This window comes from Lissotriton helveticus, chromosome 1_1, assembly GCF_964261635.1.
Source record: "Lissotriton helveticus chromosome 1_1, aLisHel1.1, whole genome shotgun sequence".
NCBI lineage: Eukaryota > Metazoa > Chordata > Amphibia > Caudata > Salamandridae > Lissotriton > Lissotriton helveticus.
Genome location: NC_136057.1, coordinates 1922237550 through 1922381728, shown reverse-complemented (window position 1 = coordinate 1922381728; position 144179 = coordinate 1922237550).

The window sequence follows — 144179 nt, the reverse complement described above, 5'->3', positions numbered from 1 at the left end:
TAATGGGGTTAAAGGTCGATTTGGGTCTGAGATTAGTGGTATTACTCCCTCCAAGAGTGAGTCCCATACGTTCAAGCATTTCAGAGTCATTCAAACCATCAATGTCTTCACCACACAGTTCCATCGCACACTTCAGACTCTCCACATCCTGTATACTGAGTACTTTGGATACCTGTGTGCTCCAGCCCGGTTCATCAACCCTCTGATCTAGAGCCCGCTTTTTCTTGAGCATGAACATTTTCATAAGTTTCAATTTGCGGACAAAAAGGAAAACATCAACTCTAGTCTGGCTGTAATCGAAATTGGCCATTGGGCAGAATGTCAAGCCCAGTTCCAATACCGATCTCTCAGCCAAAGTCAAATTATGAGAGGAAAGGCTTACAATTGTCAGATTGGGCTCACCCATCACTGTTGCTTGGTCTGTCGTGTTGTCCTCCCATGCGACATCGCTCCTCTTGTGCTTCCTTCCTCCCTGCCTCGTTGCTTTCCTTTTGCGCTTGCGCCTCTTCCCCTTCCGTAGGTTTGTTCCGGTGGTCTTGTCCGCAATGTCATTCCTGACTGTAAAAAATGATATTCTTCCAAAGGTTTGAAGGTCAGTATGTTCCTGCCGCTGGTGTCCATTAGTTCATCCGCATCCGAGTAGTTGTCTGATCCAGACTCGGAGACCGTGGTGTTGCGTTGCTGCGTACTGACTCCAAGCTGTTTGAATTGTTTTATCGCTCCGTCGTATTTTCTACCAAAAGTTAGGATCCGCCCACTGGCATAGTCCTGTTTGTCTCTTAGAAACTTGCTTTTCTTTTTCTGCTTAATTTCGTCCTCATATTTGTCCAGTCTCTTTTCCATTTGTTCAAGGGCTTTCTTGATTTCTTCCTTGGCTTCATGTTTGTCAAGGTTTTCTTTTAGTTTTTCAATGTCTTTAATGACTTGCTCAAGTTCTATGGCTGCGTATTTGGATAACAGACCGAGCATGTTCTTGCAAGTCCCTGCCAGGAGCCCGGACCAGTCTTCTATAAGCTTGGGATGGGGGTTCTGGTAGGTTGGTGTTATTAGGATGCGAAGTCCTCTCGGGACTCTGCCTACCTCTATGTAGTTGTCCAAGGATGTTACCTCCCACCAGCGGTTGATCTCTTTTCTCAGTAGTTTCTCATAGTGAAACAGCATTTGTTTGAGGCTTTTGTCAGGTGGCGTAGCTGGTAATCCTGCCTCATTTGGTCTTTCTGCTGCGTTCTCAGTTTCGCAAAATAGAGATCTGGCCTCATCATCCCTCCCTGCACGGTGGTTCCTGGTTGTTGGTTCACCAGTTGTGGCCGTCGCGGCCGCTGTAGCCGCTGCCTGTTTGCCTCTCGTCATACTCCCCCTTTATAAGGTTACTTCTTTAGGTGCGTTTTATGGGTTTTGTGACACGGAAACGAAATCCCTGCCGCGCTGTGTCCTTAGTCGGTAGAGCGGTACCCCTGCCAATATTGCAATGTTCACAACTTTGGTGCCTTTTAGATGAACTGGTTAGATGTCGGTAGGCGTTCGGACACTACCAGCAGTAGGCGTATCCCAATAGTGATCTTTTCGGTGGACGGAGCAAAACTTGGCAAAGCTGGTTCAAGAAGGAAGTCTCTCGACGTGTCCGCTCCTGTCCAGGCGGGGTAGGGGCAAGTCCCGGGTGTCGGGAACCCGGAAGTAGATCCGCGAAAGGAATCCCAGTAGCATTCACCGGGAAAAACAAAGACTCGCACTCCAGGATCCGTGTACGGTATGAAATTGTATTTATTGGCGACGCGTTTCGACCAGGCGGTCTTTCTCGTTCCTATACACATACATACATATATATATACCTTCAATGAAGAACGGACACGACCAGCTCCAATTCACAACCGGAGCGTCCGAAACACCACAGCACAAACAGGGTCCAACACTCGTTTTCAGGTAGGTTATTTTATTATTCCAACACCATAGTGCAGACAAAAGAGGACGGACATATATATATACATATATATATATTACCTACTGGCGATAGCCAGTAGGTATATATAGTTAGGACCTAGCTACCATAGGAAATCCGCAACATTCTATTGGGAATAACTTTGGCGCCGGTTGAGGAATTTGCGTATAATTTTCCAAAATTTTGGCCAGCTCCGCTGCGCTCCTTTCCTGAAAGATTCGGGGAGATTCGTGAAGTGGGGGCTGAGAAAAAAGGGGGGGTCCCCATGTTAATTTCTATAGGACGTTCTGACAAGGCTACAGCCCGAACCGCTGAACGGAATTACACCAAACTTGGCAAAATTGTAGGGACTGGTACGCAGAAGTGCCTTTGCTATATTTGGTGAAAATTGCTCCAGTGGTTTTTATGAAAATTAACTTCAAAAACACATATATCTGGGCGGAGCCTAACCACACATCTCATCGTGAGATCTGATTGGCTGTCAGCACTTCATCCAAGAAGTGTTGGCAGCCATCTTGGGACCAATATACATGATAGCACCTCATTAAAAAGCATTGTAGTTAATAGAGGGTTTTAGGACTTTAGTTACATTATAAATCATTTGTTGATGGTACCATACTCATTTTAGGAATTGTGGTGTGTTCTAAGGTGATTTTACCATGTGAAAAAGCCTTCTGCTGGGATATCATGAATCATGTTTGAAAGAAAACTATTATCTCATGCTTTTCCCACAGTGGTTTGGAAGGGGATCTATAATCTAAACTGAAAGCATATTTTCTGTAAATTTACATTATCTTTCTCATTCATGTGAGAATGAAGTCTGACATTCTCAGTAAAACATGTACATCGAACAAGGACAGAGACTGTCAGTTGATTCCTTTGTGTTCTACTGCAGCCTCCTAGAGTGTTCTAAAGAACAACTAGAGCGCTAACAGTCCTACTTATTACAAAGGTATGGCACACCTGAAGCCATCTTGATTGGAATAAAGTGGTAACTCTTAAAACATTTAATTTAAAAAGGAACAAAATGAGGGGGTATATTTTGCCAAAGAAAGTATGATTAGTGCTGCAGAAAGAAAAATTAGGGCACATTTTGAGTGACTTCCCAAATCCACTTCTATTTCATTAAAAAATTCTGACATGCAGTCTCCCAAGATGGCCACCAGAGACAAAAGAGCCCAAATGTAGCCCAAATATCACCCAGATGTAGCCCAAGTATAGCCCAATGACAGAATGTCCCAGAGTGTTCTAAAGAACAACTAGAGCGCTAACAGTCTTACTTATGACAAAAGTATGGCACACCAGAAGCCATCTTGATTGGAATGAAGTGGTAAGTCTGAAAACATTTAATTTAAAAAGGAACAAAATGAAGGGGTTCATTTTGCCATAGAAATAGAAAGTATGATTAGCAGCAGACTTCCCTGGTGAGCAGTAGCTTTACTACAGTGATCTAATGAGCAACTAGAGTGCTAACATTCAGAATTTATGCAAATGTGTGACACATCTGAATGCCTTCTTGATGGAACCAAAGTAAACAAGCATTGAAAATGCAATAGATCTCGCCCTCGTTTAAGTTAAAGCCATTCTGTTTGTAATGAGGTGGCTTTTTAGCTTTGGTTTTATTAGTGTTTTTAAAACTTTCATGTAAATACCATCCATATGTATGCATATATGTATATGTATGCATGCATTTATATTTGTATTTATATAGATATGCAGATTATATATGTTTATATATGTATGTGTATATATATATATATATATATATATATATATATATATATACACATACATAAATGCATATGCATATATATGCATATATATGAGTATATGACAACGATCTCAGCATTCTCTCACCAGAGTCCAGTAACGGATTCCATCGGCGCAGAAGAAGAGCGGAAGACCCAAAGTGCAGGTGAGCAGTGTTTTATTTAGTTGCTTGGAAGGCCCACCTCGACATAACGTTTCGGCCTACCCAGAGGCCTTGGTCACATGGTATATGAGGATATGTGTGCGTGTAGAGAGAGGTAGAGAGGTAGAGGTGTAGAGGTAGAGAGGTAGAGGTAGAGAGTTAGAGGTAGAGAGGTAGAGACTAGTAGAGAAAGAAGAGAGTAGAGAGTGAGTAGTAGAGAGTAGTAGAGAGCAGTAGAGAGAGTAGCAGAGAGTGAGTAGTAGAGAGTAGTAGAGTGAATAGTAGAGTGAGTAGTAGAGAGTAGTAGAGAGTGAGTAGTAGAGAGTGAGTAGTAGAGAGTAGTAGAGAGTAAGTAGTAGAGTGAGTAGTAGAGAGCAGTAGAGAGTGAGTAGTAGAGAGTAGTAAAGAGTGAGCAGTAGAGAGTAGTAGAGAGTTAGTAGCAGAGAGAGAGTAGTAGAGAGTGAGTAGTAAAGAGTGAGTAGTAGAGAGAGAGTAGTAGAGAGTGAGTAGTAGAGAGAGAGAGTAGTAGAGAGTGAGTAGTAGAGAGTAGTAGATAGTGAGTAGTAGAGAGTGAGTAGTAGAGAGAGAGTAGTAGAGAGTAGTAGAGTAGTAGAGAATGAGTAGTAGAGAGTGAGTATTAGAGAGTAGTGGAGTAGTAGAGAGGAAGTAGTAGAGAGTAGTGGAGAGTATTCCAAAGTTTGGCACAGCACCACTTGCACAATAAGTCCAATCAAATCATATCACTTAGAGTCCTTATTGAAGCGCTGAATCTTGGTGTATATTCAAATGCTTTTATTTTCCTTAAGTTTATCTACCACGGCCAGCTGACGCGTTTCGTTCTGTACAACAGAACTTCTTCAGGGCGTTCTTATTTCCTTCAAGTTATGTCGGTATCCTGTTGTCATATAACTAGATATTTCTTCCAAATGTTAGACGAGACGTAAGTACATTCTTATTCAAAGTGACTAGGTATCAATTTTACCCACACAATTCGGGCAGACTTGAGTAATTTATTGCATCCTCAAAGTCAGTCTTCCAAAAATTCCAAAGTATAGGACATGATAATCCAAATCCAAATGTTTCTCAAGAAAAGTCATTTTCAATCGTTCGGAATTTCGGCGTTTGGGCAGATATGACCCAGGGACCGCCAGTATGCAAGGGGAATTAGTCCCCCCCTCTGCAAACGCGACAGTGGCCTGCGTTGCAAAGAGGTGTAAAAAGAGGCATAGCCTCATTACACCTCTGTGCAATGCAGCCCCCTGGCGCATACTGGAGGTTCCAGGTGGGCTAGTTGGCCCCCAGGGACCCCCAGTATGCAAGGGGAATTAGTTCCCCCTCTTCAAACATGCACGTGGGCTGCGTTGCAGAGAGGTGTAAAAAAGGGTGTGGCCTCATTACACCTCTCTGCAATGCAGCCCGCTGGTGCATACTGGAGGCTCCTGGTGGGCTAGTTGGCCCCCAGGGACCCCCAGTATGCAAGGGGAATTAGTTCCCCCTCTGCAAATGCGCCAGGGGGCTGCGTTGCAGAGAGGTGTAACAAGGGGCATAGCCTCATTACACCTCTGCAATGCAGCCCACTGGCGTATACTGGAGGTTCAAGGTGGGCTAGTTGCCCCCCAGGGGCCCCCAGTATGCAAGGGGAATTAGTTCCCCCTCTTCAAACATGCACAGGGGCTGCGTTGCAGAGAGGTGTAAAAAGGGGCGTGGCTTCATTACACCTCTCTGCAATGCAGTCCCCTGGCGCATACTGGAGATTTCTGGTGGGCTTTCAGATCTTATATAGTTAGGAATTAGCATTAAAAAAACTTTGAAATTCACTGAAAAAAACATAGGTTTCAGGCCTTATATAGTTACGAATTAGCATTTAAAAAACCTTGCAAATTCACTGAAAAAACATAGGTTTCAGTCCTTATATAGTTAGGAATTAGCATTTAAAAAACCTTTGAAATTCACTGAAAAAACCATAGGTTTCAGGCCTTATATAGTTAGGAATTAGCATTTAAAAACATTAAAATTCACTCAAAAAACTATAAGTTTTAGGGGTGTTATAGTTAGCTGGACATTTCACTCATACAAAACCATTGAAATTGCTCCTATATAGTTAGTTGTACTAACTATATTTCGCGCACCCGCAATCCACTGCTGATGATGTCACATATTACATCATTCATGACATGGTCAGTGACATCACTGATGACATCTCAAATGACATCACTGATGACATCACTGATGACATCATCCATGTGACAATCACATACACATTTTCATACACTAGTAAAATCTTTCATCACTCTGTAAAATACAGAGTATCATATTTTAATCCATTGCTACAGCAATACAAGTATCTAAAAACCCACTCAGTGATTCATAGATGTATACACACATCTAATCACTTACCTGTAGATTCACTCATACATGCTGTCAATGAACAATAGAACACTATCAAAAATACTTATACACCTAAATCGACATTACACACCAGCACACATCCTATTCACATATGAAGTCATCCTACTCACTTATGCAAACAATGGATCATACTTACATATTTACTTAGCTACACACTTATACAAACACAACTTCATCTATTCATTTAGATAGTAAGTCATACTTAGTGAATTATAAAATCATTATTACAAGTATAAAGTTATCCATACAGTCACTCACACAATCATTGAGTCTTATGTATACTTATTAATATACAACAACTGACACATACACTGCCTTTTATTTTTCTAGTTTGTTGGACATGTACCATTGAGAAATATATTTTCTCATCACCACACCCATAAAGATATTCACTCACCCAAACAACTGTTAGAATATGTAGTTTTAACTTCATATATCTAGTGAATCAACTATTCACACATCTTTGGGCAGTCACACCCCCCACCGAACCACACACACATTCACTCTCCCATACAAATACTCAGTTAACTAATCAATAACTAATACAGACTTTCACATAGCTAGTAACCAACTAGAGAACCAGTTTACACAACAACTGACAAAGTGATACAGATATTCAAACAGTTTAGTCACTATCCACTATATTTAGTGAGACACTATAAATTGGTCAAGTAAACAGTCAATTACACTGCTACTAAATCCTCCATCCAAATATTTATTTTTATATATCCACTCATTCTTCAATGCAAATTGCTATATATATAATGTATATTTAAATAACGAAGCAAACCACATTCACTGGATGATGTCATCAGTGATGTCATCAGTGATGTCATTTGAGATGTCATCAGTGATGTCACTGACCATGTCATGAATGATGTACTATGTGACATCATCAGCAGTGGATTGCGAGTGCGCGAAATATAGTTAGTACAACTAACTATATAGGAGCAATTTCAATAGTTTTGTATGAGTGAAATGTCCAGCTAACTATAACACCTCTAAAACATACAGTTTTTTGAGTGAATTTTAAAGGTTTTTTAAATGCTAATTCCTAACTATATAAGGCCTGAAACCTATGGTTTTTTCAGTGAATACATATATATGTATATATATATATAAATACATATATATATATATACACACACACACACACACACACACATATACATATATATATATTTCAGTGCCTTGAGACCCTCACGGGTGAGTAGTTGCGCTATATAAAGCCCTGATTGAGTGATTGATTGATTGATATATAATGTCCGAGCACCTTTCAGAGGGCCACAGAGCTAGCAGGAGTTACAGGGCCCAACCGTAGGGGTTGAGATATTTTACTCCTAATGTCCCAGATTTAATATAAACTCTGAGTGACAGGCCCAAGCACCTCTCCTGCACTTGAATCTCAGGGTATGCAGGGTTCGAGCAGTCCAAGGCTCCCTCTCCAGGAGGTGTAGATACAGGCCAGTGAACATGGATGGGCTCACAACTCCAAATGCAGCAATAAATCATTGTCCAGCCAAATACTATTTTGAAAAAAGAGAACTATTTTATTATCTACCACAAACAACGCAAAAGAAAAATACGGCATTCACAAACAATCATACAATTACTACTTAGTTTTCTTTGGCAATTCCATGTCCTACTCCCTCCTCGCGCTATTATTCCCCATTCACTATTGCTAACATCCAGGGTATTTCCCAGTAGCAGTCCGAGTATCAAAAGTCTACTTTGACTTTAAGTTAAGGTCAACAGTGTTCCAGGCCCACAGCGCTACCAGCAGCAAGTTCCCCCAGGGACAACAGCCCCGAAATCAGTCTTACCCTCACCAACAGGCGTAGAGTGTCTCGAATTCCTGTGTGGGTCCAGTCTGTGGGCACTCAAAGCTGCTGCAATTTAATTCAAATGAGTATGCCACCTGCAGCCCAGGCGGCTTCACTCTGCCAGTGCAGAGTCCTTCATTTGCGGTCGCATTCACAAAGCAACTGGAGGTTCTCTGAGGCTTCTCCTGCTGGGTTAGTGTCTGATTTGTCCCCCAGTGGGGGATGGTTTTGATGATCCTGTCGCAGGTCCCTCGCCTGGGTGATGATGCACAAGTGCTCCCATGGCGTCCTCATTTCTCTGGCAGGGGACAGCATAGGGGGGCCCGTATCCCACAGCACTTGAGTTCCCGCCATATTGCCATGGTGAAATCTTCAGCAGTGGCCCCCTCCCAGCATATGGGGTCACGGCCCACCACTGCTTAAGCCTATGGCTCCTACCACAAGGCAGTTGTAGGAAAATGTTATATTATGTGGTATGCCTCAAAGATGATCCTTGGATTCACACCAATAAATCCTTAAATCAGTCCTATTAATATGGAAAAGAGCAGTTAAACTTTACTGGAGGATCATGTGTTAAGGATTTTACAGTACCATTACGATTCATAAGTAATTGAGACAGCACAATAAAACTCCAACACGAATTTATAAAATAGAGATTTTTTACATATAATTTTAGACACCAAAACGAACTTTTGTAGCATACATATAACCGGAGTTATGAATTTTAAAAGCAATGGAAAATAAGTGCATTTAAATTCAGTTGTCATTTAACATTGTGGTCAATGGCAAAAACTACAAGTGACAATCTGTGATTTAGGGGTCGATTTGCGTTCCATCCTAGCAGAGAAAAGGTGGTGGCCACAACAGTCAGTTCAATTTTGCCTTTCCCGTGGAGCCCGGGTGCAATGGTTGTCCTGGCTGTTAATGGTCCTGAACGGGACTCGCGGTAAAGCTGCTATTCCCACAGAGATGATGTTGCCAGAAAGGGGATGCAAAATCACAAGAGACGAGTCGTTGCCAACATCGGTCGAAAGTGTTGTGGAATACCTTCTTAATGCAGCTTTGAGGTAAGGGGTCGGTTACCAGATTGGTGACCAACAAGCCTTGGTAGTGGTAAAAGTAACTTAAAGGAACGTTGATTTCTGGAGGCTTAGGGGAGTGTGGTAGCAGCTTGAGATTTCAGTGAAAGCCAAAAGTAAAACTCCCAGAATGCACTACATCATTTAACTTTGGATGATCTCTTGGAGTGCCTGATGGCCAGCATTTCTTTGGATCCAGAGCATCAAGTTACCTGCACTTTGCAGGGGGACTGGTCACACCAGTCCAGGGACCTCTGAGGGTGCTTCTGGCATCCACAAGGGTCTTTCTCTTCGGGAGTGTCGAGTTTTAGCCAAAAAGGATGGTTATTCACTCAATTCCAAGTTGTTTGCCTCACGGTCACAACATCCCTCTTTTTCTTTGTGCTGTTGGGCAAAGTCATGCTGTCAGTAACATGGGTCTCCTCTTGGTCCTTCTTTCAAATAATTAGATCAGAGCTGAGGTTCTGGTGTAGGGGGGTCACTCAAATCCTGGATTTAGGGGAGTTAAGGGTGTGGGAACAAGTAGCCAAAGGGCAGCTACTCCGTTTACCTAATCCACCCTGGAGGTGACCACATCCAGTGGTGTAGGTCACCTTTTCCAGAATATGTGACGTTACAACGCGATCAAAATGATTGCGGTACGTTACATTGCAATTTTTACAACGCAAGTCATTACAACAACTTGCGCTGGAGGGCGCTGGACTTAGGAATAGAATGATTTATTGTTCCAACACCAGTCTACGTACAGTAGGGAAGGTGTTGGAATAGTAAATCATACTATTCCTTAGGTTAGAGCGCCAACCAGCACACGTCGTAGTAACGAATTGCGTGGTAATACCCACGATGTAAAGGCATTGCGATGCAATGCCCAGGTGGTAATGGATGTTTTCCCCTTTTCTAACCAGAGCCCACTATTTCTGCCCTCCTTAAAATGGCAGAAATCAACTTTAGGTGTACAGATCATGCTGCTCACCATGGAGGTGTGGCCAGCTTCCTGGAGGTGTACACCTCCTGCATACCTAATTGCCTACCTTACCTGGGTCCAAGAGCACCTGGGATAAGGGGGGGAGGGCTGTGCCTCCTCAGGGGACAGCCTAGATGATATCAGAGGCGGTGCAGCCTTTGAAGCTCACAACTCTGATGTGTCACTTCCTTAGCCCATTGGTGAGGAGGAAATTGAGCCTTCCTTCCTGCCAAGCCTCCTGGTACTGCTCACAGTGCCTGGCAGGAAGTCAAAGGTCTGCCTTGGTGGCTAGTGGGGCAGGAAAATCCAGGCCAAAGCACAAGTCAACTAGGATAACCAGGTGGGCACCCACTAGATAGCCACAAGGGTGCTTGTCAGCCTTCTGTTAACACCAGACGTGTGTCAGGGGAGAGAAGGTATGTTGTTTGAGACCAAACTCAACATATTTAAGTGGTACTATATTGGAGCTAGCTACACGGGTCTTTACGGTACAAGACCCATGCTATCCTATGGACTGCCTATAACTTATGTGTACATTAATGGTAAAGACATTATAGAGACGTATACGTTTACACTTGCATGTCTACACTCTTAATAGACTGCACCCTGCCTCCTGGGCACAAAAGGCCTTCTCTAGGGGTGACTTACATATTCTAAAAGCAGTGTGTTTCATGTGCCACACTTGGTAAGGGTACAGTCGTGTTCAAGCAGTGTTCCCTGCTCCTGTAGTCTGCAATGGCAGACCTGCTGTCAGTAATTTTCTTGTGTCACCCAGGGTGGCACAAAACCATGCTGCAGCCCTGGGGATCCCTTTACCCTCTACACCTGGGTATCCCTGGTATCATAGACCAGGGACTTATAAGGGAGCAAAGCCTTGCCAATTATGGTTACCAATTCACGCATGACAGTTTTGGGGAAAGAGTACTGGCACTAGAGCCTGGTTAGCAGGTTCCAGTGCACTGTCAGAGTCATAAACCAACATCTAGTAGTGTCAATGTGGGGACATCTAGGCCCGTTGGCGCATGGTACACCTAAGATCCCCGGGATTCACCTGCCTTGTCAAATACAGAGACACGGACTCTTCGTCTCGCGTAGAAGATGATATTTATTAGCTGCAGCTAGTACAGTGGTCTTAGAAGTCGTCAGTATAACGAGGTTCAAAAGAGACTGCCACTTAACTCCATGGCGCACAGGTTTATATATGGTACAATACAATGCAAAATGCAATCATACGAGAGCAGGAGACATAAACAAATGTTACAAACAATGCTTTAAGCCCATAGTAACTCAAGTTTCCCGGTTGTGTTTGTTACTTGACCCCTTGAGTAAATTATCGAGTGAATCCACACAATTCGATTTACAAGTAGAGAAAACACAGCTGTGTGTGTTAGAAGAATAGTCGTGAAAGAGGAGAATACATGAGACATGTAGCGAAGGACAGCAGTTAAGATAACCTGGAGGAAAGGATGGTGTGAGCCAACAAATAGTCCGGACGGGGATTAATCAGCTCAGACAGGAATTAGTGTACTCGGCCAGACCCTGACACTCGTTAGTAAACATAAGCAAGGAAGCCACCTGACACGTGAAGGCAGAAACGGCAAAAACATCGCGTTCGCTGCGCTGCCTGAGTGAGGGCAACATAAAATGGCAGCGATTACAAAATGGAGGCTGAGCACGAACGAATTCGTAATTTACAGAACCTCAGACCCTCCTTTTGCCATTACTCAGGCAAGAACAAACCAACTCATGTTAATCTGAGTCAGAATCAGCATCAATGTTCATAAAGTCCTCAAGCTGTTGCTGCACCATCATCCTAATATTCTCTGTCCTCTGAGTTGCAGGACGTGGAACGCATAAAGTAGCCAGTAGGCCACACACTGCAGGACCACATTGAACGCACAGACAACAAGAGAATATGATGGCCAAAATTGCTCCCAGGAACGTCAAAATCTTCCATCCCCAGGTTGACAATATTCTCCAAAACCATCCCATAAAAGCCCAATCCCCTTCGTCTTGATGAATCGACTCGGAGATGGTATGCAACTTGCAAATGGCTTGATATACTGCCGGAGCATCGTCTGGAATATAAATGCAGCAGCTAGATCCGATCAATTTACAGACACCTCCGCGGTCTGCTAGGATCACATCTAACGCAATTCGATTTTGCAACGTCATAAGACGATCAGCCTGAAGCTCTGCTGTAATGTTACCTATTGCGCCTGCAGTAACATTAATAGTGGTCTCGACCACACGAACCAATTGCCTGATGTGTCTGCTGTTAACCATCGGGCCCCAAAAGGGGAGGAATCCTTTAAGGAAATCCCCTCCTTCTTGGGCTGCCGTGTCCTTGGCATCAAATATACCTCTGCTATATTTAATTCTATGATGGTCTGACGGAGCCGAATATGTAGGGGGAAGAAGGAAGGCTATATAACAGATTCCAGAAAAGTTGGAAGGGAGCCAGTTGTAAGCTCTATCTTTACAAACAAAATATGTTCCTTGAGATGGAACCAATGAAGGGAAATCAAGGGACGAGAAAATGTAGGTGTGTAAACAGCTCTGCTTATTGTCAGTTTTCTTACTGTTGACTTGGAGACAAAGATTACCTTGATGGGGTACAGTCCATACAGGAGAAGACTCACCCTTTTTAGTTTTGTCACCAAGACTAGAAACATAATGGGTAACATTCCATCCTTCATAAGCTCTCTTCTCGTCTAACGGAATGTTGCCCTTTTCTACAATCTTAGCCATCACCACTATACCTTTTATCAAAGAGCTGTGGCTGAAATCCAATGCAGTCCCAGAAGTCTTTACAGGATTTCTAAGTCTGTTGTGGTATGCGGCTGAAAACATAGTCAGATAAGCCCAAGCTGAACCTTCATATGAGAAAGGGAGGACCAATTAAGGCATTCCCTTCTGTGTATTATGTGGCATAAGACCGCACACCCAACAGTCAGTCATAATAATGGCCAATTGGTGTTGGTGCAACAACTGGATGAATGTATTATTCATATATTCAGCTCTCCTTATCTGTTCATGAGGGGGTAGAGCATGCATTTTATGTGAAAAGACAGAAAGACGAGAGGGCAAAGAAGTTGTAGAGTTAGCAACATTTCTCGGGTGTAGAACATGGAGAATCCAACCTATGCAGGCTAATAAAATACACAAAAACATAAAAATACACAAAGTTACGCCAAATCGACTACGCAATGATTTGCAATATTTTGATCTCATTTCTTGTTTCCTATTTTCCCTACCTATGGTTGTTGTACCATCCATCTTTATCTACAAAAAATGTCGCTCACGGCAATCTTCTTCAATCACTCAGCTATGTACTTCTGTATATCCTGAGGCACTAGCCACTTACTAAAAGAACGAAAACCAGGTTACAGTCTGAGTCTCCTACCGTGACCCTGCGACGGAGACGGATGGCACATCTAATACTAAATATCACACAACAACAAGGAGGCAAGAGATCAATATATATATATATATATATATATATATATATATATATATATATATATATATAAAAAATGTCTTTAAATAATAAAAAAATAAAAAAGTGTTCAAAATATTCAGTTCTTCTGGTCAGCAAGGGACTGCTGCAGTATCCGATTCTCTTATACCACTGCGAATCCACTGATCAAAGGGTAATGGCAATGGCACTTTTTTACAGTGCACGCCATGCACCCAATTTCGCTTGCCGACCACTTTCACAGTCGTGCGGGTGACGAGCAAAACCTGCGTAGGTGTAGACCAACGAGGCTCCAGATTCTCAGTCCGTTGAAAGTTCTTAATGGAGACCCAGTCACTGGGCGTAATGGTATGACCTGGGTCCGTGGAGGCCTCTGGCAAAGCACTTTATACCTGTTGACGAATAACACTTAATTTAGTAGTCAAATCATGCAAATAATCAATTAACAGAGGATATGGTATGTCAGAATATCTCTTGGGGCGAGGGACACCCCAAACATTAGCTCGGCGTCCAAATACCACTTCATATGGGCTAAGTCCCATACGAGAGTGTACAGTAGTTCTGGTTGACAAAAGAGCTAGGGGCAAGGCATCTGGCCAAACAAGACGCGTACTGGCTTGCATCTTGGCTAGTTTAAGTTTGAGTGTACCATTATAGCACTCAACCAAACCTGCTGACTGCGGATGATTTGCCGCATGGAATTTTTGTCTGATACCAAGACCAGAACACACTTTTTGCATAATTTGACCCACAAATTCACTTCCATTGTCACTCCAGACAATTCGCGGCAAACCGAATCTGGGGAAAAACTCTTTGAGTAACACTTTAGCAGTTGACAAAGCCGTGTTATCTTTTAAGGGGTAGGCCTCTATCCAGCGGGAAAAGGCACATACCACCACCAGAACATACTTAAGGTTGTTGCATCGATCCATATGAATGTAATCAATCTGCAACACTTCAAAAGGATATGACGGGGGAGAAAAATGACCTGCCGGAGTTGGGGTACCCTTTCCTGGGTTATGCATTAGACAAACAATACAATGCTTAACCACGTTCTCTGCACATTTTGGAATTCCTTTATTCTGCCATACAGGAGCCAAGAGTTTACAAATGCCTTTCGCACTAATGTGAGCTGGACCATGAGCCATAGTTACAACCGGCAATACATAAGCATCCGGTAATAACCATCGCTGATGTTCTGACAATTCCGTCCAACAACCCGTCGAGTCTAACATTCCCGTACTTTCTTTCCACGTTCTTAATTCTTTCTCAGTTGCTTCTCCCTGAATCGTTTTCACACTCTCAATCGTGTCTTCACACATTCCAACTTCCCTAACCCAGTTTGCAGGACCTGCCACATACATTCGACTAGCTGTATCTCTAGCTGTAGTTCTTGCTACTTCGTCTGCAAACGCATTTCCACGACCCACATCATCTGTAACTTTCTTATGTGCGCTGCACTTTATGATTGCTATCTGTGCAGGTAAGGTAAGTGACTCAAGAAGATCAGTCACTAATTGACCATGCTGGATCTTTGTCCCGTGAGAGGTAAAGAATCCCCTCTCCCTCCATAACCTACCAAACTATGTGCAACGCCAAAAGCATACTGGCTATCTGTATACACATTCACTCTCTTTTCCTTTGCCAACACACATGCTCTAGTCAAGGCTATCAATTCAGCTGCTTGGGCTGAATTATGTCCTATACGTGCCGTCTCAACAATTGTGCATAAGGTGGTAACAGCACAAGCAGAAGTAGTCTCACCATTTGGAAGCTTGAAACAAGAACCATCCACCCATAGGATCCCATCCGGGTCCTTGAGCGGAGTGTCCTTCAGATCAATCCTACCCTTCGTTTCTTCTTCCGTTCGAAGAAAACAATCATGTTTTTCCTGGACCTCTTTCTCATCTGGCAGTGGCAACAGTGTAGCTGGATTTAACGTGTTACATCTTTTGATGTACACATGACTCGCTAAAAGTGTTAGCTCGTATCCAGACAAACGAGCACTCGTAAAATGCTGTGTGCTGGTTCTGTTCAACAAAGTATCCACTGCATGTGGAACCATAACAATGAGTGTGTTATCTAACACTAATCCGGCAGATTGTCTAATAGAAATCGCCGCAGCTGCCGTAGCTCTGAGACAACTGGGCAAAGCTTTAGCTACTGGGTCTAATGTAGCGGAGAAATAGGCACATGGCCTCTGCTTATCTTCAAATAACTGTGTCAAAACTGACATTGCGCAACCTTCTCTCTCGTGAACGTACAATTTAAAGTACTTGCTATAAATCTGGGGTACCCAACACTGGAGCAGAACATAGAGCAGCACGCAGGTCAACAAAGCTTTTCTGGCATTCATCCGTCCAAGGGAGCGGATGTGGCGTATCTTTCAACGTTAATGCCAACAATGGTTTAGCCAAAAGTGAAAAATTAGGAATCCATTGTCTACAGTAGGAAGTGATACCCAAAAGGCACGTAGTTCTCTCTGCGTGGTGGGTACAGACATCTGTGAAATAGTGTGAATACGTTCTGGGGTCAATTGCCTTGCCTCCTTGTACAAGAGATGACCTAAATAGGTAACCTTTTGTCGGGCATATTGCAACTTAGAGGGAGACACCTTATGATGTAGAGCAGATAAATGATGCAACAATGCAACAGTCACTTCCTTACACACATCTTCCGTATCAGCAGCCACCAACAAATCATCCACATACTGAATAAGTGTAGCTCCAGGAGGCAAGGAAAAACCATCAAGTTGTGACTTAAGAGCCTTACTATAAATTGAGGGGCTTTCACAATAGCCTTGGGGTGCTCTCTTAAATCTACAACTTCGGCCACCGAGAGAGAAACCAAAGATATCCCTACTTTCTTCAGCAATATGAATACTATAGAAAGCATTCTTGAGGTCAATAACCGAAAACCAAGCTGCCGAAGCAGGAATCATCGTCAACAAAGCTGTAATGTCCGGAACAACAGGAAACTGTGGCACAACAATTTTATTGCAAACCAACTAGTAAGTAGCATTTAGTCAAAACCTCAAAGGAGGGATGAATGAATGTGTGTAAGCTGATAGCGAAATCGTTCATGGGGCACCCTAGATTTATTCGTAGTGTTCCCATCAGAGTTCCATCCTGTACCGCCCTACATCATTTGGGAATGTAACGGGTAGTACACAAGGGATGACCCAATGCACGATTTTGCACTACGTTGCCCTTTAGGAATTCAATAACCCAATGTAGTTATTTATTTGGTAGGTATCAGGAGGTAACTGGTAAGCAGTGCTAAATAGTGTAGTAAACAAAAAATATCAAAAAAGTGGTGTAGTTAAAAAGGGGTAAGGGAAGGAAAATGTATTTATTAGAAACCTTCCGTTCCCACTATTTAAAAAACAGTGAAAAAGGTAGTGTCAACAAATAACTACCTTGACAGTTTAAATGGTCATGGTCGACATGTTTCTGCAGCTTTACCTTGGGCCCATAGGTCACCTACTGCTTCATCAGGACCTACAATGCTACTGCTTAAGTTAGTGCATAAACAAACAGGGGAGTGCAAATAAATATCATCTTAAGTTCTCCTGGTTGGAAGACCGTCGGATTTCACAATACAGCACACACACCAAAACATGAAGAGAAAAGAGAAGAACAAGCTCATTAGCTAGTGCCTCACAAACAGCTAAGGTCTTACAAAGTGCCTCACTGTGACTACACATTATTTAATTATGTAAATCACCAATCTTGTTCCCTTAGCGAGTCACAAGAGAGCAGAAATACCTTTCGTATAAAACACTCACCCAGAATTTAGGAGAATGTCGCCCCACCTCACCCGGCATTAGCACAGGTATAACGGAGCCCCGCTCTGTGAGAATAAACACAAACAAACAGAAGGACTGGGTTAAGGGAAGCACAAACAGGCTGAGACAAGCCACTAGATACTTTGTTCGTGTCCAGCGCAATACGTTTCTTAACATAAGCCACACCGATTGGCTATTAAATGTATTGCTTAGTCTATTTCTATGTCATGATCTCTTGTTCATACATGTCACGTAGCATGCGCTAATTGATTCTAGAGCCGCTATGTGGTTATATGAGACGAACTCAACACGTGAGCAAACAAATAACTCATGCCTGCCACGTATCAGCGCGTATAAGTTGGTCAAAAGATCTATTTGGGACCGTGAGTTGAACGCGCTAGCAGTTTTCGAAAAACTCACCTCTCCGTCGGTACGCCAGACGTCCATCTGGGCTGTCTGTGGGAGGTACCGACGGGATGGGTCAACCCGCTTTTACAAGTTCTGGTGTTCCGAGCGGTAGGCGCGGCGCTATGACGTAATTGCGCCGCGCACAGACTCGCGGATACTGTAGTTACTATGCGCCCGATCATGCCCGCACAGGAAAACAACTTATTTACGTGTGACTCCTATGAAGTCACTTCGAGTCTGTAAACTCAGCACCCTCTTTCTGACTATAAAAGGAACCTTACGGAGGGTTAGATGGGGCGTCCGTGTATTATCGCGCCAAGTCACTTGCTGATAGAGCGTATGATTCTTATTTGGTGTTAATATTAACGGGCCAGTCATACTTGTCCTATTTTATCATGGACATGTAGAAACATTTGTGTAGAATCGTTCGGAAGGTTAAAATGCGGCGTGCGTATGTTATCGCGCCACAACCATTAGCTTCCTAGGCCATGTAGTCTTACTGGTATTACTGTTAATACCAGTATAAAATAGGACAAGTATGACTGGCCCGTTAATATTAACACCAAATAAGAATCATACGCTCTATCAGCAAGTGACTTGGCGCGATAATACACGGACCCCCCATCTAACCCTCCATAAGGTTCCTTTTATAGTCAGAAAGAGGGTGCTGAGTTTACAGACTCGAAGTGACTTCATAGGAGTCACACGTAAATAAGTTGTTTTCCTGTGCGGGCATGATCGGGCGCATAGTAACTACAGTATCCGCGAGTCTGTGCGCGGCGCAATTACGTCATAGCGCCGCGCCTACCGCTCGGAACACCGGAACTTGTAAAAGCGGGTTGACCCATCCCGTCGGTACCTCCCACAGACAGCCCAGATGGACGTCTGGAGTACCGACGGAGAGGTGAGTTTTTCGAAAACTGCTAGCGCGTTCAACTCACGGTCCCAAATAGATCTTTTGACCAACTTATACGCGCTGATACGTGGCAGGCATGAGTTATTTGTTTGCTCACGTGTTGAGTTCGTCTCATATAACCACATAGCGGCTCTAAGAATCAATTAGCGCATGCTACGTGACATGTATGAACAAGAGATCATGACATAGAAATAGACTAAGCAATACATTTAATAGCCAATCGGTGTGGCTTATGTTAAGAAACGTATTGCGCTGGACACGAACAAAGTATCTAGTGGCTTGTCTCAGCCTGTTTGTGCTTCCCTTAACCCAGTCCTTCTGTTTGTTTGTGTTTATTCTCACAGAGTGGGGCTCCGTTATACCTGTGCTAATGCTGGGTGAGGTGGGGCGACATTCTCCTAAATTCTGGGTGAGTGTTTTATACGAAAGGTATTTCTGCTCTCTTGTGACTCGCTAAGGAAACAAGATTGGTGATTTACATAATTAAATAATGTGTAGTCACAGTGAGGCACTTTGTAAGACCTTAGCTGTTTGTGAGGCACTAGCTAATGAGCTTGTTCTTCTCTTTTCTCTTCATGTTTTGGTGTGTGTGCTGTATTGTGAAATCCGACGGTCTTCCAACCAGGAGAACTTAAGGTGATATTTATTTGCACTCCCCTGTTTGTTTATGCACTAACTTAAGCAGTAGCATTGTAGGTCCTGATGAAGCAGTAGGTGACCTATGGGCCCAAGGTAAAGCTGCAGAAACATGTCGACCATGACCATTTAAACTGTCAAGGTAGTTATTTGTTGACACTACCTTTTTCACTGTTTTTTAAATAGTGGGAACGGAAGGTTTCTAATAAATACATTTTCCTTCCCTTACCCCTTTTTAACTACACCACTTTTTTGATATTTTTTGTTTACTACACTATTTAGCACTGCTTACCAGTTACCTCCTGATACCTACCAAATAAATAACTACATTGGGTTATTGAATTCCTAAAGGGCAACGTTGTGCCAAATCGTGCATTGGGTCATCCCTTGTGTACTACCCGTTACATTCCCAAATGATGTAGGGCGGTACAGGATGGAACTCTGATGGGAACACTACGAATAAATCTAGGGTGCCCCATGAACGATTTCGCTATCAGCTTACACACATTCATTCATCCCTCCTTTGAGGTTTTGACTAAATGCTACTTACTAGTTGGTTTGCAATAGTCTTAAGGGACGTAGCATTGTAGTCGTTAAACTTTCCCTTTGACCCCCTTGTGTTAGTATTATTACAACAATTTTATTGACCTCCCTAAGGTCAATTACAAATCGATAGACAGGAGGCTGTGAAGGATCAGTTCTTTTAAGAATCGGAAGAACAGGACTATTACAAACATTGCCTCTCGTTTCTTCAACCACACCTTTCTGAATGAAATCATCGACAATAGCCAACAGTGCTCTCTCTCCATCACTGGAGATACGGTATTGGGGAATGCGTGGCATCTTCACATTCTCTTTAACTGTAACAACATACGGTGGGATCGCAAGACAACCCACGTCATTTGGGCCTGTAGCCCAAAGACTTTCAGGAAGAGAAAGCATCTCAGATGGAAATTTGTCCCGAGACAGATACACGGAAGATGTCAGTTTCTTTCCCAATGTAAGATGCACACCCGAAGGGGAACAATACAACGTTGCATGTAATCTTTTCAACAAATCCAAACCCAGCAAGTTCTCACCGCAACCAGTTGTCAGAATAAGCGGAGCATTCAAATCATAGGGACCAATGGAAACGGGCAAGGTACAAGAAACCGGATTACGAACTGGGGCGCCAGAAAATCCCACACAAGTATTTATTAAGCCAGACAAAGGTGCCCCAGGGAGTTTAGTATGCATAATAGAACTTCTCATCGCACCAGTATCCAAAAGAAACGGTTCTGAAACACCCATATTATTGAATGTGACATATGGCCCATTTTGATCTACTGGAATCGACACAACTCCCTCACTTCGTCCAGGGCTGTCCTATTCGATCTGAAAATTATCAGCCCTTTCTGCACAATAATCGTCATTATAATACTGCGTGGACTGAACTCTTTGTTGATCAAAACAATTCGTAGTAGATGGAAGAGTAGAACGCTGCTCCTGAGAGGACACACCTCGTCCTCTACCTCTAGATCCTGACGGGAAATTACCACGCCCTTGTGGAACAGACATCCCATTATTACGCTGTAATAAAACTGGACAACTATTCTTGAAATGTCCCTCTTCTCTACAATACGCATATTGATTAGGACCCAATGGAAGACGTGGCGTGAAGTACTCAGGTTTCTGAAACACTTTCTGAAACTGTGAAGGTTGAGAAAACTGAGGCTGTGCAGACTGCGGAGGATAAGCTTGCTGTAAAAGAACCTTTGCTTTCAAATCTTTATTTTTCTTCTCTTGTTTCTCCTTCTCCTCCTTATCTATATTCTCATAATATTGTGCAGTAGCCAGTATTTTAGCAGGGGAAGAGACAGCCTATGCACTTTCAGAACTCTTTAGTTTATTGGACAATTCAGGAAGCAAGTTATGTACAAACTTATCCACAAACAACCGCTGGCCACCCTCTGTACTCAAATCCTGACCACTATGATCAATAAACGTCTCTTCAAAACGGGTGAAGAAATCCGAAACGCTTTCATCTTTCTTTTGCTTGCATGCGGCCAGCTTATCCCAATTAACTCGCACCGCGGGCATCATAGTTTTCATCAATTCAATTATTCTGCCCGGTAGGGCCGTAATCAGATCATCGGGTTTCGCACCACCCACTTGACCTGCATCAGCGGCTCTAATAGCAGCCCAATTACCACCTAACTCAGCATTATGATTTTCCCTACGAATCCGTGCCCACAATGATTGTGGAACAACATATCAATATCGGCCAAATTCATAATACAAGCGTCAACGGTTTGAGACAATTCCTTATCATATCCAGCCGGATTTTTACGCGGGTCCGGAAGAGCTTGTTTAAGCACCAAAACTTCAGACCTTTCCAGGGTTCGTGGACCCATATACGCTGGAAATGAGCAGGGACAGGAGGTGGACAAACTACTGCGTCTCTCCATACGGGAGGAACTTCACGCATCGGATAATTCTTAATGCCTTTGTTCTTGGTAGGATCAGTCTCGGAAAGGGACAAAGACAGAAACATTGTTCGAAACGCAATGAGTTTATGCACCGCGTCTTCGACTCGTGGCCCTACAATAATCCCTTTATCGAAGTCGGATTGCAACTTCAATAGCTCAGAAGGAACAGTATCTAACTCCATATCTTCCCAACCTTTGAGTCTGACACATGACATTAAAAACATATCTCTGTGTGGGCTCTACCCATTGGTGAAAAGAACTCATAATATCTTCTGTACCATAGTCTAGTCCTCTCTCAATCCATTTACGAGCGAGGGAACCCAAAACTACTTTTTCATCCGTAAGAGGAAGTTGACAACGGGATTGTCGTCTAGAGAAAGCCGGAGACAGATTGAAAGACCCGAGAAGAGGAGAAAAGTAATTGGAGACAGCATCAGCTTATCTCCTGTGCGACGTAGGGGAATCCCTCGAGAGAACGGGAGGCAATACAGATGCAGAAGGTAACGGAGACTGACATGTAGCCGGCTGAGGAACAAGAGTGAGGATTTGTAGAGGTGAGGGCTGAATTGTAGGCTGTAAAAACGAAGCAGGAACAGGCAGGGAAGCATTAATGGGCTGAGCCTGTTGTTGAATAATCGGCTATTGAGCAACCACTGGTTGAGCAATAGGAGGGGGCAACAAAGGTGCAGTAGGATTTTGGGCATAGGGCGGGGGTGAATTCAATAAACAAGACATTAGGGAATCTTCTTCTAATTCCTTACTTTTATCTGAAGAGGAAGTAGGCAACACCGGATAGCATCTATCTATCGCCATGCGATGTTGTCGTTCTGATATTTAATTCGCACCATCTGTTTCATTACTTTTAAACTGTTCAGCGGCATTTATAATTGACATGTTTTGTGCCTTCTTATCCTTTTTCGCTTGCTTAATTTCTTTTTGTTTGGCTTCCTTACGCCAAAGGCGGAAAGAGTCAAACATTGCTGGCCGGGCTTTTTGTCTGAACAGAATCGTTTCCAAATTATCTAGAATGGCGGAGTCAAAACTATCATTTTGGGGCCATCTCAAAACTCAACTATTTTTCGTGTATCGGACCCATGTCTCATTAAAGGTAATGGGACCAATACCATGTTTAGAATAGAGCTCATAAGTGGGAGTTCCAACCGGAGGAATCAGACATGAATCCTCCAACTGGGAATCCCTCGTACAACCTAAACAACAAATTCTTTTAAACGTCCTCAATCCAGGCATCGTTACTTCTCTAGACTATTCACAAACAACAAGGGGTATAAATCAACGAAACAGTACAAACGTACTTACCCTTCGGCTTCGGTTATTGCAATAACTGAATCAAAACCCAAGAACAAAACAAAACAAAGGATTGTGGGAGCGACCCACCAAATACTTAACTAAGGATCGTCCTACACCAGCGAAGGTCCGTCTATCGTCTCGCTTTACCAAACATCATCAGAAGGGTCCAAGGCAGGGCGACAGTCAGGGCAGCAGTCTTCAGTAGCCGTCGGAAAGGAGTAGTCGCGCTGTCAAAGACCTTCGGTCCACTTACGACATACAGGGGTCGATCACGTGTTGCACGTCCTCCGGAGTTTTCTTGCGGGGCTCCTCACGACCCTCGAGCTTTACCGCTACCTCTGAAGTCGCCCCACGTTGGGCGGCAGTTGCAGAACCGCAGCCTTAAGGCCCGGTGGCGCAGGGTATGCCTAAGATCCCCGGGATTCACCTGCCTTGTCAAATACAGAGACACGGACTCTTCGTCTGGCGTAGAAGATGATATTTATTAGCTGCAGCTAGTACAGTGGTCTTAGGAGTCGTCAGTATAACGAGGTTCAAAAGAGACTGCCACTTAACTCCGTGGCACACAGGTTTATATATGGTACAATACAATGCAAAATGCAATCTTACGAGAGCAGGAGACATAAACAAATGTTACAAACAATGCTTTAAGCCCAAAGTAACTCAAGTTTCCCGGTTGTGTTTGTTACTTGACCCCTTGAGTAAATTATCGAGTGAATCCACACAATTCGTTTACAAGTAGAGAAAACACAGCTGTATGTGTTAGAAGAATAGTCGTGAAACAGGAGAATACATGAGACATGTAGCGAAGGACAGCAGATAAGATAACCTGGAGGAAAGAATGGTGTGAGCCAACAAATAGTCCGGACGGGGATTAATCAGCTCAGACAGGAATTAGTGTACTCGGCCAGACCCTGACACTCGTTAGTAAACATAAGCAAGGAAGCCACCTGACACGTGAAGGCAGAAACGGCAAAAACATCGCGTTCGCAGCACTGCCTGAGTGAGGGCAACATAAAATGGCGGCGATTACAAAATGGAGGCTGAGCACGAACGAATTCGTAATTTACAAAACTTCACCTGCTCCTGTAGTCTGCAATGGCAGACCTGCTGTCAGTAGTTTTCTTGGGTCACCCAGGGTGGCACAAAACCATGCTGCAGCCCTGGGGATCCCTTTACCCTCTATACCCTGGGTATCCCTGGTATCATAGACCAGGGACTTATAAGGGAGCAAAGCCTTGCCAATTATGGTTACCAATTCACGCATGACAGTTTTGGGGAAAGAGTACTGGCACTAGAGCCTGGTTAGCAGGTTCCAGTGCACTGTCAGAGTCATAAACCAACATCTAGTAGTGTCAATGGGGGGACATCTGCAAAAAGTGCTGTTTTCTTACACCAGGCTTTTTCATGTCAGCCCCTCTTGGCATACAGGGTCACCAACTCAGCAATATGCAGAGCTCCAGCCCAATCGGTGCAGCACTGCAAAGGGCTCAATTCATGGTGGCCCTTGCCTGAGATGTGGATGTTGCCGACTTCGTGCTGTACATGGGCAACAACCCGATCGGTGCAGCAGCCATTTCCTCACACCTCACAGAGAGAGTCTACTGGACAGGGCTCACCACTGGACTTCGGTCCCTCCAACGCTCTCTTCCTCAAAGGGCATACTGTTCTTGACAAGCAGGCAGATGCTGCTGCTCCAAGCTCCAGGGCAGGTGATCTTGGATTCCCTGGGTGATGTCCCCTCACTAAGCAATTCAGAAAAGGGGGTGGTGATGGACAGAGCATCTGAATTAAACAGAACACTCATACCCAGTCAAAAGATCAGGGCTTGATCCATCACCGTTTTTTAGCTCACTACACCATCCCAGCTCAGAACCTGGCTACATGCAAATTAGTCCGTCCCTGGCCCAGTGCATCATGGGAACAGGGCAGACCAAACTACCAAGCCAATTCTTTACTGGAAAGGAAACAAGCTTCCGGGGACCGGTTTCTGGCATTGCAGCCGTCTTCGGCCCGGCTTGCTTGAATCCTGATGGTGCAGTGAGCAAGGGACTCACATCTGAGCATACCCTGCCACTCCTATAGTGGCCAAAACGATTCAGAAAAGGGGGTGGTGATGGACAGAGCATCTGAATTAAACAGAACACTCATACCCAGTCAAAAGATCAGGGCTTGATCCATCACCGTTTTTTAGCTCACTACACCATCCCAGCTCAGAACCTGGCTACATGCAAATTAGTCCGTCCCTGGCCCAGTGCATCATGGGAACAGGGCAGACCAAACTACCAAGCCAATTCTTTACTGGAAAGGAAACAAGCTTCCGGGGACCGGTTTCTGGCATTGCAGCCGTCTTCGGCCCGGCTTGCTTGAATCCTGATGGTGCAGTGAGCAAGGGACTCACATCTGAGCATACCCTGCCACTCCTATAGTGGCCCTCACTAAGCAGGCAGTGAGTAACAGGCCTTGGCCCACAGACAAACGTTGTGCAGAGCTTCTCCTCCTCACACAACCCTTCTGGCTGCTTGGCAGATGACAATTTTTGTGGTCTCAACCCCCCATCTTGTAATCAATTTCCAGACACCAATTGTGATTTAGGATTTGTGTATTTTAAGTTTTATGCTGGGGGTGTGCTTCTTTTTAGTGTCCTCTCCTCTCATCTTGCTTCCTCAGGAGTGACTTCAAAGCTGGTCAACTAGAGTTCACTCCTGGATGTCAAACTTAGTGATATATGCCTCAAGAGGTTAGCCCAGGGCCCCCAGCCCTATTCTTTATGATTCTCTTATCAACTCCATCTTCCTTGCTCAGATGTTTTCAGACCCCTTCCTTGTGAGCTGACACATAATCGAAGAGCATCCTTTGAAGTGTACAGGAGAAGCCTGGCTCTCCTGTGTTTCTCCCACCCAGTTTACAAGAACGCAGCAATACACAAATCTGTCAGGAGTGATCTCACTACCTCCTATCCATGTTTTACCATGCAGGCATGGGTCTCCTAAAATGGTACCCAGGGCCCTCCATGTATTGTATCATCCACAGGCACACATCCTCCCAGGAAATAATACAGGCACACATACTGCACAGTGCTATGTCTTTAATGCATTGTACCACTCATAGGTAACCATATATCTAGCACATTAATTCTCCACACATGCACTGCCCAGCACTGCATTATGCTTGTTTTTTACCCTTTTCTGGCACACATGTCTGTATAATGAGGTGGTGCTTCCCTAGTTCCATGTCTATCCTGTGCAGCACCCCCTATCCCATACCCCCAAGAAGCCCTCTGAGGGGGTGCTTTGCGACAATAAAGCTGCCAATAGGCTCATAATGTATTTGTTATTCTCTCACAAAAGCAATTGCTTTCTCTGGAGCTTGCTAAGGTGCAGTAGTGGGTAAGCCAACACATTAACAGGGAGTTCCATAGCTGAGGCAAGAGCTGAGCCATAAAAATAATTGATTGACAAGTAGATTTGATACAGATATCATGTACAAATATGGCAAAGTCGTCAAAAACTAAACAAGTGTATTTCTTTAACATGCAGAAACTTCACCTTAGTGCAACAGATTGTATCACTGCATTGAGACTTGACCTTAAGAGCATTCATGCCTCCATCGACGATGACAGTGGCATTAGTTAACTAAGTGACACATCTCTTGCCATGTACACCCTATGTGTGGCCTATATTTTGTATGATACATGGAAAAACAACATAGTCTATTTAACCAATCACAAAATAGATATAAATATTTGTCTAGAACCACAGAGGTTACTCAAATGGGGAAGCTGGTATTGATCTCAGGTTTTCTGGTTTCACATTATGCAAATCAACCACTAGATAGGTACCTTCTGTTATACCTTAAAGGCTAACGCTCTGCCTTTGATTCTTGGTGCCTGATGTTCGAGTGTAGGTGGCAGGCAGAAGCCAAATGAAAGTCTAGCTCGATTTGGGCTCATGGTTCCTGAGCTGAGCCAGAGCAAGGCAACTGGCTCAAGCCTTCAGTGACTTGCCCAAATCTCTTTCTGCCTTGAGATTAAACATACTGCCTATTGAGTCCCTTCTCAAAAAGCTAACGTAGAAAGTTGTGTTCAGAAAATATTCACTTTGCCTGCGAATTTCATCATGAGCACAGTGCAAGAATAGAAAGTAAATTTGCCAGGACAGGAGGTAGGGGGTCACTATCAAAGAGAAAGTCAACGATTGCTTCCATCAAGACATGGTCATTGCCCCTACACACACCCTCATGAAGGTCTTCCCACCACAATGCTCCAGAAAATGCCCTTGCCTTATCTCTACTGACAGCTATCAAAGGAAGGAAGGAAGGGAGATACAGAGGGAGATGTTGAAAGAATGGGAAGACCACAGAAAGATTAGGTGTGGTGGCCAGCCACGCTTGCTTCGCTAGAGCCAAAGACGGGCAAGGGAGAGTAGAAAGGATGAGTGGATATAACACTTGTAGCATGTTCTACAGGGTCAGCAGCATCTATGAACAGGAGAAAATGGAGTGGTGGGAAACACATGAAGTAAAATAATGTTAGAAGGGGTGACTGTGACAAAGGGGACAGGTTTTAGAAGGGAACCACAGGAGAACAAAAGAGGGCGAAGATGGAAAAAACTCAGATAGGAAAGAGACATAGTTCAGAAACCGAAGGAGCAGGGAATGGAAGAGAGGGGAAGAGCACGAGTGAAGGGAAGGTGGAGATGGAGTAAAAAGAGGCGGAGATAAAGAGGGGAGACAGAGGGGAAGAGAGAATCAGGTTGATGTGGGGGAGGAGATTATCAAGAGGAAGAGTAAAGAGATGAAAGAAGATAAGAGCCAGGAAGATGGAAAAAGGGTGTTGGGAGGGAATACCTACATGTAATATGAACGTGTTCCCATTCCTGAGGGCCCATCTACATGTCAATTTGCTATCCTAACTTTAAACATTGCCCTGATATTATGCTAATCTAGCATGTGCACAGATGCTTAGGCTCCCTGGCAATGTGAGGTCCAGACATGTCGCATGATCACGAAGGGCACTCCCAGCATGCCTTTATAATGGTCAGCAAATGGGCCCATAGCACCTAGATTCACCTGGTTGTAAAACGACAATAGAACAGAAGAGTGTACACTCTCTGAATAACTTTACCAGGGATTCAACCCTGTATTCGTGATTGGAATGTGTAGTAGTGAAGATTTAAGTTTATTGACAGTTCAAACATCTTAAAATCAAGCATATAAAAATAAGTTAGGCAAGATACTAAAGTAAGTTAAAACAGGTTAAAAATCCTACAATCATAAAATGTTCTTAGTATGACTAAACTTTTTTTTTACTGTATCAGTGAGAGTGTGGCCTACTGGCCCCTCTCGTTTATAGTTCTGCCGAAATGGGAGCCCCAAAACCTTGGGCTGTGCGAGAGAGAGAGAGAATGTGTGTGTGTACGCTGCAGGCCACAGCTGTTAGGCAAAAATCAGTATAAAATTATGTTAAAACAGGTTAAAAATCCTACAATAATAAAATTAATACATACAGTAAAACATCAATTAGAATTGAAGGAGACACTGCACTACCCCATTTAAATTCCATTGAAAATAAGCTAATAAGCGCATTTCACTGGAACAAACACATGGATAAGCCCTTAAATGGGTACCCCTTGCCGTTCAAGTGGTTACTTTATGTCTAGTAGACCGTACAGCAAATGAAATCTAGATACAGCAGTCCCCACAACACTACTGGAATCACTTTTACAGATTCTAAGAGTGTTAGTGCAGTGCAACATCCACAAAAGGTTTTACAGCAAACAAATGATGGATGGAATGCTGACAATAAAAACATTCTCCCCACGTCAAAAGATCTGGGTTAAATCCATCTTCTTTTGCCCACTATGCCACCCCAGTTTGGACCCAGCCATATGCAAATCATTCTTGACCCTGTGCCTCATGGGAACCTTCCAGACCGAACTGCCTACCCAGGTCCTCCCTGGACCAGAAACAAGCATCCTGGGACTAGTTTCAGGGTATGCCACCCTTCTTCAGCCAGGCTAGCTTGAATCCAGTGGCACAGTGAGCACGGACCCACATCTGGGCATACCCATCCCACTTAGGGCGAAAAGTGTTACAGCAAACAAATGATGGAGGGAATGCTGACAATGCAAACATTCTCCCCCAGTTAAAAGATCTGGGATAAATCCATTATTCTTTTGCCCACTATGCCAACCCAGTTTGGACCCAGCCATGTGCAATCAGTCTTGACCCTGTGCCACATGGGAACAGTCTAGACCGAACTGCCAGGCCAGGTCCTCCGTTGACCGGAATCAAGCATTCTGGAACCGGTTTTAGGGTATGCCACCCTTCTTCAGCCAGGTTTGCTTGAATCCAGTGGCACAGTGAGCAAGGGACCCACGTCTGGGCATACCCATCCCATTTAGGGTGATAAGTGTAACAGCAAACAAATGATGGATGGATTTCTGACAATGCAAACATTCACCCGTAGTCAAAAGATCTGGGTTAAATCCATCGTTCTTTTGCCCACTACACCACCCCAGTTTGGACCCAGCCATATGCAAATCAGTCTTGACCCTGTGCCACATGGGAACAGTCCAGACCAAACTGCCAGGCAGGTCCTCCCTGGACCGGAAACAAGCACAAAAGGTGGCATAAAGGAATTATCCACCTGGCTCTTGGTCTAGAATATTTGGGCAAAAGAATAGCAGATGTTCCTCAGTCTCATCCGAAGGCATACATGACTGGCACAAGGTGGATCTTGTCTGCAAAGAAATCCATGTTGATGTAAAGGTGTCTATCAGTAAAATACTATACCTAAACTGCATATAGAGCGAGTGAGCGTGTACTGGGTGGATAAAACGTAAAAATGACTCAGCCCTAGAGATGCTCTTATATAATAAAAAAAAGTTTGTGTGACTACCTGTGGTACTAAACAATTCAATCTGGGTTCGAACTCTCTCCCAATATCTAGCAGTAATCTCAGTAACCACAGTTGATGTGCTGGAGAAGGGCTCCTCACAGAGTTTATCTAAACCCAGGTCACAAAATGAATAACTAATGTAGGCTAACCACTCAATCTTGTTTGAGCTATGTAAGTTAAGGATGTCAGCAAGACCCTCTCTATAAAGTTGTAGTTACTCGACAGCTCATATGCAAACCCGGTAGAGCAGCGGCCCTAATGAAGCCAACGCAGAGACAGGTTAAAGGTTGAGATCCAATCCAAGTGGAACTAAAGAGGTGCCTCCCCCCATACCTGTATGAGCTCTTATAAAATTGTTCTTACAAGTCCACAGAGAATTCGCAAGACAATGGCCCTATACCTCTGTGCCATACAGAGCTGCTTCCCTTGGTTGAGCTTTATACATTTCCCTTGCCTGAAGAATTGGATAGCATGGAGCCATTATGGCAAATCTAAGAATGGCTACCACTCTATTCATTAGCAAAAGAGAACTTTTGAGATCTGTGGTGTCATTGATCCAGAGTCAGCCAAATGAATCCCCAAATATTCAAATTCCTAGACCCTTTCCAAAACTTTCCGTCCCAAGCTAATGGCTCTGGGCTTGTTTACAAAGAACTTTTGAAGGTTGTCGAGGAGGCTAATTGGTCGGTGCTTGGACAAGATGTTCAGACTTCCTTTTTAAAACACAGGTACCATCTCTGCCCCTTTCCACGAGTCAGCTATCGCTGCCCCCACCAAGATTGTATTGGAAAAAGCATTAATGTAAGGAACCCAAATACTCTGGTCAGATATAAAAAGATCAACTGCGATCTGATCCAATCCAGGTGCCTTGCCAGTCCTCTATGTGGAGACTGCTGCCACTGTCTCTGCTAACGTGAAAACTACAGGTGTAAAAGTCAGCTTGAGGGAACAGACAGTCACCCTCGCTACTAATAGAAATCTAATAATTTTCTCATGGATGGGAATAAAGATTCTCAAAATGGGCAACCTACTTACGTGGCAAAAATAGAAGTCTCCATTGGCTTGACTGTTATCACTACTTTGACTCACTAACCACCAGAATTACCTTGAATCATTACTAGCAGAGGCTTCTAAGAGATCATCCCATTTATTTATTTCCAACCTTACCTTAACTTGCCTTATTGCAGATCGATGTAATACTCTGCAATTCCTGATCTCCTGGCTTGCTTATTTTTTTATTGCTTTTAGAAGGTTGCTCTTTGCCATTCTGCACTGGGGGAAACAGTTGGATTGTGTAGTATTTAGTTGTGCCAAATAATTAAAGTACTTGTTTTTACAAAAAAAACACGCTCTGAGTTTAGCCGTTGTCTCTAATAAAGTCAACTTTTAAAATGTTGAGTACAGAAATGTAGTAGTTGAAATTATCTGGGTAATAATGTTGTGTCATTCATTATTACCTACAACAATTCCCAAAATGTTGTTTTTTTTAAATCATTTTTGTTACATGCATTCTTTAATTTTTCTAACTGTACCCTAAGACCCTCTTAATGCTTCCCAATTATGAACCTTTAAAACCCCTGATATGGATCCCTTAATGCTATTCTTTGCTGAACTAAACAAAATCCTTACAGTCCCCAAATGCTACTGTTCCTGAACTGTACTGTTAGAAATCGAGGTTTCTGGTTGGCAGAGTATTCACCCTGCTCAAGCAGGAGTCACAGTTCTATTCAGGGTAATTCAGATACACAACCTAAATCAACCTGTACTTACCCTCTGGTAGCTTGGCATAGAGCAGTCAGGCCTAACTTAAGAGGCAATGTGTAAAGTTTTTGTGCAACACTTAAATTACAGTAACACAGTGAAACCACCACAAAAAGACTCTACACCAGTTTAGAACAATGGAAAATATGTATCTGAGTAAAACAAAACCAAAATGACAAAAATCCAATCAAGAGAAGTCGAGATATACATTTTTAAAGATTAACTGCAAAACAGTGCCTGAAAGTCACTATAGCTCAAAAGGTTACTTGAGGTTGCAAGGGGCCGGTACAAATCTAAAGTTCAGGCCGGCCAAAATGGAGGGCAGGCTGGCTACAGAACCACACGGGGTCTGTTGAAAAAGTACCTTCTACTGAGTAAGCATCGGCGCCGTGTTGGTTCTGATCTATACAGTTGGGTCAATTTGTCGGAGTTGAGCCTCGCAGTCGGTGTTGAAGGATCAGCACAACATCGAAGTCAAGCCTCACAGTTGATGTCGAAGGATTGGTGATGCTGTGTCATCAAACCTCGCATTTGAGACCTGTGCTGTTGTCAAATCGGCACTGCCTTGGCGTCAAAGAGCACTGTGTCGGTTCCGATCAGCGCAAAGATGTCACTGTGTTGGATTTTGCAGACATAGCTGCAGGACCCACTTCTGAGGCCAGGACTTGAGTCGGCACCTCAAGAAAGGTTAGGGCTCACAGACTGCAGAGTCCAGTAGCACCAGCATATTTGCAAGAAGTATTTTGTGTCACTGAGACTTCAGAAAACAGGAGTCAAGCCAACAAGCACTTGGAGAATCTTGGGTTCAAGGATGTAGAGAACAGGTCCAGCCCTCTCACTCCCAGGCAAGAAGCCACGGGCAGTAGGCCAGCACAGCAGAGCAGGTAGCAAAGTGGCAGTACCTCCTAAAGCACAGCAATCAGCAAACAGCAGGCATCCACAGCAATGCAAGTAGCAAAGAGGCAGTCCCTCCGACAGGACAGCAGCTCTTCTTCCATGCAGAATATCCTTGGTTCCAGTAGAGTTCTGATTTGGTGGTGTCAGGGTCCAGTACCCTTACCCAAATGTGTCTTTAAATTGGGGGGGCATCAAAGAGGCCTTTGAAGATCACATGGTCCCTACTTTTCCAGCTCTGGCTCCAGACACACTACAGGGGGATATGCAGTTCTTTGTGTGAGGAGAGGCACACCCCTATTCAGGTGCATATTTCAGCTCACCTTCCCAATCTACCTCAGGAAGGCCTATCAGCGTGGTGATGGGCCATCAGGATGCAAATGTCACACCCCGCTCCCTTTGTGTGACTGTCTGGGAATGCCCAAATCCCAGCTGTCACCCAGACGTGTGTTCAGAGATAGGGAGAGGCACAGAATGGTGAATATACAAAAAGGCCAAGTTTCTAAAACTGGCATTTTCAGACTTACAATTTAAAATCCAACTTCACCATAAGCTGTGATTTTAAATTGTTAGTCCAGCAACACCAAACTTCACATCTCTATCTTTTCCCAATTGGAAATTAAACTTAAAAAATGTTTTAAAGCAATCCCAATGTTAACCTTTTGGAGATATAGGCCGTGCCGTTGTGAAAAATGGATTCAGCAATTTGTACTACCAGGATATGTAACACTCAAAAGTACATGTCCTACCTTTCAAATACACTGCACCCTGCCCACAGGGCTGCCTAAGACCTACCTTAGGGTTGACGTATATGTAATTAAAGGGGAAGTTTTGGCCTGGCAAGGAGGCTAACTTGCCAGGCTGATATTGCAGTTTTAAACCGCACACACAGGCTTTACAATGGCTTGCCGGAGCTATGTTTAAAGGGCTACTGAGTTGGTGGCACAATCAGTGATTCAGGCCCACTAGTAGCATTTAATCTACAGACCTTGGGTACATGTGGGGCACTGAACAAGGAACGTATAAATAAATTAAAGATGCCAATTTTGGATAAGCCAATGTTACCATGTTTAAGGTACCGAGTATATGCAATTTAAAGGGCCCAGAATCCTAAAAATAGCAAAAATTAAGTCAGCAAAGCAGAGGACAAAAAGTCAGGGGAAACCACGCCAAGGATGCCAGGCCTAACATGTACCAACCTCTTACTCTTCCCTGAACCCTAAAGACCCAACACTATTCGTTTACCTGAAACCTAAAAACACCTTACTACTGCTTTCTTCTATACTTCCTTCCCTGAACCCTAAGAACCTATGTAAATAATTCTAATGGGAAGTTTGCCACATGAATGCAGAATTTGAGTATTCAAAACATATAAGCTATGTTGATTTTTTAAACGGAGCATTATTTTGCAATTTTGAGGTTTGTTAAGCACTGATGAAGCAACTTAGTTATTGGACATGTCGTGAAACACGTTTTGGCTTGTGATTTGTCTTTATCCAATCATCTCATTAATTGAAAAATCTTTTTGACAAAATGAAAACGTTTTTTTATTTCACTATGGGGTGAATTCAAAGCCTTTAATTTGTCTTTACATATTTTAAATGGATGGCACATGAAAAGAGCTTTACATTCACGAGGCTCCAAAGCAGGGTCCATTTTGGCTCCCTTTCCACATAGGTTTGAGTAAAGTTTTGTATTTTTTGGTTAATTGTTGAATTTTGAGCTCTTGTGCCCCACACTACCTCCCTGAGAAACGTTCAACTGCTCACTCTTGTTTCCCGTCTTTGCTATCTTGAGAGTCCTGTGTGAAAGCTGTTGTACCTGGCCCACTTTACAGAGCCGTAGTAGGACAGACACTAGGAGCAAAATTCCTCAACCATGATTGTAGTGTCCCAGGAACTCATGGCTACATGTGGACCCCTAAGTGAGGTTTGACAGAGGGAAACAAAATAAAGAGAATGTACAAGATTTAATTGAGAAAAGCAAAGAAAAGGCAATGATTATCCGTAAAGTTGAGAGCAATGAGAAAGGCATTTGCGCATAAACGATCATTAAATAATGACGATTTGCTACTTCTATGTGTGCTGCAGAATGCAGCACACATAGAAGTAACAAATCGCTATTATTGATTGTTTATGTATATGAAGGGACACCGTCCTGCACACAAACACTCTGATTCTTCTGAGGACTCAGAGGAGGGGAGGTACTGCCGACTGGGTCCCTAAACAGAACCGTAGCACGCGTATAATGCATGGCCTCCGCGTCACCCAATGACTCAGCAATCCACAGAACTTTAGGTCGGGTTTGGATCAACATGATACACACACAGACGGTAGCATGATTTGGCACTGCTCATTTTGGGGTAGGGTATCCACGATATATTTGTATGTTTTTTGTCCTGATGAAGCGCTCTAGATCCTTAAGACCAATATAGGCACAAAACATGTCGACAACAACAATCTTTTTGAGGGGTGACCAGCAATAGGTCCCACTCTCTAGACAGGAAATATAATTCCCTTACCTGTATTTATACTTGGTTTCCTTTAAAACCTGAGGTAGCCACAGCCTTGAATAGGCTTTTTTATCCCTGGAAGGGTATTCCTATCAATTAAGTGTTGTACTAGGAAATCCCCTTACCAGTTTTAACTTCACACATAACACCCCACTTTAGAAATAGCCCCCTCACGTGCATTCATCCATATTGAAACCTCAAAAATATCTCCGCCAAAGCGACCCTTGGGGGACCCATTGGGCATTGCACCGCCGGCCCAATGAGGAGCAAAGCCAAATGATGAAGCATGACATCCTCTAGGGGATGTGTCAGGGCAACATGAACAGTCTTGTTGACTGTCCACTTCCGTCACCCCAGCAGAGGCACTCTACAATTGAGCGACTTTGTGCCTGTAGTGTCCTGTCGGACACGTTCTAGTTGTTGTACTATGTAAACCTACACTTTACACCCACCCACCACTGATGTCACGAGTCACGTGACACAGTTAATAAATAGGGCGGAGCGCACGTGCTCTTGGCCAGTTTACCAACCCACTACTCTGTGTCCATGTCTCCGTGAGCTCCGTAATGTGGGCCGAGGGCCCAACACCACATTGGCGACGAGGCGGGTCTTTCCCGCGTGTGCTACCACTGTTTCATCAGTAGGAAAAGGGGGGAGAGAGCTGCCCGCGCAAGGGGCACCCCCTATGACTGGCACCGGCCGCCGGGACGCCCGCGGGGCATGTGCCGAGCCCCGGGGCCTGCCTCAAGACACAAGGTGACCAGGAGCCTACCCCGCACCTCTCGTGTCCGCTGTGAGCCGCCCTGCCGTGGGAGTACCCCGAGGGAGACCAGCGGCCCGACCGGAGCCCACCCGCGTCGGCCGCGACAAAGTGACCCACCGGGAAAAGCAAGCCGAGCGGAGCCCACCCGCATCGGTCACAATCAGGCCGCAACTGAAATGCCCCACTAGCGCGACCCTACACGCGGAGCCCACCCGCGTGAAGGTAAGAGGCCACAGACTAAGTGCGGGCATAGCTGAGCCCATCCGCAACTGTAAGAGAAGAGGAAATGGCGGTCGCCAACTAGCGCCGCCGGTAAGACTGAAGCGGAGCCTACCCGCAATACAGAGGACAGTGTCCCGTAGTCACTGTGCCCGGCGACACCTCCCGCTCATCCCCACCCCGCGCAGCGTTGAACTGCACGAGACTGCCGCGGTGAAACAGAGCATGGGCAAGGGGACTCCGTGCCTCAAAAGGTGCATGCCAGCAAGGTACGGTCCCAACCCGAGGGGCAGGGAGGACGACAGAAGAGCGGCGACCCGCTCCCTTCCACCCCCGTGAAGACAACGGCAAAGTAGAGAGATTCCGGAGCATCCGTAAATCAAATACGGCCCCTCTCACCCGCGCTGCATGAGCAACCAGTGATACTCCCATGAGACAGAGTATGGGCCTGTGTGGCAACGCCCGTAGAGGAGGAGAAGCCGCGGCGCTCATTCCTGATACCGAAGTGGAGGTCTTCCGGCAGCGGCCCCCATCCTCCGCATAGCTCGAGGGTTAAGTGTGCCTATTGCGAGGGGCGGAACACAGGCACTATCCATATGCGACTATATAACAAAATTAAGGAGTATCACCAAAGATGAGGCTAGACAGCCAATATTGGTGGAATGAGACATTGGTATGAAAGAAGAAGTCCTTCTTTGTTTTTAAGGAACCCCTCACTCACCGACCTGGTCGGTGACATGCTTCATCATCGGGGCCACCTTGACAGCCGAATGCCATCAAGGTGTGCTGCGACACCTGGAATACAGTGGAGCGGGTATGTGGGTGATGAATGTAAAAAAAGGAAAAAGGTCAGTGAGTTAAAAATTGTCCTGGTATGACTTATCCAAACATTATTTATTCTAAGACTACTGGACAATATTAAAAACAGTGTATGTTGATACAATAAAGGCTTTAATAGGACCTAGTGTATCTGTGGTATGTGTTAGGTCTACATGTTTCAAACCAAATGGGAGTTGCCGGTTTTTCTTCAGGACCAAAATGATGTAAAAGGAGTTGGGTGGCCAGGGTACACTAACACCCTGCCATACCTGCAACCCTTTCAAAACCCTAAATAGCAAATTGCTAAGTGGGTAAAGGAAAATGCAACCCAAATGTGGTTACACTCAAAAATGCAAAAACCTGTGAAGAAAGAGAGGACCGTAAGTCATAAAGGCTGTTTACATGCCTGTAACGTAGTGAAGTGACGTAGTCCGCTCTATCTGTAACTCATTCCACATTCAATTAATGCGAATTATCCATGGTGCGGTGTATCAGCATAAATTCTGATGGAAACTAATTGTTCCTAGGAGGACACACCTATCAATATGGGTGTGAAGGTGAACGCGCACATATATTTCTATATATTAAGCCAGTCTTACACAAGCTCTATCGTGCGTGCCTATGTCATAATTCTGTATGACTAGTGCCAGGGATTACCGACGTGAAAATATCTCAACTTGATCCAAAATCACATATAACAAAGGACAAACTACACACTACACACACATTGTCAGAGTATTGAAAAATGCTCACTCCTCAATGGAGAAATGCTAGCTGCACGGGGATTGAGGGGAGAGGCTACAGAGCTCAAACGTATTCTGTGGAATTAAGGAGAAATGGGAAATCATAAGGTTAAGGCACAATAGCAATGCCGTATATTCTCCTTCCCTTCGGACGAAAGCGCTCCGGAAAATGAAGCGTTTTCATAAGTGCAGACTCTACTTACAGTTTCTCTGCTTGGAAATCGGCTGATAACCTAATTCACCCCTCCGCGCACCCGTGTGGGATAGGGATGCAGCGCCGTAGTTAAAGGCGGCCGCCATTACAGGCGAGGAGGGCGTGGCTGACTGGCGTCGCGTAGTAACGTCACGCAATCACGTGATCGTCATACGCGCGCCCGGTTGCCACGGGGATGTAATGTAAACAAAGCCTCCGTGATCGGAGTTGGAGAAAACCAGTTATGGGAATTAGAAAAGGGGGCACAATACAGGGTATATTCGTAATCCTAGGGTATTCAATGTTTCCCTTAAAAAGAGAACTCCGTGATTGGAGTCAGAATGAGCCAGTGACTAGGGATTTGGACACAATGAGCCAGTGACTAGGGATTTGGACACAATGGGAAACAAGCTAAGTGTCAGGTGTTGCATTTAGTGAATATGTATCATTAAAATGCAATATAGTCCTTCTAAATAAAAGGACTCATAGGAGTTGGGGGACGGGGGACCAAAGGCTAGCAATACACTGGAAGTCTCATTACAGTGGGGTGTACGCTAGTAGTAAGTGCTGATGGGGTAATCAAGAGAGTACAGAGGCCCAAGGAATATTATCATTCAGACCATTTTTGTTGGTGGATAGTCTGTACACCCATCTCTGTTCTTTCTCGTATAGGCGTTTCTGCATGTTTGGTCCTGGAGTGATCTGCTCAATGACAGTCCAGAACATGTCATTTGGAGTGTGGCCTTTTTCAAGGAAATGGTCTGTCAATCTGGTCGCATTTTTCTTGCAGCGTATGGTGCTGCGATGTTCACAAATTCTCTGTTTGACCCTTCGGGTCGTCATCCCAATGTATCGTTTCTTGCAAGTACATTCAATCAGGTAGACTACATTCTCGCTGTTGCAGTTAGTATGCGCAATTTGCCTCCAGGTCTTCCCAACTTCTAAATCTAGAGTCTTTGTATTCCTGGTTAAATGGCACACACTGCAATCTCCGCAGCGAAAGTGTCCAGTTACATCTGGTAGGCCCCAGACTCTGGTAATGGAAGGTGTGGTTGTAGTCGTCTTTGTTCTAGGTCTAGTATTTACAAGAGTGTCTTTCAAGCTTTGAGTTTTCCTGAAGGAAAATAGCGGTTTTTCCCAGTGTAAGTTTCCTGTATTTATGATATTCCAATGTTTGTTTATACTCTTAGTAACTTGGTTTGATACCGAGTTAAACGTGGTCACACAGGTCAGTGCTATTTCCGCTTCAGTTCTGGTTTTTTCTTCAAGGAGTGCCTCTCTGGGCTGGTTCCTAGCCCTCTTTTGGCATTTTTTCACTATCTTCTTAGGGTATCCACGGTTGTTCCGTTTCTCAGATAGGTCATCTGCTTGTTTTTTATAGTCAGATAGTTTGCTGCAATTTCTACGCAGTCTCAGAAATTGCCCGTAGGGTAGGTTTTCCCTCCAGGACGTCCAATAGTCTCTGGCATTGGCTCTCTGCTAGAACCTCTTTCCAGGTTCTGCGATTTTTTCCTCAAAACCATTGTACAAAAGTCTACTACTTATCTGCAAGATACAAAGAGCTTATTAAATCTACTACAAGATGTGGAAGTCGATGAGAACACTGTGCTACTAAGCTTTGATATTGAAAGCCTGTACACAAGCATACCCCAGGACGATACCATCAGAGTCCTGGGGAATACCCTAGAGAATGCAGACTGGCCTTTTCAAACTCCCAGGGCCTTCATTTTGGAGTGTGCCACCCTGGCCCTCAAACGTAATTACTTTGAGTTTGAGGGAAAACTTTTCCTACAGACCGGGGGGACCTCAATGGGCAGTGGTTTTGCCCCCAGCATAGCTGGTATGTACGTGTACGACTTTGAGAACAAATTCATTCTGAACGACGTGAATCCATATCTTGAACATCTGACTTTCTGGAGACGATATATTGATGACGTCCTCGCCATTTGGCAAGGACCAACTGAACTTCTTGAACAATTCATCACTTGGATTAACACCTGTGACAGGAACCTCAGGTTCACGAGTTGCTACGATAAAGGAGAAATCGTTTTTCTCGATGTAGTAATAAACAAGGAAGGCAATCCTCTGGAAACTAAAACCCATTACAAACCAACCTCGAAAAACAACCTCTTAAGGTTTGAAAGTTTCCACCCTCGACCTCTTAGGGAAAACCTACCCTACAGGCAATTTCTGAGACTGCGTAGAAATTGCAGCAAACTATCTGACTATAAAAAACAAGCAGATGACCTATCTGAGAAACTGAACAACCGTGGATACCCTAAGAAGATAGTGAAAAAATGCCAAAAGAGGGCTAGGAACCAGCCCAGAGAGGGGCACTCCTTGAAGAAAAAACCAGAACTGAAGCGGAAATACCACTGACCTGTGTGACCACGTTTAACTCGGTATCAAACCAAGTTACTAAGAGTATAAACAAACATTGGAATATCATAAATACAGGAAACTTACACTGGGAAAAACCGCTATTTTCCTTCAGGAAAACTCAAAGCTTGAAAGACACTCTTGTAAATACTAGACCTAGAACAAAGACGACTACAACCACACCTTCCATTACCAGAGTCTGAGGCCTACCAGATGTAACTGGACACTTTCGCTGCGGAGATTGCAGTGTGTGCCATTTAACCAGGAATACAAAGACTCTAGATTTAGAAGTTGGGAAGACCTGGAGGCAAATTGCGCATACTAACTGCAACAGCGAGAATGTAGTCTACCTGATTGAATGTACTTGCAAGAAATGATACATTGGGATGACGACCCGAAGGGTCAAACAGAGAATTTGTGAACATCGCAGCACCATACGCTGCAAGAAAAATGCGACCAGATTGACAGACCATTTCCTTGAAAAAGGCCACACTCCAAATGACATGTTCTGGACTGTCATTGAGCAGATCACTCCAGGACCAAACATGCAGAAACGCCTATACGAGAAAGAACAGAGATGGGTGTACAGACTATCCACCAACAAAAATGGTCTGAATGATAATATTCCTTGGGCCTCTGTGTTCTCTTGATTACCCCATCAGCACTTACTACTAGCGTACACCCCACTGTAATGAGACTTCCAGTGTATTGCTAGCCTTTGGTCCCCCGTCCCCCAACTCCTATGAGTCCTTTTATTTAGAAGGACTATATTGCATTTTAATGATACATATTCACTAAATGCAACACCTGACACTTAGCTCGTTTCCCATTGTGTCCAAATCCCTAGTCACTGGCTCATTGTGTCCAAATCCCTAGTCACTGGCTCATTCTGACTCCAATCACGGAGTTCTCTTTTTAAGGGAAACATTGAATACCCTAGGATTACGAATATACCCTGTATTGTGCCCCCTTTTCTAATTCCCATAACTGGTTTTCTCCAACTCCGATCACGGAGGCTTTGTTTACATTACATCCCCGTGGCAGCCGGGCGCGCGTATGACGATCACGTGATTGCGTGACGTCACTACGCGACGCCAGTCAGCCACGCCCTCCTCGCCTGTAATGGCGGCCGCCTTTAACTACGGCGCTGCATCCCTATCCCACACGGGTGCGCGGAGGGGTGAATTAGGTTATCAGCCGATTTCCAAGCAGAGAAACTGTAAGTAGAGTCTGCACTTATGAAAACGCTTCGTTTTCCGGAGCGCTTTCTTCCGAAGGGAAGGAGAATATACGGCATTGCTATTGTGCCTTAACCTTATGATTTCCCATTTCTCCTTAATTCCACAGAATACGTTTGAGCTCTGTAGCCTCTCCCCTCAATCCCCGTGCAGCTAGCATTTCTCCATTGAGGAGTGAGCATTTTTCAATACTCTGACAATGTGTGTGTAGTGTGTAGTTTGTCCTTTGTTATATGTGATTTTGGATCAAGTTGAGATATTTTCACGTCGGTAATCCCTGGCACTAGTCATACAGAATTATGACATAGGCACGCACGATAGAGCTTGTGTAAGACTGGCTTAATATATAGAAATATATGTGCGCGTTCACCTTCACACCCATATTGATAGGTGTGTCCTCCTAGGAACAATTAGTTTCCATCAGAATTTATGCTGATACACCGCACCATGGATAATTCGCATTAATTGAATGTGGAATGAGTTACAGATAGAGCGGACTACGTCACTTCACTACGTTACAGGCATGTAAACAGCCTTTATGACTTACGGTCCTCTCTTTCTTCACAGGTTTTTGCATTTTTGAGTGTAACCACATTTGGGTTGCATTTTCCTTTACCCACTTAGCAATTTGCTATTTAGGGTTTTGAAAGGGTTGCAGGTATGGCAGGGTGTTAGTGTACCCTGACCACCCAACTCCTTTTACATCATTTTGGTCCTGAAGAAAAACCGGCAACTCCCATTTGGTTTGAAACATGTAGACCTAACACATACCACAGATACACTAGGTCCTATTAAAGCCTTTATTGTATCAACATACACTGTTTTTAATATTGTCCAGTAGTCTTAGAATAAATAATGTTTGGATAAGTCATACCAGGACAATTTTTAACTCACTGACCTTTTTCCTTTTTTTACATTCATCACCCACATACCCGCTCCACTGTATTCCAGGTGTCGCAGCACACCTTGATGGCATTCGGCTGTCAAGGTGGCCCCGATGATGAAGCATGTCACCGACCAGGTCGGTGAGTGAGGGGTTCCTTAAAAACAAAGAAGGACTTCTTCTTTCATACCAATGTCTCATTCCACCAATATTGGCTGTCTAGCCTCATCTTTGGTGATACTCCTTAATTTTGTTATATAGTTACCTGACCAGGGGAGTGGGAGTACCCTTCCATCCACTTCTGTGGATAAAATCCCTTTGCTCTCTAATCCTTGTTAAGTAACTATCCATATGCGGCCAGCGCCGCCAAGAAGTACGCTGCAAAACCCCCCTTCCCCAACAGCACCCATACACTGAATGCACACCCACACTACAGGCGCTCCACGAGTGAAACGAGCACTTACCCTGGTGGAGAGGATGTCTCTCGGGGCAGCAATGTGACCTGGGAAGCCAGGCAAAGTAAATTCAGGCGTGCCCTCATCAAGGAGACCCAGCATGTAGAAAGCTGCCGGTGAGATAGAACAAAAAAAAACGCAGCAATACAGATCGGCCGACACAGGACAGGTAAATGCAACAGCATTGCCATCTAGTGGCCAAAGTACACCATTGCGCCCCCACAATGAAAGACTATAGCAGCGAATTACAGGCCATAGAGTGACATGTGCTAGCAGACCACAAGGCAACTTCACACCCAAAGGAAAGTGAGAGATCACTGCAGCCCTGCACGGGTGACCCAAAAAAAAAAGCGCGCCAAAGAAAAGCAGACTTCCAGCAGAGGACCACAGGCGGCAAAACACCCATAGACTGAGCACAAGAACTCCACACAAGGACAGCACGGCACTACGCAGGAACGCGCCAGGAGTGCCGTTAACTCCACACAGCCTGTAATGATACGGGGACGGCGCAGTACACGCAAAGAACACACCAGGAGCGCAGCAGCCCAAGGCGTCAGAGCGTATGCGACCAAAGAGGACAAGCAGTGAATTTCAGAGGAAGTGCAGCACGCACATTGAAGAGGTGCAGTCCACTAATGCAGCACAATACTGCAGCAACGCGCCAGGAACGCAAGAAACGCAAGGAACACGCCAGGAGCGGTGACGCAACCCTCCTGAAGCACCATACGGACACCAAAGCCGGAAACGCCATCGAAAGTCACAGGAGCGGTGACGCAACCCTCCGGACACAACGAAGCACATGAAGAGCGCAGACAAAAGCACGCCAACGCAGAAGCACTGCAACGGAATCAAGTGACAATCCCAGGGATCACAGACAGCATGAAGACGCAAGACCACGCAAAGCCAAAAGCGCGCAGGAGGTCGCGCCTGTGAACCTGACTGCGCAGTCAGCACCCAGGAAACCTCTCCACGCAGAAACACTGCTGAATGCAGGTCGGAGAGCACACACATCTTCACCGCCACAGCGAAGCCCTACAGTAGGCCGAAGACTACCCACGGTGTCCTCCCTCACCCTGCCTGAAGACTGAGTCGGCCACGACCCAAGATCGGCAAGAGAGGAGTCGCACACCCCACGTGGCAGGCCGCCACAGTACCGTGTGCTCCAACGAACAGCGACACAAGACCAGAAGTCACGTCGCCCAGCAAACAAGAAGCACCTCACCAAGTGACTAGCCAGCCAAGCACGCCAGAGCAAAAGCAGAAGCCGGCGCCACGACAGCGCCACCTCGAGGTCCAAACGCAACGCCCTCGAAGAAAAGAAGAGTGACGGCTCTGTCACCCCAAAGACCGGATGAGCACAGGTGGACTGAACAAGCCAACAAATGGAGAAGACCGAGGACTCACAGCCAGCCAAGAAGCACACCCTGACACGCCAGACAGCCACCAAGATGGACCGACGTCCCAGGATACAGCCCCGCGGATGAACCAAACATAAGCCGCAGCAAGCACAGTCCACGTCTCATCCCAACGCTTCCCCAGGCGACAGACCGACGTCCCAGGAGACAGCCCCACGGATGAACCAAACAAGCCGCAGCAAGCGCAGTCCACGTCTCATCCCAACGCTTCCCCAGGCGACCGTCCATCCCCGAGCGTCGGCAGTCTGAGTCAGTCGGCATCCCTGCTCCCGAACGCAGATGCCAAGGGCGAAGATCAGCACTGAGCGGCCGCCCTCTCACCGCCTCAAGATGGAGTCGGCAGTGGCCCCACAACAGGCAAGAGAGGAACTGAACACTCTACGTGTCAAGCCGCCACCTAAGGTCAACATCAACAAAGCGGAGGCACATGGCTGCCAAATCTCTCCGGACATCCAACACTCCCAGCAAGTCCCCAACACCTATCATCCCGAGTCTCTACATGGCTGGCAACCACCATCACCTCAGCCATCAGCACCTGCGCCAATCAACACCACTGCCAGAGACCGGCAGTGTGGACTGGCAAGAGGTTCAAGAAGTTCGAGTAAGACGTGGTCCGCGACCAAGGAACCAACGAACTTCGACACCCTCAAGAACCAGAAGTATAACCATTAACAGGAGAAGGTCGCGACGACTGGTCCAGTCACAGAGTGGAAAAGAAGACAGTGTCCTAGAGCCAGGACAAGACCAGAAGGAAACGGGCAGAGTGCACGCCGCTCGGAGAAACCTGGTCAGGAGGACAAGAGCAGAGAGATGACCGGACCGCATCGCGAAGAAGAAAAGAAGATGGAGAACGAGTGGCACGACGCCACGAAGGGAAGGAGAAGTAGAAAGGAATCATGTGGCACGACGCCATCAAGAACAGCAACATCCAGAAAAGTGAGGAGAGGTGTGACGAGTCTGCACACCCACCAGAAGAGAAGGTGACACGCACCACAACATCGAATACAAGGGCCTACAAGTCCAGGGGAACATCGGTAGCACTAGGTGAAGAACAGGCCCCTACCTACAAGTCCTCTGACAACCCGTTGACTGCAGGAATGAACAGGCTGGACCATTGGCAACACCCACCTTTGGGATTGAGTGGAAGTCTGGATGGGGAGAACGCTCAGACGCCCGGCAGAGGGAGAACTGACCACCCCACACCAGCCCGTGGATATCCAAGGGGCAAAGGCCTCAGGGACACCGGTGGCACAGGGTCCTGACACGAGAGATGGATTCGTCGCCGTCTACCCTGCATGTCCCAGGAAGAAGAGGAACTTGTGCGCAAAGGAAAGAGTCAACAACCACCCTCCAGGCGGAGCTACGGATGCATGGTAGTAATCTCATCGCCTCCTCCATTCACACCGGCTTGTGGAGTTGGAGCAACGCTGCAGAGAACACCCTGCCCAGCGGAAACCTGAAGAAGAGGGCCTCCGGGACATCTCGTGGCAGGAGAACACCCGCGAGAGGGGCGTCCCAGTGAGAGGGATACCCTTCAACCACTCCCTTCTTTGCAAGGTGAAGCCAAGCTGCCTACAGTGAAGAAACCCGACAGACTAGTAAAAGACAACCTCCATCAAGTCTACCATCTGGTCATCCTGTTCGGCGTCACCCCAAAATCAAGATCTCAATGGACTCAAGAACACACTGCCACGGCGCCAGTCCGGAAGAGCACGCCCACCGAGAACAAGGACGTCGAGCCCAAGAAAACTAGCACTTCAGCGTCAAGTTCCACCGGCGTCACCTAGCAACCAGCTGAAGAGACTCTTTCTAAAATTATGAGTTTGCATATTTTGTGTTTTTCCTCCCACAGGCTCGGACTTTTGTGTTGTCTCAACTTTTATTAAGTTTGGGAGGAATGTAGTGTCCTGCTGGACACGTTCTAGTTGTTGTACTATGTAAACCTACACTTTACACCCACCCACCACTGATGTCACGAGTCACGTGACACAGTTAATAAATAGGGCGGAGCGCACGTGCTCTTGGCCAGTTTACCAACCCACTACTCTGTGTCCATGTCTCCGTGAGCGCCGTAATGCGGGCCGAGGGCCCAACACCACAGTGCCCTTCTCACTCTTCAACTTCACCCAGGAGGAACACATGCCCTTTGATTATCTTTCATAAACAATCATTCCCTGCAACGCAGGGGCCCAGCACTATGGGGCAAGGGTGCCATGTTGGCACTTGGCAGCTACAAGTGCGCCATAGCAGAGGAAAAGCAGAATGCCCCATATCTTGGTGAATATGGCGCATTCCTACCTCTTCCATTTGGAGCAGCCCAGCAAGTTGTCTTGATATGTTGCTTCAAATATTATTAAATCTGACAATGCGCCAAAATACATGGGTGGGTATGTGGGAACGTCCACACTACACCCATGGAACATCTGCCGCAAAGTAACGCAAGGCAGCAGAAAGCACTGCCTTGATGTACTAAACAACTCAGAGCGTGTCTTAGCAAATCTTCGTAAAAGGCTTGTGTCGCCTTGCGTCGCCTTGCGTTGCGTAACGTATTTCTGGCCCTAACTATTTTGTGAGTAAACAAGGTGGTTGGATCCATCTCATTCAATGGAAAGGAATAGGATTGAATTTAAAAGATACTTAAAAAATAAAATAGTTAGACAGAATATTTCTGCCATCTACTGGTCAGTTGTAAGCACTGACTCGATTAATTTTTGTTTGCTCAGAAATGTGAAAGCAGCCTGAGATATGACCAAGCAGATCACAGGGAAAATACATTTAAAGGTGAAATAATTATAAATAAACACGTTATTGCTTCTATATTGCTAATTAATTATGAAACTATACTCTAAAATAATGTGTTACAGTATACACCATTACTACCAGCTCCACTGACGATTATTCTCAGTTACTAATTCCTTTTAATCTAAAAAAAAATGCCATCATTAGGTCCAGAAGGTATTAAAATAACAATTGTTTTGTACTGCATTTATGTCTGTGCTGTTCTATTGTTCCAATCATGCCCAACACGCGTGTTGGAGAATTCATAGTTATGACAGTGAATTTTTCATCTAGGTTAAAGTAATGCACTGTAATAGTATGTATGAGCTCTTTCCATACCACTTACAATACCCATACTGCTTTTCTGGTTGTTTTTATAGCATGTTAAATACTGGTGGAGTGATGGCATTCTGCGATAAACGTTCCAGGAGGTTAAGGATCAAGTGAGATTAAAGGATTTTAATAAGATGAATAAAACGGAAGGGAGAGAAGAGTTACTTCCAGTACCTTACCTCCTGTGGCCCTGCTGGATGCAACCATTCTCCTCCTGAGGTCGCAGTCCCATTGACCCAAAAATATGGCTTAGTTGAGCACTCAAAGATAGAGACGACCATAGTGTGAGGAGATTTCTATTTCTATGAAGCAATCTTATTTCAAGAGCAACATTCACCTTTGTTATAGGATATTTCACATTATACTTTACGCTTCTTACTTTTGCTTAAAAGTCTTTTCAATCCTGCTGTCGAAAGTTTAAGGCTATGTAAATGTGAAGCACTCTGATACCCTCATTGGGTCATGTCTGCGCTATATAAAACACAGAATAAATAAATACAATGTGTCTGAAAGTAGCTACTTACATATAACATATGCCACACACTTAAATACTACAAAACATTGGTGTATCTTAAAACCATTTCCTTTCATTCATAATTTCAAACATCCTTTTAAAAAAAAATCCATAAAGTATAATTAGTAACAATTAATCCACAGTTCTTTGATGTAGTGGTGCATGTCCAATATGGAGATGATATCCTTAGTTTAAGTTCCTTCTACAAGAAGGCAGGATCGATCCACCCTGTAATAGTGATTTTTTTCTATCTTAGTTTCTCACAATAAAAGGAAGATAACACAATCCATACTGTTTATCAGACAGAGAAAGAGGATAACACCAAAACAGAGAAAAACTAGCTAAAAACAGCCATAAACAATAGAATAACCGGCACGGATATAGATCTTGATGTAGGTCTATATTCTCTTCTTCAGGGCTCAAAATACCCTTTCACTAATCTCATAATATAGCATTATAGTCCTCCATATTGGGCTACATCAGGCATTAAAGGTCTGATCCAGCTTAATAGGAGTGAGCTGAATGTGAGGGCCTATAGCAATGGAGTGGGCCTTTAAAAAGATGGTATATCCCACTGTGCCAGGCTATACGGCTATAATACATGCTTAAGCAATGTTATTAAATGTATGTCAGTGGTTTCAAAGGTCATATTTCACAGAAAAGAGGCTTGGCTGTGAATTATTTTCTGTAATTCATGGTGGTGAAATAATTTGCAGGCTATTCAGTGTCTCTAACCAAATAAAAAAAAGTTAGATGGATGATTAAAACAGTATTTAATCTTTCAGTGTTGGTAAAAATAATTTCACAATGACAGTGCTCTTCCTAGACCATTTAATAGCAAGCCTGACAAACTCACCCTCGCCAGTCCATCCTTGATGAAAGTATCAATGAAACCTGCCCAGTGTGTAAAAATAAACATTGTAAATGCAGAACTCTGTCAGCAAAAAGGTACCCTACCCCACATTGCACTTTATTGTATTTCTTTTTATGAATCTTGTTAACCTAATGTATAAAACATTTTTAGAAGGAATGTGTTTCATTTCCTTTCAAAGCCCTTTGCATTTAAAATTCAATGTATAACACATTTAAAATATTAGCAGACTATCTCCAACAAAACCTACATTTCTCAAAACATTAACAGACGTGTTGCAGTCTCAGGCAAACAATGACTGCTAAACAGAAGATGCTCAAATGTTCTGAATCTTTCGAATGAGTACTAAAATAAATCATGTAAAAAGTGAATCATGTAATATAAAAAAATAAAAAAGTAGGACCTGATTCACAATCTGTAATTTGTAATCTTTTTTGTAGTACTACTACAGTTGTACTAAAAAAGTTACTGCAATAGTGCTATTCACAAACTGCAGTTTTGTAGTAAATTACACTTTTGTAGTAACTTACACTTTTGTAGGAAGTCGCTACCTCCAGGGTGATGTGAGATCAGTGGTTTGACATGTGTAATGCTAGATTCCTATAAAACTGTAAATTATTACAGAAGTGTAAATTACTTCAAGCGTGCAGTTTATGAATACTGAAAAGTAGTACACTTATTCAAGGGTGTAAGTTACCTTTGTGAATCAGGCCTAAAATGTGTAGCACATGTAATGTGCTGCTATATTGCCATCTCAGGGTGTTAGATGGCACTTTGGCCTGATGGTCTGTACAAATCACCAGAATCTCTCGATTATTGCTTATTGCATTCACAAACATGAACACATGGACATAGGATATTACGGTTCCTCAACTCCACAAAATGAAATTACCTACCAATAAGTATTGCAATTGCATCATGAACCCTTTCATCATAATCACCATCCAACATGCTATATAAACTCTGCCTCGTTGTACCACATACACGATCTTCTCTATGCAAACATTTGAAAATATTAAAATTGCCCGCCCATATAATTGTTGTGTTTTTTTTCTGCTTGTGCATGAAATCTGACACTAGCTTTCCCAGCTCTTCAATAATACCTACACTGCCTCAAGACAAGACAGACTAAATAAAAAAGGCAGCGGGCTGGCGATAATTTATCGCGGTAATTTTACAACTAAAATAGACCTTATACCATCATTGACCTGTGAAGCAATATACTTCTCTATTCAGCTCACTCCCGCCCAAACTTTTAAAGGCATCTTACTCAATCGTCCACCAGGATGCAGAACCGAGTTTCTCTCTACTCTAAGCAACTTGGTAGAACCTATAGCAGCTGAACATACCTTCACGATTCTAGGTGATTTTAACTTTCACTTGGAAAACCATCTAGATAAGGACACTAACACATTACTCACAGACCTGGAAGCGATGGGTCTATCACAGCGAGTTCTTAATGCTGTGCACATGGCTGGTCACACTTTGGACGGCCTCTTCTCCAATTCTAAAGAAATTCTTCTAAAAAATATTCTTCCGTTAGTATGGACCGACCATCATGCAATCATATTTAATATCCATATTAACAACAAGTCTCCCCCAAACACCTCCATAAAAACACCGGTGGTATTCAAAGCCTGAAAAAGTATAGATAATCACCTTCTTAAGACACAATTATCTTTAACCCAACCAGATGTCTCCTCAGATCCCAACATAGCTTCAGCAAACTATGAAAATTGGCTGCATACCGCATTCAACATGCTGGTGCCAAACAAAACCTTTTCTAAAAACCGGCGCTCCCCGGCAGCCCCATGTTTCTCCTAATTACTATGGGAACAAAAGAAATTGTGCAGAAACCGGGAAAGACAATGGCGTAAATCATACACCAGTCAGGAGAAACTCCTCTATAAAGACGCACTCACCAAATATAAACTTTTGATTGCGCAGGAAAAAAGTAACTACTATGTTGCACAGATTGAATCTGCGAAAAATTCCAACAAGCAGCTCTTCCAAGTAGTCACTAAATTATCAGGTCACACATCGTCTGCTGTTTCAGCCCCTTCACAATCGCTGTGCGACTCCCTAGCGAACTACTTTTATGAAAAAGTAAACAACATCTACTCAAAATTCGCATCTCAGACCAACGTTGCCGATCAGTCTCTGATAAATGGCACCTCTGAACATTCCTAAGCACAATTTGAAAACACAACATCGGACCAGATTATCAATCTAATGTCCACCGTTAAATCAGGCTCAGCTAATGACCCTTGTCCACCGGCTGTACTAATACCAGTTGCTGAACAGGTGGCGTCTGTTCTAGCTAATATTTGTAATGTTATGTTTTCTTCAGGTATTTATCCCACTACCTGGAAGAAAACTATCCTAAAACCTCAATTAAAAAAAAACAAATCTGGACGCTGCTGATACTAAAAACTACAGGCCCATAGCCAGCCTGCCTTTTCCGGCTAAAATCATTGAAAAGGCAATGAACATTTAACTCTCTAAATATATAGAAGAGCATCTTCTGTTAGATGATACTCAATTTGGCTTCCGCAGAGGGCATGGAACAGAAACCGCGCTTATTAAGGCATGGAAGACATCAGAATCATTCTGGATCAGGGTGGGACAGCAGTGTTTATTTTCCTGTACCTCTCAGCAGCTTTTGACACGATCGATCATACCATCTTGATCAACCGTGCCACTAGAATGGGCATTCAACATAAGGCACAAGACTTGCTGTCATCTTTTCTCACCTACCGCACTCAGTCGGTAAACTTTGGCTCTTTCCATTCTGCCCAACTGGCCCTCCCGTGTGGTGTTCCGCAAGGTTCATCGCTAAGTCCGACTCTTTTTAACATTTATGTGTCGGACTTTGCCAGAGTCATCAAAGCACACGGGATTGGCCTTACATCGTATGCTGACAATACACAATTGGTGGTGGCATTAAACAACAATGGTGAAAGGGTAGCAGCCAACTTCCAAGAGGGCATGCTGGCCATCAGTAGTTGGATGGCCAGCAATTGCCTTAAGCTGAACTCTGATAAAACAGAGGTTATGACATTTGGCAAGCTATCCCCCATCTGGTCCCAGTCCTGGTGGCCCACCCGATTCCAGTTACCAAGGACAGGAATCTGGGCGTCATATTTGACGACAGACTGTCCTTTGCACCTCATGCCAACTCAGTGGTATCGGCCTCATTCCATAAATTGTGAATGATAAAAAAGATTTTACCTTTCCTCCCTCTGAATGCCGGAAAAACTCTGGTCAGTACTTTAGTCATGTCCTCCATAAACTACTGTAAAGGGCTTCTTGCGAATGCACAAAACAAGGTCATTCACAAGCTACAATCTGTCCAGAACGCAGTGGCCAGAATGCTATCAGGAACCCCTAAGTTCAAGTCCATCTCTCATGTCATCAAGAAGTATCACTGGCTTTCGTTGAAAAATCGTATAAAATTCAAGGCGTTGTGTATTGCATTCAAGACCTCCCGTAACTCTGGACCCCAATTTCTAATAAAGGAGCTAGCAACTTACATTCCAAACCGGGCACTTCGCTCATCCACTGCACTCTTGCTGAAGGTACCACGTACCAAAACTGCCTCATGGGGCGATAAGCGTTTTATCATCGCCACCACAAAGCTTTTTGAACTTCCATTAGAGATTAGATCCTGTCAGTCCTTGCTAACATTTAGGAAAATGTCAAAAACCTGGCTGTTCAATCAATAACTCACTCCACTGTGGTATATGCCTGCTGTCTGTAGCGCCAAGACACCCACGGGTATTTGAGGGCTTTATAAATCTAAAAAAATAAATAAATAAATACCTATGGGATGTGCAGAGAAAAAGTAGAAAGAAATAGAAATTAATTAAGAGAATAATAAACTGTTTTGGCAAATAGAGATTCAGAATTTGATAACATGATTCTGATACTAGAACCTTGACCTTCAAATTGCTAAAAGTGCAAACTACGAAAATAGATCAACCCCCTCTTCCCTCTTCCTGCAATATACAGGCCTCAAAGCAATATGATTTGAACCCATCAGTGGCTATTGGCTCAAAAGCCCTGGTCCGCTGGCAGCATAATACATCAAATTTCCCTATAAAAGACAAGCTCAACTCTCAGTCCCGTCATCTTGCAGATGGGGGGGGACCACCCAGCCAACCAGGGAAAAGCTTATGCCCCTCTCCCATTGGAGGTTGGCATAATAGGGGGTGTACCCACCCCAGGGAAGGGGCCCTTTGGTCTCAACCTTTTTACCTACCTGGAATGCCCCATAATCTAGTATTTAGGGGCTCCCCTGAACCTTGCTTCCTCAGACAAGAACCTGCAAGACGAAAAGAAGAAGAAGGACCGAACAACTGAGCCAAAGCTAACAAGAGGAGGATTACACCCACTAAGTTGGGCCCAGCCCTACCGGCCTGTCCCCACCTCAAACTTGCACCAGCAAAATCCCGGTGTGTTCTACAGCCAGCAAACTCAAGAAACCCAGAGGACCTGCCTGCGTTCAATACCAAACATTCTGTCTCCCGTGAACACCGGATTTGTTCAACACCAGACCCCAGCTCTGCAAGGATCCGCAAGTTTGCACCACTCTGCACCCGATGACCACGGCCCGAGTTCGAGTGGCCCAACACCAAGAAGAGGTCTCCCAGGCGATCCTGGCCCAAGATCCTCTGACCTCTGACCTGCCTCAAGCTCCCGCGGATACCTGCAGCTTCAAACCAGAAGGTCCCCCCAACCATGGCCAGGAGAAGGTAAGAAGATCCGACCCTAAAAGGAACCCTGCACCCGACGCCCCACGGCCTTGGGTGGCCCAACCGACGCTGCCTAATCAACCCCCAAGATCTCAACTTACCTCTCCAAGTGTTGGTCGCACTCAGAAGACCTTTGTCCCCGAGCCTGCAGTACTTTTGCAAACAGGAGACTCCCCATTGAAAGCTACAGGACTTCAGACACCATAACAGAACTCTGCACCCGGCCGCCCCAGTGCCGCTGAGGGTGCTTTGCTCCCACAAACCAGTGGCCTGCTCAACAGCAGCCACCACCCGGAGGCCCCCTATCCCCATTGGATAATATTGTGCCTCAGCACTCTGCACCCGGCCGCCCTAGTGTAACTAAATAACCAAAACGCTTTTACTTACCTGTTTACAGGAAATGTCCCAGTGCAGTATCCAGGCATACTGCACTGTGTAAGAAAATTAATCTGAAAAATAACTTATATGATATTTTACTAAAAATCCTATACAAAGTATATGTACTGTATTCTGAAAAACATTGCATTAACAGTAACATTTCTGTAATTCAATCAGCGTACATTTACAATTGCAATCCAAACTGTTTATAAATTGCATTACTACTGTAAATTATTTTTGCGCACCTGTGCCAGGCTTGCTTGGTTCTAGAAAATAAAAATAACTAAAGGAATATTTTTATAAAAAAACAATTGGTCTGAAGTTCAGTCTGTGTGAATTCATTTGCCGACTGAGCGGGTACAACAAATGCTTAATGCTCGACCACACTACCACAAATAGAGAGTGACGTGCTATCTACTTTACCTCTTCCTACCTTTTGGGTTCCACTGGACTCTGTGCACACTATACCTCACTTTGGTATAGTATATACAGAGCTAGCTTCCTACATTGGTGGATCAGCGGTGGGATATTCAACTTTGCATTTGTTGGACTACTTGGTTACCACCTGATCACACGCCAGAACTCTTAAATTGTCTTTAGAATTCTGATTTTTCTAAATTGCCATTTTTGCAAAATTACTAAAAGTCTTGTTAGGGCCTATGGAATTTAGGAAAATAAAAAGTCACTTTAGCTAGTGTTAAGGGGGTTAGAAATCTTTTTTAACAATGTCTCAAAACAAGAACCCAGCTGTTAGTGAAAATAACCATGATGTCATAGAGGACCAGGTTGAGGAGCTTGACCTCACCCCTTACCTTCACTTGTCTTTAAAGGAGATAAGGTCCCTATGTAAAATTAAAAACACAGCCATGGGGTCCAACCCCACCAAAACAAAAGATCCAGGAGCTGTTGGGTGGGTATGCTAAGGACCACCCATGTAAAAATGGTGAGGGTGAGGGTATTACCAGGTAGATCACCCCCTCCCCCCACTTCATAGTGGCCCTGACTCCAAGAATCAACCTCTCAGTACCTAGATCCCACACAGGTAGGTCAGGCACTGCTGAGGACATTGAGGACAGCCTCAACGAGGAGGAGATCCTGCTAGCCAGGTTGACCAAAATATTAGACCTGGAGACCAGACTCCTTTCTCTAGAAAAACAAGCATTGGAAATGCAATAGGTCTCGCATTAGAAAAGTTGGAGCTATTGGTCTTGTAAATGAAACATATTTTATTTATGTGTTGGTTTTTAAAATAGCTAAATTGATAGCTTTGTCATTTACAATGCCAATAGTTATAACTTTTGCAAATGTGACACCTATAGCATTTGTAATGCAATATGTTTTATTTACGTGACTTATATGTATTCATATTACAAATAACAATGGCCTTTTTTTTTATAATTAATACTTAAATAAAAAGTTATTGTAATTTATAATGGCAATTGATACCGAGGGTTGTGAATAACCTGAAGCGATCACTGAATTTAGAGAAGATACCACAGAGGGTTAATTTGTTTATAGCAGGAGTTCTTGTTGTAATTGCAGGTAACAAGTTCCAGTCCTTGCAAAATAACGCAGTGGGCTATGTCTTTGGAGCAAACATCTCCATGCAAATGGCGAGATTTACGTTTGAATATGTGCGAGGTATTTTCTAAAATGAGAGCGTTTGGTAGTAATTAATACCATTATTTAGTTACCAAAAAAACAAAAACAGTAAGACGAACAAGACGGAGGGCATTGCTGTGGGGAGGGGGAGGAGAAATGCGAAACGGCCGCAGCAGGGGGCGGAGCGGGGAGAGCGGCGATGGGGGAGAGACACGGGCCGTAGTGTGAAGCAGCAGGGGCCTTTGTGCCACAGACCTCAGACACAGCTTACAGTTAACTTGCCTGATTGATACCGAAGGTTGTGAATAAGGTAACAAGTTCCAGTCCTTGCAAAATAACGCAGTGGGCTATGTCTTTGGAGCAAACATTTCCATGCAAATGGCGAGATTTACGTTTGAATATGTGCGAGGTATTTGCTAAAATGAGAGCGTTTGGTAGTAATTAATACCATTATTTAGTTACCAAAAAAACACAAGATCACAGCGAAATAAGAAAGTATAACTTGAATCCTAAACAGGCGTGCTGGCCACAGAATATGCAAATCGGTTTAATGCAGCTGCACGCAAGACCACAGTATTGACATTTGACAGGAGTATACACTTATGAATTCTGTGAAACGTACATGTGCCCTTCGGTGTACTTCTCTCTGCTAGAAAAATAAATACGTAAAGTACACTCTGAGAGCACCAGATATAGAAAAAGCTTCAAGCAGCTATGGCATTTCTTCAACAGGAAAGTGGATTCGGCTGGGGGGGCGAGGGGGGAGGCGGTTTGTTTTAGAAACAGAGGAAAGCAGGAGGAGGGGGCAGTCGGTTTTAAAAGACATTGTGATGGTATGCGTTGTGAATGTATGCGTAACGTCATACATTCCATCACCACAGAACCTACGGAAGGTAAAGGCCGATCTGGAAGTCTTTTTAGCTGTTCTAAAGTTATCAATTGTTCCTCTATTATGACTGGATGATGTGAGTAAATACCAAGCTCTATGTTCAGACAGCCATCACTTCTTTGTAGGTAATGTTTTATTGAATTATAAAATGAACTTTTCATGACAATCGGCAAATCAGTGAATTCAGGCAGTCACTGGATTCTCAAAAACAGAGTGTCCCACAGTTGCATGGCATTCACTTGGGAGGCGAGGGAGGGAGGAGAAATACGAGACGGCCTTGCGGCCGTGAGACATGTGAAGCAGGAAGCGGGGGGAGCGGATGCCTTTGAAGTGAAGCTAAGCTTCACTTCAAAGGTGTGGGAGGAGTGCGGCTGAGGGAACAGACAGCGATTTGATGATGTGCACGCGCATTTTAGGTCAATGCGCTTGCGCATTGACCTAAAAGCCACGGGCACAGCACCAAATCGCCCAGTTAGGTAAAGTCTGTTTAAGACGCTATAGTCTCGCAAGCTCAATGCGCATGCGCATTGACAGGCGAGACCTAAAAAAGAACAGAGATGGCCTAGGACCCATCAATGATGGCAGCAATCTAAAAAATCTATAAAAGGAAGGATCCTATGATCCCAAAATCCACAAAGGCATTGTCCCTACATTTAAGGAGGGTGATGATATGACCAAATGGTTCACAGCCTTTGAAAGGGCTCGTGAAGCCAGAAGGATGTAGAAAACCCACTGGAGGGCACTCCTTTGGGAACTGTTCTCTGGTAAGTGCAGAGACAGACTTTTGACCCTTAGTGAAGCAGATGCTGGGTCTTATGACCTCAAGAAGAGAACTCTGATTGAGGGATTTGGACTCACAACTGAGGAGTATAGAATTAGATTCGGGGGAACTGAGAAAACCCAGAGTCAGCCCTGGGTGGAATTTGAAGACTACTCAGTCAAGACACTAGGTGGCTGGTTGATTTCAAGCAAAGTGCAAGGTTATGATGGTCTTTATAATTTGTTTATGAAAGAACACATATTAGGTCATTACACTGATGAAAAGTTGCATCAATTTCTGGTAGGCCTAGGTCCAATTTCTCCCCACGAATAGCGCTTATAACCCCTGACGAGGCGTCAAAGCACGTTTTCAGGGAGTAGCATGCTACTCTGGAACCCAAAAAGATTTAGTGTTGAATTAGTATAGTGAAATATGAAAGTGATTTAATTGGTGGATAGGTTAGTCAATGATTTGGATTCAGAATGATAGTGGAAGGATAGAAGAGAGAAAAAAGGTTTGTATTTATATAGCACTTGTTACCCCTGATGGGGTGTTTAAGCGCTTTTTTTGGCGAGTGGTGAATTAGTATAGTGAAATATGAAAGTTATTTGAGTGGTGGATATTAGTCAGTTATATAGAGTCAGAAGAATAGCGGAAGGACATAGCCAGTTTCCTACAGATCCCCCCTGCAAGGTATATGGAGGGCCCCCTGCTCCAGATTTAATTAGGAGCTCTCAGGCAACAGTACTGTGCTGAGGGAGCACACTGCAGCTCAGGCCCCCCTTCACTGCAGGGGCTGTGGGGGCCTGTGTTGCACCTCTGCCAGGCACGTCTTGTGCTGTGGGAGCCCATTGCAGATTTTAGTCAGGCATCTCCGGGCCAGAGCCAGATTGGGAAGGCAAACCAGACCTGGCAAGTACGTCGGACAGGCCCCCTGGGAGAGTGGAGAAGGGGTGCTGGTGGGAAAAACTGCTGCAGCGCTTTTGTTAAAGGGGGCTGATTTGCCTTTCCAGCCCATCTGGAAAAAAACCCGGAGCCCGTTACAGCGAGTCTGGCCCTGCTCTGGGCACTAAAATGCTCTCCACAGTCTTCCTTCTGCAAAGGAGCCTGGGTATGTGGTTTCAAGTCCCCCACCCACAGCGCTCTCTCTCTCACTGTCAGCCCGTTGCAACTTGGTGCCTCACCTGCACATGTGCTAGGTTGTTGTTCCACGTGATCGGAGGACAGTAGGCACAAGGTCTCTGACAACAGTGCGGTGCCTTCTAGAACATGGACCTCCCCCGCGATCAGAAGCTCAAGGCATCTGACAACGGGGATTTGAAGGAATTCTAACAATAGATATGATCTTACGGATCTATTGAAAGCCCCTAGATGCTTCCGTCACCACTATAGGGCTGAAACATGTAGACTTTAGTAGGATTGTGAAAAAGATACCATAATATTTACCTAATTTCTCCAACTCCTTTGCATGTTTAAACCTCACTCAGGATAGGGCCAGTCACTAAATGTCCAGAAATAAAACTTGGTATTACAAATGTAATAGTCATTTTTTAGTTCTTCTGTTTCCCTTCACCACATACTTAAAACACATGAGAAAAGACTCTATGCCTACATCACACCACCATAGTGCTGGTACAGGAACAATCCCGACGATGAAGCATAGCACAAAGTGAAGGTGAGGGGTTAAATCCTGTTTAAAATTATTCCTTAAAATGACACCCCGTTCATTATTAGGAAAATAGACCAGTTTGTCAATATTACAAACTGAGTGATTCCCATAAACATTCACCCTGTGGAGAACCTACCTACACGACCCCAAGAAAATGCAGAGCCTATCAATCCCTTTTTTAGGTAGAGCCTAGAGCAGCGCATGCGCTTCTTGCTCAACTTTTAGTAAGGGGCTTCAGAAATCGCCCCAAGCTCACCACACTCTCGTGCATGTGTTTATTTTCTTCCTCACAGGCTAATGGGCTTTGCCTGCGTCTTTCAAATAAAGACAGCAGGCAATTGGTCAAAGCGGGTGCATGTCCTGCCTCTGCTCTGCCCACAGCCTATTGGTGTTGGTTAGCCGCACAGGCCACATGTGTTTTCAATTATCGTGCCCAGACACTGGCGCGATAATTAAAAACAGATCGCTCGCTGTGGCGCACCACTCACCGGCATGTTTTCAGTGACTTTATCTCTTTATCACATGAACGGGTTAAGAAGCACTTGGACTCAGCATGTCGGTAAATGCTATACAGATGATCTTGCAAGTATTAGGACCAGACACCGAACACGTGCTCCTTCCAGGGAAAACACTTATTGTAGGCAATCGCTTTCAAGTGATGAAGGGAGAATGACTATTGAAGGACTTTTAACCTTGCTGTTTGTGAATAAGTGTGTGCTAATTAGCAAATGTATTCCCGGCTTGAAAGAAAGATTACGTTCAAGTACATAACGGCTGGCCACCAAGGAGATGTGATTAAACTAATGTTCCACCACGCCTGCTTGTTTCAGAGAACGTTCCTGCAGACCAAAGAAAATGCTGCGCCACTGGAGAGGCCGCTGAGAGGCCCAGCGCGGCCGTCCTCCCGGGGCAGATGGAAAATATTATTGCATTTTCTGCCAAATCTGCAGTACAGACGGGCTCTGCCCCCCCCCTGAAAAAGGCCAAATGAAGGCATCCCGTGCTGTATGCCGCCCCGCCGTGACAGTGACAGATGTTTTGTGTAGTGCCAACATATCAGCCCGTTTCCAGGCGATTTGAGACTGCAGGGTATAGAAACGCAAAAGCAATAACAAATTTTAGAAAACAGAAATGTATTGGGGTAAAGAAACGAAGCAAGGCAGGCACCAGCGTACACTGCTGATATTGGGACCTAGGAAGTGGGTTCCAATCATGGTTTAAACACTGACAAAAACATGTGACATACAGAACAAATCTCTTTACTTTACTGTGCTTCCAGATGTTATGTACTAGACAACGGCACAGTGTGCTGTTCTGGTCACGCACCCCCACATCACCTGACGTCACAACCCTGATTCCTGTATTTAGGTCTCGCTCGCCCATCTCTTTCTCTCTCTTCTCACTCTCTCCTTCTATCTTTTCTCTACCCACTCCGCCTTCTCTCTCACTGTCTCTCTCCTCGCTATCAGTCTTCTCTCACTCTCTCTTCCTACTGTCACTCCCTCCTTCTCTCTCTCTCTTATTCACTCATTGTGAGCTGCCCTCTAACATCCACTTTTGCCCCGTTCTCCCACTCTCTCACCCCTTGAAATGAATTTCATCCTTTTCTCCTGCTCTCTAGTCCTCAGTTCTCAGCCCCTCTCCTTCTTGTCTATTTTAGTCCCTCTCCACCTACCTCTTCTCCACTCCCATCCTGTTCTCTCACTAGTTCCCTTGTCCTCTTCCATACTCATTCTCCTCCTCATTCTTCATCTTTATATTGTTGAAAGAATGAATGATTATTTCTAAAGCGCAGCAGTTATCTAGAGCCAGCATCCAGGCGCAAGGAAAGAGAAAAATGTAAAAAAACCTGGGCTTCAAGGGCAAAAAAAAGTACGTTTTTAATTGCTTCCTGGAAATAGAGAGCGGTCGGTTGAGATAAGATAACATAAGATATATTTCCATAAGGCGCTCGAATGCCCCTGCGTCTTGGCGCTGAAAGTGTGAAGAGGTAGTGTACCTTGAATACGGCGACTTAGTTGAGGAAAGGTAGTTGTTGGTGCCATCCATGCCTTGGGAATAAGATATTTAAAAGAGCGTCATTGAAGCCTGGAGGATTTTGCGGGTGGGTCCCGCGAGTGGCTTTGAAGGTCCCTAGCAGCGGAGAGCACTGCCACCACTGCAACCTCCAGGGGAGCCCGCTCCATGAGCCGCTAGAGCGGGGCAGCCGCAGCGATCGGCGGCAAATGGCGTGCCGAGCGGGGCATGTGGGGGGCTTTGGTGGCAAATGGCGTGCCCAGAGGGGCATGTGGGGAGCGTGAAGCCCGTCAGCCTGGCATCCAACCCACCCCTCAACAACAGCGGCTCCCCCGGCCTGCTTTGAAGCGGAGCCCGGGCTCCCCGCGCCTCCGGGGGCCAGAGCAGTGCTGGAGGCTCCTCTCCACACCAGGGATTTATGGTTTTCCCGGACCTGCAGGATCACCATGCAGCCCCCACCGAGAAAGGTGAGCCCTGGCAGCGCTCCCCGGCCGCCCCATTTCTGCAGCAGCCCCCGCAATTCTGGGCCAGTAGAGAGGGCCCGTGCGGAGCGGCCCTCGGGGCACACACACCCTTCCGCAAAACAAAGCAGCAGGGCCGTGAAAACACCAGATGCAAGGCAGCAGCCCTGCAGCCACATTCGAATGAAAGAAACTACGTCACAGACTCTCCTGGACTTCTTTACTTTTTCTTTTGTCCTGGCTACCATTTTGCTGCTGCTCTCGGACGCTTTTCTCTGAACCCTGACCCGCCATCTTGCCCATTCCCTCATCCTTTAACCCTCTTACCTCGTTTCCCCCTTGACGATCCTTAAATGTTTCTTCCCTTTTCTGATTTGCCTTTTCTCCATACCCGTGTATCCCTCCCAACCTCCCTTGGTGCTGTGACTGCAACCCCCTCCGAACCCACTTAATGGAACTCTGCTTTTCTGTATACAGAGATAACTCTAATCACTAGTATATGCAGTAGACTTTTGTACTCTCTACCATTCCTATGTGACTCTTAGAGTATATCCATTTGTCTCCCTTCCCTATGTAGAGATAACTCTAACCACTACTATATGCAGTAGACCTTTGTACTCTCTACCATTCCTATGTGACTCTTAGAGTATATCCATTCGTCTCCATTCCCTATGTATATAGAGATAACTCTAATCACTAGTGTATGCAGTAGACCTTTGTACTCTCTACCATTCCTATGTGACTCTTAGAGTATATCCATTCGTACCCCTTCCCTATGCATATAGAGATAACTCTAATCACTAGTATATGCAGTAGACCTTTGTACTCTCTACCATTCCTATGTGACTCTTAGAGTATATCCATTCGTATCCCTTCCTTATGTATATAGAGATAACCCTAATCACTAGTATATGCAGTTGACCTTTGTACTCTCTACCATTCCTATGTGACTTTTAGAGTATATCCATTCGTATCCCTTCCCTATGTATATAGAGTTAACTCTAATCACTAGTATATGCAGTAGACCATTGTACTCTCTACCATTCCTATGTGACTCTTAGAATATATCTATTCATTTCGCTTCCTTGAGTGACTTTACTATTTGTACATTTGCAATTTTTCTTTCTGTTTGTATCTCTTCCTTGTGTGACTTTACATCTTGTACATTTGCAATTTTTTTCCGTTTGTATGTTTTATGTAACGCATGTAATCCTTAGTCCTTATGTTTTGCAACTGGCTCTTATGTAAAGCGCTCTGACACCTTCGGGTAAAGTTTGCGCTATATAAAATCGCATTAAAAAAATGACCGGGTGGCACACACGGGGAGATGGTGTTGAATCGTTGTCGAATGGAGCTTGGGCGTGATGCTGACTGAGTCCGAAAATCTCTTGTCGATATTTGACCAATGTAGGTTCTTGTGCCCACATGCATCAATCCTTTTTGCATTCGCAAACGGTGCGAACCGCAAAATTCGGACGTTTGCAAATGCAAAAACCTTTTTTGGGATGCATCAATTTTTTTTTCATTTTTCGCAATTTAAGAAATCGCATTTTTTTGCGATTTCTTAAATTGCAATAGCATTTAAGATATCGCAAATTTTGCGATTTCTTAAATGTTATGCATGATTATTTTTAATTTGCGAATTCGCAATTTGGAAGGGGAAAATTACCATGAAGTAAACCTTCGTGGTAATTTGCGAAAAGTTTCAAAAATGCACAAAAGTGCATTTTTGAAACTTATATTTTACACACACACATGCCCTTGGGACATGTGTGTGAGTAAATTGTACTTACGTTACATTTCAGGGGTGCAGGGGGGGTCCTTTGGACCCCCCTGCACCCTTGAAATTGCATTTTCATTTTGCGATTCCTTAATTGCGAATTCGCAAAATGAGAATGCCTTCCCATTGATTCCTATGGGCCTCTAGGCCCATAGGAATCAATGTAATGCCATTCCTTAATTGCGATTCGCAATTAAGGAATCGCAAATACAGAAAATTAAGAAATCGCAAAAACTTTTGAGAATTCTTGATGCATAGGAATTTGCGATTCCTAAATTGCGATTCCTTAATTTTCGCAATTTAGGAATCGCAAATTCCTACAATTACAATAATGCATGTGGGTGCTGGTGTGATATGTGGCAACGTTTGTGAAGCCCAAGAAGAAGGCAGGACACAGCATGTTTGATGATTTTAAGGCACACAATCTGTTTCTTTGGTCGACCATGAAGAACAGTGTTGCACTAATCAAATCTCGCCCCGTTCGTGGCGCCGAGGACGGTTTTCCTAGAAGCCATCAGGATGTTCTGAATTGTTTCAAAGAGTTTTGAGAAGGAAAACACACTAGGTTGAGAGAACTTTCAAGATGTGGTTTTTGAAGGAGAGGTCAATGTCAACAAGCATTGGCATTGCCAATAGTTCTCGCTTTTGAGACCTTATAAGTGTTTAGTTATGCAGCACAATATCCTTGACGCAACAACATCAACTGTTGCATGCCTAAGCACTTATAAGGTCGCAAAGGCGAGACCTATTGGCTATGCCAATGCTTGTTTGTTTCTGTATCTGGATACGGAGGCAGTAGTGACATAGGCTCTGTAAATTTCTCTTTCATTTGCATCTTTGTGTTTATGTAACTCAAGCTGCTTGAATTCATACCTTAAAACAAGAGTTTCCAAACTGGGGGTAGCGACCCCACTGGTGGGTCCCGAGGTGATTTTTGGTGTGTATGAAAGTGAGAGAAATAAGTAAAGATACCTTTAAATTCTGTGTTTGGCTTGCCACATTTTCTGGTGCTTAAAAGACAGAGGTCAAATGCCTCACTATTTCTTCTTATAAATTGCTGCAGGATTAGTGTTTACCTTTCTTTTTTGAAGGCACAGTGAGAGGAGTTTTTGAAGTGAATTATTTGGAAATCTTGTTGGGTTACAGGCAATGTGAAAGGAAAGGCCCTGGGTGTTTTTGGCAACACACACCAACATGTACTGTGAATGAACTGTATGCACTTAGCAGCTAAAAAAGCAAAAAGGGATTTTTTTTTGTAATTCTGAAGTGTACTAGAAAAAGGGTCAAAATAAATCAAGACCCTCTACTTGGTGATCCAGAAATGATTAATATTTACAGAACCCCGATCTTCGCCCATGATTGTTTGTGTGCTATCTAGTTCTATCAGTAAAACTGTGTTTCTGTGCAAAGTTAGTGGTCATGTAAATGGAAAATGTGCTGTCGAATGACACTGTGTTACCACACAAAGCTTTAGTTAGATTACAACAGCACCTCTTTTTAGGTCCATTAAAGGTAGGCCTGTCGCGGAAGTTTGTCATTCTAAAAATTGGTCCGTGGTTCTAAAAAGTTTGGGATCCCCTGTTTTACAATATGAAGCCTGTGAAGTTGTATGTAACCACAAGAGGGCAGAACAGGAGCATCAATGGACTAAGTATTTTTAGAAGTATACGCAGAAAGCTTGATAAGCAGAATTATGAGCAAGCATAGGAAGAAATGATGACGGAACAGAGAGCAAAAGCAGTATTTGGTATGAAGCAGGTCTATGGAAAAAAGGTGGGTGGCATGATATCTGGAAATACAGGAAAACATCTGCCGGAGAAGCAGTATTAAGAGTAGAGGACGAGAAGGAGCAGACATTGAAAGAGAGAGAATGAATATTGAAAAGAAACAGAAATGATAGAATAGGAAGCAATAAAGCAATATAGAGAGACCTACAGGCCACTGGCAGTACACTTCTGTGGCATGTTTCAATTAATTATGGATTAATGGCCAATGCTGCACATTCTGCTAGCGACTGCATAATTTGCACATTTCAATAAAAGTTATTTTCAAGCTGAAAAGGTACAAAGGTTATTTTAAAAAGTATTACAGTTTGTGCAAGACTGGCAGACACTTTGCAAAAGTTATTCAGCCAATTTTAAGCTGCTGTTTACTGTATTGAGGTACTAATGAGCTTAAACGTTCACCCAGGCATCATTAAAATCTCCTAATGATGGACAGGTACATCAGTCAGCGGTCCTGTGCTTACTATGCAACACGACCAAGCCTAATTATGCCTACCTAGGCTAAAAGGATGCCTCAGTTGGCTGAAACTGGTCTAGAGTTGCTTGATTTTCTGTTCAGAGGGCTGAATTGTTCCTACTGGAGCAGGACAAATGCTGATTTACATATGTATATCTCTTGTCTGAGGTGGCACAGTGGGCACAAAAATTGATGGACTGGATTTCGGCCTAAAACAATTACCTGAGGGTCTGATTAATTGAAGCTGTTCACCTATCACTTTTTTTTCCCTCGGGAATTTTGTCAGTAATATGAAAGCTATAAATACATAAAAGTACAAAACTTTGGGTCAGGGGGAAATTAATTGATGCAGTAATCGGCATTAGCTCCCACAGTATCTTAAGGGTCAAAAAGATGTACAAGGGCAAGATATGGTTGGATGTGTCTGGACAAAAGAACAGGACGATTTGTGGATTCCAATTTAGTGACATACAATGTGGCGGGCAATGATTTAAAAGAAATGCAATAGAGGTCAAAGAGCATTAAGTAGAGGAAAATGGCTGGGAGGGGACATATGATCCCCCCAGGGGAGGGGACAGGACATTTAGGATGGCACTGCAGGCTGGTGCACCTGAGAGAGGAGGCAAACCCTCAGCTTCCCCAGGTTGAAGCAGATTTGGGGCCAACATAGTGACAAGCCTGACTTGTGAGGCCAGTGAGATTGACCTGCACCTCATCAGGTTTAAACCGGCCTGCAAAGACAGGACTGAAGAGATGGAGCAGTCCGGGTTGGCCCTGTTGACATCAAGGGGGTAACCTATGTCAATATTTACACAATTTCCTGATGGGGTGGATTCAGCTGATTATGATGGCTGAGTGGGTTATGGGGCAGGCCTTGAGCGATTAGTTGTGAAGAATGAATGGGAGGCAGAGGGTGAAGAAGTGTTGGAGTTGGACTTTGAGGGTGGTGATAAAAAATCAGAAAAGGGTGAAATATTGTGTTTGGATAGACTACGGCTGAAGGCCAGGAAAGAATTTGTGGGTGATTAAAGAGAGCAATGTGGGAGGTTTGTGGAGAAAAGGGCTTTGTCCAGCAATCAGTGGAACGTAGAGTGCACAGGGAAAGCAACTAGCCTGCAACAGTGTAGGTTGCAATGGTGGAGATTCTGGGGGTGAGGGGTTAGAGAAACAAAAGGGAAAATAGGACTTTCAGACCCACTCTTCAGTTCACTACTGACCCGCAGAAAGTCTCTCGGAGGAATGTCTGCTTGCCTGCTGCTGAGACCTGATGTGCACTCTGCAAGACTACTGCTGTACCTGGAAGGACTGATTTGCTGTGTTGAGCCTGCCTTGAATCCTCACAGGCCAGCCCTGCTGTTGAGCCCTGCATCTTCACCTGAACCTGGACTACCAGAGTCACTTCAAAGGCTATTTTGCTGGCCTTTTGTTTTGAGCCACAGGGACACAAAAGGGTCTCACTATCTTGAGCCCACACCTGGAGTGAGTCCTGAACCCCCAAGAGGCGTCTCACTAGTCCTGGATCCTTTCTTGTGGTGCTAAAGGTCCCCACATGTCCAAATCCTAAAACTGAGAACCTAAAAAAGCTTTGACCAAAAACTGTACTGAGAACCAGGAGGAGACCGGGACCAACCTGCTTGCCTATGTTCCCGAGGCGCATCGCTGGTCGGATTGATTTTACGCTTCTCCCTCTACATTTTCACCTCTACCAAAGAGGTATTGGGCTTCGTGGAACTGTCTTTGGCTACAGTCATCTGCCTCACCCCATTGGAAATTTTCGACTTCCATTTCTACAACGTTTTGACCCGTTCGACCCGAGGTTATCTGAATGACAACACTCCTGCCGTCTTGCCCTGCTGAACTTAGCCTTCCCAGACAATTTCTCCTAAGTCTGAAAGTAAGCCCTGACTGGACCCAATTCACTTTTTGTATCCGAACCACGCTCCATCACGGTTGGCCATCTTTTTCGACTTTGACCCGGTCTAACATGACTAGATGTCCGTGGTGGGCTTTATAATCTTTTAGGCACTATTTTTTACTTAAAACTTTCAAAAAAGTTGAACTTCAGTTCTACTGATTGGATTTTCATTGCTTTGGTGTCAAATTATTTAGTACAATTTACTCTATCTTTTTTTATTGGTTTCGTATTTTTCTTGTGTTGTGGTTTGACTTTATTATTGTTTGTGAGATACATAAATACTTTTCACATTTCCTCTAAGTAAAGCCTGACTGAATTTTGTGGCAAGCTACCCGGGTTAAGCACAAGCTAGTTTTTGGTTCACCCTGCAAGGGATTGTGGCTGTTGCTTGACCAGGGCTCACACACCCCCAGTCAACCAGCAACCTAATTTCAGATACCTATGTACAGTGAGAAAGGAAAAGTATATAGACATACATAAACTATCACAAAGGTTGATGCAGGCTAAGGAAGGTTAAAAAACGAAAAACTTGGGAATAGGTTTGTAGACTCTGAGTGCTGGAGAACATTGAAAAATGGACTTCATATATTTTAGCTATGCATGTGTTTACTGTGAGAAGTAGCTTGGAAGAGCAGTGGTGATTTTTAAATAGATGGACATCATGAGAAAAGGCAGCCGCGGCCCGTGGAGGGAGTTGCGGTAGGGCAGGCAGGCGGGGAGGGGCAGGGTGGGAGGTGATAAACACCGGAATATGGATGATTACAGGTAAGTAAACAATTAAATTAATAAAACAAATTTTGTAGCGCGCCATGCATTGCATTTTGCGATGCAGGACACTGCTGTATCCTCAACATGCAGGGGCATGTTGTGGATCCAGCAGTGGCTTTTTCAATAGATATTCATATAAATATAATTAAAAATGCTTTATGAGTGGGGGGAATCCAATCGTGCAATGATTCAGTTAGCTAGAGTTGGCAGGTCAGTGCGTGCAAGGCAGGGTCCAGAGGGTCACACCAACAATCTGGGAGCAAAAGCTTCACTTAAAATAATATGTAGAAAATCGAGTTATGCTTATCTTTCTATCTATATAGAGAATCTGTGAATTTGTTGAAATGGGCTTTCAGAGTGTGTTTCATTGGGTTTACTGACACAACATCGATGTAAAAAATATTGCTGTAAAAATTATATAGACAACAAAAATATCAACTCTTACACCTAAACAAGTCCAAAATATTGACTAAAAATATCGATGTAAAAAATATAGATGCACAAAATATTGACTTTTATATAAATATAAAATAAAATAAAATAATATAATGAATATGTTAAATATCAAATATAATGTTACCAAAATAAAATACAGTTAATATACATTTTAATTAAATATAACACATAAAATTAATTGGAAAATAAACACACCAGCATAATAATTTATACATATATATGTATATTTTTATATATATATATATATATATATATATATATATATATATATATATATATATATATACAGCCTTTTTAATTTAAGTGCAGTGATGGTGGGTGCCGTATGTAATAGCACAGAGAAATGTTTTTTCCTTGTCTATGCACCATGTGATTCACTTAGGGGGTGGAGCACTGCAGAGTAAAAAAACGTATTTAAATGAATGCTGACCAGGTGTATTGGGTGTGATCAAGAGCATGAGTTGCTCGAAACGCGTCGCCTGAGAGGTGAATAAAATCTCCCTTACTGCAGCCTGGGGTCCGTGTCTTCTTTTTGTAAAGATTGAAGATTTGGTGTTCATATATATATATATATATATATATATATATATATATATATATATATATATATATATATATATATATATATATACATACATTTAAAAAACAAAAATCTATAATAAATTAAAGCATTAGACTATTACAAATATGTTAACTTAAATTTCACAATACAATTGGTGCAACAGTAGGGAAAGTGTTGGATAGCAAAGGGGTAAAAATAACTATTCCCACTCCAGTGAGTGCAAAGTAGGGTAAGTTTTGGATAGCCGAGGAATTACATTTACTATTACAACTCCTGTGAGTGCAACAGTAGGGAAAGTGTTGGATAGCGGAGGGGTAACATTTACTGTTCCCACACCAGTGAGAGCAACAGTAGGAAAAGTGTTGGATAGTGGTGGGGAAAGAATTACTATTCTCACTTGAAAGAGTGCAATAGTAGGGAAAGTGTTGGATAGCGGAGTGGTACAAATTACTATACCCACTCCAGTAAGTGCAACAGTAGGATAACTGTTGGATAGGGTAGGGGTAAAAACTACTATTCCCACTCCATTTAGTGCAACAGTAGGGTAAGTGCTGGATAGCTGAGGGGTACAAATTACTATTCCAACTCCAGTGAGTGCAACAATAGGGAAATGTTGGATGGCAAAGGGGTAAAATTTACTATTCCCACTCCAGTGAGAGCAACAGTAGAGAAATGGTTGGATAGTGGAGGCACAAACATTACTATTCCCAATCGAAAGAGTGCAACAGTAGAGAAAGTATTGGATAGCGGAGGGGTAAAAATTACTATTCCCACTCCCCTGAATACAACAGTAGGATAAGTGTTGGATAGCGGAGGGGTAAAAGTTACTATTCCCACTCCGGTGAGTGCAACTATAGGGAAAGTGCTGGATAGAGAAGAGACAAAAATAACTATTCACACTCAAACAGTTAAAACAAAAATACAAAATAAAAAATTCATAAAAATAAATTAACAATATTTAAAAAATTTAAAGTGAAATATATTAAATATATTATAAAAAACATATCATAAGATTGATTACATAGAACAAAAACCTACAAATAACATATCAAATAAAATACCAAAGAAATATATAAAAATAAAATTTAAACTAGGAAATATCTACAACTAAAACAATTAACTAATACATAAATATTGTATTTCCTACCCTGTAACACCACACCAATAATGAAACACTTCAAAAAATTTTATTAAATGTACTCCCATAATTAACATATTTAACAATCAATTAAAAAATATTATTAATAGAACAAACTAATAAACCTTAATTGACTACTCACACTTTAACACTATAATATCACTTACTATTATTAAACACTCTTTATTGATTGGTTTAAGACACCATTTACAATTTAAAACATGACTGAATTAAATGATAAAATCACAATAATAAATGTTAAAACTGTGGATTTTAAATTACAAAAAATTAGGGGAACCATAATGGGCTAATAATGTTCTGCTGGTAGACATCGCTCTGGCTTTCTGATTTTGTAGTCTCTAATTTGATTGTTGAGTCTGTTGACTCGGCCACAATGCTAAGATGAGGAGGGTCTGGATTAAGTATGGGCGAATTTTGCGAATTCGCGATGTGCGAATTTGCGAATTCGTGATCCACAAAATTGGCGAATTTGCAGATTTTTAAATTTTTTGCGTGTTGGCGGGGTGCTTTGCGTGTTCGCGATGCGATTTGCGTGTTTGCGGGGCGCTTTGCGTGTTCGCGTTTTTTTTTTGTGCAAGACCATTCGTTGTTGTGCCCTTCTGCCCTCTGCCCCACTCGTTTTTGTGCCATTCTGCCCTCTGCCCCACTCGTTTTTGTGCCCTTCTGCCCTCTGCCCCACTCATTTTTGTGCCATTCTGCCCTCTGCCCCACTCGTTGTTGTGCCCTTCTGTCCTGTGCCCCACTCGTTGTTGTGCCATTCTGCCCTCTGCCCCACTGGTTGTTGTGCCCTTCTTCCCTCTGCCCCACTGGTTGTTGTGCCATTTTGCCCTCTGCCCCACTGGTTGTTGTGCCCTTCTGCCCTCTGCGCCACTCGTTGTTGTGCCATTCTGCCCCATTGCCCCACTCGTTGTTGTGCCATTCTGCCCTCTGCCCCACTTGTCGTTGTGCCCTTCTGCCCTCTGCCCTACTCGTTGTTGTGCCATTCTGCCCTCTGCCCCACTTGTTGTTTTGCCCTTCTGCCCTCTGCCCCACTCGTTGATGTGCCATTCTGCCCTCTGCCCCACTCGTTGTTGTGCCCTTCTGCCCTCTGCCCCACTCGTTGTTGTGCCCTTCTGCCCTCTGCCCCACTCGTTATTGTGCCCTTCTGCCCTCTGCCCCACTCGTTTTTGTGCCATTCTGCCCTCTGCCCCACTAGTTGTTGTGCCCTTCTGCCCTCTGCCCCACTCGTTGTTGTGCCATTCTGCCCTCTGCCCCACTGGTTGTTGTGCCCTTCTACCCTCTGCCCCACTCGTTGTTGTGCCCTTCTGCCCTCTGCCACACTCGTTGTTGTGCCCTTCTGCCCTCTGCCCCTCTCCTGTTTTATTTTAGAATGGCGCCGGCAAGCTGCCAGCGCCATTCTAAAATAGTTACAAGTTAGCTTCATCAGGAAGCACTAATAGATAAAATAAAGCTGGTGCTTGAATTCAGTTAAACTCGAGCACCTGCTTCTATTAGTGCTTCCTGTTGAAGCTAACTTAGTAACTATTTTAGAATGACGCTGGCAGCTTGCCGGCGCCATTCTAAAATAGTTACAAGCTTGATGCTTGAACTTTTGCCCCCCGGATCCGTTCCGCTTGCGGATTTGCGGATTTTCGGCAAATTCGTGGGAATTCGCGGATTGCGAATTTGCCAAAAATCCGCAAAATCCGTGAGCGGAACGAATTTTGCGACCATGCTTAGTTTGGATGTGGTTATGGCTTCCAGTAGTTTTGACGCTTTGTGGACGAATTTCGTAAGCCCAATGTTTAGCTTGGTGTTGTCAGGGTTAAAAGCGGCCATTATTGCTTGGTGGCAAGATCGAACACATGATACATTGGCCTCGCAGCAATGACCGTCTGGCCATAAGCAATGCAGGGCACGCACAGACAATGTGTTCCATTGTTTCAGAATGATAGCCACACAACCTGCATAGAGTACTGCTACCGGGCCGACGCCATTCGGGAAGGTTCTTCAGAAAGGGCCAGTCACCCAACCTCAGGGCTAAAAATGTATGTTTCCAATAAAGTGTGTATGTGCTTGATAGGTAGAGCAGCTGAACACCCACTTTAAAATTGGAGATTACAGACCAAGCGTGTTTCCTCTTTGACAGTATTGCCCTGTCCGAGTGAAAGGATCACAATCCTACAGTTTGTTTAATGGCGGTCTTTAACACCGGGTGGGTGGGGTTTGTTTCCGAGAGGTCTTTTACTCCTAATAACTGTAAACTGCGATCCAGGAATTGCCGATGCTTATGGCTGGTCTGATTTTTCTGTATTTCCTGCCATAGTCGTGCCTCCAAGGAACCATCCCGGGCAAGGCGCAGTCTATGACATAATTTAATAAATGCGCCTGCCTCTACTCAATGGTGTTCTTGTGGTCCCAGTTCAAGTCTCAGTTGGGCTAGCGAGGCAGATCTTGACAACCGAAAGGCTCTTTTAACAACTTTAGTTGTTTGTTTGTTTATTAATATACTGGTTGTGCCCTTAGTGATCTCGTGCCCATACGTCAAGGAGTTAATTACCTTTGCCTTCATCCCTTTCAGCATGGGAGTTAGGCTGGGACCTAGTAGCTGTTTTGCTAATTTTGCTGCGGCCGCTTCTAACGACAATGCTTTAGTTTTCAATGCTTCTTTATGCTTGGTAAATGTACTTCTTGTATCGAGAAAGATGCCCAAGTATTTAGAACTGGTGTTGATTCTAGCTTTGTGTCGTTGAAATGCCACCTTTCTAGTGACCTTTTTTGATTCCCCAAAGATATTGTTTTGGTTTTTGACAGGTTCAGTTCTAGGAGATTTCTTGTCGTGTAGGATAGCAGTTCTTCCAGTAGCCTCTGGAGACCCACTTTTGTGTGGCTTAACAACACCACGTCATCGGCATAAAGTAAATTGGTGATGCGGGTCCCGTGTATTTGAGGAGGATGGCACTTTACACTGTTGAGTGATGATATAAACAAATTAAAAATAATTGCGGCCAATACACAACCTTGTTTGACGCCAGTTTCAGTTCGAAACTTCCTGGAAACGTGGGAGCCTTCACCCAGCTTGATTCTTATCCATGTTTCCATTGAAGTTGGATTATTGCTTGAAAAAGAGGCAAGGGTATGCCCCACAAATTTTGTTTCTCCCATAACAGACCCCTGGGCACATGGTCGAAAGTCTCTTTGAAGTCTACAAAGCAACAGTGGATGCCCTCTGTACTGTCAAGGTTGTTATTTACCATCGATTCCCGAGCGCTTAGAGGCCTGTAGGTGATTGAGCGCGCTATAAATCAAAAATAACAATAACAATAACAATAACAGTGAAGCTGGATTTGTTGAACTGTTGCTTTCTCCTTCAGGACTGTTAGCCTTAACAAATTGGTTGTAGTACCGGTATTAGTCACGAAGCCCGTCTGATTAAAGGGGAGGCGCGCGGTTGTTTCGGCCCAGGCCTGTAGCTCCTCCAATAGAACGTTTGCACAGTATTTAGACTCCACGTCGAGAAGTGCAACCATTCAGTAATTTTTTTTACTCATTTCTCTTCTCACTTTTGTAGTTTGGGTGAATGATTACACCTCGCTAGGACTCTGGTACCGTGTTGTTTGGACTGCAATAGAGTAACAAGGGGGTCAGGTACTCTGACTATAGGCTGACATCGGATTTAAACATGGCCTGGGGGAGGCCATTCGGGCCTGGGGCTCCTTCAGCTCTGGCTTTCGTCATGAGGCGCAAGATCTTGTTCAGGTGTCACCGTGGGCTCTAGCGATATATCGTTCCTTTTTGCTGATTCCTTGTGTGTCGGATCTTCAGATGGAATTTTTATGGGGTGAGTTCGTCTCGGGCTCTCCAGTTCCAAGGGGGAGATCATAAGGTTAACGGGGCTGGGGGAATAGGTGCAAGCATCATTTATATTGGTATCACAAAAGTGAAGAGATAAAAACTTACTCCAAACGGCTTCACTGATATTTGCACTGCCGTACCCACTTGTACGTTGTGTGCTCCTATTTATGAGGGACCAGAATTGCTTCGGGTTAGAGTTTTTACTTTTGTAGTTGAGCTTCAGCCAGAATTGATCCGAGGCCACAAGTTTTTCCTTTTGTGTTGAGATTCTAAAAGCTGCTTGAGCTTGCTTATAGTTATTGAAGTTGGTTGTATTGCTGGTGTTCTTTCTTGATAATCGGAGTGCTCGGTTCCTCTCAGTTCTTAATTTCCTTGCGGCTTTTGAGATGCAGAATTGAGGGATTTGTTTTCTCGGGCACCCCCTAATTGGCAATTCATTGAGAAGGTGGTTTGTAAGAGAGGTCCAGCCACTAACAATGTGGGTATTTAACTCTAGGGATTAATGTAATAGGGCTCTGCTTTTTTTTTTATCAGGGAAGGGGCCGTGGAGTCCAACCACTTTATCCGAATAGGTCCTCTGTGTGGCTGCCTGAGTGAGCATGGGCCAGTTCTTGATGGCGTGGGGTGCTTGTGGATAATGTTATTATTTGTGTCGGTGGTCACTCTCTCCATGTGGTGCAATTTAATAGCTCTTGATCAAGTGCAGTATTTATCTACTCCCTAGAGTAAAGTCCAAAAACAAGAAGGATTTACCATCTGACTGGGTCCATGCAGGCGGGATGTCGGTGGGGAGGCGCCCATTCAATAAGGTAAATCCTAAGCTGCTGAATTGCATTACCACGTATTCACCCAATGTCGAAAGTTTGTTTCCAGCAGGAATTGACTGGGATGCAAAGTGTGTGGGGACTCTTGGGGGGTCCGGTCATGTGGCATCAGCAAAGTTGCTGTAGAGATTGGTATTAAAATCGCCTGAAATGATGCTGGGTGTGCTGCCATACTTGCCAAATAAGTCATAAATGGAGTTGATCGGGCAGTCCATTTTGGGGTTTTTCTTGGTGGTGCAGGGAGAGATATAGACATTGAGGATGAGCAGCTGAGGATCCATAAGTGAACTTCCCAGAAGAATACCAGAGAGCCAATCCTCATCAAATTTAATCTGTTTAATACATTTGGATAGTTTTGTTGACACGTAGATCGAGAGACCGCCACTTGGTCTACCAAACTTGGACTGCCTTGTGGCGGGTGTCATAAACTCCAGGAAGCCCACTATTGGGATGCTTTCTCCTGCCCATGTTTTCTGTAAAAGGAAGATGTTGTATTCTTTTAAAAAGTCCAGGGTGGCGGTAGATTGTTTTTCCTGCCCAAATCCGTTGATGTTCCTGGAGCATATTGTTAGACCGTGATTAGTGGTGGTTTAATTGGTCCGGTTTCTGGAAAGGGCCCCTGGCTACCATAACCAATCTGCTCAGTTGAAGTTTCGCTGATTGGTTGTGGGCTCTGGGATTACTGTTGGTGAGCTGCCTCTTGTGGACCTCAGTACTGAAAAGGAGGCTAAGGAGGAGCTGGAAGTAAGGGCCTGGTTGTTTGCCAGTATTTAGGGGAGCGAGGAGCGCTTGGTATTATGGTTGTTATACCCCAGGATTTAAATTGGTCAGTTTTCGTCAAGACCTGGTCCCGGGTTACCGGGGTTATCAGTGTTACTTGAGTAGCTTCACCCGTGTTAGATCGAGTCGTTGGAATGAATTCAATTGCGATTATGTCTCTTGATATTAGGTGACTTAGGTCTGGTAATGATTTGAAGAGTTTTAATATATTCCCTCGATTGAGGATGTCATGAAGGCCTCTATAGTCTAACACTATAATATCCACAACACACACCTAAATTAAACTATAAAATAATAAAATACAATTAAAACGTATTTTTAAATGAAAAACTATTACTATAACTACAACTAATAATAAAGTAATTAAAATGTATTTAATATCCCCTCTTTACCCCATTAAAAGTACAAAGTTACCCAAAATAAATATAAAACAATTAACATTAATTAAAAACTATATATTAATTCATTAAATACAAATTACTTCCCACCTTTACTCCTATAAACACCACAGCACACTTCTAAAATTATTTACACAATTACCATAATTAATTACTAATACATTAAAATTAATGAACAACAAATTGTCAATTAATTAATAATAATAAATTACTTTACACATTTAACACTATAACATCTCAATTAAACAAATATTATGAAATTAAACCCCACTACCGAACTACAAACGCAAAATTCAAATAATAGTTTTTTTAATAACTACTAAAAATGTAACACATATATTAAAACTACAAACAATTCCTAAACAAAAAACATACAACACGTACATATAAAATATATACTAAAATACATATCGTTAATAAAAAAACAATGTTTTTAACAACTATATTTTTGCAAACGATATTAAACACGGCGATATTTTTAAAATCAATATTACTTACCTTAAGTCGATAATATTTCCCACAATTTTCTTGCTGACAATGTTTCTGAACCACGATATTAATGACTTGATATTTGTGCAACTCAATATTTTTTACTTGAAATTCTGTCTTGTATCGTTTCGTTGGAGTACCATGGTCCCAGATTTAAGAAATATGCTGACCATTTACAATCAAACAAGCAGATATCCGAAGTAGTGAAGGAGAAGTTGCTCAAAGAAATGCTAAGGGTAGAATGTCAGGCCCCTTTAATTATTGGCCATAGGAGGTTTTGATGAATTCTTTATTAGGAGTTTTTCCCAAAAAAGCACCCGTAGAGTTAAGATTAATACTCTATTAACTGTGATTGGAAGGGTGGTCTAAGAATGATTTCATCACCAAAGAGGACTTGGAAGTGCAGTTTGTGTCCATAGATGAGGCTATAGGTTTGGTGTTTTCCTGTGGTAAGGATGCTTAGCTAGCCAAATGTGAGATGAAGTCCACATTTAGACTGATGCTTGTTCATGCTCTTTAATTTTCATCACTTGGCATCACATTATGAAGGACAGATTTGTGTGGGCAAGGTGCATGGCTATGCAATCTCATGCAAGCTGTTTGAGACCTTGCAAAAAACACAGTTGATGGACAGAATGTGGAACAATGTCATACATGGCTTGGTAGTTCGGACTGGACTGTTCCCATGAGGCACAGGGTCAGAGCTGATTTGCATATAGCCAGTGTCTAACCCAGGGTGGTGTGGAGTGAAAAAAAACGATGGATTTAGGCCCAGATCCTTGTACTGGGGTGAATGTATGACATTGTTCCACATTCTGTCCATCAACTGTGTTTTTTGCAATTTTCACCCCGAGTGGGCTGGGGATGCTCAGACGTGAGTCCCTGGCTCTCCACACCACTGGAGTCAAGCTATCCAGGCTGATGAAGGCTGATAGCCAGAAACCGGTCCTTGGATGCTTGATTCCGGTCTGGGAAAGACATGGCTTGGTAGTTCGGACTGGACTGTTCCCATGAGGCACAGGGTCAGAGCTGATTTGCATATAGCCAGTGTCTAACCCAGGGTGGTGTGGAGTGCAAAAAAACGATGGATTTAGGCCCAGATCCTTGTACTGGGGTGAATGTATGACATTGTTCTACATTCTGTCCATCAACTGTGTTTTTTGCAGTTTGAGACCTTTAGCATTTTCTTAAAGTGCTGTTCTGTTGCAGGTTACAGCCACGAGTTGGTCGCTTAATATTTGGATGACTTTTGGTTTGTGGGAGAATATGGATTAGGAAGCTGTGGGCAAGCACTGAAAAATTTAAAGATTTGGCAGATAGCTAGGGCTGTCGCTGGCACCACGAAAATAGGGACCCTACCAACAACTTTGACATTTATTGACATCTGTAAGAAAACAGGTTTTTTATATATCGCCCCACTTTTTGCCCACATTTGAACTGGTTTTCGACTGTGACAGATCTCTGAAGCATGCTAACTAGGCTGCACGCCAGTGCCATTACCCTCAAATTGACATGTGTAATTGGCATCCGCAATTGACAGAGACCAGACGTCCCTTATAAGTCCCTGGTAAGTGGAACCTGTGGCAACCAGGGCAAGGTTGGTAAAGGAGTACTCAGGGTTTGGAGCACCATTTGTGCCACCCTGAGTGACCAAGTTAAACTAATGACAGCAGGCCTGCCATTGCACATTGCAGAAACAGTGAAAACTGCTCCACCTCAACTTTGTCTTCCCCATGTGTGACAGGGTCCCTGCACTGCTTAGCATATGTCAGTCGACCCTAGGAAGGCCTCCTGTGCCCAGGAGTCAGGGTGCAATACATTAAGAATGTAAACATGTAAGTGCAAGCTTTTATATCTCTATAGTGTTTTACCATTAAAGTGCACTGTAAGTGATAGTCATCCATAGGATAACTAGGTTTTGCACAGTGGCAGACCCGGGTTGCTAGCTCCTTTATGGTACGGCCTAAATATGTCAAGTTTGGAGTCAAACAACATGCCTTCTCTCCGCTGACATGAATCTGGTGTCAAGGGAAGACGGGCATGCACCCGGATGGCTTAGAGGTTGCCCGTCTGTTTTCTCCAGCTGCCCTGTGCTCTGGCTGGAAAGGCTGCGTTTCCATGATTGCTCTTACCAAAACTGGAGTCTGACCTCCTGCCAGGCAGTGTGATCACTTCCTGGAGTCAGGAACAAAGGCCCCTGCAGGAAGGACATCACACCTCCCTCCTCCCCAGCAGGCTAGTGAAGCTTCAAAGGCTACAACGCCTCCGATATGCATCTGGGTTGTCCCCCCCTAGGAGGACAAAGAACTCCCCTTGCCCCAGGCATGCTTGCTACCAGACAAGGTGGGAGAATAGGTATGCAGGAGGTGTATACTGACCACACCTCCAGGGTGAGCAACCTGATCTGCACACCTAAAATAGATTCCTACCATCTTTCGAAGGGCAAAAAAAGATGGTTCTGGGTAGAAAAGGTGACCAACACCCCCAAATGTGGACACCTCAGGGGGAGATTAGCTGCTGAGACTAGCTGTCCATTGGCTACTAGCTCCCACACCCCTAAATGAAGGATTTAAGGGACCCCCCTGACACCAGGATCTCAGTTATCACTTAACTGCATCGAAAGGGACAAAACAAACCAGTTGTTACATCAAAACACAATCCAAGAATACCTCAAAACAACACGTTTTCTGTAGCGGTCTGAAATGTCAAACAACCAGATTCCAAACAAAGGGTGGGAGAAAGGCAAAAATCACCAGATCTTGAACACTGTAATTTAAAGTGGATAGGCTAGAGGTTACTTTCACATGGCGGGCACAGGAGTGCGCACAGTGGAATGACAGTGTAGTGAGCAGCAGTAAACAAGTGTCAAGGCTGGACAAAGGCAGCTCCAGTGTGAGAAATTTTGGACCCCAGCAAAATGATATTTTCGTTACGATTTCCCAGGATTTGCTAAACTCTGACGAATATCATGGCACCTTCCTGGAGGCTTCATGCCAGATAAACTGCTTATAGATCTACTAGGCTTTAGAGGACGGTTTGGCAGCTGAGCGGATTTTCTTGTACTTCTCGCAGGCGAGCCAGAACTCCAGGTTCTCATCACTGAACTTAACCTCAGGAGCGGCTCGTATCAGGCAAAAGAGGTAGGGCAGTGGGATGAGAGGCTGCCCTCCACCATTGTGTTGCCCTCTTCTGCTGCTCTTCTCTTAACAGCAGGAAAGCACAGGCTCCCAGCCTGCCCTGCGGCTGATCCTGAAGCTGCTCACACACATGAGAGCAGCTTCAAGATTGGCCTGAGTGCCTTCGATTTGTGCTCCAGGACCGATTAGGGAGTTTGTGCCTGCTCTCTCCATCCCAGCTGCGATGCTGGGTTTGGAGAGAGCCTGCACTGCACATGACGGATTGACCAGCCTGAGACTGCCGGCCAAATCATCATGCACCACTCCCTTCAGTGAATGTCAACACTGTGGCCCGCCCTCAAGACTCGGCACAAGGAAAATAAACTGATAATAAAACCTGTTTTATTATCGTTTTATTTTCCTTGTTTTGGAGGGTGCTGGAAGGGGGTGCGACGCTCCTCCGCCATAGTGGAGGAGGCGCCCCTGCTCAGCCTTCAGGAAGGACCAGAATGCAGCAAGGCCTTGTGCAAGGAGGTAATGGAGTAATAACCAAGTCAAGAGGAAGGTACCATTTCCCAGAACAAGAAGCGGTGCACTTAATTCTACAAGGAGCTCATCACAATTCTAGCCAAGCAAGCCCTTACTTAGGGTTCCAATCTGGGATGGGTCTATATTGAGTGTAGGAAAGTGTCTATTAGTCTGCACCCCCTAAGACATCCTGCAATGTTGGCACTGCCTAATGTAACCATTTGTGTCTTGGTATAATGGATCCTGAGCAGGATCCTCAGCTGCATTAAAATGGATCTTGTTCTTATGTCCTCTCTCGAGACTTGTAAAGCCTCCTCCCATTCTTCATCTTCCGGCTTGCCAATGTCTAGTGGCCATTTCTATATGAATTTACGTAGTATATTTGGTGAGTTGTTTAGAATTGTTTTTATATCAAAAATATTGCAGTTTTGGTGGCTGAATCAGAATTCTATCTTTGTAGAGGTGAGGGGTCTTTCTTTAACTTCTACGTTTTCCCCCTTATGTGCTGCTGTGGCATGTTTAAATTGCATATAATAAAGACCTCAGCGTCAGCTATATGGTTTTCCTTCTTACATGTTTCGAAGGTGTTCGATCCCACCATAGCAGGCACCGTACATTTACCAGGTGGGCGGCCAGGGTGGGGCCGGTTTTGGGCCCCAGGGGGGCTGTTTTTGTTACAGGGCCATTTTTGCAGCATAGCTGCAATATCGGCCCCTCTAACAAAATCGGTCGAAACCAGCCTTGGCAAACAGCTGTTACAAAAAATTCCAGAAATTATACCATTACACCACATTAAATTTTACAGCAATAGTTAATGAGAATGGCTTGAATGTGAGTTGCGTCTGTGGGATCTACTTGTATTTTTTGTGCCTTTTTTTTACCATGAAACGCGTCCTTGTGTAAAAAATTGACCCAAGGATTCATTTCATGCTAAAAGGTAATACTAAATGACAGATTTGCAATTTGAATAATTGCACATATGTTTGTGTAATTGTCTTGAAATTTCACATAACTACACAGTCACAAATTATGCAAATTTAACACCGACCTGCTTACCACAGGCTTTATGCCCTTTGGAAGTCCCATATGGCTTCCTCCCAGACAGCGGGGCAGCATTGGCGCAAGGTCTTAATGCAAGTCAATGTATCCTAGAGGAGGCCTTGTATGATGGGGCAAAGGCCCATTCATTGACCGCTGCCTACTGAGCAGTCCAGTAATATGATTATATATCAAGGAAAGGAATACCTCCACTATAATGCCCCTTGTCAGCTCTGTATCGATTTTCGCAGTTGTCCTCCACCCCACAAAAGTAATCTCAAATTTGATTCTATTTTTTTTGTACTTGCCTTAAAACCTGCAGGGGGAGTTTTTTAACACTCTCTCCCCAGCAGCTCTGCCGCTGCTGCTGACCCCGCTCACCTCCACCTGGTAGGTGTTTGAGGATGCGGCTCTCCATTCTGCATTGTGGCCGTTTTGTCTCTCTGGTTTGTTTTACCATTTTTGTGCCTTGTGCTGTTCCTTGTTCTGTATCTGTCTCCCGGTTTTGCCCTGGTTTGGTTTGTATTAGTGTGCCTTGTCCTGTTCCAGCCTGTTGTATCCCTGTGCCTGTTTCCTTCCCGCCGCTGCTGCCCCCACGGCCCCTCCCCCCTGCCGGTTCCCACTCCCACCTCCCAGCTGCACTTCTCTCCTACCTTCCCTATTTAAAAGAATGCCCCTGTGAGGCCGCGTGCTGCGGGCGCACCTCTGGTGTGCCAAAGGCAAGCCCGTCTGTGCCGATCCGTGACCCGTCTGCGCCCAGCGCCAGGGACCCTGGTTCTCCAACCGCCCAACATTATGATAGACCTGCCCTCCTCGCCCTCAACCCCGGAAGGAACCACAACTGCCTACTGTCCACGCCTAACACCACCCGCGGACAGTTCTCCTGCCTTCACTGCTGCCGAACCTTCACCACCGTCCGCGCCCCCATGGCCACTGCCCCCACATCGAACACCAACACCTCCAAATCCCTGAGGTGCATCCTCTTCAAAGTGCGCTCCGTGCACAGACACGGGACCTCCTCGACACCCTCTCACCAGACATCCCCTTCCTAAAAGAAACCTGGACCAACTCTACCTCTGCCCTGACATTGCCACTACCAACCCCAACGGATACAAGATCCAGACGAAGGACTGCCCCACCTGCCGAAGAGGATGACTTGCCATCGCACACAAGAGCTCCCTCCGAGTCATGACCTCCAGTTCGAGCGACAGCCCACCCACCACCGAACACTTCCACTTCCAGATCCAGAACAACCCTAAGAGGCACTCTTGCCTATAGACCTCCAGGGCCCCCTACTGCGTTCACCACCTCCATCTCCAACCTTATCGTGCCCCAATGACATCACCTCCACGGACTACATACTCATTGGAGACCTCAACTTCCACCTCAACAACCTCAACGACCCCAACTCTGCCACCCTCCTAGACAACCTCGCTAACGTCAGACTGAAACAACTCATCAACGCCCCCACCAACAAGGCAGGAAACACCCTCAACCCCATCTTCGCCGGAGGTAACAATATCCACTTCAGCCGCACTAAGCAACCCCCATGGACGGACCACCACTGCCTACACTTCTACGTCGACAAACCCAAGGTGCTCAAACCTGCACCCCGTCCTCTACGAAGAAACTGGAGCAAGATAACCGAGGAGCTGCTCAACTCTGCCCTCAAACACAATGCCCTCGCCACCCCGAGCGACGCCAACCTCACAACCACAGAACTCCACAGATGGATCTTCAACAGCGCAGATGAGCTCGCACCCCTACGCAACCCCGATAGACCACGCCTCAGGAAGGCCACCTGGTTCACCGCTGACCTCCAAGAATCCAGGCACACCTGCAGACGCCTCGAAAAGAAGTGGAGAAACAGCAAACCCTCTGAAGACAGGACCACCTACAAGAGAACACCATGACAGAATACCATCAACACATCAGATCCCCCAAAAGGACTTTTATCCAGAACAAAATCTTTGCTAACTCCAGCATCGCCAAGGAACTCTTCAGCATCAACCAGGAATTCACCAAACCCCCCAGCAAAACCATGGACATCACCCCCTCCCAGGACCTCTGCAACAAACTCAGCTCCTACTTCTATCTGAAGATCAAGGGCCTCTACGACAACTTCAACGACCAGATACCTGACTCCGACACCACTCAATCCTTCAGTAATGTCAGCCAGCCCTCCATCTACTCTGGAGCTCTCCCCGCACATCTTTTATAGAGCCACCACCGCAATCACTCCAGAACTACAATGCACCATCAACACCACCTTCGAAACAGGCATCTTTCCCAGTGACTGCAAATGCACAGAAGTCAGACCCCTGCACAAGTAATCAACAGCAGACCACACAGACCTCAAGAACTACCGACCCATCTCCCTCCTCCCTTCACGGCCAAAGTCACAGAAAAGACTGTCAACATCCAGCTAATGAAATTCATAGAAGAAAACTCCATCCTCGACCCTTCCCAATCGGATTCCACAGCAACCACAGCATGAAGACCACCCTGTGCACCGCCACAGGCGACATCTGCACTCTCTTTGATCAAGAACACACTGCAGCCCTGATCCTACTCGACCTCTCTGCAGCCTTCCACACTATCTCACACCACACACTCACCACCAGACTCCACGAAGCCGGCATTCAGGGAGCCGCACTCTAATAGCTTCGCTCCTTCCTCACAGGCAGAACACAAAGATTCAGGCTTCTATCCTTCATCTCCGAACCCATGAAAATCAACTGTGGAGTATCCCAAGGATCGTTGCTCAGCCCCATGCTCTTCAACATCTACATGGGCCCCCTCACCCCCATCCTCAGACAGCACATACTCAGCATAGTATCCTACGCCGATGACACCCAGCTCATCCTCTCCATCACCAAGGACCCCATCACCACCAGGCTCAGCTTCCAGTAAGGAATGACGGATGTTGCATCTTGGATGAGCAACAGCTGCCTGAAGCTCAACTCGGAGAAGACAGATGTCCTCATCCTCAGACCCTCCCCCTCCGTATGTGACAAATCCTGGTGGCCCACCGCCCTCGTCAGTCCCCCCATCTCCCCGAACAATGCCTCAAAACCTCGGCATCATACTCGATTCCTCCCTCTCCATGACCCGACAGGTCAATGCTGTCGACTCCACCTGCTTCAACACCCTCAGCTTCCCCTAGAAAGACCTTCAAATGGATCCCCCGTCACCCACACACTCATAACCAGCAGGCTTGACAACGGAAACACACTCTACATCGGGATCAACAAGTCTCTACTCTGCAAATTCCAGACCATAGAGAACACCATAGCCAGACTCGTCATCGGCATCTCCCGACATGAACACATCACCGAGCACCTGCGCAATCTCCACTGGCTCCCCGTCGAGAAAAGAGTTACCGTCAAGATACTCACCCATGAATACAAATGCCTCCACACCACTGGACCCCAATATCTCAATGACAGAATCTCCTTCTACGCACCCATGAGGAACCTCCGATCTGCCAACCTCGCCCTCGCCAAACCCCCGTGCATCCACAGAGCGAGAACAGGTGGAAGAACCTTCTCCTACATCACGGCAAAGACGTGAAACGAGCTGCTGATCAACATCAGGTGTGCCCCCATCCAGCACATCTTCAGGAAAACCCTCAAATCCTGGCTCTTCAACTGACCGGAGCAGCCCCTCTTCCCTCCCCCAGCGCCTTGAGACACTCACGGATGAGTAGCATGCTTATAATTTCCCTCATTTATTGATTGATATAAAAATGTCCCCAAAAAAATAATTTTGAATAATGTTACTTGCCCATGCAGCGAAAATGGTAGCTTTCACCACTTTTTACATTCTCCCTGATGTTTTTCAATAAGCTATAGAGATTGTGATTGAATAATTAATTTAAATCTTGAGTTATACAGATTCCTAGCTATTTATAGCCTTGCAGATTCATTGTTAATGGACATTGGGTCGATGTGACTGGATTTTAATTAGTAAGTGGTCGTGGACAGTTTTTTTTAATGCCTCGAGGCCACTATTAACAAGTTCATTTGGGGGTACTGAAGAGCCGGATGATCAATTTGGTTTAATAAGTCGCCTCTGTATAAAGGTTGTTGTCCCTTCCCCGATTCCCAATTTTTTTGGGGCGCTTCCTGCTTAAATTCACTGGGGCAGATTTATGTTAACTGGCGCATCCCCAGTGATACGCCAGTTAATGTGCGCCACAGTGCGCCACTGCTCCGCCACCCATGGTGTGACGCATTTACAATGCGGCGCACCATGGTGCAAGGCAGTGAAGATGCGTGACGCATCTCTCGGCGTACGGGCGGCGCATTGCAGGAGTCATGTCGCAAGTGCGACATGACTCCTGCAATGCACAGGGGCCACCCCTACAATGCATGGTGCGTCACCCTTACGCCTGCTTCAAGCAGGCGTAAGGAATTGACGTAGAAAGTGACTGAGTGAAATCTCATAGATTTCACTCAGCCACTTTTAGGAGGCGTTCCTGCGCAGGAACGCCCCCCCTGCGCAGGAACGCCTCCTTATGGCGCAGGGGTTTCCAACGTGACGCATCTCCTAGATGCGTCACGTTGTAAATAGGGCGCATTGTTTGCGCCGCCGTTGCGTCACATTACGTGACGCAATTGCGGCGCAAAGAGGCGCAAGGGCCTCATAAATCTGCCCCACAGATCCTAAGTACTTCAAATAAGTATGCTACAAGGCTATTAAAACTGCCCAGCATACCTCTCTTGTGTAGTTTAAGCTGTTTAATACCCCCAAGTTAATTAATACATGTTACTGTGGGGTTTCTCATCATTACCAAATGGTGGCACGTGCAAAGGAATTTACTTACGGAACCCTCGAGGTTCCTGTCACTACATCTTTCCCGGGAGACGAGCTTTCAGGAAGGGATGTACGGAGTGCGGTTGGCGTCCCCCAGTTTTGCGTGCTTCCCTGCCGCTTACTCCTCTGTGCCACTACCACTGTCTCCTTCTCAATGCCAGATCACTAAGCTGTCATTCCCTCAACATTTGGAATCTCCTGAATGAAACAAATCCATCTTGTTTTTTCCTTACCGAGACCTGGTTGGGGGAAGGCTCCGCCCCGGATCTGGCGATTGCCTTACCTCCTAATTATAACATCTTTAGGAGGGACAGAGCGACTGGTCGAGGAGGAGGCGTGGCCTTGATTGTGGACAATCGCTTTCGTTGCACGACCTTTCCTGTAAACAATATTCAAGGTTGTGAAGCTTTAGGTTTTACTCTGCATCTTTCCCCCTCCCAAGCCTGTACCGGGATTCTTCTTTACAGAACACCGGGACCCCTCGGATCCTTTTTTGATGATCTGCAAGCAGCACTCTCGGTGCCATGTCTTAGATCCGAGCAGTGTATTCTGCTAGGTGATCTTAACCTGCATATGGACAACAACTTAGACCCTGAGATTTTAAAGATTGTTGATATTACGGCTTCGTTGGGGCTGGCACCTTTTGTTCTGGGGCCGACTCACAATAAAGGTCACACTTTGGACCAAGTCTTTTCTACAAAATCTATAAACATGTCTCCCCCGCAGCCTGTCCTGTGGTCTGATAATTTTTTAATTAGATTCGCGCTGCTCTCTACCACCATATTTCGGACGAGGCCTTCTATAAACATCGTGAGGACCTCGCGGCCTTTCCATCTGATTTCTGCCGATATGCTATCCGAAGCTCTTCTCAGTTCCCCCTGCCAATTTTCTGGCAATGTGGAGGAGGATCTTGCTCTCTTCCAAAACTGGTTTTCGGCCACATTGGAGGTATTAGCTCCGGAGTAGAAGACCAAATCTACTGACAGACGCAGTTCCGCTCCCTGGTTTACCCCGCATCTAAAAGCCCTACGTCAGGAGTGCAAGAAGGCGGAAAGGGCCTGGCGGCGAGGCTACGATTCAGCTGAGAGACTGCGATATAGAGTGGTGACAAGATCATACCACAGGCAAATCTGGGTCGGGAAAAAGGAGTTTCTGGAGCGTAGAATAGATGAGGCCGACAATGCGAGTAGGGAGATTTTTAAAATTGTTAAGGACTTTACTTCTCCCTCCTTATATACCCCCTCTCACACGCACTCAGAAACTTGGATTAAGCAATTGGCCGAGTTCTTTGTGGATAAAATTAAATCTATCCAGGACTCCCTCCGTCCTGATGGCTCTTTATCAGCTGTCAGTTGTAGCTTGTCCCTGCCTTTCTTGGATGGTGATGGGCCTACTATGTCTGAATTTCCTCCTATGACCCTTAGTAATTCTTTGGACCTTCTGTCCAGCTTGAAATCGGGCTCACCGCTGGACCCTTGTCCGGAGAAGTGTCTGGGGAGAGTGGCGCCAGCTGTTAACATCTTGCTGAACCCACTTCTTAACTCTTCTCTGTCCACCGGTGTGGTCCCTCAGCCATGGAAACGTGCCTTGATCCTACCATTGATCAAAAAGCCAAACCTTGACCCTCTCATTCATGCCAACTACAGGCCGATCTCTCTCCTCCCGGCATTGGCTAAAGTAACCGAGAAGCATGTACATCGGTCGGTCTCCAATTTCATCGAAGAGAAAGACCTTCTTCATATGTCTCAATCTGGTTTCCGTGCGAATTTCAGCACGGAAACTGCCCTTCTCGAGGTCACCGATGCCATCAGGGAGGTTTTAGACTCTGGTGGTAAGGCCGTGTTGGTCATGCTTGATTTGTCGGCGCCATTTGACGGTGTTGAGTTGGTTTAAATCCTTTCTGACCGGCCGCCGGCAAATGATCTGGGCGCCCCCTTTTTCCGCTGATATGCCGCCGCTAGAGGTAGGGGTACCTCAGGGTTCCATTCTTAGCCCCATGCTGTTTAACAACTTTTTGGCCCCTCTGGCGGCGGTTGCAGAATCTTTCGGTGCCCAGATCATATCCTATGCTGACGATACCCAGCTTCTGTTCACATGTGACAGAGGCAGGGTCTTCGATGGCGTACGGATTAGGGACTGTCTCGAGGCGGTTTTCGAGTGGTTCCGCCGTCAGGGTCTTAAATGCAACTCCGACAAATCGGAGTTGCTTTTCTTTGGCTGCACTCCTGTTTCCAACTGGAAGACCTGGTGGCCACAGGACTTGTTTCCCCCGGACACTGCCGCTGTGAAGGCTAAGAATTTAGGAATTCTGATTGATTGTGACCTATCCTTTCGGCCCCATGTCATCGGGCTCTCAGGGAAATGCTTTGGCATTCTTAGGATGCTTAGGAAATTTCTTCCTTTGCTGTCACTTCACCACAAAAGAACCATCGTGCAGGCATTAATAGGGTCGCGTTTAGACTATGCGAACGCCCTCTATTTGGGTCTACCCAAATATCTTTTGACCCGCCTGCAAGTGGTGCAGAATTCTGCGGCCCGAGCTATTTTTGGACTTCCGAGACGGGCCAACGCTGCTGAGCTTTTAAGAGCTTTGCATTGGTTGCCCATCTCTAAGAGGATCCTCTTTAAAAGCCTCACTCTTGTTTTCAAAGCCCTTCATGGTATTGGCCCCAAGTATATTGGGAAACGTTTTTCCTTCTACCAGCCTAGCAGGGCTCTACGTTCCGCTTCATTAGCCAAAGTGGCTGTGCCGGTCATTAAACGCTCCAGAACTGGAGGCCGGGCTTTTCGTTACCTGGCCTCGCGAGGCTGGAATGAGCTCCCTTTGGCTTTAAGAAGGGCAAGTAATCTTTTTGTTTTCAGAAAGGAATTAAAGACCTGGCTCTTTTCTGTATAGGGTTTTTTTCTTTTTCTTTTTTGGTTTCTTCTCTTTCTTTCAGCTTTTAGTTGTTATGTTTGTTACTCTGCATATGTTTCCTTCGTTAAAGCGCCGGGATGCTCCTTTGGAGTAGCCGTGCGCTATAGAAGAAATAAATAACATAACATAAGAAGGATTATCTCGTGATGGATAGCTTTTCTCAGAGGGGGCTTTATGTACATTCAAGGATCTTGCAAGAAAATTTGACCATTCTTCCTAAAACCTTTTCAAATACTTACAAGTTATACATTTCTTTGCGAAATCTGCCCTTGCGATATCGGTATGAGAGAAATTGATCTGTTAGGACGAAGGGGAAGTCCTGCAGGCAAAATACTGATGAAAGATTTCTATACAATTTTATGTCAACTGCTGATGATGGTCTCAATACTCTCAAACTGGGCAAAGAATTGTTACAAATGGGCCGAAAAGGTAGCCCTAGATATATCTTTGCAAGACATTATAGATGCATTTAATTAGGCATATAAAATCTTTAAGACTGCCCTTTTGAAATTACAGCAGTTTCAATTTGTAAACAGTCTATATCTAACTCCAGACAGATTGTTCAAGTGGAAATTAAGGACTGACTATAAGTGCAGAAAGTGTAGGATTGCAAGTGCGAATGATCTTCATATTTTAGGCCATATTTACTAGGAAGTAATGTAGCTCTGTGCTGCAAGCCATTTGGCTGTACCACGCTGAGTTACTTCCTAAGCAAAGGAATACGGCATATATACAACGATATGACGTATCCCTGAGCTCTCCCCCTGTGCTGGTGCACAATTGGATGCCACACGCCAACACCAGCACCCTTGCACCATGGTAAAAGGGTGCCTGCGTTTCGAGGGTGATTATTTTTGTGCCGGAAGGGGCACCTGCGTGAAAAGAGGCTCTATTTACAAGGACTCGAAAAGCCACACAGGGAGTATTTAAGTGTTCTTATAAATATAGAGCACGACACTGCACCGCCGGTGTGTCACAAAACGTGGCACACCCGACGATGCAAAGGGCTTGTAAATATGCCCCTTTGTTTATTACCACTCTTTAAATGAATTCTGGGCAAATATAGCAAGCCAACTATCAGTTACGTTTATTATAGAGGTTGTACGTATTGCAGAATGCATCCTGTTTTGAGCCGATATAAATATGCCTCTTGAAATTGTCCAGTCTGTATTGCATGGAAAATTGGGTCAATCCTGCTTCTCTTAGTATTGAGAAATCGTGGAGTTATAAGTTTTACTGTTGTAAACCTGAAGCTATTATTGATCACAACAAAGAATCAATTTATCATGAGGTGATTTTATAAGGTCAGGGCCCAATTTGATCAGTTTTATAAATATTGGAACGTTTCTGTATGGTGCTAATTTTCTTATAATCAGTATCTTCAAATGTATGTATGTGCTCTGTAAATATGTGATATGACACTCATTTTTCTCAAATATATTTGCTTGAATTTAAGATAATATTTATTCCAGGTCTTATTACGAATCCTGGATTGTATATTCATGATTTCCTGAGTTTTGTTTAACATACGATACCTTGATAATTACTGTGTTTCTGTGTCAATTAAAAAATTGGATCATTCATCATCTGTACAATAGTGTCCAAGCTGATAATTCTGTTATTAGCACAGCAGATAAAGTAGACTCTGGCAGTTCTTTTGGATTTAGTCATCTTGATGGGTCAGTAGGCTAGCCAAGACTTGGCCTCATCTAGCTGCCACTGAAATGATTCCACAGAATTGACTCTTATTGGGCCACCATAGTTAGGGTAATAATTGGTCCTTAACATGTGCATGGTTGTCACTAACAAAAGAAAACTACCACTGCTGAAGATTGTGGCCATTAGGGCAGGGATAAGCCCAGAGGAGACTACCTCACCGGTCCTTCAGGATTGCACTGGTTACTGGTGCAGACCCAAACCAGTTTTAAAAACCTGACAATTATTCATAAGTAACTTTAACACCGGAAATGCGCTTGACCATTCCTTCATGACAAGCGCACTCTACCTGTGTAGTACAGTTAACATGAATGGTTTGTTACGCACACAAGAAGAAAATCATTCTGGTGCCTGTAACTGCAGATTGGATCAGCCCTTTAGAGTGGGCGACAGAAAGCCCACTGGCTCCCAGCAATATTTCTTTTTTTTAAATGGGGACTGACCTGTACTGTAATCCCAACAGTCTTTCTGCAACCCTGCGGTCAAAGCATCTCCAGAGCAAGCAAGAGGAAATTTAAATTCTTTTGGGCTTAGTTTTCACATATGGGTCTTGTTGGACTTGGCCCTTTTGGCAGGTTCACCCCTAAACTCTTTGCTTTTAAATGTGACCTGATGTTAGTTGCTTTTGGCTTCTGCACACTTTGGCACTGTGTCCCAGTGTAAAGTGCATGCGCAATCTGAGTGCGTGTGGTGAGATTGGCCTGCCCTCCCATAGGAATGCATGGGGGATATATGTGTCCATGGTAATTCCTGGTGTGAGAGGAGTGCAGTGGCGAGTTTGGTATGTGCAAACTCGTGAGAATAAATGCAGCGTAATGGTGTGCGCAGATTTATTTTGTCTAGTGGAGAAGTGCCACTTTTAGAAGTTGGCATGTCTGTGTGCTGTAAGATGTGAATTGCCTGTCTTGCTTGTGAATGACAGGGGCTGGCTGGTGTGCCTGGCTCCAGGAGCCAGGATGGGTCTGCCCTGCGGTGAATAGGGAGATCTGCATGTAGATGGGAGGGAGGAGTTGCACCTGGGACCTGAATAGGGCCGTGCTTTCCCTACACAATGCTGTCTCCATCTGCTGTGGTGCGTCTGATGTCCCTAGACTGTCCTGTGAATAGAGAGAGGGGCTGAACAAAACAAAGTGCTCCAGAACCAGCTGAAATTGGTTCTCCCCCCTTGCTCTACAGTTGGTGACAAAGGAAATGTGCGTATAAAAAGGGGCTGTGACCCCATGTATGTTGTTCTCTTGGTCCTGACTTGAGGGGGGCCTGCTGCTGCTGCTTGGCGCCAGGAGGAACCGCCACTGGGGACTGCCTCCCTGCTAGAGGGCCCTATGAGCTGGCCCCTGGGTCCCCTTTGCCCCCCCTTCCTTCCAAGATTTTGCCTGGAGACTTTGGGCTGCAGCGCCTGGGAGCACTTTATTTTTCATCCTGGGAAGCCCCTTTTTGTGGTACCCGTTTCTTGAGAGGGGCAGCACTCCTGTTTGCGAGCTGCGATCATTTTACCGAGGGAGCCCCCGGCGTGGGGATACCCCCTGCTTTAGGGCCCTGATCGAGCGGGTGCTGATTTCGGCGTGTGTGCCCACCCCGCGGATTTGCCTTTTCAACATCCCTGGCGGGTGCCCACCCCGTCTGGGACTGTGCTTTGAATTCCCCTAGCGTGTGCTCACCCCGCCAGGGATCTTGTGCGTAGAAGAACGGGAGCCTACCCCGTATTGCAGCCTGCAGCCGCCAAGAAATCAACACTGAGGGTCGCCGCTCTGCACACGGCGACCGGGAAGTGAAGGACAGCCTGCTGGAAGCAAACGGATGATCCAGCGGGGCTCCCGGGCTCAGACAGAGCCCCGCCTGCTGATGAGTGTGACTGTGGGCATGGAGGAGGATGGGAGCCAACCCCGCCTCCGCAAGACGCTGCCCGGAGCCTTGCCGGCTCCCCATTGAAGTCCCGGTCCCAGAAGAGGGACCAGGTGAAGAAGAGACGCCCTGCATGCAGAGCCTGTGGCAGGGAGTCCCCCGACCCGGTGCGAGGAAGCGGCCGAGAGACACCCGACAGCTCCGGTGAGTGGGGTCCAGAGGGAGCTTGCATTTAGTGAGTGAGCCCCGTGAGGCCCGCACGCGCAGGGTTGGTGCCAGCTTCGGGGCACATTGTCGGTGCTTGCAGCTGCAACACTGGGGCAAAGTTTGAATCCTCATTTTGAGTCACAGAGCGTGACTCCAACGTTGGGGGCAAGTGTTTTCAGGAGTACCCAGATTGGGGCTCCCACAGTGGTGCCCGTTCTTCTTGTTCTAGTGGGGAATATTTGTTTTAGAGCCTGTGGGCTCCAACGTGAGGGCATCGAGGTGCCCATGCCCCATTTCTCCCAGCTTCCCCGATCGCAGAGGGCGGCTGCAGCAGGAGGGCAAGTGTTATTGTAAAGAGCCCCAGAGCGGGGCCCAGAGCACTGTAGTGGCAGTGCTTGTTTGTTGGCCTAATTCCCCCAGCTGCCCCGTGTGATAGAGGGCAGCTGCAACATTACGCATTTCTGCTACTTGGGGCACAGTGAATGCCCAAGCCCCTCTTGGTGATCTACAGCTGACCAGCAATTAGTGGGCAGCTGCCACGTTTAGGCCCAGACTCTTGCGCACCTTTGCTTTCGCTGCCTAGGCAGCGCGACCTGACTATTTGGACAGAGGCATTTGAAGCCCATGGAAGGCCATTTGGCCTGGGGTGAATAACTTCTGTGATTCTTGCGCATGGTGATTGCCTATTGTGTTTATGATGATAATTGCCCAATGTGATTTATGCGTAATGTATTTATGCATTCTACTTTATACCCCTACCAGTGTTTTATGATTAGGAGGTTGTTTTTCCTAGTACAGTTTATGCTAGTCAGTTTATGTTTCCCTGCGTGATATATGCCTAGGTGATTAGTTTTGCGTAGTGTGTACCTACCTTCTACCAGTGGTTACTGGTTGTATTCTACAATTGACATTTTGTGCTACAGTTATTCTATGTTCTGCATCTACTATTTCTACTAAGTGTGGATTCTGACAGTGGCCCACTTGGCCCTCTCATGTGTAAATAATACCCTGTAAATACTGCCCAGTGCCAGTTGGCACAGTGTATATGTGTGATTATGATCTATTGTGTTTATGGTAATACAAAGGCTATTTTTATGCATAACCTTGTGTGGAGTTCCTTTTTGTGGTGTGCCTAGTGTGTTGCTGCTGTGTGTGTGTGTTGTGCAAACGCTTTACACATTGCCTCCGGGATAAGCCTGACAGCTCGTGCCAAGCTACCAAGGGGGTGAGCAGGGGTTATCTTGGCGTGTAACTCCCTTGCCCTGACTAGAGTGGTGGTTTCTGCCTAGCTTTGGCTCAAGCCTTAGCCTACCAGAGATCCCATTTCTAACAGGTCTGCAAGTAGGTAGCAACTATACAAAATAAAAAAAAGAATACTAACACTAAAGTTGAAAATCTGTAGTAAAAAAAATGCTTTTTTACAACTGTTTCTTTATGAAATTTGGTAAGAGAGTGCTTTTAGCATAGGAAACCTTTTGCTGACGCCATTTTCACAAATAAAAACATGTTTTCTTTCACAACACTTTTTCCCACTTACAATAAAAATAAAAAGGTGCTATATTTTGGCTATTTTCTTTCTTGGTGCCAGGAGAAAACCACAACCCCTAGGTATCTTTAGAATCCCCAACATGTGGTAAAAAAGGATGTACATTTGGCCTGGATATCTTTTATAGAAGAAAAGTAAGGAGGGAATATGCATGAAGTCCCACAAACTTCAACAAATATGTTCATCTCTAGGTGTGAAGAGCCACGGCAGCTAAAGGGGTTAAGGCCAGGCTCAGAAGTACCTAAAAGATATGCTCAAGATTCACAAATTCTCCATGGTGCTTGTGCGAAGACAAAATTGCAGAAAGCACTTGAATAAAAACAAAATGTTTTACCTCGAAGTAAACTTCTTCTTACTGAGCAAAAAGAGTTTGACTTAGGAAAACTATTCTCTCCCGGCATGCAGATTTCATGAAACATTGCAGTTATCTATCAATGGAAACTACATTTTGCTGCACCATTGGAATCTAATGAAGACTTTTCTGTTTTTGTCCTTCAACACAGTAGGACAGTGATGGCTTTTCCGCTAAGACAGAGGGGCGTAGCCCTATTATCCACAGCAGTGAAGTAAAGGAAACATAAAATGATAATAACTTGCTCTGTTATAATTTAAAGTTTCCTTCTGCTGCAGCTCTGCATTTGGGTTGGGGTTGCCTCGAAGACAGAGGAGCAGAGGAGGAGTGGTTTGCCCATTCCTGAATGCACATGAATGTTAGACCGGCCCTCTCGGGCCGTCCAATCATTTATGCGCACTTCATATCTTCTCTATGCAGGCTGCATTACAGCCTGTGTGAAGACCATGTCCAGTCCCCCATTCCGTGGCTGGGCGCCAATCCACAGCGCTCAGACCGATCACAATGCTGCATTGCATCGGGAGGCTTGTAGCCAGGTGCTTCCTGATGCTTCCTTTATCCTGCAACTGGACCTGAGTCAGGAAGAAGAGGATGGAGGAGAGGTGGCTGCCGTCCAGCCGTCACAGGTAAGTGGGTTTTTTTGGTACTTTTTTCATATTCCACCCCTGTGCCCCACCCACCATCCGGGTCTAGTAGCAGCCGCTACTAGACCCGGATGTGGAGCACTATGTGGTACGACTGGTTAGACCTCACCATGCAGTACTTTCACAAACCCCAAAGATGGTCCTTGAATTCAGACTAATTAATCCTTATCTCAGTCCTTGTAGAGTGACAAAGAGCAGTCCGGCTTTACTAGAGGGACATGTGTTAAGCATTTCAGAGTACCAAAATGGATGATAAGTAACTGACACGACTTGATAAAAATTGGACATCAATTTATTAAAATAGAGTGTATTTTTATCTTAAATTAGACACCAAAACAAACAAAATAGCATACATATAACTAGAGTTATGGATTGTACAAATAAACCCATAAATCACAGCTATTCAAATCTGTACAATTTTTATATTGCGCCCTATGGGAAAAAATGATAGTGATAATCGGTCGTTTGCAATTCGAGTTGCACGGAATCCAAGGACTGTATAGGTGTGGCTGGTTCCAAGATGAGACCGCATCAGTCAGTTCAGTTTTACCTGGCCCATAGAGCCCAGGTGCAGAGTTGTCCTGACTGAACGGGAGCCTCTAGGAAGCTGCTTTAACTGCTTACTCTGTGCTGCGGGAGAACAAGGTACAAAATGCAGAGTGCCCTCTAAGTGCAGCATTGAGTAAGGGGTCATTCGGCACACTGGTGAACAACAGGCTGTGGTTTGCTCCGCAGGGAGCTTCCTCAACATACGAAGGCCCTGGAACTTTATGGTGGGCAGGACTACAGAACCCACAATGCACTAGGCCGTCTGGATTTGGGTGGTTCCTCCGAAGACCCGATGACCAGTAATTCTTTAGTTCCAGTGCATTGTTTTACCTGCAGTTTGTAGGGGACTAGACCCATTAGTCTACAAGAGTTTGAGGTTGCTTCTGGCTCTCACATGGGTCCCTCTGTCTGGGGGATACAACCTGTAGCCTAGGATGAGTTTCGTTCATGTAGTACCAGGAGACTTGCTACAGGTGCAGAGTATCTCTCTTTTAATTTGGGCAAGTCCTTTTGTTGCAGAAACAGGTCTCTTCTTTGTCCTCTTCGGTGCAAGTTGATTCAGAAATTAGGTTCTGGTGTCAGGGGTGTACCTTAAATCCTAGCTGTTGGGGTGTTAGGGGTGTGGAGGCAAGTGATCAATGGACTACCAGCCTAAGCAGCTAATCTGTCCCTGAGGTGACCACATTTGGGGGTGGGTGTTATCTTTTCTACCCAGAACCCACCCTTAGAAATAGCCAAAGCCTTCCTTAGGTGTACAGACCAGGCAGCCCATCCTAGAGGTGTGGCTAGCTTTAGAGGGGTGTATCCATTATGACTACCTACCTTTCCAGCCTGCCTCGTTGAAAATGTGCCTGTGGCTGGGGGAGGGCTGTTTACTCTTCTGGGAGAAGGCCAGGATGCATATTAGAGATGGTGCAGCATTTGAAGCTCACTGCCTTGATGTGCCACTTTACTAGCCAATCAGGGAGAAAGAAGGTATGACCTCCTTCCTGCCCATACCTGTGGTATGATAATAACATTATTATCATTTTATTTTTCATATCAGCTACGTTAGGGTGGGACGGGGCTATGGTCACCGGGAGGAGCAGTGGTTTGAGCACCATAAGTGTGCATGACAGGTGGCCAGCCGTATTGGACCGGCCAAACTATTATGCATAATTAGGAAATCTTCAGCCCACATCTAAACAATTATCTGCATATTGTATGCATAAATATTAACACAGTATTTTGAGTTTTTTGTTTTTCTTTCTTTATTCTCATAGTTTTTCTTCAGCCAACACGTGTTTTGTCGCATACACTGGGAAATTGTCCTGCGACTTTTTCAAGGCTGTATTAACACAAACAAAAGACTGATGTAACACTATACGTACACTGGTGGATGTTATCACATTAGATGTTCCCCATGTCTAGAGGTATAATTATATACCTCTAAGGAGAAACATGTAATAAACACGCACACAGTAGAACAAATGAACATGAAACCAATGCCAATCAAAGTCCCAACCTTACTAATAAGCCAAACTATAGGGGGTGAAAAAGTGACATCCCTTATCACCTGCTGATTGGTGATGGAGGAAAACATTTGTGATGACAAAGAGAAAGAGCTAAATACCAATCTATGACCGTGTGCTGGTCAAAAAACCGAGATGACACTTATCTGCCACAGTCCTTAATTTAGGCTGTTCTTTAATCAATGGCAGATAAGTGTCATCTCGGTTTTTTGACCAGCACACGGTCATAGATTGGTATTGAGCTCTTTCATTTTGTCGTCACAAATGTTTTCCTCCATCACCAATCAGCAGGTGATTAGTGAGGTCACTTTTTCACCCCCTATAGTTTGGGTTAATGGAAAGACTGGGCCCTTGATTGGCATTGGTTTCATGTCCATTTGTTCTACCTTGTGCATGTTTATTACATGTTTATCCTTAGAGGTGTATAATTATACCTCTAGACATGGGGAACTTCTAATGTGATAATATACACCAGTGTATGTATGGTGTTAAATCGGTCTTTTGCTTGTGTTTATACAGCCTTGAGGGAGTCGCGGGACAATTTTCCAGTGTGTGCGATGAAACACGTGTCGGCTAAAGAAAAACTATAAGAATAAAGAGAGAAAAACAAAAAAATCAAAATACTATGTTAATATTTATGCATACAATGTGCAGATAATTGTTTAGATATGCTACAGAAATGTGCTGAGGATTTCCTTTGTGTATTCAGTGGCCTCAGCTGCAATTTTGGGGGAAGTTTGTGGTTCTCCTCACCTTACAGTACAGTCCAGAATTTAGGATCTATTGAAACTAATATATGTGCGATTTTCCTGAGTGGCACAGTTTCACCTAGCTCAATACCACTGTCTGTTCAAAGGTCTGTTATGCACACTTAGCATTTCACCAACTGGCTGTATTTCACAGGCGGGAGAACATTCCCAAGCCTCCCAGGCACTGGCTGAGTGGCCAAACAGGCCACTCAGATCAATCACGATACTGCTGTCATGCTGGTGACTGCAGAGTAGTGATTGGCTTAGGCGAGCCTGTGTGCTTTTAGGATCCAGGAAGAGAGGAAGATGGAGGAGAAGTTGCAGATGTCATCAGGTAAGTATTTTTTTTAATGTATCCTCCCCGCCCCCACGTACCACCCACCGCTCTATAGGGGCTTTCTGCCATCCTTCCTAGTCCATTGGTGTGCTGCTGTGTCATTCACATTTTTCTTCTGACCACTTCAGCATATTGTATGAGAGTACAGTCGACCCACATCAGCCACTCGTTGACTTCATTCACTGTGAGTGGCGCCATTCTGCACTTTCAGAAGGAGCACATCCGCAAACAAAGCAGTTTCCTTACTATAGCAGTGTGTATTTTCTGAGACACAAAATACGTTTGGTTTCAACCAATGTTTCTATTGTTTCTATTGTTCCATCAGCTCACGCAACAATAGTTTTACGTAATCCACAACAAAAGAAAACCGGCATGGCAAAAACAAAACGCTATCAGCCAACAGCAGACCTAGTAGCTTTACAAATACTTGTTCTTGATTGCTTCTATTTTCAGTTTTCTATATCACCCTCAAAACATCAGCCACGTTTAGTTAAACAAGAGCTACTATTTATGCCAACATTTGTCTGACCTTATTTTCATTATCTCTCTGTCTTGCATGATACATATTTCCTGCATCATCTCACATGCTTGGCAGGTTGGTCTAAGCCTCGAGTTGGCCAAAGCTACCGAGAGGAGGGCCAAAGGATACCTTAGAGAGGGCGTGTCACGAATAAGAATAGTTGGGGTTCAGATGATTAGCGGGCATGATTAGTTCATGCTTCTAGTTTCTCTTCAAACTCTACACAGCAAGTGACTTCCACCCCCAAAGCTCAACTCAGAAGCCAGTGCTCGGCGCTGCTAAATGTCTGCGCAGTCTTCAATCCACCTCACACCTCTCCACTATCAGTCCCTCTCTGTCCTTTATCTCACTATCGCAGGTTCCTGCTTTCTCCCTGTATGACGGGATTACATATTTCTCCTCCTCCGTCTTTCCCTTTTGTTTCCTTCTCTTTTGCTTTGGCCTCGGGAAACGCCTGATACCAAAAAATAAGTGTCAGCTTCCAAAAATGAGTGCTGGTGGCCCCCACCTGCACCCACCGGCTCAAGGTAACCACTGTCTTCCTCAGACTTATCGAGACTGTGCTTTAAAATAAATATCTGCTATTTTTATGGCTGCACTAAGTTGGTTCCAGACTGATTCATTCCTGGTTAAGTTTGCGGGAATGATTAACCTGCTCAGACACCAGTTCAGTGACCTTCTTCACAAAGCCGTTCATGGGGAAAGAGGCATGCTTGGTCGAAGGAAGAAGAAGTGTCTTCCCTCGGTGAGGCCTCAGGGGAGGGCCTGCTGCCTGAGTGATACCGCCTAGTGGATGAAGTACGGCAAACTTGCTTGGAATGGCTCAAACACCCAACTGCTCTGTTTTCGAATTTCAGTTCTCTCACCTGTACCATTTGACTGGCCATGTGTAATGTCTGAGGCCACCCCAAAAATCCAAGTAGTTAGGAATTGAGATTTTCTGAATTACGTTAAAGAATGTCTGGATTCTATAGAAGCCTCCGTGGCTTGCCATAGAATCTAGGTGCCAGGAGTATTTTCAATCAGGGCTGACCATGACGAAATGTGTCGCCCTGGAAGTAAAACCGAGCAGCTTCCAACTGGTTTGGCCGAAATCTCAATGCTGGGTCTAGAGAACTCACCGAGAAGCACTGTGATCAGAACAGTCATGCTACCAAGGGTGTCCAAAACACATTTCAGCTATGTGTTTATTCCTATGACGTGCATCCAAAGGCTCCAAAAGAGAAAGGTTAGGACAATGTGTACCTCAACTTGCTTTCTGGCACATAAGCGTTTTTTTCTCAAGTGGCCCGCGTGTTTGGGAAATACATTCTAGAGGCATATTCATGTAAAACTGATGAGATCCAGCACCCAAAATGTTAAGACTATATTAAAATTAGAGCAGCTGGAATTGGGTGGCAAGGGAGGACAAAATTATGTGGCAGGATTCAGTAAATTATGCGGCATGAAAATTGAAATTAGTCGGCTTCATGTGGAATAATTTGTGATAGTATTACCCCATTATGTTTCAGTTTTTACACTTGTTAACACTATCTCAGTAAAGGCTTTGCTAGAACCAGCAAACCCAAATACAGCAAAAAACAACAGAAAGATGACATGACAGCCTTTGTGAAGTGCCTTCCACAGCGCAGCAAAATGTGTTGCCATGTTTTTTGTAACAATGTTTTAAGTTGTCTGAGCTAGAAACAATTATTTTTGTTAAAATCTGCAGATTACGCAGTACATGATGGATTTCGCGACAACTGCTGCAAATCCTTACTTATGCGGAAAACGCAGTGGCCCCCAAATCACATAATTTCAGTGCCTCTGGCAAACTTGTGTAAATTTAGATAAGTAGGGTTCTATCTTTGGAACAAACTAAGCGACATTTGACAGATATAAAACCACATACAATTCAATAACAATGTTAGGCCAACTCTCCGTTTATGTGATATTTTTGGGTGTGGTAGGGTACCACCGCCCATTGAAGCCGTCAATAGGAGGCCTTGTAGTGCAGTTGATAACTACACTACGTGTAACCCTTTTTGGAGAGTGGATAGTACCAGTGGCGGCCTGTACTTTCACCAGGTAAGGGGGCGGGTGTCTACACATGCACACTCACTCACACTCATGCATTCATACATGTGTATGTGATATTTTTGGGTGTGGTAGGGTACCACCGCCCATTGAAGCCGCCAATAGGAGGCCTTGTAGTGCAGTTGATAACTACACTACGTGTAACCCTTTTTGGAGAGTGGATAGTACCAGTTGCGGCCTGTACTTTCAACAGGTAAGGGGGCGGGTGTCCACACAAGCACACTCACTCAGTCTCATGCATTCATACATGCATACACACACACTCACACATCCATTCACAACATTCACTCCAAAATATTCATGCACACACCTAACTTTAAATATCATACTTACCTGCGCAGTTCGATCCCAGCAGGATTGGGACTGCTGCCTTCCCATCCAAAGAGAGAAGGCAGCAGTCCCAAGCCTCAGTAGATCCCAGAGGGTTGGGACCGTTGCCTTCCCATCTAATGAGGGAAGGCAACAGTCCCTCCCTTGTCACACAGTGGGATTGGGTCAGTGAGAAAGCTGACCCTACCCCACTCTATGAAGAGGTGTCAGTGATTGACACTCAGCCCTGGACACTTGAGGGCTTAGAACTGAAGCACCTAGTTCTGAGGCAATCAGTGACACCCCTGCTCATCACGAGGGAGAGACCCTCAAGTTGCTTTGCCAGGCTGAAGATGCCACGCCCATAGGAGTGGTGACTTCTTGAGCCCGGTAAAGTTCCGCTTAGGCAGCCAGGAGCCAGCGCATTTGGGGCATGCCTAGCTCCTGGTTGCGTGACCTGAAAATAAAGAGTGTCTGTCAGGCTGGCCTTTGCTCAGCCTGACAGACATTCTTTATAGTGGCAAAAGGTTGAGGGGTGTGGTCTGTCAGCCCATTAGGACGGGCTGCAGAGGGATAATACAGAGTTAAAGCATTGGTAATTAACTATTCTGATGGAGGTAACTGTATCTTTTCACACTATGGCCAACATTTACTATTCTGTTGGACAGCGTTAAACAGTTCTTCATGACCAAAGCAGCACTAATGGAGGCATGGAGCAACTTTTTGGTGCTAAAGCATTATAGCAGCAGTTGTTGATGCAAGCGCAAAGCCGAACATGCTTTGTGTCAAGGAACACCTGCTTCCGGGGTATGCAGACATAATATCAATGTCTAAATATCGATATACCATTATATTGATGTTTAAATATCGATATGACAGAATATCGACCATCAAGAATATCGTCGGCCAGAATATCAACATGCAGGAAAGAAATATCGTTTTAATTCATATCAATGTTAGTAATATTGTTAGTAAAAATATCGCTGTTAATAATATCGGGAAAAAAAATCAGTGTTTTGTAAGTAAGTACATGTGTTAAAAGTATAGCTTGTTTTTGTAATGTATGTTGAATTTTTTACAAGTAACTCATTTTATGTTAATACATTTTTGCGTATTTTAGTTCCACAGCGGGTTGTGGGTTTATAGGGAAATAGGGTGGGAATTCATTTAATTTAAATTAATTAAATGATAAGTTTAATAATTAATATTTGGTTTTGATCATTTATAATGTTAATTGTGTTAATTAATTTGTTATTAATTGGTTATTCATATTTAATTGGTTAATATGTTAATTGTGTAATTTTTTGAGGAACGGGTTGTGGTTTTATAGGAGAGTAGGGTGGGAAGTAATTTAATTATAATTAATTAATTAATATTGTATTAATTAATATTTATTTCATTAATATTTTATATTGTTAATTGTGTTAAAATGTTAGTAATTTGTTATTAATTGGATATTAATTATTAAGAAATAATTAGTAAATATGTTAACTGTGTAATTTGTTATGAGGTGGTTGTGGGTTGATAGGGGAGTAGGGTGGGAAGTCATATAATTTTAATAAAATTGCTATTATTTTTTTATGTACACTATTTATTTTTAAGGTATTTTATAGTATCAATTGTGTGAACCAATTTATTTTTTGATTGTTTTTAATTTGCTTGTTGTTATTAGTTAATTAATTAATTGTTAAAACAATTATGTTTATTGTGTAATATTTTACAATATTGGTGGTGACGTTTTATAGGGGAATATAGTGGGAGGTAAATTATTTTTGAAAAATTTATTATTTGTTAGTTTTTTTGCATTAGTGGGAATACTAAATTATTCCCCTCTGCTATCCAACACTTTCCCTACTGTTGCACTTGGTGGAGTGAGAGTCACACCCGCTATCCAACACTTTCTCTACTGTTGCACTCGCTGGAGTGGGAGTAGTAACTTTTACCCACCCGCTATCCACACTTTCTCTACTGTTGCACTCACTGGAGTTGGAATAGTAATTTTTACATACTCGCTATCCATCACTTTCCCTGCTGTTGGACTCACTGGAGTGGGAATAGTAACTTTTACATACCCGCTATCCAACACTTTCCCTACTGTGGCACTCACTGGAGTGGGAATAGTAATTTTTACATACCCCCTATCCAACACTTTCCCTATTGTTGCACTCGCTGGAGTGGTTATAGTAATTTTTATCGACCCGCTATCCAACACTTTCCCTACTGTTTCACTCGCTGGAATTAGTATAGTAATTTTTACCCGCCCGCTATATAAAACGTTTTCTACTGTTACACTTGTTGGAGTGGGAATAGTAATTTTTACCCACCCGCTATCTAATTCTTTCCCTACTGTTGCACTCACTGGAGTGGGAATAGTAAATGTAACCCCCTGCTATCCAACACTTTTCCTGCTGTTGCACTCACTGGAGTGGGAATAATAATGTGTATATACCCACTATACAATAATTTCCCTACTGTTGCACTCACTGGAGTGGGAATAGTAATTTTTAGATACCCGCTATCCAACACTTTCCCTACTGTTGCACTCACTGGAGTGAAAATCGTAATTTTTACATTACCGCTATCCAACACTTTCCTACTGTTGCACTCGCTGGAGTTGGTATAATAATTTTTACCCACCCGCTATCTAAAACTTTTCCTACTGTTGTACTCACTAGAGTGGGAATAGTAATTTTTAAATACCCGCTATCCAACACTTTCCTTACTGTTGCACTAGTTGGAGTGCGGATAGAAATTTTACCCACCCGCTATCCAACACTTTGCCTACTGTTGCACTCACTAGAGTGGGAATAGTAATTTTTACCCACCCGCTATCCAACACTTTCCCTACAGTTGCACTCACTAGAGTGGGAATAGTAATTTTTACATAACTTCTATCCTACCCTTTCCTACTGTTGCAATTACTGGAGTGAGAATAGTAATTTTTACATACCCTCTCTCTTCCTGAGATGTATCCAGGCCCCTTCCTTGTGATTTATCATGGTTTCATCAAACACTTAGAAGAGCATAGACACAGGTTGGCTCTCTCAAACTGGGGTGCATGTCTCACCCAACTTGCAACTTTGCTGGGCTATCAAACTCAGTCTGGTGGGATTCCTCTGCTCCTCATGTTTTCTCCGAGGCAGCCATGACCTTACTCAAAAAGGAACCCGAGGTCCTCCATGTTATGTAGCAGCGCAGGCACTTCTCCGCTCAGTGTACCGTCACTGTAGAATCAGTGCCCAGTACTTTAATCCACATGTATTACGCTACCACCAGAATAATGATATCCAGCACACACGCCCAGTCTGAGCACACTGTTCAGTAGTACAGTCCCTTTGTACTGTACTAGAGTGTGTCACTTTGAACATACACTACCAGCACAGACACATTAACCATGTGCAAACTGTTCCACATTTCACCCTATGTGTAGTGTATGCCTTGCATGGGCACATGCATTTAGCAAATGATTTTATCACGCACACACTTCGAGATTAACCTGATGCTGGACAGGGGTGAGTAGAACACACAGCACTAAAACTTTAGAAGAGTTGAGTGAGCCAGTGGGTCGTACTCCAGAGAACCAGAGTAGAATGGTCATGTTTACTAATGCTCACTACACAGTATGCTGCCACCCCACTGCTAGTGCTCTTTTACTCAGATGAAGGCAGTAGTGTACCCCAGTAATGAGGGTAGCTCCTTGGGTGCCCATCCTGGTTCAACTAGACCATTATCCATGACACAGGCCTATCTAATGGCACATATACATATTCCATGTTCCCCCATGGGAATATACTAGTGTTAGTGTTCCAGACAACAATACAGTTGGGCACTCAGGGCAGGGGTGCACAACTCGTACCATGCAGGCGACATTTCCTACACAATACCACCATTGCATCATAATTAAAATCTTTGTGTATGTTCACAACCATTTGTGGTTGTATTACAGCATACATGGTTTACACATTCCACCTTTCTATATTTGTGAAGTGATGTGATGGTTACTTTTCAGATAAATCCCACTCATTGCTACTTCCGCAGCTTATTATGTTAAGGTATGGGCCTTTGAGCATCATTGCACTGCCCTGCAAAGCATGGTAAGTGCGTATTGTTTCAAGTGTGGGCAAATGTAGGCCTCTCGTCAAGCAACCCTGGAAAGACGTTACATGTTTGATGTTTTGTGGATCCAAACACATGCATGAATGCAATCTTTACAAATGACATTTTAACATCTACTCCTGAAGCTATGGCTTTGGCCATGACAGATGTCTCCCATGATCTGTGATGATATCTGCTGCAACTTTTGTTCCAGCAAAGTGCTACCATTCTGCATGCTAGTCCATATATGAAACACACATCAATTTGAAGATTGCCTTAGGGACTGACTTACTGTGAGAATTGTAACCCATCATACACTGAGTGCCACACTGTCATGCAGCAGAATATCACAAGACAGCTTGCTGTGCTACAATGCACTGCTTAAAAGAGGGGGGTAGGAATGCCCCCTATCTATCTAAATGTGGGGCAATCATGGCCTCTCCCTTTCATGCAGTGCACTGCATCACATTGTCTTGCTGCGTTGATTTGTTCTTAGCTATAGATCTGTTGTCCCCATGCTTATCCACAGCAAAGAATTCATCCATGCTGAGGCCGACATCTAGTTGAGGGGATGTGAGTGACTTTGTATGTACCTTGACATTCACGCAAACACCACACAATGGATGAGTTCAAAACAAATATTTATTGGTTGATAGTTTGACATAATTTACTTAGAAAAACTATTTGCAACTATTTGGTCCCGTCTCATACGACCTGTCATTGTGTGCTGCATGTGTCTGCATTAGTTTCATCTCCTTCCAGTTCATTTGGGGTGTCTGTCTCATTGTCCCACGGCACATTGTTTTTTACAGACAGATGCTGTGCAATATTGCACACACCAACATGATCCTGAAGACCCCAGAAGGTGAGTACAAAAGTCTTTCACCTTATTTGTCCAGACAGCGGTATCTGGACTTTAGGACCCCAAACTTTCACTTCACAGCATTTCTTGTTTTGCTCAGCACGGAGTGGTACTTTTTTTGGCCCTCTGTCTGTGGATTTTAGAATGGGGTCATAATCTATGACTGCAAACCATATCCTTGATCACCTGAAACGTGGAAAATACCAATCAGTCAATTATTTAGTATATTGTTACTTAGACATAACTAACTATGTGTGTTTTGTGTATGGGCAAACTCATGCACATTTCTTCAACGTATGACAGCTATGTCTTAGGTACTGTTGACCATTGCGATGCACATGTATGTTCAACTTCTATGTGCCATTACACATATATAGTCCATGGTGTCCAATATACAACACATCAACATGCTAACTTACATGTTTAGCCAGAAGATTTTTATGATAAGTACTTTAGAATGTTTTTTTCAGCTATATGAGAATTGCACTCAGCATGTATGTGAATTATAAAACGTATGAGGTGTGCTCTGGACTCCTCCGTCATCCGCACCACCATCCGTCACCATCAGTTCTCACCACTCCTTGCATCAGGTCGTCGCTCCTTTCACCTGGACCAGCGTTTCCCTGTTCCCTGCGGCCTTCCCTGCTCTCCACTTTGCCCAGGAGCGGTCCTCGGCCTCCGGCACACCTGGTGTCAAAATGGCGGCGCCTCCTTCCTGAGGCTCTCTGCTCCGGCCACTCCCAGTGCTGCGATCCTGTGTGGCTTGTTGCCGCAGCAATGGCGCTGTCCCCCGGTGCGTCCGCCGACATCCTGCTGCTGAGAATTCGACCAGCAGAGCCTCCGCCTGCTGTTCCTGGGGTGTGATTCCCCCGGCTGGTCACATCCATGAAGTTTATCGGCCTGACCTGCAGGGTGGCGACTGGGGACCACAGCTGGTGAGTAAAGTTGCCTTGCTGCCCAACTGCGGGGGTTTGGTTGCTGGTCTGGGCAGCGGGAGCTGGAGACTTAAGTCTCCCCCCCACCCTTCCTGGCCTGTTCCAGATCCAACGTTGTTCTCCGGTGGAGGCCGGTGGAGAGGCGGGCCTGTGCTCCTGGCCCGGGCCGTGGCTGTCAAGTGGGGCCTGGCTGTTGCGGCCTGCGTTGACTGCAGGGCTCCAGGGTCTACCACTGCGACTTGTGATCTTGGGCGCGCCGCCCATCTGGGACCTCCGGACCTCTCCTCATCTTGGGGGCACCATCGAAACCTTCAAGCCCCGCTGACCCACCTGACGACGATACCCTGGTGTGGAACTGGGGTCTGCGATTGGCAGTGGTGGTGGGGCGGGGCCACCTCCTTCTGGTCCATTGAGACAAACCAGCGCTGCGGTAGACGACAGGGCCACACACGGCCTCCTGAACTTTGTAAGTGCAGACCTGTGCCTAAATCCTCTGGACTGGACCCGAGGTGGGTGCTTGGGGCCCTTGGCTACCAGGTACGTGGGGAGGGACTCACTGCGATATCCTTCTCCCTCCTCATGCCCTGGTCCGAGAGACTGCATTTGAGGCGTGGCAGCCTCCTGAACTTTAGCAAGTGCAGACTTTTGGCCTAAATCCTCTGGACTGGACCTGAGGTGGGTGCTTGGGGCTGTTGGTGACTGGGTGTGTGGGGAGGGACTCGCTATGATATCTGCTCCCCCTCCTCACACCCTGGTCCAAGAGACTGCATTGGAGGTGCGGCGGCCTGGACCTGAAATCCTGTTCTTAGACCTGCACGCTTGACTCCTGGCCTGGGGGTGTGGAGGGGGACTGCTGTGAGGGGGCTTCGGCCATGGGTCGGGCGGCAGGGGGTCCGGGTGGACCGTTCTTTCACCTCCTCCTTCTTTTCCTTCTTCCCTTTTTCCCGGCTGCAGTCCCGCCCTGAGTTGCCCCAGGACGAACGCTCACGCATCTGCTCGTCCTCCATCTGAGCGTCGGGCGGTGGCATCTGCCCCAGCCTGGCTGCGCGGCAATCATGGGAAGAGATCGGGCAACGAAACCCCTCGCCACGCAGACTAAAATGGATCAATACACAGTCATGGATTCCGGGGTGAAGGGGGGACTGCAGGAGGGGGCACCCCACCCCTGCAGACCTGTCCACTATCCTTCAGGCCACCCATACCTCCCAGTCATCAGGGGGGGGCAAGTTTGAGGAGGTTCGGGTTGACGTGACTCTTATCCGTCAAGACCTGCGTAATGCTATAGCCCGGATCAGGGAGACGGAGTCTCATATATCCACGGTAGAGGATGATGTCCAACACCTTAAAGACCAGGTTGCCCGCCTTCAGACTCATACCCAGGAACTGCACAGAATGGCCAAAGATGCTGAAAACAGGTCACTGCGTAACATCCTCCGCCTGGTGGGGTTTCCGGAGGGAGCGGAACAAGGCCGGACATCTGGCTTGGCTGAGCACTGGCTGCGCTCGTGGATGCCCGAGGGCACCATCTATCCCTGGTTCATAAATGAGCGGGCGCACCGATCTCTTGTGCCCAAACCACCATCGGACACGCCCCACAGGCCGAAAATAATGCGTAGCCTTAATTTCAGAGACCGGGACTCGATCCTGGTCGAAGCACGGAAGCAACAACACCTCAAATACCAGGGACAGACAATCATGACTTCCCCGATTACACCGCAAGGTCCAGGGCCAACGCCGCTCATTTGGAGAAGAAAAACAAAATCTGCTTGCCCTCAATATCCCATACAGGCTTCTCTTTCCGGCCCGCCTCCGGGTAGTGTTTCAAAATCGAACCCTTTTCTTTGACTCCCCTAAAGAGGCCTTGACATGGGTGACAGAAGAGTGCCCCTTACGACTCAACACACGGAGCGCCTCTCCCAAGAACAGGAGTGAGGGTGCCCCTGAGACCTGCCTGGCCCGCGCCCGCAGCGCACCCGCAGGAGACTGGGTCCACGACAAGCCTGATCGGACTCACCACTGGGTCCCTCTCATCATGCGACATCCAGGGCACCCTTGGGTGATCTCCTAGCCTTGCGGCGCACTAACTCTTTGAACCATTCAGACCCCGGGAGGGCCTCGCCCCAGCCATCGCTGCTGGACACTATGGGCACAGATCTCACCCAAAGCCCGGTCCTTCCCACAGGACCACCTTGAGCCCACCATGTCTTCCGGCTGTAATTGGTTGACCCTTGACGCTGCACTTCAGCTCATCACCACTTCTATGTCTTGATGGACACTATCACAGAACATCCTGCTATGAGGAGGGGTCCTCCACGATTCCCCATTCCCAAGTATTTTAGTTTTTTTTTTTCTAGTTTCCTTAGTTAGGGTCAACAGATGCTTCCATTCTTGAAGTATAGGGAGGGGGAGGGGAAAGGGGGCAGGCTTGGTGCGGTGGACCATTGTCCTAGTTTTTTCTTGTTACACTGTGCTCAAACTCACTGCTTTGATCGACAGCACGATGACCGTACGTCCCATAGAGTCCGTTGTCCCGGCTCTTCGCTGATACAGGGCGTACACCACACTCGCATCCCTAGCCAACAGCGTAACGAACGCACACACTATCAGCCTTGTAGTGACACGCCCAATGCTTCAAATAGACCGCACACTTCGCTCGCACCTGACACCCGCGCGAGACGTCTCCCCCTGCACTCATAACCCCCATGACTGAAATCCCCAGTGGGAAGAGGTCACTCCATGTAATGTCCTGGAATGTCAATGGACTGCTAGATAGGGTCAAAAGGACAGCGGTCCGGTGCTATGCACAACGCTACAATGTCGATGCACTGCTCCTCCAAGAAACCCATCTGGTAGGCAATAAATGACCCTTCCTGGCGAGATATGACTATAGTGGGGTTTGGCACTCCGGGTTTACCCGGGGGTCGAGAGGAGTAGACATCCTTGTGTGCCGCAGCCTTCTATTCACTCTGCGTAAGGTCATGAACGACCCTCAGGGTACCTACGTTGCCCTGGAGAGAGCCGTACGGGATCGAGCGCTAAATCTGTGGTCCGTATATTCCCCACCATCGCTGATAACCCCTACACTCAAGCGACTTGCGGAGTTGATAGCCACCCTGCCCCCTGGTATGACCATTATAGGGGGAGTCTTTAATGCAGTTATGGACCCTGCCCTTGACGCAGTGGGAACCCCTCCATCTTCAAGAATTTCTCAGACCAAGCTTTTATCGAATTGGGCGACTACCCTGGGGGTATGCAACGCCTGGAGACTTTGGAACCCCGCGGCCACACACTTCATCCACAGCTCGGCATCCCACCACACTCACGCAGGACTCAACTACATTTTCACGCCGGCTCTGGACTGTCGGATAATCAAGGAGACAACCATACTCCCTAGGGGTAATTCCGACCATTCCCCGGTGACGCTGCGGGTGGGTGACCTCCGGGATGCTTTGCGACCGATCTGGAGGCTGATTGCCTGGTTTCTCCAGGGCAAAGACTTTTAGGACTCAGTGGGCAGCGAGCTCTGCCAGAACATTATCACTAATCAAGGCTCTGTTCCTTCCCCTGGTACTCTATGAGAGGCTGGCAAGGCCACCATCCGTGGTTTCGCCGAAGGCCAGCTCAAACTTAAATGGGCAGTGCAGGAGTCCGGACTTACCCTCCTGGAGGCTCAGGCCACCCTACTTGAGGATATTCCACCTGAAGAGAGGACCGAGACCCTGGATAGGAGACTGGCATTCCTCCGAGATGAGCTTAGGCAGAACTCCCTGGAAGCTGCCAAACTGCTCTGGAGGTCTTCAGTGCCACAGGTCTACCTGTGGGGAGACAAAAATGGGAAGCTCCTCCATCGGCTGGCCACATACCCGATGGCCAACCACATTATTCCCGAAGTGATAGACCTGAATGGTGAGGTCCAATAGTCTCCGGCGGCGGTGGCTCAGCGTTTTGCTGCATACTACACTGCCCTCTACGCTGCGCAGCCTCCTACTCTCTTACTCTCGAAACTGCTTCACCGAGAACGGTTCCCTCTTCTGCGTCTTAGTGAGTCTGAGGCAAAGGTACTAAACCTCCCGATCACTCAGGAGGAGGTCAATGAGGCAATCTTTCGCATGGCTTCTGGTAAGACCCCGGGACCAGATGGACTCCCACAGGAGCTTTTTGCAGCCTACCGGGACATGCTGGTTCCCCACCTGCTGGAGTTGTATGAAGAGGTGGCTGATAAAGGTTTGTTTTGTACCGAAACCGACATGGCCACCATCGTGGTGATCGCCAAGTCTCAGCCCCCCTTGAAGCACTTCTCCAACTACCGTCCTATCTCGCTCATCAAATCAGAGCTTAAGGTGTTTGCAGCCGTATTGGCTAACCGTCTGCGGCCGTACCTGGCCAAACTGGTACATCCTGACCAGTGTGGCTTCATGCCATTGCGTGGCACCAGACACTGCCTGCGGATGTTATATTGCCGACCAAGGGCCCGAGTGCTGGTTAATGGAGCTCTGTCGCAGTCCTTTCCCATCCGAAGGGGTACAAGGTAGGGATGCCCCCTTTCGCCCCTCCTCTTTGCCTTGGCAGTGGAGCCTTTGGCATGTCTCGTGCACTCCAACGAGCGATTCAGAGGGTGGCGATGGCCTGGACTTGAGGAAGAAAAAATCGCCCTTTATACGGACGACGTACTCCTATACCTAGCGGAGCCAGCACAGTCATGACCCCCGTGCCTTCGGGCGCTGCGTCTCTTTGAATAGACCTCGGGTCTTCGACTGAACTCCACTAAGTCTGTCTTGGTCCCCCGTCACCTATCGTGAGAGAATGCTTCGAGTGGTAGTCCACGATACCCCTTTGACGGCAGTCCTTCAAGTACCTCGGGGTATGAGTGGCCCTCCTCCCGGATCTCGCCAGGGTGCTCAATGTAACTCCCTTATTGAAGAAAACCCGGGCTGATCTCCTCAGATGGCAAACATTGCTGCTGAACCCAATGGGCAGAATCGCCTTATTCAAAATGATGATTCAGCCCAGGTTTCTCTACATGCTTCAGAACACGCCCCTTCCCTTCTCACGTGCATGGTTCCTGGAAATGGACAGCCTAGCCGTCAAATTCCTATGGGGGGGCAGAGGCCCTGTTTGGCCCTCGCTCAGTGTCGGATCCCGCCCTTCGATGGCGGCTTGGAGATGACAAACACGTACCTCTATTATCTAGCTACCTGGCTCCTTAGGCTGCATGACTGGTTCAACGGGGGCTGGTCGGATCTGGCCTATCGGCTGGAACTACACACCCTAGATCTTCCCACCATTCAGGGGATGGTATACGGAAACACTGTCCCAGAACCCTACCTGAGGTCAAGCGTGGGGTACTTCTGGCCTGGCAGGCCTCTCTGCACCACACTCACTGGTCGGGAAAATTGACTCAATACACTCCACTTTGGCAGGGTGCCCAGCTAGGGGAGGTTGATGGCTTATCCGGCTTTAGAGCATGGGATCTAATCGGGATCTCGCAGCTGGGGGACGTCTGGAAGGGGGGCAACATGCGTACCTTTCAGGATCTCCAAAACCTGTAGTCCCTGTATACCTCGCAGGTTTACGGTTACCTGAAGTTGTGCCACGCTGTCCGCTCGCACATCGCAAAGGGCACATCTATACCCGAATACAGTCCGCCGGAAGCCCAGGTTATGACTGGCAATCTGGGGAAAGGAGGGATCTCCCATATTAATCGCTCCCTTACGAATAACACCCCCAACACACTCTCACAGCTCAGGGACAAATGGGAGGGTTGGCTTGGGCCCTCAGAAGATGATGAATAGCGGGATGCGCTAATGGCCCCTAAACTAATCACAGTCTCAGCGCGGTTTTGCTTGGTCAAAATATACTATCTACACACCGCTTATCTCACACCGCTGTGCCTTCACAGCGCCGGGCTTTGCCTCGAAGCATCTTGTCCACGCTGCAAACACCCACAGGCTGATTTCTTCCATATGGTATGGCTTTGCTCATAACATGCTTTTGGTAATCAGTGAAAAGGGAACTTATTGAGGTCCTAGGCTGGGAGGTACCTATTAACCCCACAAATGTACTCCTGGGAATTACCAAAGGGCTGGATGGCTCTCGAGCCGATAAACTTTTCCTGAATACAGCCTTGATGGTGGCTAAAAGAGACATTAGCGAACTGACTAATCTCGACTGCCCCTACCATGACACGATGGCACAGGGGAGTGGACTGGTGCGCAACTCAAGAGAGGTCTTTGTACGAGGCCAGGGCATGTCCGAAGAAATATTGCAGGGTGTGGGGTAAATGGGTGGGGTCGATAGACGAATAATGTTTTCATTAGACAATCGTGGGACTTGGTGTGTGTTATTCTACTTCTAGTGTTTATTAAGAGCAAGTACACTGCCTTAAGGACGCTATGTTCCTCATTCGTGCTGGGATCTGAGCTGGCTGTTGATCTTTTATCTTCTTGCATATGTCTCTTAAAAATCAATAAAGTTGGTTTTAAAAAAAAACGTTTGAGCAGATATTCTTGCAAACATTTAGACCTATATAGGTACTGATAATGCCAACATGTTTGACACTCACTGATACATTTGCCTTATTGACCTTGCTTGCCTACATAACAGTTTCACAGCCTTATATTACTTTAAACATTTTAGGATGGCTTTTTGCTTAGTAAATGTTACCAATTTTAAACATGTATCATGGATATTTAAATTGGGTTTATTCATACATCAGCTGATGCTTTTGTATGGCAAGTTGTTTTGCTGAACTCAAATTGGCACATAGGGATGACAATGTAGCCCTTTTTCGTATAGGACAACATGATGTAGATATAAGTGACTTTATACTATAGACCTGTACACAATACTTTCTGTATTCACATCTATGTATGTGTTTTTGGCTTGTAGGTGATCATGTACTTGTATGCCTTGATACTGACATCATTTATGTAGCATGGAAGCGTTCAGATTTGGAGTATGAGTACACTGTGATACCTTACCGCAGTTGCATTTCACCTAGGTTATTTCCTAGTGTAGAACATCTTTTACAGCCTATTAATTGACTGTGTCAGTTTTACATTGATAGACTGAGATGCAGGAAATATAGGTAACTTGAGGCACTACATTGTTCATCTATCACACTGATGAGGCATATTAATGTAGCTTATTTTCAATGTTTTGTTCGGACCTAGAATGTCGGAATGCCTGAAAATTAGGCGAACTTTGTCCTTTTGGTATCACATATGTATCTAGAGTTTATATTTTCACAAATGTTTATGATACACTTGCAGTGCATGTCATACATGGAATTCTGAAGTTCTTTTTCTATTTGTGCTCCTGACATGTATGGGCACATGCATCAACCTAAATGATGATTGCAAACGGACCGATTCGCAGAATCGGCCACTTTGTGACCAGTATTTAGGCAATTGGGATGCTTCAAACCAAAACCTATTTGCAATTTAGGTAATCGCAAATTTTGCGATTACCTAAATTGCGAATGCTTTTTGGGAATCTCAGATTGCGATTCCCTATTAGAAATGTATCAAAGCCTTTCCTAAATGTGACTTCGCATTTAGGAAATGCTAATTACCATCAACTGCAAGTTGAAGGTAATTTGCAAAAACTTTGAAAAATGCGCAAAAGTGAATTTTTCAAAGTGTCATGTGGCACACATATATGCCCTTAGGGGAAATATGTGTGCACCACATGAGCATACATTCCACATTTGGGGGTACCTCAAGGTGGCCTTTACCTCGCACCCTTCAAATTGTATTTTCAATTTGTGAGTTCCTATTTGGTACTTGCAAATTGCAAATGGCTTCCCAGTCATTCCTATGGACCTTTAGGCCCATAGGAATGAATGGGAAGGCATTCTTTAATTGTGAATTGCAATTTGCAAGTTGAAATTAAGGAATTTTAAGGCATCAACATTTTTTTTGCGAATCCTTCATGGATTGCATTTTGCGAGTTCTAAATAGCGAATCGGTAAAATTCGCTATTTTGAAATCGCAAGATGCGGGTATGATGCATGTGCCCCTCGGATCCACCTATATATATGCTGCCTTGTGTGATGCATATGCTTAAGATCACATGATTTGTTTAATGAACATTAGTTTAGTGGAACATTCTCAAATTATCCAAAGGTGCAACACCATTGCGCAAACACACATCTCTAACTTTGCTGTGATTTATCCTTTCTACTCACATTAAATGTAATTGTGGACCACATGATTTGTGGGTTGATTTGTTTGACATTGCAGATTTTGTGGTTCTGTCCACCCACACAGTACGAGATGACACAATACTTCTCACTGTGGGATTTTTCCTGCTTCCATTTCAGGATCAGTGTGGAATCACATAATAGAACATCATTGACTACATCTCGAAGTAAGTTACCCCCCTATGTGCACATGACACAAGATCCAGATACAAACACAGAGATGGCTATCATGCCATACGTTAAAACTTCTGGCAATTAAGCGAGATCTTATATGGCTTCCTTTGGTAAATTACCTATCCTCCAATGCCCCGAAAAGCTCATTCATGGACCCTGAGGCTGTTGAGGTCCGTAAACCACCTTGAATTTCCCTTTCCTTTTGTTATCTGTAATCCCAATATTATCATAAAGTGTATTTGATGTTCGTACCCATTTTTTGCTATTGATATTTTCATGCTCATTTACCTGCCTTATGTGAGATTTTATTGTAATTAGCTAATGTATTTTCCCTCCATTGTAATTATTGACATACCCTTCTTACTGTTTCTTCTTTTCTACCCTCCTCCTTTTCTTATTTAATCTTCAATAAAAATCAAACTTAAAAAAAAAAAAAAAACTTCTGGGTTGCTATAATATATATTTGTGCTCTCCTTACTAATGAGTTGGCAATTTCCATATCCGCCATTCTGAAACTGCTCTTTGACTGTACTGTGATGGAAGATGTGTGCATTATGTGCACTTCCTGGAAATGTTGCTGACACATTGATGAACATTGCATGATGGTCTACTATAGCCTGGACATTTATCGAATAGTTGTGCTTGTAGTTTCTGTACAGGTGCGATGTTGCTGCAGGGGGCACAAACTGGACATGCATGCAAACTATGGCACCAAGCACCTGTGGGAGTCCAGCAATGGTGTAGAAGCCTTGTTTGATATCCAGTTGTTGGGTAGTTTTGGGAAAGAGAAGGTGCTGGGATGTGAGTTGTATGATAGCATCCAACACAGATGAGAGAAAAGCTGAAAATGCTCCCAGTAAAATGCCTGCCAAACTGCCTACTGTGCTTTGGAAGGATCCTGAAACCAACACGTGCAGCACAGCCATCAGTTTTAAATGTGGTGGGATGGCATTGGTCCTTCCAGTTGCTGCCTGGAGACTTGGTGCTATTGTCTCCACCATTTCCATGATAGACTTCCTCTACAGTCTGTAGAACTATATGACCTCCTCCTCCCTGAGGTCAATGAGAGATATGTACTGCCAGAAAACACGCCCCTTCTGCCTTTGCTGCTTACATGGTTGTCTCGTAGCTACTCTCTGTTGGAGTATAATTACCTCCATGGCATAGTTGAGCTTGTCAGAGTGTAGTGTGATGGTGAGGAAGCTGTACTACAACCACTGCGTCATTGCCTATGCCTGTTTTACGGATGTGCAGCATTTCTGGCGCATTTCTAGCACTGCAATGATATACGATGCGTGACGCAGTGCTCCATTAATAAAAACTACTGCGTTACAATTGTGTTGGGTATTGAGCTGGAACACCTACATTGCTTATACATATTTCTGCATGATGCAGCAGGAATCAGTGCAGCTTTTGCCCCTTGCAATCCTTAAAAAACGAATCATTTGTGTACATGCATAATCTTTAAAATATGACTTGCTGCTTGGCCTGGCCTTGCATCTCACTATGGTACGCAAGGCTGGGGCAATCCCTTAATAAATGTATCCCCAAATGTACACTTAAATGATGCATTAAATATTCAAAATATTTGATATATATATATATATATATATATATATATATATATATATATATATATATATATATATATATATATATATATATATATATATTTGGGTATGCTTATATTTAATTGACTAAATATAGAGTAAATAGAAAATATGTTTCCTTTCACTGAGGCGTGAAATGAAGATGAGTGTCTGTATTTTTACTTCCAAGTCTCCAGTAGCGCAACACCAAATGATGCCCCCCCCATGCAGAATGTGATTCAGGGTCCAGGGTCCACAGTTCCCCATATCTCATAGGCCTTGGGCCTAATTGGTCACGCCTTGAATGGCTGCAGGCCCCATGGAACAGTACAGTCTCCCTGCACCTTAGGGGACTGTGTTCCACCCCTACCGTGTTACTGTTACTTTACAAGAAAGAATATATTATAGTTTCCCTGTTTGAACATGCAGGCATATATATTAAAGAGTTGCATCGACCTTGCACCACGCAGTGGTGAGGAAGATCGACGCAACTCTTAAGTTAGATTTATCAAGCTATGCAAGGCCATCTTGTATGCCCCTGCATTGCTTGAATCTAGAGTAACACAATTCAGTGTAAAACACTGTAGCACTGCTCTGCCCCAGGAAGGTATTCAATGGGTGGATTGTGGGTGTGCCCATGCACCACCAATGGATTTTGGAACATTCCCATATTTACCATCAGTGGTAGACCCGGGAATTCATCAACATGCTATGCATCCCTAGGGGATGTGTAACTTCCGAAATATGTCTATTTATCCTTGTTTTGTTTCTCTTTCTATGTGTGCTGCATTCTGTAGCACATATAGAAAGAGGAAAATGCCTCAGGGGGTTATTTGTGTACAGGAAGGTGCCACTTCCTGCATAAAAACAATCCTGCTTACAACTCAGGCACCCTTGCACAATGGTGCAAGGGTGCCTGCATTGACGCTAGTCAGCATATTTTGCGCCTGTTCTGGGAAATGACAGGAATGCAATGTATAATGTTAAGTACTGCGCATTCCTGCCCATTCCCAATCATGCAACACAGCAGGAAACTGGCTTGCTGTGCTTTGTGATTTTCTAATAAATATGACCGCAATGTTTGCCAGGGCAAAGTTTATTTAATCGTGACCACCCCATACTACATATGTTCTAAATCATTCCCGGACAATCTAACAATCAATCCTGAGGCAGGAGGGTGGAACCGTCCAACGTACATTCACACTTTCAGACTCGTGCAGCAGGCAATCCTTGCTGCGATGGTGAATGTCACACGTGGGCCTCTTAGTTCTAAATACCCGCCAATCCAGCTCAGGGCGGCTCCAGCTTAGTCTGTGTATGAGGAAAGCGGAATCAAGGCTTGGGAATGCAGGTGACCATTTTACCTTGGCCTCTGGAGTTTAACCATGAGCAGGTCTTATGCTGTATTTCACATGCTCTCCATCTTAAATGTAGTCTTGGGTACTTGATTGTCCTTCCATATATGTATTTTTCCCTTCCCTCATGAAAATGGTGCTGAGTCAACTCATGTTCTGCTTCTGGCTCTTTTGTCCCAGTAAGCTTCTTCAGGTCTTACAAACACAGAGCCTTATTTATGGGCTTTTGCCGTAGGCCTCCCTGCTGCGCTAACATATGGCAAAAGGAAAGGGCAGGAATGCGTTGTATCTAAATGATACGGCGCATTCCTGTCCTTTTCCCCTGCACTTGTGCACAATGGGCTACCGTGCGCCAACGCAGGCACCTTTGCACCGTGGTGCAAGGGTGCCTGCGTTGCGGGAATGATTAACTTTGTGCAGGGAGGTACCCTTCCTGCACAAAATCAATCTATTTAGGTGCTTTCCTTTGCCTATGTATGCTGCAGAAATCAGTACACATACAAAAATGAAAGCACAAGGAGAAATGTTTTCATTGTTTTCAATGTTCAATGTTTTCATTGTGGGCCTCCCTAACGGCACCCCTGGGGTGGCATTAGGTTCTGACTCATTCCCAAGTTTACGAACACCCATGGAACACCTGTTTCACGTAGTTTTCTGCATGAAAGGGGCACATATTTATAAGGCCATGAAAAGCCTTATAAATATGCAGTGGCACATTGCACCACTGGAACATCAAAAAAGTGACGTTCCGGGGGTGCCGATAGGGCCTTATAAATGAGGCCCAGGGTTCCCAGAGGTCTGTATGGCCTGACTGCACCATGGTTATTCAGTAACACAGGAGGTGCATTAGTACAGTACAGAGAGGGTGATCAGCAGTAAGGGAGGTTTAAGTGCAGTGCAATGGGCCAAAAAAGATCCATAGCTACTTGTACACTAGGGGCTTATTTATGAAATCTATTGCTGCATGAAAACTGCGATGCAACAGTGTTCACTGCGGCCTCCTTGCGACATGATGGATGCGCTGAATTTACTGTACAGCACTCCATGCCGCAAGTAGTGATAGATGAGTCAGGAATCCTGATGTATCTGTCGGCGCAAAAGTTATGCATTGCTGGAGTTGTGTCGCAAGCATGACGCAACTCCAGCAATGCATGAGGCAGGCCAACAAACATAGCACTGAGACACCCTGATGCCTGCTATGAGGCAGGTGTAAAGTTTTGACGCAATGGCGTCCTAGAAGTGGCGCAGTGAAATGTGAAAGATTTCACTGCACCACTCCTACGAGGCTTTGTTGCATGGGAATGCCCACCCTGCATATATTATTCCTGTCTAGGTATAATGTGGGGCAGGGCTTTACAAGGTGACGTAGCTGCTTAGATGTGTCACCTTGTAAATATGGTGCAATGTGGCACAATGTTTATGTCACTGTAACTTAACAAAAAGTGAAGCAATGGCGGCGTAAAAGTGTTACAAGGGGCTCATCAATAAGCCCCTTATAGGGCAAATGAATAGTGATGAGGGTTTCACAACAACCGCCATATTGTGCCTCTTCGTGTTGTTAGCTGTTCCATCCTGACTCCATGTTCTGGCATTCGAAGGCACATTGTAAATAATCTAACCTTAAGGCTAACCAGTCAGAGCTTGAGCTCTGATGAATGTCATATTTTACTACCCTCTACCCTGCCTGTTCCCAAGTCAAAACGTTTTAAGAGTGTAATTTTCAATCAAGTGTGGCATTATTTTCATTAAACCTGTGGATCTCTTGTCTGCGCGAGTGGGGGTTGTTGCTGTTGTTTAATAAGCCATTATTGACGGACTTCAGGTCTCGCTGATTCTAAATCCACGTGAGAGTTGGGGAATCCCAGATAATCCAAGCTTGGAGAGGTCTGAGCCTGAGGCTAGCAGCTGATCTTTGTAAGATTAGGGCAGCAGCAGCCATGAAGCCTCCTGTTGAGCTACAAACGTTCATTAAATCACTGAGCTCTTTCTCCACCTGACATCTTACCCTTGATAAATCAACACCACGCCGTATTTTTTACTTTGAAGAATCATTCAGTGCTTGTCAAGCTGGTGGTAGTGCTTTCAATACCTATCTTGTGTGCTTTTCTCTCTCTCTTTCTTGTCTTCTTTCTGCCTCTGTGACTCGCAGTTATTCTTTTACTCTGTCTCGTTAACTCTCTGACACCTCCTCTCTCACTTTCTCTGTGTCTCCGTCTCCCACCCTGACATACACACTCTATCGGCCTTGCTCCACTCCAGTGGCGTCAGGTGTCATTTTCAAGTGGTGGGCAGGGGCTTAACACAGACCCCTGCATTCCCTGCGGTGCAGGAGGGGGGATAAAAAACACTTCATGGGCCCCCTACCCTTCGGGGGGCCTAATCAGTCTTAAGCATATGAACAGGGCACAAGTCCTATAAAAAGAAGTTAAGCAGTATGCAAGTGACATCATGCTGCATGCCATCAAATCACATGATGTCACGATGTGTGACATTTCACGTGGCATCACAGTACGTGAACTCACTTGAAGTGACATCACAAGAAGTGAGATCAGATACTAAGATCTCGCACATATGTTTAGCAGATGTATCAGAACTACATTTAAGTGCATTATGATATTAAATAAATGAGATTTAGAGTCGGGCAGTGCCAAAAAAGTGGCGCAATCCTGATGCAAAATCTGGGCCTCAATAATTAATACTTTAAAAAAAAAATCCTGCCACACAAAAATTGGCAACAAGGAAACGCATGGTGGTAGATCTGTTCTTAATTGGTTTCAAAGCCTGCATTTTAAAATATTTATGGGGTTAAGGCATCTGCTGCAGCGATGCCCAGTATATCTCAGGGAAGAATAATAATAGTGGTGAGATAACTCTGGAGGTTAATACATCTGTTGGAGAGATATGTATTTTGTGTGGTCCCAACTTTGAACCAAAGTAGTATAGAAGATTAAGTTGTCACCTGCAAAACATAATCACCCACTGTTCTTGAGGGGGCGTTTGGGGATTGTTTATATTCTTCGGGTTTGTTATTTATGATATTGCAACACACATGGTGTGCATCTTATACAATGTTGTGAGCATAAATATACCACCTAATTATGCAATAGTGCTCTGATATGTGGATGTTATAACATATACAAAACTGAAAATGCAATAAAATATGTTTTTAAAAAAGTTGTCTCCTGCAAAACACATCATGTAACATGCAGATGACAGATTTTTATATTATGTAGATAAGTAAGTGGATTACTGCTATGGACACAGAGATCCTTTTGTTACTTGCAGATTGTAAATTCTAGTAGACCACAGTGAGCTATGAAAGGCATTTGACTCCTACACTTTGTAACCCTCACTGTCTCATGTAACACATATTGTACATTGATTTGCACACGTACATGATTTATTGTCTATGGATAATGTTTATGATACGTAAAGCGCTCTAACACGCTGCATTGGGAAGAGTAGCTCTATAAAAGAAATAAAATAGTGCTATTAAATTGTTATTTGTGTAAATACTTGGACAGTCAAACTCATCTGACATTCTTACAGCGCATGCACTTATATACGGGACTGAACAAAGTAAAAAGCATACATCTCTTAAGTACCTGTGAAGAGATAAAAAGCTGTGTGCTTTTGTTTCCTATCCGTTGCATTTGCATGTAAATGTGAGGTTCCAGGCCCACTCCAGTCCCATACTCTACCAAAAGGAGGCCTGATGCTGGCCCCTTAACTTTGGTGCAGCTGGAGGTGAAAAAGAAGTCCCCTCGCTGCTGAATGTGTCGCGTTGCCGGAAGATTACACCGGGACACCGCTCAACATATTTCTGTGGTGCCCAACTTCTTGACTGGGTGGACGCCGTGTACCCGCGTGTACTCCCGGCCTGTGCCCTGCATATGAATATTTGTGAGATACTGGTGATTCGGGGGCCCTTGTCACATTCTGCAGGGGGAGGGGCATCATTTTGCATTACACCACTGATGGTGGGGCCATAATAACTGGCATGTATTGCATTAAGTGGGCGGTGCCAGTACTCCTGAAGGGGATTGGGAGGGATCACCAAGAGGGCTTGACTCAGGGATTTTTTAAGACTTGAAGGCAGTCTGTTGCATTAGACGACATATTTCCCAAGTAATCTGCATGAAAGCCTGTAGACTTAAAGAGCTGTTCTGAAGGGGTTGCTCTTCACTCCTAAATATTTAAATGCTTTTCATTTTGACACTTGAAGCGTAATGTATTTGCAGTAGTAGATTCTACTCCAGGCACAATACACCATAACAAAAAAATGGAACATAAGAGCGATATGATAAAAACACAGGTGCAAAGAACACTCTTTGCCACCTTCGGACTAGGCATGTGGGATGCTCTCGCCCAGCACTTCATACCAGGTTTTGCTCTTTCTTAGCGCTGTAAAGAACAGATGTTAGGGATATCAGATCAAACTGCTCCCGAACAAGAGGTTGATTTGTCCTCGCATGGATTCCAATTTTTGCTCCGAAGATCACACCAGAAGTCTGCAGTAAATGTGTAACTTCCTGAGCTATTAACGTTTTCAGAAAAACTAAAAAAAAAAAGTGTTGACTTTTTAAACTGTGCTTTCAGTGTCAATTATCCAGCTATTCGTTGTATTACTAAACAAGCATTTACAATGCAACGGTTTCGCCTTTTCAAAAGTTAGAGCTATTGGCATTGTAAATGACAATTTTTTTGTTTATGTCTTGGTTTTGAAAACAGATAAATAAATGGCCTTGTCATTTACATTGCCAATAGCAAGCACAGCCAGGGAGCAGACAAGCAAGCACAGCCAGGGGGCAGGGTAGCAAGCACAGCCAGGGGGCAGGGAAGCAAGCACAGGCAGGGAAGCAAGGACAGCCAGGGGGCAGGGAAGCAAGCACAGCCAGGGGGAAGGGAAGCAAGCACAGCGAGGGGGCAGGGAAGCAAGCACAGCGAGGGGGCAGGGAAGCAAGCACAGCGAGGGGGCAGGGAAGCAAGCACAGCCAGGGGGCAGGGAAGCAAGCACAGCCAGGGGGCAGGGAAGCAAGCACAGCCAGGGGGCAGGGAAGCAAGCACAGCCAGGGGGAAGGGAAGCAAGCACAGCGAGGGGGCAGGGAAGCAAGCACAGCGAGGGGGCAGGGAAGCAAGCACAGCGAGGGGGCAGGGAAGCAAACATACAGAACAGCTGTTCAAGACAGTTAATAGATATCTGTTTTCCCGAGTAGAACTAAATAAATGACAAAATCCTTCAGGACACACATGTATTCACTTAGTACTCAATGAACATCCCTAACGGGCACATTTGTACCAAATTGAGCCATTATTATGTAAGACTCTGGACAAAGCAGTCTTTAGTGAGCAAACACAACCAAACACACCTGGTCAGTCAGTGAAAACCGTGGGACTGAATGCAATGGATGTGCAGACCCCAAACAGCGTTACTGTGCCCTACAAATGGTAGGCATGCGCTTGGCAAATTGCACAAACATAACATACCATAGCACCTAGGAATTCTGCCCTGCTCTGCCACAATTCCAAGTACCGCAACTACTCAGCTGCCAGGTCCAAACTGAGGACTAGTTAACAAGAGTCTAGAAAACATTCTACATGTCATAGGAAATTGGTTTCACTGCAATAGGTCAAAATCAGAATATACATACAAAATCGACCATAAAACCACATTCTGCATGTTGTTAATAATGCACAAAAGTATAAATGCACAATACAACTTAAGCAGTGCCACACTGGATGTTTGTGGATCAAATTAACATTAAACATTTGCTCCAAACGAGGAGGAGATACGCAGGAGTATGTTATGGACAATGTTTACAAGATTGTGTGAATTTGGCCCCAAAATTAGGCATGTACAGGATACAATGTGAACTTTGAAGCCCAAATAACATTTTTGAAATCAGAGTGATGGAACTGCTTTGGCACAATCGAAAAGTGGGTATGCTTTAAAGTGTAATTTATTTGTAGGGTGTGTTTTTGCAGTTGTAATAAATGTAATGTTCCTCTCTTTAACTGGAAATTAGAAATGTGATGAAAAATACAAGGGCGGCTCCACTAATTGTTTTGATACAGCTGCTGTGTGACAAAAAAAAATCAGAAAGAATGATTTTAATTGAGAAAGAGAGAAATAGAGGGGGCAAGAGGGGGCAAGGAAGGAAGTGGAGACACCGAAAGATAGGAAGGGAAAGAGTGAGAAACAAAGGGAGGGTAGTAAAAAAGAGAGGAAAAAGAGAGAGCGAGGGAGAGGAAAGCTAGAGGGGGATGATGAGACGAGGAGATTGAGGGAGAGAGAGAACTCTCAAATAGAGTGAAATTAAGAGGAAAGAGAGTAGGTAGGAGGGGAAAGGAGGGGAAAGGAGGAGAAGAGAGAATGTGAGGCCAGAGAAAGTGAGGAGGAGGAGAGATAAAATTAAAAAGGGAAAAAAGTAAAAATGGGGAAGAAGGGTAAGAAGGGGAGAGAGAAAAGTGAAAAGAGCGAGAGGAGCGAAAGAGTAGCAAAAAAAGAGGAGAGATGGGGAGTGTGTGGATGAGAGGGAGGGGGAAATGAAAGAAAGACAGCTAGAGAGAGGGAGAAGAGAGGGAAGGGTGACAGAAAAAGGGAGAGAGAGAAGCAACAAAGACAGCACCGAGAGGGGATAGACACGGAGCAGAAGAGAGATAGGGGAAGGGAAAAACGAAAGCGAGGAAGGAGACAGAGAACGAAAATGGAAATAGAGCAAAGACAGGCAGGGAGGCAGGGAGAAAGACAGAAAAAGAGTATGCAAGGCACACATTTCAAGTTTCATTCCTTTCTCGATAAATGTGAATAAAATATCCTTTAATGAATTTTTGCCACTTACATGTCACAAAGAGACAAGTTGTGGATGCATGTCGTCTTTGGTGGTCTGTTGTTTGCCCCTCAGGGTGAAGATGTAGCTCCTCCCCCAAGCTGCAACGATCACTTGACAGCTTATTCTAGTCGGATGGAAGAGTGGGAACCGAAGAAAGGTCACCTAGGCAGAGTGCCTCAGTGCAGCCGAATGCTTCTTTTCCTCTGTTTCCAAAATACGGATACGAAAACGTGAACTGGTGAGAAAGAGGAAACAAGGGAGTCAGAGGGGAGGTTAGCGGTAGGAACGGGCACTACTTCCAGCTGGGAATCAAAGTCCCGCCATGCGGAGTGTGTGGATGAGAGGGAGGGGGAAATGAAAGAAAGACAGCTAGAGAGAGGGAGAAGAGAGGGAAGGGTGACAGAAAAAGGGAGAGAGAGAAGCAACAAAGACAGCACCGAGAGGGATAGACACGGAGCAGAAGAGAGATAGGGGAAGGGAAAAACGAAAGCGAGGAAGGAGACAGAGAACGAAAATGGAAATAGAGCAAAGACAGGCAGGGAGGCAGGCAGGGAGAAAGACAGAAAAAGAGTATGCAAGGCACACATTTCAAGTTTCATTCCTTTCTCGATAAATGTGAATAAAATATCCTTTAATGAATTTTTGCCACTTACATGTCACAAAGAGACAAGTTGTGGATGCATGTCGTCTTTGGTGGTCTGTTGTTTGCCCCTCAGGGTGAAGATGTAGCCCCTCCCCCAAGCTGCAATGATCACTTGACAGCTTATTCTAGTCGGGTGGAAGAGTGGGAACCGAAGAAAGGTCACCTAGGCAGAGTGCCTCAGTGCAGCCGAATGCTTCTTTCCCTCTGTTTCCAAAATACGGATACGAAAACGTGAACTGGTGATAAAGAGGAAACAAGGGAGTCAGAGGGGAGGTTAGCGGTAGGAACGGGCACTACTTCCAGCTGGGAATCAAAGTCCCGCCATGCGGATCATGCAGGCTCGGTGCTAGTCGGGCGACTCAGTCTTTGTTTCGCCGGATTTCTGCTGTGTGACACGCTCGGACGGTGAAACCGCGCCGCGGCCCGCTGCCCCCGCCCTTCCCCATGCGCAGTCAATGATGGCCCCTGCCCCTACTCACTCACCTAGACTGGAGCAGTCGATGCCTCGGTCCGGGGTCTCCCCCGCCCCCTTATACACGCTGAAGAGCCAGGAGCCCTGGAGGTCCTGGAAGCTGCAGTTAGCCGGTGTGTCGGGCAGGGAGAGCCCCGGCACCAAGAGGAGCGGCAGGAGGCAGGGGGGCGGGAGAGGACACGAACGGCGGGAGGAGGGCGGGAGGGGGCGGGAGAGGACATGAACGGCGGGAGGGGGGCGGGAGAGGACACGAACGGCGGGAGGAGGGCGGGAGGGGGCGGGAGAGGACATGGACGGCGGGAGGGGGCGGGAGAGGACACGGACGGCGGGAAACGTGCACAGGACAGCGAGGGGGGCGGAAAGGCACACGGAGGGGGCGGGAATGGACAGCGGATCTGAATTCACTTTCAGTGAAAGGGGAGGGAACGGGGAAAAACGTAACTCCGCCCTGGGAAAAAATCTCGGGAACGCCCCCGAATCTGCTCCGGCCTTGACGGACAGATCCGGCACCCAATGGCTAGCCTCCATTTATGGAGCTAGCCAATGAGAGCCGGGGGACGTTCCCGAAGTGCTTAGTGTCGACATAGGATTTCACCTGCGCTGAAAGGCTGCGCAGAGCGCAGCCTTTCGGCAGGCGAAACCCAAAAAGCATTGGCATCCATGTACCCAATATGAATCTCTCCTGCCAACAACTTCATCACAATATTCTTAATATAATGGTCAAATCTGTTGAAACCAAGGAGTATTTATTTTGATAATAATGATAACTCATGGATTGGACTGCCTCAGAAATTATGCTGCTTTTGTAAACTCAAGAAGCGGTACCTGGCACAGCGCTGTCTTCTAGTACACCTAAAAAGAAGACTTTGGAATGGGGAAATGTGTTGAACGTAAAAAAGGTTGGAACACGTCATATGATGATGCACATGACCCAGAGCTTCAGCCAGCCCCGCCAGGACATGCTTCATAACCTCGGCGCCATGTTCCTCTACAGCACTGCCTCTTTTCTTGGGAATTAAGGACTGGAAAGCAGTAAGCAAGGGCATGAAGGTATCAACACTGTGCGTGTGCACATGTTCATAATCGACCTGCTAGTGCCTGGCTGCAATCAGACTTCAAACCAGGCAGTCCAGCAGAGAAATATTGCATTGCAAATAAAGGGAACAAGCATTGGCATAGCCAATAGGTCTCGCCTTAGGGATCAAATACGTTTTTAGCCATGCAGTATATTTATTTATTTATTTATTTATTTATTTATTGGATTTGTAAGGCGCTCAGCTACCCAAAAAGGGTTTCCCGGCGCCATAGCAGACAGAGAGCAAGAAACGATGGCAGTAAGCTGGAGTTATTGATCAAAAAGCCAGGTCTTGAGAGTTTTGCGGAAGTGGGTGTAGTTAGTTTCTTTGCGAATGTTAGGAGGTAAAGTATTCCAGAGGGAAGGGCCAAGATAGGGGAAAGATCTCCCACTCATCCTGGAAAGTTTAACCCTGGGTACAGCAAAAATGCCCTTGGTTGTAGAACGTAATTGATGGGAGGGAACATAGGGACAGACAAGTGCTTGAAGATATTGAGGGGCAGTACCTGCCTTTATTCTAAACATATAGCTAAGAGCTTTGAACTTGATGCGGTTCTCCACCCTCAGCCAATGTAGGTCCCTCAAGTGTCCAGAAATGGGGGAGGCCCTGGGGATCTGGGGATTCTGCAGAGGAGTCTTGCTGCAGAATTCTGAACTAGTTGAAGTCTGCGGATCTCGGCCTTGTTAGAGCCCAGATATAAGATGTTGCCGTAGTCGAGCCGCGAAGTAACTAGGGCATGGACCACAGTTTTTTGAGTTGAGATAGGCAACATCCAGAGAATTTTCTTGAGCCATTTCAAGATGGTAAAGCATAGAGCTGTCAATTTAACGGTTTGCTGGTGCATGGACAGTGAATCGTCAACAATGACGCCCAGGCTCCGAACATGGCTAGTTGGCTTGGGGAGGTTACCCATCTCATCCGGCCAGTGAGATGGACACCAAATATCTTTCTACTTGCCCAGAATAAGCACCTCAGTCTTCTCACCATTCAACGTCAGATGATTTTGGGTCATCCAAGTTGAAATGTTACTGAGGCCCTTTTTTAGACATGAGGGTACCAGAGGGTTGGAATTTGAGAGGGAGAAGATAATCTGAGAATCATCAGCATATGTGAAAAGAGTTAAGCCAGCCTGGTCCGTGATGTCGGCCAGAGGTCTGACATACAGGTTGAATAGTAGTGGGCTCAAGCCCTGAGGAGATGCGTAAATTTTAGAGCAAGATGTGGCGTAGAAGAATTGAAATGTACGAGTGTCCAGAAAGGAGACCAGCCAGTCCAGGGCAGAGCCGCATATGCCAAAGGATTTTAGGGTGTACATAAGCTGAGTATGAGAGATGGTATCAAAAGCCGCACTAAGGTCCAGCAAAATGAGTGCGACTGTCTGTCCTTCGTCGAGATACTGGCGCAGCCTCTCAGTGACACCTAAAAGTGCTGTCTCTTTGGAATAATCAGAGCGGAAACCTGATTGAGAAGGGTGAAGACAGTTGTTGGTTAGGACAAACTGTGAGAGACGGGAATGGACATGTCTTTCAAGTATTTTGGAAAAAACTGGTAGGAGGGAGATGGTTCTATACTTAGCAGAAACTTCAGGGTCAGCTGTAGGTTTTTTCAATAGGGGGGGTGACCATTGCATGTTTCCACTGTGCAGGTACAGTGGATTCACGCAATAAAGCATTCAGAGAGTTAAGAATCACCTGCAAATGATGGGTGTCTAATTGTTTCATGACGGTAATGGGTAGGGGGTCTTTAGGCGAACCGGACTTTATATTAAGGAGTGGCCAACAATCTAGGTAAGCTCTAGTAGCAGTGAACTTTATGGTGTCCTCATGATCTGAGGCAGTATTGATCGCAGACAAAGGTGAGATCAAGGTTGAAGTTCCACTATGGGCCAGAAGAGGGCTGCTTAGATTCGAGTTAGCCATTTCCATATAGATTTTTTCGATTTTTTTTGTAAAGAATTGAGCAAGATTGTTGCATTGTTGATCGTTTAATGGCAGAGGATCGGCAACTATTTTAGAACCCCCCAATTCTTTCACCACTCCAAAAAGAGTTTTTGAACGATTGGTGGCATCAGTGATGGTTTTAGAAATAAAGATGACTTTAGCTGTTCTACATAAGTTATGGTAATTATTTCTAGCCTTCACGTAAATGAGTCTCAATTCGGGTGCAAAGTTTTTTCGCCATTTGCGTTCTAGTGTTTTACATTAAAATTTCTCTATTTTAAGCGAGTCATTGTACCATGGTGCAGGAGGATGGTGGTTATTGCATCTCATATGAGAGAGAGAGAGACAATGATCTATGGCATTTAGAAGCCAGTGCTCAGTATTAAAGGCCAGAGCGTCAGTTTTTTGGTCCGCAGACTGGATGTTGGAGCATAGAGTGTTGTTAAGGGCAACAAGGTCGAGTTTTTTCCAGTTCCATTTCGGAGTTATCTGAGGGGAGAAGCGCGGAGTGGCAGGGGTAGGCAGAGAGAGACTAAATTTGGAGAGAAAATGGTCCCACCAACAAATCGGGATTGAGGGATAACAGATAATTTCAGGGAGAGTGGAAAACATTGGGTCCAACAGATGGCCTGCTTTATGTGTGGGACCAGAAATAAGTAAGTTGATATTGAGGGCAGCTAAATCAGCAATAAAGTTGCTACATGTAGTATTAGAGAGGTCCTCTAGATGTAGGTTATGGTCACCAATCAGGGAGAAGTTTGCGGAACTCAGGTGCACAGGGGTAATGAGACTGGAAAAGGAAGCAGCCCAAGGTATCGGGTTTCCGGGAGGGCGATAGACAAGTAACCCAGAAAAAGTCAAATTTAGATTAAGTGCTAATTTAAAAAGGGCAGCTTCGCAATTTGGAATGTCCAAGGGATCAAATCTTCATTGCAGATGGTTTTTAAAAATAATGGCTATGCCACCTCCTGTTTTTAATATTCTGTCTTTACGGGTGATAGCATAGTTGGAAGGAAGAGCTGCAGCTATGAAAGGTCCAGCGCTCTCATGAAGCCAAGTTTCAGTAAGGAATAGGGCATCAGGCTGTTCATCATAAAGGAGATTACAAATATCCAGTTTAGGTTTAGGGAGTGAACGACAATTTAAACTGATGAACAAAAAGTTCTCAGTGATGGGAGCTGTGTGGGAAATGTGCGCGTTGTGGCTGTTAGTAAAAGGGCGGTAAGACTGAAGTTTCTGAAAGGAGAAGTTGCAGTTAGAACATATATTGTTACCCGTGTGCTTGGTAGAAAGTAGTTTACATTCTTTTGAGGTGGGGGGACGAAGCGCAAGAATCTGCTCAGGTGATAGCACAATTCTAACTGGGGCCGGTTGGACAGAGAAAATTATCCTGGGTACTACAACATCTACTGTTCTTTAACATGGACACTTTGACACTAATAGGCACATTATACAACTGCATTGTGAAGTACTTAATTAAAGTGGGTTTTTTGTACAACTAATATTAGCTTTGTCTGTGCTGTCAAGGTAGGGTAACTCACTTGTGTAATACCATAGTTGGAGAGATTTGTTTAACTTGAGATTTGGAGGTCATATTTTTCCAGATTAGCTTGGCCTTACATACTTTTAAGGTTGATACCATGAGTAGAGCTTTATAAGGTGAAACGATATTGCAATGCATCAAGGACAAAGCGGTGTGATAGTAACCACTATGTAAACGACTAGCCCTTCAAAAAAAATCCACCTCTAATTAAATGCCTTTCAATCTTATTACAAAAATAAAACAACAGCTTGAGTAAGCATGTCTGAAGCAAATAAGGCTTTAATATACAGGGCCACCTGCAGGAGACAACACAACATGACTCCGGCCAGGGTCCTGCTACTCCAGCTCAAACTGCATTCTGGTCAATGTATATTTTACCCACCAGGTTTTCACAGATGTACAAAGAGTGTCAACTAACCCTTCATTGCTGCCTCCAAAAAATCAAGATAAGCTTCTTGATGGCCACTGCGCAAAGTCCGTGCCGGGCAACAGCCTGATCAGTCCACCTCCCGCATCCAGCGAGGCTGCAGTGCCTTCGAAGGAGGCGGGCTGCAGTGAGAAGTAGTGGCAGCTTTTGCAGATCAGAAGAATAAACCACAAATATGTGACGAGAAAACGTACAAAACCGCAAAAACATACAGAACCGTGTTTAAACAGGTGCACTGCTCCTTGCTGGGGGACTTCGTGGGAGCTCCGGAGAGGCTGATTTACATGCCGGACATGGAGACTGTGGAAGCCGCCATCTTAAGAGAGAAGAAAAACTGCCGCTGCCTTCCGCTTCCCCGCCGCCTCCAAGTAGTAAGTAAGCCTAGATTTTCTATATGTATGTCCACATAAATGTACGTGGTAAATATATCTTCAAAGTACGTAGATGTGGAGTTAGGAATTGTAAATCTATACTTCCCAATATGCACTTACCTTTCGATATTTTTCCCCTCGATATTCTTGTGCCACGATATTGTTGGTGTCGATATTCAATAGTTCAACCCCATGATTATTACATGAATGGTGAAACTATGATGGGAGCAGATGGAAGTTTGAGTCCAAAACGTGATTATAAGTCAGTGGCAAGCAGGGCCGGACTTGGAACCAAAAGAAGCCCTGGTAAAAATGTTCAAACCAGCCCTGCTCCCATCCTCCTCGCTCTCTCATCCTTCTATGTCCTCTCGATGTCTCCTGAAGCCCCTCCCACCTGCCTGCTATAATTACCAGGGGATGCTGGAGAAAGTGATAGAAGCTTCAGCAGTGGTCTCCTGCCCATAAAACCATCCTCCAATGCTCTGATGGTGCCACAAACAAAGCCTGTTGGGGCTGGTGGATGCAACGCGAGAGGGGGAGTTCGTGTAGGGATGTAGTTATAATATATATATTTTTTTTAATTACCCGAAGCGGGTTCCTTCCCATGTTGCGTCGTGACTTCTGCGCTCTTCCTGGTCCCGGCAGCCCCTGGGACGGACTCCCATCCAATCCCTGTGCTGCTCTCATGCTATGAGAGCAGCAGGGTCATTGGCAGCCAGGTTGGAGAAACCTAAGTGTGCATGTGTGTTTAGGTCAGCCTGTGACAATCGGCCAATCACATATGCGCACTTGGGAGTGCACATAGCACTCCTCCTCCCCCTTCCGTCCAATGCCCGAGCCCCCCCTCCCTGCACGCACTGGCTCACAGCCAGAAAATAAAAATTAAACGATGCTCAAACATCATTTTATTTTTCATTTGTTCGCTCTGAGTTAGGCATTGGGGCGATGCTCCTCCGCCATTGCAGAAGAGCTGCTGCTGCTCCATTGGCTCCAGCCCACCGAGGGAAATGCAACGTGCTGGGCGCAAGTTGAGCACAACATAGGCCTTTACTCCAGCGTTTTCAGGCAGGTAAAACCTGACAAAAAACGCAGCTTCAAATGGTAAAAGTTTTTAGTTGACCATCCAGTAAATCCAGGTGCTAATTCCCTACTTCCTGGTACATTTTTGACTTGATAAGAAAGGGGTTGGCTCTGTTTATAATAGCTGAGAATATATCGGTGGTGCAGTTATTTGGGAAGATGTACTTTGGCTATGAGAAATGCAAGAGATTAATAGAAGTCTGTGCAAAGAAGGATGGCTTTTCATGCATAAGACTTGGTGAAAGGGTGCTGGTGTGGGTGGATCTGAGACATAGTAGGTGGAGTACAGTTTGCCAGAATTGGAGTTCACTTTGCACCAAAATGGTGCACCTGCCTGAGGCTGGCTTAACAAGGAGAAATGTCTTTATTTCTCGTTATTTCCTCTTTGCATGTATACTGCCTTATGCAGCACACATACAAAGAGGAAATAGCCTCAAAATATAGGGGCATATTACCAACCAATAGAGATAATTTTTGTCTCTAACTTGTTTAGAGACAAAATTTATCGCCGCAAATCGGCGATTTTTATCGCAGATAAACCTTGCTATTAGCAAGGTTTATCGCAAATGCGATAAAAAACGGCCGCAATGCATGAATATCGCTGAAAACTCAGCGATATTCATGCATTATCGAGCAAATGCTCTTAGCCATGTTATCCACCTCCCATTGGATAACATGGCTAAGAACTGCTCCTGGGCAAGTGTTAGCTTTTGGAGATATTCGCGCTTAGCGCGAATATCTCCAAAAGTTGGTAATAGGAGATAGCGATGTTAGCGACTGTTTCCAGTCGCTAACATCTTGGCACGCCCACTTTGCATGTCATTAGTGATAAATATCACTGACATGCAAAGCGGGGCCCAAGATGGTCACTATCTCCTATTAGCTGTCGCTAACTGGTGTTAGCAACAGCTTGGTAATAGGGAGATAATTTTATCTCCGCTTTCTTGGCTTTTAAAGCCAAAAAAGCGGAGATAAAGCCCTTGATAATATGCCCCATAGTTTTTATGCTGGAAGGTACCCCTTCCTGCACTAACACTATCCTGAACTTAAGATGGACACATTTGAACTGTGGTGCCAGGGTGCTTGTCTTCACGCTATGCAGCCACAAATGAACCAGCGCACGGTGATAGCAGAACTGTACATTTCTTTCAAGCTATGGCTCGGTTCTGCTCTCTCTGTCATGCAAAGCAGCACAGCACCTACACTTGCTGATTAGATTTAATAATGTACTCTCTCATGGGTTACCTAAAAGAATGTTGGAAATGTCACAAGAGGGCAAAAGGCTCTGACAACTCTTTTATATTTACAACTACTGTTTTCTTTTATTTTTATTCTGTATAGGCTCAATCCATAAAATGATAGAAACTAATTTGGATTTTTTTCTTTTATAATATATTTCAGCTAATATGACCACTCAGGCTTTCTGAATATGATTCAGAATAAATAGCCTCTTTTGGATTGTTTTTACACTTCAGTGGCTGCAGGCAGATGTATGTCTGCTTGTTTAAGGCCTAATTATTAACTAGCTCATACATTCGGAGAGATACTGTTCTTCAAGAGCAAGTCATGGGGAAAGAGGAATGATGCATCTACAGTGGGGGCTTATGATCCAGGCTCCAGTGATGGAGGTCAATCCCATGACCGCACTCATGCAATGTTATATTTAGATTAATATTATTTCAATATATTATCCTAAATGCACTGAGCTATATCTGAGCAATGTCACTCATAGACTACTAATTAGAGCATATGTAGTACTCTCTGCTGCGGCAGGTAATTTGAGTGGGGTGGGCATGCAACATACGCACACACACACACGCTCACCATCTCCATGCCCACTTACACACACGCCATGCAGTCACAAGTGTGCACACATACACCCACCATTCACAAGCACACACGCAAAAATTCACAACAGAGACTCACAAATACACATATATACACAAACAAGCATGCACACACCAAACATTTTTACTGGCTGCTGCAGTGATCTTGGAATTTGGCATTCCTGGACAACTGGGACTGCTGCCTCTTCTCATTGGCTGACCTTAGATCAGCCATGAGATTAGACAACAATCCTTTACACTTGACAGAGTTGGTGGGTTCAGTGAGACTGCTGACCCCACCTCACGCTGTGTCATTGATGGACACCCAGCCCAGGGCACTTTAGGGCTTAAAACTGAGGCGCCCAGTTTCAAGGATATCAGTGATGTGACCCTCGTCATGAGGGGGAGTTCCTCCAAGTGCTTTGAGGGGTGTAGAAGGTCACACACATCAGGCTTGGGAGGTCAGACCCACCAGGCTGTGGCTTCTACAGCCAACAAAGTTCCGTTCAAGCAGCCAAGTGCCTGCGCATTTAGTGCATGTATAGCACCTGGCTCCCTGACCTTATAAAGAGTGTCAGTCAGGCTGGCCTAGAAGACACTCTTAATGTCTGCCAAAAGGTGGGGGCATGGCTCTGATGTCCGTAAGGATGGGTAATCTCAAAGGAGTTTATTATTATGCAAGCAGAAAAAGGGGACCCTTATCATTTCTGAATAAACTGGAAGCATGGAAAAAAGTAAAAACTCATCGGACCCCCACCTGTCCCAATCAATTTGAAGTTATTATGTTTTCTGTTTACGTTCCCTGTCTGCAGCAGGATGAACCATTTTGGGTAAAATAGGAAATGTTTGATGTTAGGGGATTAAAATAAAGAAAACATTTCTCACATTCTGATTGCCTCTATCGCTTCTGCGACCTTCTCAGAAGCTTGGAAACGTGTAACTGCCCTCACTTTGCTGAAGAAACCCTCTGCGGACCCTTAAAAGTTCTTTAACTGCAGACTGATCTCCATGCTACCATTCCCAACCAAGGTCTCAAAGAAAATCCTCAAAAGACACCTCATTGAATACCTCAATAACCACCAACTCCTCAATACCACTCAGTCTGGTTTCAGACACAACCACAGCACAAAACTGCCCATATTTATTTATTTATTTGTGGGTTTATATCGCGCTTGAATCCACTCCCGAAGTAGTATCTCTGCGCCCAAGAGAAACACCAATAGCAAATGGAGGGAGAGCAGCCTATCCAAAAGAAAGGATCCTAGTAAGAGAATTCAAGCCATGCTAAACCTGAAAGAGGAAGGTTTTCAAACTTTTTCTGAAGGTCAGATGGTCCGAGCATTGCCTCAACAGAAGAGGGAGCTTATTCCTCAGTGCAGGGCCAACCACTGACAGGGCTTTGCCGCCCTGCCTAGCCTTTCCGATCGTAGGCACTCGCAGGAGCAGCTGATTACTCGACCTAAGGGTGCGGGCAGGGACATACGGGATGAATTTCTCTGCCGGATAATAGGGTCCTAGTCCATATAAACCCTTGTGGACCACACAGCAAGTCTTAAACGTCACCCTTTGGCGGACTGACAACCAGTGAAGTTTTTCCAAGAGGGGTTTTGAGGGAGATCTGGGAGGTGCATTGAGGACCAATCTAGCAGCGGTGTTTTGCACCACTTGAAGTTTGCCCAGTACTTCATCATTAACGTATTCCAACAGTCCATTACAATAGTCGAGCCGACTAAGCACCAGAGCCTGCACCAAAGTTTTTCTTGTGAAGTCAGGGAGTAGCGGAAATACTTTGCGGAGGAGTCCTATCACATGGAAACAGGATCCTACTATACTGTTTCCATGCTGCTTTAACGATAGCTCCTGATCTAAACGGACCCCCAGGTTCTTCACCACCTGTTTTAGTTCGGGAACCGGGCCAAGATCTGACGGCCACCAATCTGGGGCCCATAGTAGCTTGGCCTCCCCAAACAGCATGACCTCTGTTTTGCCTACATTGCACTGAAGGCAGTTCGAGGACATCCATTGAGAGACCGCCTTCATACCATCGGAGAAAGATTGTTTAACCTCCGAAGTAAGGGTTTTGAACGGAAAAAGAAGCTCGGTATCATCAGCATAGGACACTGGGATGAAACCGAAGGCTCTCATAATCCTCGCCAGGGGGGCCACATAGATGTTAAAAAGGGTAGGGCTCAAACATGAGCCCTGTGGCACCCCCTTGGTGATTTTTACCTCTGCTGACCGAAACGCACCCATGTTTTCACATTGAGTGCGCTCGGAAAGAAAGCTCTTCAGCAAGGCCAGTGTCATGTTCTTCAGCCCAATCTCTGCAAGACGTCCGATCAAGATGTTATGTGATATGGTATCGAACGCTGCCGATAAGTCCAACAGCACCAGGACAACTGAAAAACCCTTGTCCTGGTATATGCGGAGATCGTCCGTTACCGACAGCAGAGCCGATTCAGTACTATAATTTGGCCTGAAGCCGGATTGAGAGTAGTCCAGGCTCCCAGATTGTTCAATAAAGTTCGAGAGATGTTTATTCACATGCTTCTCAGTAATCTTGCCCAAAAAAGGAAGCAGGGATATAGGTCTTAGATTAGATAGATCCATCCACGACACAGCGGTATTTTTCCGGATAGGTCTCACCAGTGCCTTTTTCCACTTGCGCGGGACACAGCCCTTGGCCAGCGAGAGGTTAACAAGGCCCTGCATCCCAGGACCGAGCACCTTGCCAACCACCGGCATGATTCTGGCTGGGATCTGGTCTGACGGACATCCACTTTTAATTTGGCTCACCAGGTCCTCCACCTCCTTCAAAGAGTTGTCAGGAAACTTAGAGAGCATACCAGAACTTGCTTCTTCCATAGCATTGGATAATGCTATAGGCCGGCCAATAGATAGATTAGAATCCGTGATTTTTTCATAGATCTTATCTATTTTCTCAGTGAAAAAACATGAGATATCGTCACATAGTTGTTGAGACGATATATCCATGCTCTCACAGGCAACTGGTTTTATAAAGGTCTGGAGGATCTGATATAATACTTTGGGAGCATCACATGCAACCAAAAGTTGAGAGGCAATGTGATTCTTGCCGGATGCTCTAATAGCTTTATGATAGGAGCTCAACGCCCTCTGGTAGCAAGTTTTATCAGCCTCCTGATGCGATGATCTCCAGGCCTTCTCCAGTTTCCTAGCGGCTTGTTTGAGAGCCCGCAGATGGTCTGAAAACCAAACTTCCTGCTTTCGAGCAGGCCGAGATTTATAGGATTTCATAGGGGCAATAAGTTCCACTGCTGTATGGATGACTCGCTCAAATTTAGATAAGGCCACCTCAATACTATCAGTGGGCACGATGTTAGGCACTACAAAATTCTCCTGGAAGACCGCTTGAGACACTTTATGCCATTGTCTCCGCTTCACTGGTAACGGCAGTGGATGACTAAGAGGTTTGCCAGAATTGGGCATGGTAAATTCTAAGAGAAAATGATCTGTCCATCCAACCTGTTTTGGCGGGTTACACACGATCGCAGGTAAGTTAGAGAGAACTAGGTCTAATGTATGACCCGCCTGATGGGTGGGTCCGATGTTATGCTGTGTAAGACCTAATAGTGAGAGATCCATCAATAAAGACTGGGCCTCCACCCTATCCTTCAACTCACTATAGATATTGAAATCCCCTAACAATAAAAAGTTTCATATCACCCCTAAAGATGATATTCACATGACTATGGCTAAAGGAGACACTCTTGCCTTCATTCTCCTGGACCTCTCCACAGCTTTTTGCAAGGTCTCCCACTCAATCATCATTCAACGACTACACAACACCAGAATCCAAGCATCCACACTCTGATGGATCTGCTTCTTCCTGACTAGAAGGACCCAGTCAGTCAGCCTGGCACTGTACACCTTGGACGGCTGCAACCACATCTTCGAAGTTCAGCAAGGATCCTCCCTGAGCCCAACCATCCTCAATGCCTGCATGATCCCTCCAGCCATCATCATCCGCTCTCACGACTTCAACATCCTCTCCTATGTCAATGTGTTGGACCCGGCCTCGTGGCGTGGTCCTACCCCTCCCGCGTGGCGGGCCCCGGAGGACATCAGCCCTCCACAGAGCCCCGGGCGGCCCCTTCCGCCCGATCCTGCACGCACCAACACTATCGGTCCGGTTACCACCACGGGCCACCACACCGGCCTGACTCCATCATGGGCCCATCACGTCCTGAGCACGAGGCCTCGCCCGACTCCATCTTGGGACCACCACGTCACGAACACGTGGCCTCGGCCCCGGCCCAGGCCCCAGCGAAGCCCCGACATCGAGGCGCCAAGATCTACCCAGGTGGTCGAGTGGCCACTCAACAGATCCCAGAGGAGGGAAGTTTCGATGGACCTCCAACCCTCCCCGGACACCTGGTATCGATCGCCCCCGGCATCCCTGGGTGCTGGCTCCGCCCCCCTGCTGGGTGTTTGGACACCATCTTCCCAGCCCCTCTGGCCCCCAGGCGCGAGGGTCCGGACATCAAAGGACTCCAGTCCTATATCTGGGCCAGCCCCGGAGTAGGACGGGAGTTGTATCCTGGACTGGAAAGCCCTACTGACGCTGTCACGGCCGACACCAGAAGAACTCATTGTCCCTGTAACCCGAGGATACCCTGAGAGCCTGCTGACGCTGCCACGGCCCACCTTTGCTGAACCATCTTGAGAGCCTGCTGGCGCTGCCGCGGCCCACCTTTGCCGAACCATCTTGAGAGCCTGCTGGCGCTGCCGCGGCCCACCTTTGCCGAACCATCTTGAGAGCCTGCTGGCGCTGCCGCGGCCAACCTTTGCCGAACCATCTTGAGAGCCTGCTGGCGCTGCCGCGGCCCACCTTTGCCGAACCATCTTGAGAGCCTGCTGGCGCTGCCGCGGCCCACCTTTGCCGAACCATCTTGAGAGCCTGCTGGCGCTGCCGCGGCCCACCTTTGCCGAACCATCTTGAGAGCCTGCTGGCGCTGCCGCGGCCCACCTTTGCCGAACCATCTTGAGAGCCTGCTGGCGCTGCCGCGGCCCACCTTTGCCGAACCATCTTGAGAGCCTGCTGGCGCTGCCGCGGCCCACCTTTGCCGAATCATCTGGAGAGCCTGCTGGCGCTGCCGCGGCTCGACCTCTCGGAACCCCCCGGCTCGAGGATTGAGAGCTGTGCGCAGGGTATCCCGTCCTACACCCCAACCGAGACTGTCCCGCTACCCTGACCCCCTTTTACGAGACTTTAAAGAACCCTCGAACTACTTATAGATAGCGCTGAGAACCAGCAGCCTTTATTTCCTGATAAAGCTTACGAACTCGACCTCTGGTGTGGTGTCCATTTGTAGTGTTGTGGTTACTCTGCTGTACGATCCTAGGAGAGGGCCCTCACCCAGGAGGCCTCTCAGTAACGCTCGGCTACTTCTTGACGGAGAGGTGGACCTAGGGGTGGTCAGTCAGACATCTTCTGCCTCCCCCGGGGTCGCCTTTCTAACACAATGACATACAAATAATTCTCTCCCTCACAAACAAGACCCTTAGTATCCTGACCAAGTTGAATGCCTGCATGACTGAAATAGCCAACTAGATGAAATCCAAGGACCAGCAGAAGCAACGGAGCCACCGAAGTTGATGAAGAGAGCCCCCCCAGGCGAAAAAAAGAAATTGCTGTCGCAGAGAAAGCTGAGAATAAAGGGGCCGAGTACAAAGGAGTGCGAAGACATCACCACAAACCCTCTGAGGACAGTTCTCCTCCTTCAGCATATGCCCAAGAAAGATTGAGGTATCATTTCTTAAATTTAAAAAAAAAGGGAACATCGCTTTGTAAGATGATATGAGAATTATAAAAATAAGTAAGGTTCATTAATAGGACATCCACGGAGATGACGTGAGGGGATCTCCGATGTGGAAAACACTTATTGATTTTTGGTCTGAGAGGTAGTTTCTTTGTTATAAACTTTTAGAAAGTGGGACTTTTCTTGCTTAACCATTCTGTGCCTCTGCCTGTCTGTACAATCCATGTCTGGGTTGGCTGACATTTGGACTCTTGTGCATTCACTATAGACAGTCACACAAAGGGAGTTGAGGTGTGCCTTGCATATCCTGATGGGCCATCACCAGGCAGATGGGCCTTCCTGAGCTAGAGTAGTGGGAGGAGTTGTCACTGACACCTGAATAGGGCTGAGCCTGGCCTCACACAAATCTGTCTCTGCCCCCATGTAGTGTGTCTGGAACCAGGTCAGGGAACAGAAGGGTCTTGTGCACTACAAAGACTTTCTTTTGATGTTTGGCAACTTCAAATGCAGAAACTGGTATAAGTATTGGAGCAGTGATACCGTAACTTCAGAATGCTTCTGTCTAAGAAGACATTCTGCAAAGAAGACGCGCTGAGAGTCCTGACTTGCCAAGCGCTGCCAAATCCTGTTACTGGGCCCTTGGAAGTAGAAGCGGGTGATCTTAAGAAGAAAACCCATGCATTGACTGCCAATGCCTGTTTCCTTGACGCATCACTGCAAAAGATCACCACATCGCCGCTTCTTGCCTCAAAGCTTGGTTCCAGATTGGCGCATCAACCACGGCTTTCACCGCAGGTCCCAGCTCACCAACGCAGCACATTAGAAAAATCGCTACCGTGTGGTCCCGAGCCCCGTGTCACCAATGTCTGTGGCACCCTTTCTGACTCCAACGCAGCACCTGGTTGGCGGCTGAGGAATCAATGCAGCACCTGCTTTGCAGCTGAAAATCTACACAGCTCCTGGTTCGCCGATGTTGCATTGATGCAATATGGTACTCACAAGAGAGCTATCAGTAGCTCACAACCTACAAGTTGGAGAATTCTGAACTAAAATAACAAGTGGGGGCTTATTTACAAGCACCTTGCGCCACCGGTGCGTCACTTTTTACAAGGACATGTAAAGCCACCCTGCATGGCTTTTCCTGTCCTTGTAAATATGGCCCCTTCTCATGCAACACTTTGCATGAAAGTGGTGTAACATGGGTGTTCCAATGCAACACCCATGTATTTTGTGGCATTTCCATATTTCCGAGAATTCGTAAACCTGGAAATGTGTCAGAATGCTACGACACCCCAGGGGTGTCATAGCGCAGGGCAACAAGGAGAAATGTTTACGTTGTATCCTCTTTCTCGGGGTGCTGCATTCTGCAGCACACAAAGGAAGAGGAAATCACCTCTTTTCATTTTTTTTTTGTTTTTGTGCAGGAAGGTACTCCTTCCTGCACAGAAACAATCTCCCCACAATGTAGGCACCTATGCACCATGGCACAAGGGTGCCTGCGTGGCGCATGGTAGCCGATTGTGCGCCAGCGCAGGGCATCCACGGGGACTTTCAAAACACAGGGATACGTCATATTTACAACAATATGACGTATCCCTTTGTTTTGAAAGTGCCGCAGCATGGCACAGCCAAAGGGCTTGCGGTGCCACGCTGCTGCACTTTCTTGTAAACAAGCCCCTACATATGTATCACAGAAAAGGATGATGACTTTCACAGTCTGTTCTGAATAAAGTATACACATTCAAGGTTAAACCTAGCTATCCCAGAGAGAATCACATACCATATAACATTATTGTTCAATGTGCAGATGTTGTTCATGATAACCCAGATGTAGTAGAATTATGACAATATTGTTGAATGTATTTAGCTGGAAATGTTTCTCTTTGTCTTATTCTGATTGGTTAATAATGTTTAAACACAGTACTACTGTAGTGAATGTATGACATCCTCTGTTCAGAAAAGGAGTGTTATTTCTTGATGTAAGGAAAACCCTCTTTTTCCAGATTTTACAAAAAGATCTATACTCTTTATTTTGCTTAGTTGAATTTTACTGAGTTATTGATTGAATCTGTATCTCAACAGAAATTTGCATTCTGATTTATTGAGTAAATTATTTTGACTGCATTAAATTAATTCTTCTATGGCTGAAATTCTTAAAATAAAACTGTTAAACTTGAGACTTTATTCAGAGATATTCAGTGAGGGGTAATTGGTTGTGCGGCACCCCCCAAAAAAGTGTATTCTTGGTTTGAGAGTTGGGTCCGGGTGCCCCAAGTCGGGCCTTTTATGCCTTTGTTGGTTGTTCTCTCTGTTTTCGTCTGACTTGAAGGTTTTCACTGGTTATTTGTTTTAAAGGAACTTAGACAGAGGCCCACCTAATGCAAATATGGGGCCTCATTTATGAGACTCCTTGCGCCTCCAAGATGCTGCCTGATAAATATCAGTCTCTTTAACACAGTGTTCTGTGTTAAAGAGGCGTGCAATGGGTGTTGCTGGGGGCGTTCCCAGCAACATCCATGGCTTTTTGACATAAGAGAGGCGCAACGAGGAGAAATATCTTTATTTCTCCTCGTTTTTTTCCTTTTTCTATGTGTCCTGCATTCTGCAGAAGAGTAAAAAGCCTCTTGTGATTATTTTTGTACAGAAAGGTTTACCTTCCTGTACAAAAATAATCATCCCCGCAACGCAGGTTCCTTTGCAGCATGGTGCAAAGGTGCCGGCATTGGCGCAAGGCAACCCATTATGCACCGGCTCAGGGGAAAAGAACAGGAATGCGCCATATCTTATAGATACGGGGCATTCCTATCCTTTTCTCTTGTCTTAGGGAAGTGCAGCAGGAAGGCCTGCTGCGCTGCCCTACGACAAAACCTCATAAATGAGGCCCACAGTATCGAACTTGTTCCTTGAGGGAACAATGTATCTCCAAACTTGTTCATCTCTCCACCCTTCTGCTTACTGTTTTTAGTAGGGCAATTTGCGATTCCCACCCTGAATCTCACCTATTAAGCTATGCCCCTGACTTTATTGTCTGTCATTCTTGTTGGACCAAACGTGTTCTACATTTCTATTTGAAATTGTCACCTTTAATTTCTTAAATAGAGAGATATCCTGCGAAAAGCTCCAAATTCTGTCTCAAAACTACACCAATCTTGATCAACCAAAGGCGCTCTTTCGGGAAAGAGTAGGTAGATTTTGCACACCGTCAGATTAAGTCAAATTCTCCCCTCAGGAATCTCATAGGCAATGGCAGTGCCTTGTCTATGTTGAAAGATTGTCGCCCCACTGCTGAAAGGCAGCAGATAGATGAAAAATTAAATGACAATAAACTTATATTATTATCACTTTATTTGTCACTTCCAGTCACGTAGTCTAGAGCGGGGCGGGGCCATTTCATAGCATCACACAGCAGGGGGAGGAGTGAGTAGTAGGCACTGAAAGTGCACATGTTGGTTTGGCCGGCCGTCTTAGGCAGGGTCCTAGAACTTCTGGGGCCCCGGGCGAAAGGGAAGATGTGAGGCCCCCCTAAGTTCCATGTAACATCCAGTCGCGGCTGGCATAATGCACGGGTGGGGGGTCTCGTGGGGGTTCATGCGTGGGGGACGGAGGGGGGGTAATTAAAAAAAAAATTACTTACCCAGGTCTCGTGTCG